The sequence below is a fragment of the Mustela lutreola genome, chromosome 7, assembly GCF_030435805.1.
Source record: "Mustela lutreola isolate mMusLut2 chromosome 7, mMusLut2.pri, whole genome shotgun sequence".
In the NCBI taxonomy this organism is placed as follows: Eukaryota; Metazoa; Chordata; class Mammalia; order Carnivora; family Mustelidae; genus Mustela; species Mustela lutreola.
The window spans coordinates 4,339,151-4,463,593 of NC_081296.1; the positions used below are offsets into that span (position 1 = coordinate 4,339,151).

The following is a 124,443-nucleotide window of genomic DNA, read 5'->3' on the forward strand; positions in this document are numbered from 1 at the left end:
ACAGACGGGTTTGGTCTTGAATGGTGCCTATTTACTCTCTCCAGGAGGGGTCTGACCAGCCCTGGGAAGGACAGTCCCTGTGGGGTCCCAGGGCCTCAAGACCACACAGCACATGGACGTCACAATGGGCACAAGAGACAAGCCCAGTCTCTACTTTGAATCAGTTTCCCAGAGGACTGGCCCTTCCGTTATGATCACACTCACAAGTGTGCATCGACACACGTGTGTGCACACACACCCCCCACCGACCATGGCGTAGTAGGATCAGAGAGAGCAGCGGCCCCGGCTGCTCGAAGCAGGGCTCGCCGCCTCTTTCCAGAAGCAGAGTGGACCCTTCTCGTTTGCTTCATGCCAGGATTGTCGGAGCAGGACCTGCCTCCCAGCAGGGCGCTTCCAGACTCCCAGAGGTCACCGGCTTCTATTTTAGAGAAGGACAGGGGCTCAGCCAGAGCCGGAGTGGTGGCGTGATCCCAGGCCCCAGGGAGGGTGGCTGGCGAGCCCCAGGCTCAGCGGGGCTCCCCGATGGCCGGAGCTGCCGGCGAGAACCCCGCTGCTTGCCTCCCAGGCGCGGGGCGCTGCTCGGGTTCCGGGCTGCCGAGCACAGAATCTTCCCGGCAAGTCTGAACAGAACGGGATTTCTGAAGGGTTAAAAAGATGGATCACGGACCCACTGCAGGGTCTGAAGAAACAGACACAGGAACGCGCCTCCAGGAAGGAGTTCCCAAACCACAACACAGGAGTGCGTGGCCACGGGTCTGCGTGGACGTGATCAAGCAGCCTCGGGGCAGGGAGCTCCACTCCCACCCCCCAAGAAGCCACCCCTGAAACCAGGGAGCCACCAACAGCCACCAGCTTACGCGGCCTCTGCCCCAATCCCCGCCATGTTCTGGACGTCACATGCAGTCTGTCTGGGCGGTAGAAAGTAACGCAACACCCGTGGCCTATGGACGTCTGCAAAACGCCATCTTTAGCCTTAGCCTCTCAGGAAGGGCGCGCGCGTTCATCAGGTGTCCACCATGCACGGCTTGGGGCCTTTTTCTGACAGGAGTCCCTAAAGGACCAGATGAATTTGCTTTTTTCTAAAAAACGTCAGTTGTTGGACAAAATTCTGTCCTTAAATTGCAGTGGCTGTGGCTTTACTCCCTGGGATGCGTCTGTCCAGATGCTCAAGGCGCATCTCTCCGAACATTTAATGTCACAGGTCTCGACCCCTTGTCGGCACACGCCCGTGGATTTTTAGAACACAGAACCAAGCATTTGCCCAAATTCCAAGTAGACATGGGGAGGCCACGGCCGCTCGCCGGGTTCCTGCTCCCGTTTCCCCTTTGCCAACAAGCCAATATGACCTGCGGGGCCACGTCAAGGTTCTCAGCAGCTGGTCTTGACTTTGCGCCTCCTTTGAGATGCACTGAAAGGCTCTTGGAACCTATAAGACACACAGAGGAGGAATACTCCGTCGTATCCTTGCGATTCACACGGAGATCCTCGTGTTCAAATCCTGAGTCTCTCGTGACGTATGTGTACGATTCAGGGCAAGTCATGAGAACCTCAAGATGGCCATTTTGTCAACTATAAAACAGGCCTGGTACCAAGCACTTCACAGGCCGTTGAGAAAGGCAGATGAGACCATGTGCACCGAGACACGGGGAGGACAGGACACTGGGCGAACTGGAGGGGTAGCGGCCGGAGCAACAAGCAGCCCACGGTTCATGAGCCAACGTTCATAATGGATCTGGGCCAGGTGGGGAACCGTGTTGAGAAGGGCTCTGAGTGCTGCTATGAGGTGGGTGGCTGGCCCTGGGGGGGGGGGGCGTCACAGACGTCACACACTTGACACTATCACTCGACGTGAGCCGGTGCAGTAACTGTCATCACAATAACAGAAGTCTCCCAGGGCAGGCTTGGGATGATGGGACTCCGCCATTAAGGAAGGAAGAGAAAATCCTTTGAAAGCCACCACGGCTTGAAGACAAGGGGGATTTATTTTCTTGAACTAGGAGTTGATTTCCCACATAGCAAACCCCAGGCAGGAACAGGGCTGACCACGACACTCCTTCTCTGTCTGCATGGTGAGCTCCTTTTCCCCACTCCTGTGTCAAGTCTGCAGGCCAGGCCCTCTTCCTCTGCTGGGACACAGACTCCCAGAGCCATCCTGTCCCTTGCCATGGCCGCAGACACCTCCATGGGAGGCTCTGGCCCCAGGCTCCCAGGCTCTCCCGCTGCTAATTCAACCACTATTGCACATTTATCCTTGGTCCCCTTGCAAGCCACAGAAAACACCTTTGGCAAATGTGAGCAGAAGACGATTTCATTTAAAAAGATATTAAGTAGGGGCGCCTGGGTGGCTCAGTGGGTTCAGCCTTTGCCTTCGGCTCAGGTCATGATCTCAGGGTCCTGGGATTGAGCCCCACGTTGGACTCTCCGCTCAGCAGGGAGCCTGCTTCCCTCCCTCTCTCCGCCTGCCTCTCTGCTACGTGTGATCTGTCAAATAAATAAATAAAAATCTTATTTAAAAAAAAGATATTAAGTAGCTCACAGAAGCTCTGAAAGGACAAGCAGACAACAGCAAAGAAGAGCATTAAGGATCATGCCACAGACTGCCAGCAGAGGACCCAGGCACAGTCGCGGACAGCGACTAGAGAGCGCACCTGGCAGCCTCCGACAATGGCCTCACGCACTGAGTGGGTCCACTTGGCTACAGGTCAGAGTCGTTCTCTTTCAAACCAAAGTGTGAGGAAGATATGTCTGGATGTCAGAGACTCGGTCGTGTGTCCGTGCTTTGGACTCGAGTCTGAGAAAGCAAGTCTGGACGGTGAGCTGTATGGTGGCAGGTGGGCCCTGCCTCGTCAAGTTTGGAAGAGGGCTCGGATGCTTGGCGGTACTCTGGGGTCATGGTTGTTAAGAAGCAGTTTCCCTCCTGGTCAGCCCAAGGCCCAGGAGATGGTGGAGCCCCAAGATGGGAGGACCCTGGGCCCCTAAACACTGTGTCGGCGTGCCGTCCTGCTGACGAGAAACACCTGTATTGGACCATCATGGGGACCAAAAAAATTTTTTTAATAAAAACTTATTGTGTGAGGGGCGGCTCAGTGGTTCAGTGGATTAAGCCACTGCCTTCAGCTCAGGTCATGATCTCAGGGTCCTGGGATGGAGCCCCACATCTGCCTCAGCATCCCTGCTGAGCGGGGGGCCTGTTTCCCCCTCTCTTCTCCGCCTGACTCTCTGCCTCCTTGTGATCTGTCAAATAAATACATAAAATCTTTAAAAAAAAAAACCAACTTATTGTGTGAGGCCACTGGCATTGTAGAACTTGTTTCTTAGAATGGCTAATATTATCCTAACTTTCACAGTTCACAGTCAAAGGAATCTAAAATTTCCACTTCGTTTCCTCAGCCTGTATCTCAAATTTGGCAGGTCATCCTCTTATCCCACACCTCCACACCTGCTCTCACTTTAATTATTCATCTCCCAGCTCTGAGTCAGAATTCTGGTCGTCACCTTGCATTCCTCCCTCTGCCTCAATCCTGACATTCCGCCAGAGGCCAACTCCTGCAGATTCTTTCCTGCCGATCTTCTACCCAGCTTTCCCACTTCTGCTGCTTTGGCTTATACACTGGTTCTCACCTCTTTCCTTCCCTGCCTCAGTCTCCTAATTGGAGATGGCCTTCACTATAACTCCAGCTCCAGTTCATCCATCCTTCCAACCATCCATTCATCCATCCATTGATCCATCCATTGAACCATCCATATATCCAACCATCCATCCGTCCAACGTCCATCCATCCAACTATCCATCTATCCATCCAACCATCCGTCCATCCATCCATCCAACCATCCATCCATCCATCCATCCATTGAACCATCCATCTATCCAACCATTGAACTATCCATCCATCCAACCATCCATCCGTCCATCCATCCATCCAACCATCCATCCATCCATCCATCCATTGAACCATCCATCTATCCAACCATTGAACTATCCATCCATCCAACCATCCATCCGTCCATCCATCCATCCGTCCATCCATCCATCCATCCATCCATCCATCCAACCATCCATCCATCCATTGAACCATCCATCTATCCAACCACTGAACCATCCATCTATCCAACCATCCATCCGTCCATCCATCCAACCATCCATCCGTCCATCCATCCAACCATCCATCCGTCCATCCATCCATCCATTGAACCATCCATCTATCCAACCATTGAACCATCCATCCATCCACCCATTCATCCCATTTGTATTTATTAAACGCATTACCATGCGCTACACAGCGTAAACACTGTAATAAATGATCTGGGACACTGTGACTGGGAGGACCAACATTAATGAAGTAGTCCACTAATAAACACATAATTACAGGTGCTCTGAAAGAAAATGACGGGTTTTGATAAGCGCATCATAATGGGGCCTTAAACTGGTCAAGGGGACAGGGAACCTTTCCTGAGGAGGGTTTAGAGCTAGGGTCTAAAGGATGGAGGTGGTAAACCAGTAAGGGGTTGGAGGGAGGGACTAGGGTCTTCCAGGCAGGGGGAGCAGTGGAGCCGGGAGGAGCAGGCCCCATTTGGGATCCTAGAAGTCCAGGGTCGCATGGGAACCTGTCTTCATCATCATTGCATTCCCGGAACCTGGCAGAGCATCTGGCCTCTAACAGGTGTTTCATGGTTTGTGCATGAGTCAAGGAATAAATGAGGAAGAGGAAAGCTGGGTGATGGGGCCAGATGGACATGAAGCTAGAATGCACGGCATAGTCTATGACCAAGATGCGGCTGTAGCCTCTGGGTTCGCCGCTCCACCGCGCCCCCGCTCCCCACCATGGCCACAGGGGCTTTCGCCCAGCCTGGCGCGCGGCGCACTGTGTGCAATCGGCTCGTTCTCGTCTTGCTCCTTGTGCCGTTTACCAGTGCAGCCCAGCACCCCGCCCACCGCCCGTACACGGAGCCCAGCATATAAACACTGAGTGGGTGGTAGGCACAGCAGGCAAACACCAAGCATGAGAGCCAGCGGGGCAGGAGAGGGTGGAGCTGGGGGGTGAGGAAAACATTGAGTCAGGGGCCGGCGTTGGCACGGAAGGGTGGAGACCCGGCCGGGCACATACATGCCCCTGGCATTTGAGTCATGTCGGAAGCCAGGCCAGAGCTGGTGGAGGTGAGCAAGGACACGGGCGCGGGGGCCTCAAGGAGGAGCCACAGGGCAGGCCCGGGGCACATGGACGACACCCTGGCTGTCAAAGCTCCGGGCTTACACCTGTCAGGTCACACCACAGCCTGACCCTTCACTGCCTCTTTCCTGCATCATGGCTCTGTGTGAGCGTGTGCATGCGTGTGTGTGCCCGTGTGCAGTGAGTTCCCCAGGGACACCAGCCCCCCTGGCGTGGGGAGCTCCCTTCTACTTCCCTCTGCGCCCTGCCGGGGCCCCACCAATGCCTGCGGGAGCCTGGGGCTCCCTGACTGGGGTGCACCCAGTGTGTGTGGGGGGGGTGTGTGAACGGCCAGCAAGTATACGAGCACAGGACCTGGCGGTCAGACCAGCTGGTGGGGAGGCCCCTCGGCAAACAGGACGTTACCTGGAAGCCCCATGGAAGCCGGCGAGCTGCCGCCTGAGTGCTTCCTGTTTGCTCGCCTGAAACCAGACTCTGTACCGGGTCTGTCCTCTTCTGGTTCTGACTCCGCATCCTCAGAATGATCAGCTTCTCCGTTGCCTTCTGCCCTCTGGCTCCTAGTTTCTGCAACGGGTACGCTGTGTATCTGGGCGGTGACCCCATAAACACTCATGGAGTGCCTGGTGGGGCTGGAGGCAGTCGCCGGACACCGGGTCCTGCAGGAGAATCTGGTGGCAGGACGTGCGTGACCCCGGAGAAGAGAGCAAAGCCCCCAGGGGACTCGGGATCAGATACCCAGAGCAGAATCCCAGATTACTCCAGCCCCCAGGGGACTCGCGATCAGACACCCAGAGTAGAATCCCAGATTACTCCAGCCTCCAGGGGACTCGGGATCAGACACCCAGAGCAGAATCCCAGATTACTCCAGCCCAGTGTTTTTCTGACTCCACTTCCTCATATGCAAGAGTGACTAACGAACCAGACTTGGAGGAATTTGGGTCAGAGATGCTGCTAATTACTACTTGTTTCCCGAACAGCCAGCTGTGTGATCCTTCGGAGCAGCTGGGAGCAAGGACAGAGCCCGCGGCATTCAGACTCCAGGGATCCGGCCTGGGGGCTTGGCCGTGGGACCAGCAGTGACTCACGGGGCACGTGGCCTCTCTCGATACCCGGCCACTTCTCACGCCCAGCTGCCCCAGGTCCTCAATCCTGGACCTCCTCACTCTTCCCAGAGTGGCCAATGGCTCCAGTGAGCCCAGAACCAGTTCTGCTGTGGGTAACCCGGGATGGCTGGTCAGTCACCTGCGGTGCGAGCCCTCTGCTGTACTGGCCAGGTCCACAGGCAATCGTGGACAGCAGCGGGGCTCGGTCGGGGCTGACCGAGGGAGAGGGGTTTACCGAGGCTCGGGAAGATCCTGGGGTCAGCACCTGCCTCTCTAGGATTGGCAGCCTGCCAGCCCCAGCTCCCTGCATCTAGGCCACCACACCTGCTCCCTGCCGACTCAGCCACCTCTGGCCTGCTGAGTCAGGCCTCACGGAGGCAGGAACTGCAGCCTGAGCTCCCGCCGGAGGTGGACCCCGCTGCTCCCGGGCGCCACCCCGCCCTGAGCAGCCAGTGCCAGGCTTCATGGGGAAGCAGAGCCAGGAGCAGGGAGCGAGTAGCCATCTGGTCTCCCCACTTGGTGGGATGTGGAGTGAGCCCCGACACAGGCCACACGCCTCCCTTCTCTAGTCTCGTCTGCTGTCATTTGGACACAGGACCCCCGGTCCTTCCCTGGGACCTGCTGGGCACTGGAACCCATGTGCCTGGAACCTAGCCCTCTCTGATCGTCCCACCCCATGGGGCTCTTCGAGCTGCCCAGGCCCCTCGGCCCGTATCTGACAGCAGCAGGCTGCCCTCACGCTGAGGGGACCTTGCCTTGTCCCTGCCAGATGCCCATGGTCTGGGACGGGCATCTACCTCCAGGCAGACATCCAGCGGCCTGCTGTCCGAAGTCGGGTGGCCGAGGACCCTGTTTCACCTGCGTCTTCTCTGGAACACCTGCATGCTGACTCTCCTGACCTCTGAGTAGCAGCTCCGGGGGGTGCTGTCACCATCTGCACCCAGCTGTCCCTCCAGGGTCACAAGCACCCAGAAAAGTGCCGATTCTCTCCCCTTCTCCTTCCCAATCAGCACGTGAGCCACCTGCGTGCCCCGTGCCCCGTCGCCCCGGCGAGGGCTATTTGCAGACTCCCAGCCTCAGAGCTGTAAGGAACCCTCTGGGTCACTGAGCCTGGCCTCCCACCCGGGCTGCACGCCTTCTGCATACACCTGGGCCGTTCGCCTTTGCTGAAATCGGCCCTGATGGGATGTTCACTCTCTTTCCAGGGTCTGGCTGGGTCAGGCCTGCCTACCTAGGACGTTTGCCCCCATGTTCATCTCCTAGAAGGAAGTGAACCCCTTGTCATGCCGCACTCCCATGTTGGATGCCTGGATGCCTGGATGCCGGTGAGCTTAGCTGGCCTCACTAGGGTTGGGGTGACAGTCACTCCCAACTATACCCAGCAGGGCCCTAACAGCGGGCTCGCTCAAACCAGGCTGACAGGAAGATGTGTTTAGGAAGGGACTGTTTGCCACGCTATGGGCGGGGCACAGGGGACCTCGGGGATGGTGCAGTGATCTGCCTTAAGGAGCAGGGGAGAGCTTGCAGGGCAGGGTGGGGAGCCCCGAAAGAGGTGTCAGGTAGAGGTGTGTCTATCAGGACTGCCTAGAAGACACGCTCCACACCCAGACTCCCAGTGCTGGGGTGGTACTCGGCGGCGGGGGCAGGATCCTGGAGGGAGCCCTGTGCTACAGGTGACCTGCCCCATGCACAGGGCACGGTTACCTGCCCCTGCACTGGAGTCCCCCTGCCGGGGCCCCGGGAAGGTTGGCTCCCATCAAAGTGGCTGTAAGCCGCCCACCCCACAGACCCAGCTGGAGTGGAACGCGGTGTCCCCTCCCCTTAACCTGGAGCATGACCGGAACATCTTCCTCTGGAGACTTAAATGACCATAGAGTTCCTGCCAACCAGAGCTTCGAGGGAGTGTGATGTGCCCAGTGCTTAGCTGTGAACCCTTCTGTGGCAGCCTTGGTGGTCCCCTAGGGTGGTCCCCCCACAGGGGCCTGCTGCCGCCTCCCCTTGCCTCCTGTGCCTGGCCTGTCCACTTCCATGCCATCAGGGAGGAGACAGCAGGCCAACGAGCCCGAGAAATAGTTACTTTCCCCGTGGACCAAGCTCATCTGCTTGGGTAGCCAACTGGAGGTGGTCCGCAGAGGTTCAGAAGCTGCTCCGTGCCGATGGACAGCTGTGGGAATGGCGGGAGAGGGCAGCCATGAGGGCGGCCCGGGGACCGGGGGGTGGGGGAGCACCCCTGCAGCCCAGCGGTGATGCACTCAGAGCAGCAGCTGCTGTCCGGCCTGCCCCTCAGCATAGCAAGGGCAACGTCCAGACCGGAGCATCCCACCCATCTGACCACCCCGACCTGAGGCGCGGCCAGGCTCCGCAGCCTGGACTTGGCTGTGTGCAGAGCCCTGGACGGGACGGGTCTCCAGCTGCAACCCCTCGCTCTCTAGCCACGCAGCCTCTTCTGCAAAGCTCTGGGTCTCCACCAGCGAAGGCTGTCCCCATGCCCTTGAGAAGGGTTGGCAGACTACAGCCCGCGGGCCAAGCCCAGCTCACCGCGTATTTCGTAACTAGTTTCTCTGGAATGCAGCCAGGCCCGTTCACGTACACAGTGGAGCTCAGTGGGGGCGGCGGTACATTCCCCTCCCTGAGGCCCTGGCACGGGCTGGGGTGTCACAACCAAGGGCTATTAGTGGCCTCTAGAAGGGGGAGGCCAGGGAGGCTGCTAAGCCTCCTACGGTGCCCAGGATGGTCCCCACAACCAAGAAGTATCCGGTAAAGTGTCCATAGTGCCCAGGGTGAGATGCCTTTACCAACTGTCTGTGGCTGCTTCTGAGCCACCGGGAGATGGACGGGGACATGTGACAGAGACTGTATGACCCACAGAGTCTAAAATGTTTTCTATCTGGGTTCTCCAGAGAAACAGAGCCAGTAAGGTGTGGGTGTGGGTGTGTGCAAGAGACAAAAGTACTTGTTGAAGGAATGGGCCTGTGTGATTATGGAGGCCAGTAAAGCTCAATGTGCAGAGCAGGCTGGCAAGCTGGGGATCGGGGAGAGCCGGTGTCGCAGGTCAGGTCCCAAGGCCCCTCTGCTGCAGAGCTCCTTCCTGCTTGTGGGGGCAGGGGGGATTGGTCTTTGCTCTATTCAGGCCTTCAACTGATTAGATGGGGCCCACCCACATTGCTGAGGGCAATTTACTTTACTCAAAGCATTTAAAGGTCTCAATCCAAATATTCAAAGCAATATAAATGCTACTCTCATGCAGAAACACCTCCGCAGAGTAATGTTTGACCAAGTATCTGAGCTCCACAGCCAGCCAACTGGACAGGTCATATCAACCATCCTGGGTTTTTCTAGAAAGTCTGTAGCACCCTGCACTAGAGCAGCCCATGGTCCCACGCTCTCCAGAGCAGGTGTGTGGGCTTGGCCCGTAAGTAATTTTGCAGAAGTCATCTCCATGCCTCTCTCAAGGTGGGCACTCATGGGGGGGCAAGGCAGAAAACAGAGAGCTACTGTGATGGGAAAGCTGGGGCATCCCTCCATGAGCCCCGCGGACCTTCGTGGGGGAGAGTCTGCCCTGACCATTCTGAGCCCTGCGCGGACACAGCCTCGGTGTAGAACATAATTCCACATATGCTGTTGTCCTTTGTCCCCAAAAATGACCTTTTCAGGCAGTGTCAGAGCAGGCACACTGGGGCCCAGACAGCTGAGCTGACTCACTGGCCCGCAAGTTGGAGGCAGGAGGTGGCGTCTTGCACTTCCCAGCTTGGTGTCCTTGGAGTCACAGCGCACTGTACAGTAACCAGCTGCCAGTCCTTCTGGGGCTGCAGGTTTCCCCGGGAGGCAGGACTTTAGGTGTCAAAGCCGGGGAAGTCCCTGGCCGACGGGGACAACAGGACAACTGTCCTCCTGCTTCATCACCTCAGGGAGTCGGACCTGGGTCACCCTAGCACCAAACAGAATAGGACAGCCGGCCCCTGAGGCCGCAGGGGGGCCTTCCCAAGGGGAGGGACCTGTGCTCTGTCCACGTGGCTCAGAGGAGGTGGGGAGGAGTCCTGGGTCCCAGCTGGGGTGGGGGCGGCTGGCCCCTGCTGGCGCTTCCTGAGTGCCAAATCCTTCCTGAGGCGAGAATCCTTGCAGGACTGCAAAAGGACCGACTTTGAGCACGGCACACCTCGCTGTGCTATGAAGAACACGGAGGGGCGTCCGAGTGGCTCAGTCCGATGGGCGTCGACTCTGGGTTTCAGCTCAGGTCATGATGTCTGGGTCACAGAATCGAGCCCGCGTCGGGCCCCACACTCAGCGGGGAATCAGCTTCCCTCCCTCAGCCCCCCCTCCCTTGCTCGCTGGAGCTGTCTCTCTCTTTAAAATAAATGAATACATCTTTAAAGAACTCTGAAATGATTATACTTTCTTCTAGCACCAGAATAACACTCATTCATAATGGTAAACATGGAAAATTCATTTTTTAAAAGATTTTATTTATTTATTTGAGAGAGAGAGCATGAAAGGGGAGGTCAGAGGGAGAAGCAGACTCCCCGTGGAGCTTGGAGCCCGATGCCAGACTCGATCCCAGGACTCCAGGATCATGACCTGAGCCGAAAGCAGTCGCCCACCAACTGACCCACCCAGGCGCCCCTAAACATGGAAAATTCAGAAGAGGAAGAAAAATATTTCACATCCAGGTTCCACGAAATTCCAGTTTTCCCCAGATTTTTTTTTTCGTGTATAAAGTTATCCCTCACTTTCACCAACCAGTGATCACACTACAGACTTTTATTAGGCTTTTCTTGGTTTGACGTTCTGTTTTTTTTTTTTTTTTTTAAAGATTTTATTTATTTATTTGACAGAGAGAGATCACAAACAGGCAGAGAGGTAGGCAGAGAGAGAGGAGGAAGCAGGCTCCCTGCTGAGCAGAGAGCCCGATGTGGGACTCGATCCCAGGACCCTGAGATCATGACCTGAGCCGAAGGCAGAGGCTTAACCCACTGAGCCACCCAGGCGCCCCTAACGTTCTGGTTTTTTAAAAAGTTCTTTTCAGATTTTAAAATATAAAGTCATTGCCTAAAATAGGAAAAATACATTAAAAAAAGGCACTAGTAATAATTATCCCTAATCCCTCAACTCAGAGACAAGTACTAAATATGTGGTCCACGACATTTCCATCGATTTTCCTAGGCATGTAGATACATATGTACTATGAACACACATAACTTATCTCTGTTTATATACAATTCAGTTTTTAATACAACATTAATAACTATTCATTAGGAAAAACTTGAACATTGCAAAGTAAGCTTTCTCATACCCCTCAGAGACGATAAACACTAGGTTATCGTTTGGTATCTATCTTTTCAGGCATTTATTATATGCAAACGGATATGTGTCTGTATTTTTAACACAGATGTGACATTAAGAGACTGCTGTTCTGAGACGCGCCTTTTTCATTGAATGTATTCCTGACACGTGTTCATAGTCCCAGAACTTTCTCTTCTGTCTTCTTCACGGAGCTTTGTAGGTGGGCTTGCAGACTCTGTAAACTGCCGTAACCTGGGGAGCGGCCCAGCTGTGGAAACTCAAACTGGCATTTCTTTGTTGTCATCGTTCCTGAACTTTTTGAAGAAGATTTATTTATTCAGGAGCGAGAGCACGAGCCAGCATGAGGACGGGCAGAGGGAGAGGAAGACACAGACAACCCCGTGTGCGGAGCTGGACGCGGGGCTGGATCTCAGGACCCTGAGTTATGACCTGAGCCGACACCAAGAGTCGGTGGCCCAACCGACTGAGCCACCCAGCCGCCCTGTCATTCCTGATTTTAATTTACCTTTCTATCTACGCAGGCAGTTAGGTGAGTACATTCACGCTGCAAAGTGCTGAAAATACAATGAAGAGAAAAGAGCACCGTCTCAGAATCGGCTTTCCCAGCTCCCCCAGCCGGCGGTGGCACCCCCGTCCCGCTCATCCCCACCCCCGACCTGCATGCACACATGGGTACCGAACTGCAGCCGCGCTGGGCCTCACCTCCCGCCACCTGCTTTCACCGCACACGCACATGTCAGCGGGGCCTCTGCCGGCCTGGCCAGTGCCTTTACCCTCCCACAGGTTTTTAGGAAGGCGCTCCCGCCTCAAATACGGTATTGGTGCTAGTGCGTTCTGCCCGGTTCCATCCACTCCGCCAGGGCGCATTCTGGTGCATGGAAGGAAGCAGCCACACTGTCCCCCCATACACCCCAAACTCCCCAGAGGCCTGGGGCTTGCCCCAGAGGGCCTGCTCCATCCCCAGAACGGCAGTTTGGTTTAGATTCACGGTTGGGCAGGAACTGGGGCAGTAGGTGAGCAAAAAGAGGAGGCTCCCAGGGTATACGTGAGCACAGCTTTAAGTACACACACACACACACACGTGTGTACCATGGAGTGTGTGCATGGCCGTGTGTGACAGCTCTTGTTCAGTGCATCTTCTGTAAAGACTTGGCTCACTTATTTGATAGAGGGCACTGGCAGGGGGAGCAGCAGAGGCAGAAAGAGAAGCAGATTCCCACTGAGCAGGGACCTGATGCAGGGCTCGATCCCAGGACTCTGAGATCATGACCCAAACCGAAGGGAGATGTTTAACCCGCTCACCCACCCACATGCCCCTCACTTTTTTTTTTTTTTTTAAGGATTTTCTTTTAGAAAGAGAGAGAGAACACCAGTGCAAGCAGGGAGAAGAGCAGAGGGAGAGGGACAAGACTCCATGCAGATCACAGAGCTTGGTGTGGGGCTCAATCTCATGACTTAATCAGAGATCATGACTTGAGCTGAAACCAAGACGCAGAGGCCCAGTCCACTGAGCCACCTGGGCGCCCGTGCCACTGCTCACTTAGGACAACCCACAAGCTCTCATTTCTCAGGCTGTGTCTAAGATGTCAATGAAGCACCTTTAGCTGTGGCTCCCTTGTGCAGTGCACAACCTGAACCCCAGTATGCCACAACCCTGGAGACGGACCTGATTGGACTCAGCAGCCATGTAGCAATCCACAGAATGGCTAGATCCTAATTTAGTTAGGTTTTTCCTATTGATGGCTATTTAGGTGGCTTTCTACCTATTTCTCTGTGTCTGTCTATCATCTGCCTAACCTGGTGGCTGCCCGTCTGTCATGATTACAAGCAACGGTCTCGGAAACTTCTTTAGTCAGACATTTTTCTGTATTTCTATGATCTCGACTACTAAATACAGTTACTGGGGCAGAAGTAGGTCCATTCTAAATCTGAAACTATTCCAGGGGCATGTGGATGCCTCCGCCGGGGTGAGCGTCCAACTTTTGGTTTCAGCTCAAGGCCTGATCTCAAGGTCACAGAATGGAGCCCCGTGTGGGGCTCAGCAGGGAGTCTGCTTAAGATTCTCTCTCCTTCAGAGCCTAGGGCTCTCTCTGAAATAAAATCTTACAAAACAAAAACAAAAAGCAACTGCGACCTGGTACTTTTGAGCCCCAAACTGAGTGACTGCGAGTCCCTGATTCACTGTGTCCTTTCCGGTATTGAGATAACTTAATCATGACTAAAGCAATTTTCTCATTTTGGAGGCAAGACATGGTGTCTCCTTATTGTTTTACTTAGGGTTCCTCGGGGCACTCGTAGGGCAGGACGTGTTCACTGCTCAGCTTGCCAAGTACGCCGAGCTGGCTCCTTCCTGGTTGGTCTGTTGCACAAGGCCATGGGATCTCAGCCACGGCCGGGTGAGACAGCACGCAGAACTACTGTTTACGGAGCGCTTATCTTTGTGCCACACACTGTGCTAAAGCACTCTGCTTAAATTGTTTTTCATGTAATCAACTTAATGAAGAAAATAGGATGATCTCCACTTTACTTGTTTTTTAAGATTTTACGTATCTATTTGCCAGACAGAGAGGAAGAGCACAGGCAGGGGGAGTAGCAGAGGGAGAGGGAGAAGCAAGCTCCCCACTGAGCAGGGAGCCTGATGAGGGACTCGATCCCAGGACCCTGAGATCATGATGCTTCACCGACAGAGCCCCCCGGCACCCCCGATCTCCACTTTCAAGAGAAGGAATGGAAGCTTGGACAACCTGCACAGCTCATCCCAGGTTGCGCGTCCGGTTAAGTCAAAGAGCCATCAGTCGAGCCCGGAGCGCCCACCTCCCTGTGTTCTAACCACGGGGCTGTTGGGTCCCATGTGCCAAGGGTCTCTGGTAACTGTGCCAGTCTGTGATTCACTGGCTGGTTCACTGATCTGACGAACACTTATCGAGGGCGAGCACGTATCCGTGCGGTACCCGGGGCCTGGGGGCTCGCCAGGTGTTCCTGATACGCCAACACCCGTGGTGCTAAGTGAGGGTTGTGCTTCAGGCTGATAAGAGCAAGAGGGGATGCTGTTTCCAGACCTGGGGCGAGGAGCTGAAAGCGAGAGGCCACAGTGACGGCGCCGGGCCTTTGACAGAAGAGATCGCTCCCCTCTGGGACCCAGAAGGACCCCTGCCCCGGGTTTCTTCTCCCTCGACCTCCTTCCCATTTCCCATGAACAACCACAACTGGAGGCCGAAGGACGAGGAGGCCCGCGGCAGCCGTCCGTGTGGGGCAGCCGCGCGGGGCGCAACGCTGGGAAAACAGGGCCCACCCAGCACCCACCTCCTGGCAATGGGTGGGCATCCAGCGTCCTGCTCACTAAGTGGCTGAGAGTGAGGTCTCTTGGCCCCGGGCCCAGCCAAAGCCTGTCCCTGCCGCACAGGAGCCCTTCGCAGACAGGTTCTGATGGGTGTCTCAGGGGCTAGGGAGGTTTGGTTTTTCAATAAAAATTTCATTTTAGATTTTTAGAGAAGGCACGAAGACAGTACGGAGAGGTCCTACATGCCACACACCCACTCCCCCACCCCAACCCCGGTGACATCTTACGGTCCACGTGTCCCAATCAGTGAACCAAACACAGACACACACGTTACCCCTATCTGTGGCTCGTGCCTGGTTCAGTCTTCCTCAGCTCATGCCCTCCATCTGTTCCCCAAGCCCATCCCAGGTACCACGTCGCATTTGGCTATCACGTGTCCTCTTTTGCACAGCTCCTCAGCCCGAGACGGGCTTAAAGTAAATTCTGAGGGGCGCCTGGGAGGCTCCGTCAGTGAAGCCTCTGCCTTCAGCTCAGGTGGGATCCCAGGGCCTGGGATCCCATCCTGTGTCGGGCTCCCCGTTCAGCAGGGAGCCTGCTTCTCCCTCTCCGCCTTGCTAGTGCTCTCTCTCTCTCTCACTCTCTCTTAGATAAATACATAAAACCTTAAAAAAAAAAAAAGTAGTAAAATTCTGAAAATACAAATGAAAGGAGCCTCGTGGAAGAGAGACAAAGCCAATATGGAAATCAGTGTGAGACCTGCACGGGAAAAGCTCGGTGGTGAGTTCACTGTCCTCAAAGCTTAAGTATCAGACAGATGACAAGAAGACAGATATCCACTGGATGGTTTCAGGAGAAGGGGAGAAATGTCCTCATGAGACTATTAGGAAAACATTAGTTAAGGAAAAGTATTTAAATCAATTGGAAGCTACAAAAAAAGAGTAGAAATGATAAATACAAGAACGTATGTTTTAAAAATGATAATAAAAACAGATGACCCTTTGAACTCGAGTTAGGAGCCTAGCCTAGCAATGACCAGTAGAATGAAGAAAAGCGATACACGGTTGGGTTTAGGAGAGTGCTAGGTGCCGAGAGTGGCCATCTTTGCCATCACGGGTGTTGTTAGGACCTCCTGCCTGGATGAGGCCAGTGGGGTGTCCCCCGAGGCTTCACGGGAGCAGCACTTCCCATCCTGAAGCAGTAACCACCTTGCAGCTCCAAAGGCTACCTTTGTCATCAGGTTCATTTCTCACAGGCAGACTCACATTAGCCAAGGAACCAAGACGGATGTATAAATCCAGGAACCAATTTATGAATTAAAACTGAGCACTATAACCGAGGCCGGGAAAACAGCCCAGTTGTATTAAGTCATGAACAAAGAAAGTCAGGTAAGTTGAGCGCTGAATAATCAGGATGGCCTCATAAAGAATCGTAGTAAAGTGGATAAACACTGCGTCCTCTGATAAGCAGGGCCTTGCCAGCCAGGGCAGCAGGGAGGACATGCAGCGGCTGGCCCTGGGCGGTGTGAGTGTGAGCACGGCCAGTGGTTCTGACTGGGACTCTTCCTTGTCTCTGCCCCCGTGGGGCCCAACCCTCCCCGACTTGAGAGTGATACATGCTTGTCTCAAGATGTCAGCGTGCTAGAGAAGGCTCTACACACTGATCACAGAAGGCCACTAGCCATCTGTGTCCTTCTGACTGTGGAGTTCCTGGACACACATCCGTGGGCCACAGACAGTGTGGAGAAGGTACGGGAATTTTCTCCCCTGGACCGAAAACCTGACACCTGACATACGGTCAGCGCAGTTTTCTGAGGAGAGAGTCTGCGGCCCCCATCAGGCCCACAAAGCAGCATCAGCGACCGCAGGCTGTCCACAGGCCCGCCAGGGCCCTCAGGACTGCGGTTTGTGATCTGAGTCTCGGCAGGCAATGTCGCGTCCTAGTGTGGGGAGGCAGTGGGACTTGAGGGGCAGGTGGACACCCACACGCTCGCAGATCCTGATGCAATAGACCATTTTCAATAAGCAAAACTTATTGAAAATCAATGAAACAGGGAGCAAAACACCTGAGCGGACCCATGAGTCATGCAGAGACTGAGAAAGCTACCAAGAATCCTGCTGGACAGCCCAGCTCCCACTGGGAAACGTGTGTTTAGGATTTAGGAGATCGTGAGCGTCATGGAGAGGACTGGCAGCCTCAAGCAGGCTGGCCTTCAGGACTGCCCAGGGGCGCAGCAGGTGGACCCTGGCCCCGGGGAGGAGAGGAGGGATGGCTGCATCTGTCCCCTACCCCCAGGCTGCTGCTGATGGAGGGTATCTGAACGGCATCCCTTCCTGTCTGCACAGGGGGAGAAGAGAGCACGGGTGGGGAAGGCTGGACCGCCGTGGATGCCGGGACGCCAACAGCCAGACGCCTGGCAGGTCCTCTGCTCATACGCTGCACGTTCTGCTTTTCCCCATTTCTCTCTCTAGGGTAAGTATCTCTCACTCTACGGTAAGTATCCTTTGGGGGGAGAAAGTCTCCCGGAGCTAGTGCAGAAGGGAGCATATAGGAGAAGAACATTTACCCTGGGTAGGACAGGAGTTCAGAACCATTGAATGGAAAACAAATTTGATACCATGGATGGATTGGGCTAAATCACCCAGATAAAGATGAAAATAGAAAGTGTAAGGAAAAAATCAGCTTAAGTATCAATCTGCTACTCTGTGACTACAGACCAAATACGAAAATGATCTGCGCAATGGTCTTCACAGATGGGGAAAATCCATACAGTTCAACAGCCATTTCTAAGACACAAAACTACTTCCTTAGCATCATTTTTTAAAAATGGTGTTTGTTCCAGGGCGCCTGGGTGGCTCAGTGTGTTAAGACGCTGGCTTCGGCTCAGGTCATGATCTCAGGGTCCTGGGATCGAGTCTAGCATCGGGCTCTCTGCTCATCAGGGAGCCTGCTTCCCTTCCTCTCTCTCTGCCCACTTGTGATCTCTGTCAAATAAATAAATAAAATCTTAAAAAAAAAAAAAAGGTGTTTGTTCCCCAAAAATCAGCATTTGTCGGAAATTAGTTCGTAGTATCATCTATTGTCAATATTAATTAGTTTGGTGTGGACAATTCTGGTTGCAAGCAGTAAGACATAAAACAAAAAGTACATAGATTTTTTTTTAAAGATTTTATTTATTTGACAGACAGAGATCACAAGTAGGCAGAGAGGCAGGCAGAGAGAGAGAGAGAGAGAGAGGAGGAAGCAGGCTCCCTGCTGAGCAGAGAGCCCAATGTGGGACTGGATCCCAGGACCCTGAGATCATGACCTGAGCCGAAGGCAGAGGCTTTAAACCCCTGAGCCACCCAGGCGCCCCAAAAAGTATATAGATTTTAAAGTAACAGGGAAAACACTATTTTGATAAAAACAAAGCAATCAACTGAAAAATACGGAAAGAGTTCTACAGCCCCAAATTAAAAAGACAAATAACCCAATTTAAAAATGAGCAGAGGCTCTCCACAGACATTTTTCTAAAGAAGATCCACAAAGGGCCAATAAGCACAAGAAAAGATGTGCTTCAGGGAAATGCAAATCCCAGCAGGAGCTTCCACTTCCTTCTTACCAGGGCGGCTCTCATCAGGAGGACCGCCCTTCACAGGGGTCGCCAGGGGCTGGAGGGACCCTCCCTCCCTCCCTCCCTGCCAGCGCACCCCTTTTGGGAGAACAGTCTAGCAGTTCCCAGGACAGCTAGAAGCCACACATGGCCCAGTGGCTCCACGCCTAGCACCCACCTAAGAGAACTGACATGTAGGCACCCACAAACTCTTGTGGACACAGCGGGCCTGCCTCCAGCCCCCGCCTAACGGATCTCAGGCTGGAAAGCTCTTGTCCCAGTTCCTCAGACTGACTAGACCCTCACCTCTCACAACTGTTCAGACCTTACCTTCCCGGCCACGCCGATACCGATCGCTGTGTTTAACAGGGCAACCTGACCCCGTCCTCGACCCGGCCTACGTTTTCTTGTCTACACCGCTCACCGTCTCCTAACCCACAACACAAACGCTTATTCCATGTTTTGCCCATTAGAATGAGACGTGGATGAGGGCAGGCCTCTTTGTTTTACTCACCGACGCTTCCTGCATGAATAGAAAACTGAGACCTTGGGAGAACATGGGTATGGCTCACTGCCCCCGAGCCAGAACCGCGTCTCAGTAGGGAGGCTAGCCGGGGCCCAAATCCTAAAATCCTTCCATACAGTTCTACTACCCAGTGAGAAGAGGGCAGTGCACAGTTGAGAGGACCTCAGGCTGCGAAATTATTCCTGGTACCAGCGGAGCCCACCGCGACCTTATAATCCACGGTTTCCTTCCCTCCTCAGTGGCTTCCCATTTCCCGCCAAGTACTCAATTTGGCTTTCAAGACTCGGAATACTTGGTCCTGAAACGTTCTCTAGTCTCCAGTATCACCTGGTCTCCACGATCAGAGATGAGACCCTTGGGCAACAAGCCCCTTCTCTTGGGTCAACCCACCACTGGCGGGTCTGTGTTTAAAATCAAATCTGAATGACTGTTAACGACACCCTTCCAGCACCTTTGCCTCCTTCAAGCTCCGCTTAGGACTGTCCCCGTCCTCCTGCCGAGGCCAGGCTCAGCTCCACACTGGACACGTGTCACCCCGCCACACATCGGACTTCTTCAAACCCCGGATCCCAGCTGCCTGCCTCTGCAGGACAGCGGGACACTGCTGCTCTCGGTTCCCGGCACGGCCAGGCCTTACGCTCTCTGCTGCCAAACCCCAAGGCCGCTCCTCCATGAAGACCCCCCCACCCCCGCGGCCGGTACGTTCGCCGCGGTTCGCCGCTTCTATCCCCGAGGGCGGTCTGCAGAGACCCGCTCTTCGCGCTGCCGGCCCCACCGAAATCGCTCCCCAAAGCAGGCCCGGCGCGGGGAGGGCGGGGAGATGCTCCCTCCAAGCACCGAAGGAAGGGCTCGACTCGGCAGCCGAGGTACGATGGTCCCGATTCGGTAGTTTCCCAACATCACGCTGAACGCAAACAATTCACCGCGAATGAAACGTCAGATCGAAATCGGGCCAGACCCGGCCGGCTCCTACCTGCCCGCCCGCCACCGCTCTGGGCGCGACCTCGGCCTCCCGCTGGGGCGCCGCCCGCACGGCTCGGCGGGCCCGGGTCTCCCGAGGGCGCGGGGCACCGTGCGTCCGGTGCGCGCGCGCTCCCCTCCGCACGCCGGGGCCCCGGACCGGGTGGCGCGGCGCCCCTGGAGCTCGGACCCTGCGCTCGCCGGCCGGGGACCGGGGTCGCACGTGCGGCCGGGCAGCTGCCTGGGGCCGGGCCGGCGGGCGGAACGCACGCTTTCCCGCGCGGCAGTCCGGGGCCGGAGCTCGCCGGGCCCCGCGAGGAAGCACAGGGACCCTCAACCGCGGCCACACAACGCGACGCCCTCAAGCGCCTCCGGCCCGCGCGCCTGTGCCCGGTCGACCCCGGCGGCGAGGGTTGGGAAGCGGCTCCCAGCGCTCCGCCCCTCCCCGCCCCCCGCACGGGGCGCCGGCCAGTCGCCGCGCGCCGCGGATCCAGGCCCCGCCCCCAGCCCGCGCACCGCCCTGCGACCCCGCCCCCAGCCCGCGCGCCGCCCCGCGGCCCCGCCCGGCCGGTAATAATTAGGCGGCGGGCGGGGCGCCGCGTCAGCGCCGGGCGCCGGCCAATCGCAGAGCTCGGCCCGCGGTCGCGTCACAGGCCGAACCACCAAACAGAAAAGTTTAATAAACAGCGGACGGAGGCCGGCGGCGGCGGCGGCGGCGGCGGCGGCGGGGCCGGAGCGAGCAGGGGTTCGGCGGCCTCACCTGTCCCCACTCTCCGGCGGCGACCGGCGGCGGCGGGCAGCGCGGCGGGCGGGGAGGGCCGCCGCCAGGTGAGCAGCGCGGCGGGGGCCGGGGGCCGGGGGCCGGGGGGCGCGGGGGCCGGAGCCGCTCCCTTCCCCCACCGGCTGAGGCGCGGCCGCGGCGCTCCCCCGCGGGCGGACGGAAGCCAGGGCGGCGGGCGGGGGGCAGGGCGGGCCGGGGGCTGCGCTCGCGGACCCCCGCCCCTGCTCCGAGCAGTTGACAGGCGGGGGGTGGGGTGGCGGGAGCCGGCCTCCACCTGCTGCGCCCGCGGCCCGGGAGGGGCGGTCCCTCCTGTCACGGCGCGTCCCGGCGGCGCGGGTGTGGGCGGACGGGGGTCCCGTAGGCCCCCAACCCCGCGGCAGCCGCCCCTCCCGGGGTGTGGGGGTCGGGGGTCCCCAGCGCCCCCACCCCCGTCCCCGACAGCCGCCCCTCCCGGGGTGTGGGCGGGCGGGGGTCCCCAGCGCCCCCACCCCCGTCCCCGACAGCCGCCCTTCCTGGGGTGTGGGCGGTTGGGGTGCCGGGCGGGGTCTCCCTGGGACCCGGTGCGCGCTGGAAGTTGGGGGCCGTGGGCGCCCGCCCTGCGTCCGGCGCTGGGGCCCGGAGCGAGGGTTCGGCGGGGTTCGCTTGCCCGACAGAGCTGCGGCGGCCTGCGAGGTTAGCCCGGGGTCCATTGCCTGCCTGCGACGCACGGGCCAGCGCTCCAGGGGAAAAACGCTCTTTTCCTGCAAAGGGTGCCCTTTGCGTTTCTGCAACAGGTCGCCTCTACACTCTGCTCGCTGCGCGTCTTCCAGTGCCCGCGGGCGGCGGCGGAGGGGGAGCCCGAGGGGCAGGGGGCGTCCCGGGGGGCGGGTCCTCTCCGAACGCGCAGGGGAGCTGACGCGCGTCGGAGACCGGGTGGCGAGAAGAGCCGCGACGGCGGCCCCCGCCGCGAGGACGGCACCAGCCCGCCGCCGGCATCCGCTCGCCGGGGCCTCCCCTTCTCCGTGCCCCGGCCTCCTCGCCCGGCACCTCGGTGTGTCCGGTGCCCCGTGTTTATCACGGCCTCGCGTGGGAGGGGAGACGCGGGTTCACCCGTACGTGCGCCCGGACTGCGGGCTAGGAGTGCTGTGCGCTCGGGCCGGGCCGGGGGCTTCGTTGCGGCCCGGCGCTCTGTTCCCCACCCCCCGCCCCCGTGACTAATGCTCTGGGCGCTCACAGCTCTCGGCGACCGGGCCCGGTGCGCGCTGCTGGGCTCCAGCCCCGGGCACAGGCCTGCTAGGGCTCCCGCCGGCGCGGAGCCGAGCACGCCAGGCCAGGTGTGGGGCGTCCAGGGGGTGCGGGCCACCGCGGCTGGTTCACAGTGTGCGAGCGCCGGCACCAACGCGGATTCCCGTAGCATGACTCTTTCCTTGGAGGTCACAGCGGGAGCAGTCGGGCGCTCCTTGCCCTCTACTTCAGTGCCAGCCTAAGTGTGAGTGCAGAAAGCACTGGGTTGTGTAGGCTAAGTCGTCGTCGTGCGCGGCCCCTCGGTCGTGTTGGCGGGTTCCCTCCAACTTCTCTTGTTCCTTAGCACGAGTCAGAGAACGCGCCCTCCGTCTGTCCTTACAGCTTTGCACACTTTGGTTAGGGGACGCCCCCATCGACCGGCAGAGCCTTCAGGGAAGAGCAATAGGACGGAGGTGCTCTTTGTGCAGTGACTTGGAGGGTGACCTGCACACTTCTGGAGGAGGACGTGTGGTGGGCTTTAGGATACGCTCTGCACGCTTCTGAGAGCTTTGTCGTTCCCCAGCCTAGACTTGGGAGTGCGACACCGGTGTGCTCCTAGAGCCGCGTTACTGACCGGGCCTGCAGCAGGCGCTGATCACGCTGGGGCAGCGTTAATTTCGGGAAGCGGTGCATAAGTCATGGGAGTTTATAGACGGCTTCAAACATCTTGTTTGGAAGGTGCAGGAGTACAGAAGCTTTGTTGCTGTAACTAGCATGGGTAGCTCGCACGCACATTTAGCAGGCTGCTTGGTTTTGGTCGGGCTGTTTTATTATCCTGCTTAGAAGCTTTAAAAAAAGCCTCAGTTTTGTTTTAAGGGCAATGTGTTTTTGGTGTGGCATCCCCCCCCCCCCCACTTTTACAAGGAATAGAAGGTTACAGAGAATAAATAACTGTTGTTAAAGTTTTGGCAGGTACACCCCGAGTCTTTCAGTTTGTGTACATTCTAAGAAATTGGGGGTGGGATTCTGAACGATTCTGGGTTGCCTCTGCCTTCAAAGCTTATCCGGAATATGATCTGTCTCAACACCTTGCTGTACCCTGGATGGTAAGAGCTGTCATCTAACCCGTCTCCCTGCCTCCCTGCCTCCCTGCCTCGGCTCCCTGCCTCCCTGCCTCGGCTGTCGTGCTGCAGTCTGCGCTGTTCCTGTGGGGGAGCAACTGTTCAGTGGGTGAATTCGAGGCTCAGTACCCAACGGTGACTTCACAACACATGAAATGAAATGAGAGCTTCTTACTCTGCCAGCTTTACCCTAGACCTGCAGTGGCCAGTGGAAATGTAATGGGAGCCACATAAGTAACAAGATCTTCTGATAGTCAGGGGCACCTGGGTGGCTCAGTCCGGCATCTCACTCTTGACTCTGGCTCAGGTCATGATGTCACAGTTGTCAGATTGAGCCCCGTGGAGCGCTGGACACTCAGCAGGAAGTCTGCTTGCGATTCTCTCTCCCCACCGCCTCCCCGCCAGCTCCCACGTACATAAATCTTTAAAACCTTCTTATAGCCACATTAAAAAGAAAAGAGAGAAACAGGGGATAATATTTTATCCTGATAATAAATAGCAATAAAAATTTTAAAAAATAATGTTTTATCCCAAGATATTATTATTTCAATAAGTAATTAGCATAGGAAATTATTAATGGGCTATTACACTTAACTTTTTTCAAACTGTCTTCAAAATCCAATATATATTGTCCACTGACAGTGCGCCGGGACTGGCCCTGTTTGAGGTGCCGAATAGGCAGCCACACAGGACTCGTGGCTGTCGGGTGCATGGAGCCGCTCTCACCTGTCCAGCCTTGCCGGCTTTCCCCTGACTCAGCACCTCCAGCTCTACTGGTCTTTTTGGAATTCTTGAGCATGCCACGCTTATTTCCTTAAAATTGTGCTTTTCTGCCTGTCACATTCAATTGTATGTCTGCTCAGATGTCACGGCTTCAGAGAGGCCTTGACCAAGTTCCCTGACCCTGGGACTCTGCTTCATTTCCTTATGGAACCTGTCATCCAAAGTGGTTTATTGGGTTATTATCTCTCACTTCAGGGCAGAAGTTACATGCACATACGTAGGATTCTGTAAGGATGCACAGCATTTTGCCTTCCTGTCATGTGTCACTTGTTGCTTCATCCTCCTGTCACTGTTCAAGTGTGGGGAAGAGCTAACTAAGTCTTTCTACGTATTTCTCATTTCTTTGGGATTCAGACTGTCTTACAGTAACTGAGTCAAAGCACATGAACATTTTTTTGTCTTTTTATAAATATTGTCAGATCTTTTTAAAAAAGTTTAACTAACATAAAGTTGACCAAATCTGTATGAAGTTTGACAAAAAATGTGAGGAGAGAATACACATTTCTCCCTATCTTTGCCAACACTTGAATACTGTCTTTCCTTTCAGAAGACTGATTATACATTTCTTAGCTTAATTATGATGATGAATGGGGAGATGGGTGTTGTATCTTCTAATTTGGCTTTTGTTCACTTGGGTCGGTGTTCTATATTTGCAGTACCCTTTTTATTCTTTTAAATATTTAGGATAGCAGCCCTTTGTCACATCCCGCAGATTTCTCCCTTGGCTCTTTGCCTTTTACGTGCTTAGGGTATTATTTATTTATTTTTTTTTTTTGACTTGAGTTTTTTACCTTTTAAGAAATTTAAGTTAATACCACCTTTCTATGCCCCCTCCTTTGCTTTCATATTTCATGGGTTCTCCTTGCCCAGATAACCGTTTTTTCTAGTTCTTTTATGCTTTCGTTTTTCACATCTATCTCTTTCTGTTCTTCTGGGACTTGTTTTGACATGATACATGAAGTGAAATAACTTCCTTTACTTTTCCTTAGTAATTAATCAGTTATTTTAGCCCCATTAACAAAAATCTTATTCTTGGTGCCTTGAAATAAAGCTACCTTTCTTATATACTAAAAACATATTTTTATACTTGATTCCTAGCTTTTATTCAGTCAGTATTCATGATTTGATACTAGTGCACATTGTTTTAGTAATTGGGAGTAATAATGTGTTTTCATTTTGTTACTCTATGTCTCCCTCCCTTTTCCTCCCCAAATTTTTGGCTGTTGCTTTGTTCTCAAGTTTTTTAGTTGATTCCTTAGGGTCCGGTGTTTTTGAATTTTTAAATTTAGAAACTTTTTTTTAAAGATTTTATTTATTTATTTGATAGAGAGAGAGGGAACACAAGCAGCGGGAGTGGGATAGGGAGAAGCAGGCTTCCCACTGAGCAGGGAGCCTGATGTGGGGCTCGATCCCGGGACCCTGAGATCATGACCTGAGCCCAAGGCAGATGCTTAATGACTGAGCCACCCAGGTGCCCCTAAAAAATTCTTATATCTACAGCTAATGTTTTATATATAATAAAAATATTTAGTGTCATTAAATTCTTTTTTTGCATGTAGTTTCAGCTATGTTCCTTAAATGTTGACATGTATAAATATCTGTATTTATTTACTTGTCCCTCATAGCTGCTGTTGCTCTTTGCTGCCTGGACTTTGTGCCCAGTGCTGAGGCCTCCTCGGTGAACACACAGGGCCTTTGCTTTCACTGAGTTCAGAGTCTCTGGGAAAGCTAACTGAAGAACAAAGGGTTTTCAAATGTTGACAAGTGCTAAAAAGGAAAGAAATATGATGTGCCAGTAGAGATTGGAACGTGCTAATTGGATGTTCTGAGAAGGTTTCTGTGAGGATGTAATATTTAAGCTTAATGGTGGAACCAAGTTTGTTTGGGGAATTTCTTTAAGCAAATCCTGGACCTGTCAGAACATTCAAAACAAACAAAACAATGGCACACTGAATTTCTTTTGCAAATTTTTTTTTTGTGAAAATTGCCTTGTAAACAGTTTCAAGCCTAAAGCTTCTCCTATGGAAAATTCGGCACTGTGATTTTGAGTTCTGAGATCAAGAAAGAGCCGGAGGAAGTTTTTCAAGCGAAGGGTACTGCTAGCACAAACGGGACAGAAGAGCTTGGCTTGATTTAGGATTTGCCAGCGGCGTAGAATGACCAGGGTTCATCCATTGAGTAGTGTGGGTCCAGCAAGATTCCTTGGGGGGACTTACATTATTTCCCTGAGAACCGGCTGCTTCGACTTCTCTGCCTTCCTACCCTATTTGGATTCTGTGACCCAAATCAGTCTCCTACAAATAATTTAAGATGATTTAACCCCTTAGTACTTCCCTTCATTATTTCTACTGTATTTTCCAGTTTTTCTCCACTCAAGACCTTTGCATATGCTGTGCCCTTTTGCTTAATTGTGATATCCTTGAAGAATCCTTACCTAATGCTGGCAAAAGAGGTTAAACCCTCTGTTGGCTATATTTACTCATTTTATATTGGACGATTCTTGTGTAAACACTTGTAATAACTGCAGTTCATTAAATGTAAGTGATTTGTTTCTGGGTTTCTTCCGCTAGAGCTGTTACTTCCAAGCTGGCAGATAGCCATTTGTCGCTATTTAAATCCATCAAAATTAAGTAATATAAAAAATTCGGTTCCTCAGTCATGCTCGTACATACCAGTTGCCCAGTAGCCACATATGGCTGGTGGTTGTTGTCCCGGACAGCGGAGATGTAAATTTAAGCAGCCACTGGCTGTTGAAATATCCCAAGTCTGAATGGTCCTGTAAGCATAATATGAATTGACTGGATTTCTACTACCAAAAACAGAGTAAAATCTCAATTTAAAAATGATTATGTATTGAAGTAATGCTATTTTATATGTTTTGTGTTAAGTAAAATATATTATGACAATTAATTTAACTAACGTTGTGATGTGGTCATGAGAACATGCAAATCACTCATGGTTCCCATGACATTGCTGTGGGACAACAGTGGTCTGACCCTAAGTCTCCACAGTGGGCAGGACAGTGCACCATGATGTCCACAGCAGGTAGCAGTACCAGCATCTGAACGTGCCATCTGAACGTTTGGTGGGTTCATAAACTCTTCTGTTAAGTTTGAACATTACTGTGTGGTCGTTAGAGGGTGTTACCTGTTCAGCTTGTTCTTTTCAAAATTGCTCATTTTCTGTGACTGATTTTTCATGACTGTTGAAAAAAGCAGCTTTTCTTTTGATAGGTATATAAAAATAAATTTTATTAAATAGAGTGGATCATTTATTTTTTCATCTTTTATTTCTTTCTAGCTTTGGCTGCTAAGAAAGAGGAGGGAACTTAGAGTCTGCCAGTCTGTTTTCTTCCATCACCTCTCTCTGTCTCGAAGTTGACTTAGATTGGCGGGGTATGTTACTTGCCACAGGAAAATTTATGGCTACTAAGTCTTAATAATTGAGTATTGGGAATGCTTTTTCCTTATACTTTGGTCTCGATATTTGTCTCTACATTTGTCTGTGACCTTGTTTATCCCTGTGGACTTAAAGCAATTGTCTTATAGAAAGGTACCTCCCCTTGGTTTATGCTTTATCTCTTTGTTTCCTTTGTGCTCAGAATTTTGCTGAATGGGCCCTTACCCTTTGCTCTTGCCCCCAGTGCTCCCCTACTCCCCTTGTGGTGTTCTCCCTTAATGGATTGGCAGGCACAGGGCAGGAGTTGCAAACTCAAATACATGCCTCACTTTTGTAAGCAATGTGTATTTGTCAGGGAAATATTTTTCTAAATTTTTTTTCTCCATTAGATAGTGGTTTGGGGACCATATCTTTAGTGACCTGGTCATGCTTTGTTGAATGTCAGGCTGGGCCTTTTATCAATTACTGCATAAACCCACCTGTTAGCACCCAGGGATGATGCCAAAGATTAATTTCTGTTGTGTGGAGAGTAATGTGAGCTGTTCTCAGTCCTTTACAGTTCTGAGGACGCCTTCACCCTGTTCTGTACCTACAAAAGTTAATCCTAATAGTCTAGGTACTTATTCCTTGTAGAGGGTCTTTTTAAAGTGAGATGAGACCTAGTTAGTTGCTCTGGCTTGTTATCTTCCTCATGGTTAGTTGATGGGTTTGGGAAGGCTTCCGAGCTCATCCCCCTCCAAGAATACACACTGCGGCCTTGGAACTTTTGCAGGCTTCCTGTTCCTATGAAGCAATATTGTGTTCAAATAATCTCGGTCGTGGCGTTGCTTTCATTTGTTGTTGCTGTTTTCTTCTGCTACTGATTTAGAAGTAGAATAAAATCCCCTTATTTTTATCCTGTGAGCCGCCTAAAATGATATTTATCACAGTGAAGTTCTTTCATACAGGTCCTAGAGATCTGTGAACAATCTGGTATAACCACATCTGTATTTGTTACAGATTGAGAGTGGGCCTGGTGTTATTTTCCTGTATGTAATGTGATCTGTTTTATACCAATAATTAACTCTGAAGTGAAACATTGATATCGGAGCAAAGGTTTTTTGGTTCCTGTAACTGTCTCGTAATCTTGTGTTTGCCAAAGTTTAATATATAAATGCTTGCCATCTGTTTTGCTGGGCCCTGTCAAATTTTGGCCATCTTAAACCCTTTCCCTCCGAGTTCTGTGCTGTAGCTCAAATTATGTGTTCTGTTATTTGCTCCGTCCCTCTTCGGCCTCCAGTGTTGTTTGGGGAGAGTGTCCTCACAGTGGGAAGAAAACCCGAACTTGACTCGTGGAGAGCCGCGAATCCTTGCAAAGCATCTTGGTTTGGGCAAAGCATCTTGGGGCCGGGCCTCAGTGAACTGGCCGTTTCCGTGTGTCCTCTGGAAGCGCCGAGCAGATGTGCGGCCACTTGGGTGTTCCCTTGGGTGTCCACTTGCAGTTACGTGCATTTCAGTCTCCTACAGACTTCGCTTTGTGTTCAAGGCAAGTTTGTTGGCTTTGTGTTGTTCTAATACACAGATTTTCTTTCCGGGAAAATGCTTGCAAGGTTTTGAACTTTGAAAACTATACATTCAATTTTAGAAATTTTTATGTAAACGTATTGAAAGTATTTTGAGAAGCACTGCGTTTTGGGTTTGTGTTCATAAGCCGGCTGAAATGTTGGTAGAGGCGACAGCTGGACTGTGCGGAGCGAGCTCCGCGCCAGGCCGGCTGGTGGTCAGCGTCGGAGGACTAGACGGCCGGCCGCGGGGGCACGAGCAGGGCTCGCGCGAGGAGCGCGGTGGACTGCAGCGCACCCGGCCGGCCTGCAGCCGGAGCGCCCGTGCGGCGGCCTCTCCGATCTCTGCGGGCGGCACCTCCTGTCGCCCAGTGTTGGCCGAGGGTCTCCCCGCCCGTGTGCGCGCGCCCCCTAAGTCCGCGGACGCCCGAGGAGGCTGCGAAGCCGTGCCTACCCTCAAGGAAGCGCCGCCGGAATTAAAGGAGAGAACGAACGAGCAGCGCCTCCGGAGCCTCACCGACGGCGCGCGGCCGGCCGGCGGCCTTTCCTCGGTGGCGGGCGGCCGGTCGGCGGTGGCTGTGCGCCCCCGGGGCGGACGCGTCAGACCGGGGCGTGGGTGCCCTCGGAGCGGGAGGGTCGGCGTCGGAGGACCGGGTGTTCGCCCCGCGGCGACGCTGGGGACGGAGCGGCCGCGGGGCCATGGCGCGAGCAGGGGCGAGCCGGGGCTGTTCGCCGTGGCGGAGGCGGCGCCGGTTTCCCGCGTCGGAGGAGGCCGCGCTTCCGTTCCGTCGGCGGGACTTCGGGGGCGCCCGCGGAGAGGCGCGGACTCTGCTGAAGCAGTGTGTCCTCCCCGACTCCCCGGTGCCCTCCCGGCTGGGCAGCGCCTGCAGGGCCCGCGGAGGAGCGCCGTGGGGGCCGGCGGGGCCGGCGGGCCGGGGGCCGGCGCCTCCCGTGCGCGCGCGCCCGCAGACAAAAGAGCGAGCCGGCGCGCCGCCCTGGGAAAGCGAAACCGCGCCGGCTGTCGCTTTAAGAGACCAGCTTCCCCGGCTCGCGGCCGCCGCCGCCTAACCTGCTAGCCAGGAAAAGTTCTTTAAAGTGACGGACGTCGGCCGCGTCCAACCGCAGCGGCCGGCCGCCGGCGCGGGGCGGGGCGTGTCCTCGGCGGCCAGTAGGCGCGCAGGGGGCGGGGCTGGCCGGCCAAGCTCGGTTGCCGCGGAGCACAGCTTCCAGTGAAGTTCATCTGAGGGGAAGCGAACAGAAAATTGTGGAGGTTTCGGTGGTAGGACTTTTGTTCCGATCTCCTAATTCTCCTTTTCCTTGCACGTCTGCTCCTCTGTGCTTCTGTGTCCCAGGTTCTGTCACCGTGCTCTTTCTGCGCAAGGCGCCACTAACGGCGAGCAGGGAGCAGAACAAAAGGGCTGTTTGGACAGGAAATAGGTGTCGGGAGCATCAACTTGACTTTGTGGCCCGGGTCTCCGGCGCGGCCCCGCTGAGCTCCTCCGGCCCGGCCTCCTCGCCGCCGGCCCTGGACGGGGCGTGCCCCTGAGCTCGGGTCACTGAGCCCACGCGAGGGCGGGCGGCCGGGGCGCGAGGGCGGTCAGGGCCGCCGGGCTCTCCCCGCGCCTCCGACGACCCCCCCCCCGCCGAGGACCCCGCCTCCCCACTGCTGTGCTGGGGACTCAGCCCGGTGTCCCCACTACAGTGTGCCCCGGGCTCACCCCAGCCCCTCCCATGACGGTGCGCCCGGGCTCCCCCAGCCGCTCCCCTGCGGTGCGCCCCGGGCTCCCCCTGCGCCCCTCACCCGCGGCGTGCTCGGGGCGGGCCAGCGGGGATCCCGGGGCCAGGGGCTCGCTGACTTCTTCCGAGCCGCACACGGGGACGCGCCGGCTGCTGCCTGCAGACCCGTCCGTTGCAGACGTGGGCTCGGGAGTCCGGGAGTCCGGGTGCGGGGCTGCGGGTGGGCCGGAAACTTCGCCAGGACCGGCTCTGAGTCCGCCGACTCTCCCGACGCGCCAGACCGTCGCGGCGGGTCCCGCGGCCCGCCCCGTCCCCGGAGACCGCTGTCCGCGCGCTGCTGCGCTTCCGTCCACAGAGGAAGGTGCTCGGAGCTCACGGGGTCGCCAGCCTCGAGCCCCCGAGCCGGCGCAGCCGTCGAGCCCGCAGCTGCGTGTGCTGGGCCTCGGCTGCCGGCTGCTGCGCGGGTTTCCGTGCGCGCTTCTCCGCTCCGGCTTAGACGCCGCCGCCGCGACAGCAGTGCTGTGGACTTAGGAAAAGTCGCCGCGCGCGCAGCTCTTGTGCTTTTCCCTCCTCTGACCTCGCCAGACTCTTGTACTTTTCCCGTAATTGTAAATAAGTGCGGTTTTATATTAGATTGTTCGTTCACTAAACTATGTCGTCTGTTAAAACTGGTTTCCTTGTGATTGTACAGTTCTCCCAAGTCAGCAGGACCTTAATCGGTCTAGTCTTCTGCCTGTATTACATTGACATTGTTCCTCTTTTTTCACTCTTGTAAATAGCATTGTGTGAAACAGACTTGTGTGTGTACTAAAAAAATATTTCCTCCTTTTTCCCAGATTTTTCTTCTTCTGGAAAAATTCTTGCAGTGGGCTGACCTAGATGAAAGGGTATGAACCCTTCAGTAGCCAGATTGCCTTTTAGGAAGGTTAGACCAGTTCATTTTGCCACCGACAGGATGTGCTTCAAGCTTTGTCCAAGGGGTAGCCCCTTCAGTGTGCTATTAAAGTGTGCCTCTGAAGCTCTCCGATTGGGTGATTCCTTTTTGCCTAAACTAATAACCTATTTTAAGTCCCATTTTCCAAGATGTAAATGAATATAAAGTCATTTTCTGGTCATTAAAACCAGCTGAAGGAAATTGGAAAAATTTTTACCTGCTTAAGTGAGGGATTATATCTTGGTTGGATATTTTATTTATTATTATGCTGTCAGTAAGGACGGGGCTTCCTGTTTCACATCCGCCTTGCTGTTTAGCCCAGGTTTTCTGCTATGCGCTGCTTCTAGTAAGCACGTATTGGGAGAAGTATTTTCTTACGGTTTCTATCAGAAACATTTTTAGAGAAGGGCTGCAGTAGGACCACTTAAGGTTACCTGCCTTTGAACAGGTGTGGACAGCCTTTGTCACTGTGCATCTCAGGGGCTTTTTATATGGTAGAGAAAGAGAATTAGTATTTGTAGACCTACATTTTAAAATGGTACATCAACACCTTTCCAGTATTTCATGGGTTTTCTGTGACCGAGCACTCACACAGCAGTGTAGACCGTGTTGTTCTTGTCTTTGAGAGTGCTCTGTTTGGCGGTGACAGCTGGTCATGTGCACTTGACAGCTAGTGTGTTCCGTGGGCTCCGCGGTACCTGCTCAGCTTATGAACTTGTTAACTGATGTTCCATAATAAACTTGAAAAGTTGCTTTAAAGCAAAATTCAAGACAAATGCTAGTTTAACTGGTGAAAGGGAGGCAGTGATAAATGGTGGGGAAGCTCTCACTGATGCAGAGGGGCTGAGCACAGCTGCAGTTCTGTTTATTTTCTGTGAAGTTTTTCTTCAATTACTGATAACATCGTGTCTCCAACTTGCAGAGCTAATGTTGTTGGTCATTGTGTTGTTTCAGGGGAATGCTGTTTTGTTTGCCAACAGGTGAACAGTTTGAGTTTTCTAAACCCTTGGGTTTTTCTTCATATTTGGAGTGGCAGAGAAGGGCTTGAAACTCATCTGTTGTAATTAGTGAAATAGTTACCTTGAAACACATTTTCCATGCATTTAAATTTTGTGGCTATATCAGAACTTACATGGGTAAATTCTTCATTCATGAGTAGAACAACTGTTTGGGTTTCACTTGAATATTTACAATTTATGTTGGTGCTTAAGTATTTATATCACAAATGTTTCCTTTGTTCTGAATTTGAGAAAATGTATTTAGGTTTTTTTCAATCTTAACAGATGGATCTTGTTGCTACAATAGAAAAGAAGATAATTGTAAATATAAAGATTGTAGCTAAAGTCTTCGCAGGTTTAGCTGTGGGTCACATTTGAAGGCCCCCTGTTCCCCTGGGGCTCTCAGGGAATTGCACATCTGCCCTGTGAAGGCTGGATGCTCTCTGATTGACAGTTAGGGAGTAGCAACATTTCAGTGTGTAGGTTTCATTCAGCGTAGAAGCCAGCTTTCTAGTGGGAGAAGAAAATGCTTTAAATGAGCTAATATGGAGGCCTAAGAATAGTGATAGCTCTATTTTATTCATTAAGGATTAGGGGAAAAGTGATCTAAGAGGGAATATTAAATGCATTCAGAGTGTCTGTTGTTAGTCTCCATTCAAGGGGAATACAGGGATCTTTTGGTCTAATAACATGAGGTAAAATTATAATGGGCGTTCAGTTGGTGAAGCTGGAGAGAACCTAGAACTAGCATCTTCATATTGACCAGGTCTCTCTGTTCTGTGCAGTAGAGGGGCTGTACGGCTTTGCGGTGTTCTTCGTGTGTGGCTTCTTTATAAAAAGGAGGTCAATGTTTTAGAAAGTATTTTTTATTGACAACTTCTAGGAATTGGCTCATTTACTAACTCCTGTCTGGGAACCTGTTTGACTTCGTGTTTGGATGTCATTAGAAAAAAATGAACTTGAAACTTTTTTTGCTTTTCTTCTTCTTGACAGAAAGATCTTTCTTTATACTTTTACATTTTCTCCCCAGAATAAGCACCGTGTTCCCCCACCAGCGGATTTTTGTTGTGTACTTGGTGTCTTAGTGAAATTTAGCACTGTTAACTACTTTTTTCTTCTTGAAGCTCTTCCCATGAGTTAGTGATACTGCTCTGGCTTCTTTTTGTGATGTCTGTCCTTTGAAAGTGTTTCCTCTTTATAACCATTAAGTATTGAAATTTCGTAGGCTTCTGACCTAACATTCTTCTCAGGCTGTCCTTGGGTGACCTCCAGCACCACACCTTCAGTTAACTGCCTGTGCATAGTAATGGTTCTAAGATCTGTATCTTAAATCCAGATTGCTTTGTAATCTTGAAACGCGTGTCCACCCAGCTCACAAAGGTCTCTCTTCCATACGTACGGGAAACTCAGCAAGGCTAAATTTTAGCCGCCGCTTTCACCCTCCCCGCAGCATCCTGCCCTCCTTTCTTCCCTCCTGGCCCAGAGAGGGGGAGGCACGCAGAAGCGGGGTCCGCCTCTGGTTCTAACTCCTTCTTCGTGCCCGGTGAGCCTCCACCTTCTAATGATTCTATTCAATTATTTTAAAAGATTTTACCTTTTAAAAAACATATTTATTTATTTATTGGAGAGAGAGACAGAGATAGTGAGAGAGGCAGGGGCAGGGAGGAGAGGGAGAAACGCAGGACCAGCTGAGCGGGGGCCCGACGTGGGACTCGGTCCTGGAAATCTGGGATCATGACCTGAGCTGAGGGCAGTTGCTTAACCAGCTAGGCCCCCCGGATGCCCAAGTTTTTACCTTTAAGTCCCTGCACCCAACGTGGGGCTCAGACTCAGAACCCTGAGATCAAGAGTTGCACACCCCACGGCCTGAGCCCGCCGTCTCTCCCTCCTGTCCGTTTTAAATCCATAGGCTCTAGAGTCCATGGCTTCTCATCTCGGCCACTAAAACAGCCTTGGCTCCTCTTCTCTTCCGGTTTCGGCTTTCTACAATCCACTCCTCACTGCGAGGTTGTGTCTGTTTTTCTCTGCTTACAGTTCTTCAGTGCCTTGTTGCCGCTTGAACTTTCTCAGTTTCCTAGGATGAGTAACACTACTGGCTAATTCTGTGCTAAGCGTTCTCTTACGGCCGGAGTAGGTAAGCACTGTTCCCTCCACTTCACAAGTGGGACACTTTGGAAAGGCTAACTAGTGTGATTTGTGCAGGGCCGACTTCGCCGGGTGAGCGGAGCGGCAGTGCACTTTGAACTCAGGTGCGCTGGGCCAAAGTCCTTCCAATCCTGACCGCCGAGCCGGGAGCCTTCCTGAGCCTGAGCCGGCCCTTGCTTCTCCGCCCTCTTCCCCCCACACCACTTCCTTTCATCCTCTCACCAGCCATGTGCGGTTCCTTCTTCCAGGGCGTGCTCAGAACTTGTTGCCCGAGTCTAAAACTGCTTTAAGGGTTCTCAAAAAACCATTTTTGACAGTTTTTTGGAACACTGCAAATGTGTGAGACACTTTAGCATGTCCAGAATAGAAGATCAGAGAATGAGACGTAGGAAAGGTAGAGGTAGTTTTCCATACATAGTTGGTTTTGAATTTCAAAGCTGTTGCATTCTTCACATTTAATAAAAGCTCAATACCTGCCTGTGTGAGAGGAAGATTAGACAAAGTGCAAACCCGCTTTATCAGAGCCTTTTGAAATCCTAATGGCCTTCACGTGGCTGTTCCTGGAGGCCCCTGTGTGCATTTTCTCAGCCGGGGTAGGAGGCTCGACCCTGTGAACACAGGGGACGTAAGCCGCGGAGGATGGGCTGTGTGTGTTCTCTTGCACCCGACGTTATAGTATCACAACAGGCTAAATACCGCAGCAGATTTTTTGTAGAAAGAATACTGAGGTAAATGGAGTCATAGTTGATTTGGAATCACTTTCATTTCAAATATGTCACTCCATTTCTCTTCGTCTCTCTCCATCACCCCTTCCAACATGTTTTAAGGCAAAATGACCTTTATTCAATTAAAAATAAAAAAGCCTTTCCTCCATAGTTTGGAAAGGATGTGGTATTAAAAGAAAAAGATCATATGGATAGAACTTTCAAAAATATAGGTAAATATTTGGTTTTGGAAATGGTTGAATCTATAACTGGACTTGGAAGCTAATGTAATTATACACTTTTAATTAAAATTCATAGTTTTCTGTTAAAAAAGCAGGAGTTTTTGTGGGTTGTTTTGTTTTGTGTTGTTTTTACCATTCATGTATTTTAGAGGTAGGACATTCCATTCTGCTCTCAAAAGTTTTAATTTGCCATATCATCCAAAATAATCTTTTGCTATTTTCTTAATAAAAATGCAAACTAATAGTTGATTTAATGAATTTTGTGTTATATATTACAGTAATCAAACAATGTATGATTTGAAAAGAATGTATAACTTAGTGTCGATGAATAGAATACATAATAATTTTCCTTAATTTTTTAGGTAATTGCTTAAAAGTATATAGTGTATCTCTTTTCAAATCCCAGTAGCTATAGAACTTTATAAAATAAAATCAGTTTTAGTGGGAAAAATTATTCTTGACAGATTATTTAAAATGAAAACCTACACTGAAAAGGTCTCATTAATTGCTTAAAATAATAGTTTCAATAAGCAAATTCTTCTTGGACTGACCCAGTCACCTAGTCAGGTGACTTTGCTAAAGTGCTGAAAGACCCATCCTTTTCAGTTCCTGTACTATTGGAAGAAATCGGGGGATATGAATATTCTGTGTCCTGTAGGTCGGTATTACGGATTCCTGAGTGCCAGACTGTGGTTTGTTTTAAATGATTGCGGTAGAAACTCAGCAGGGAGACCGGCCACTGTGAGCGAGGATAATCAGGAAACTCTAAGAAAGTAAAATCTGAAGCACGTCTTGAAAGTTAGATATGTTTGAGACTATAGCAGTGACAGCCTTCTTTTCTTGTTTCTTCTTCTATTTTTTCTTTTTCTTTTTTTTAAATTTCAGATAGCAAAACTTTTATTCTTTTCTCCTGGAAAGGGGTAACTCTGAAATGGTGAAGTAGAGAGTAATGAAAGCAGAGACTCTTAGCTGGCTTCTGCAGACGTTTTCCTGGTTTGGGGAGTGCCACATGATTTCCCACTTACCTAGTAAGTTCCGGCTTCCTGGGATTCGTGAGGTGCTAAAGAGGCACGGAGGGTGCTCTGGTTGTGGGAATGGTGTGACTCTGAGCTGTGTGAGGTGTCAGAGGCTTCTATGCAGAGGAACGGTGACAGCAGTATTAGGAGGACTAACGCAGTGATCACAACTCACATGGACACTGTATCAGACACGTTAACTTTTTAAAAAGGGTTTAATATTTTTGGAGGAGCTTTCAGTTCACAGCAACATTACTAGAAAGTTACAGAAATTTCCTGTGTACCCCCAGGGTCTTCATACATGCATATCCTCCCCCCTTACCAACATCCGCCACCAGAGTGGTACACTTGTTACAGCAATGAGCCTCCGTTGACGTGTCATAGTCACTCAGAGTCCACTGGCGTTCACTCTTAGTAGTGTAGATTCTGTAGGTTTGGGCCAACATGAGATGTATCATCATTATAGTATTGCACAGAGTATCCACTGCAGTGAAAATCCCCTGTAGTCCTTCTGTTCATCCATTCTCTCATCCTCAGCCCCTGACAACACTGATCTTTTTGTGGTCTCCATAGTTTCACCTTTTTTACGATGTCATACAGTTGGAGTCACACCGCATGTAGTGTTTTCCGATTGCCTTTTTTTCACTTAGTAATAATAAGCGTTTAAGTTTCCTCCGTGTCTTTTCATGGCTTGATAGCGCCTTTCTATTTAGGACGGACTAATATTCCATTGTGTGGATGGGTCATAGTTCATTGATCCATCCACCCTGAAAGACATCTTGGTTGCTTCAGAGTTATTATCAGTCGGAATAAAGCTGCTGCAAACCTCCAGGTTTACCTTTGCTTACGTACAAAGACTGTTAATGCTGGATTATAAAGTAGTTGGTACTGAAGAATCCACCATATAAGTCTTCTTCCAAAGTGGGTGTATCATTTTGCATTCCCATAAGTAAAGCTTGAGCATTCCTGTTGCTCCACATCTTTGCCAGCATTTCATGCCATCAGTGGTCCAGATTTCTGCCATTCTCATAGGTGTGTAGTGTTGTCTCTCTGTTTTCATTTGTATTTCCCTGATGTATGATGTGGAAGCTATCTCTGTATCTTTACTATGGTATCTGTAAGGCCTTTGGCCCAGTGTTTTAGAGTTCTTTGTATATTTTGGATCAGTCCTTTATCAGACGTGTCTTTTGTAAGTATTTTCTTACAGTCTATGGCTTGTCTACTCCTTCTCCTGAGATTGCCTCAAAAAGTAATTGCCATTTCCCAAGGTCAGTGAGATTATCTCCTTCGTTATCCTCTAGGAGGGCTGTAGTTTTGTGTTTTACATTTACGTCCATGATACATTTTGTGTTCATTTTTGTGAAGGGTGTAAGGTGTGTGTCTAGATTCATTTTTTTGACATATGGGTGTCTGATTGCTCCAGCACCATTTGTTGAAAAGACTGTCTTTGCTTTTGCTCAGTCATATGAGCAAATCATTTGGCTATGTTGGCTATATTTATATGGGTCTTTTGCTGGGTTCTCTTTTATTCTGATGATCTGTTTGTTTGTCTTTACCCAATACCATATGGCTTGACTATTGTAACTTCATACTAAATCGAAGTTGGGCAGTGTCAGCCCTCCAACTTTGTTCTCCTCCAAGCATTTATTGGCAATTCTGAATCTTTTGCCTCTCCATATAAACTTGAGAATCAGTTTGTTGATATCCACAATATAACTTGCTGGAATTTTGATTGGGATTTCATTGCATATGTAGATTAATTGTGGAAGAACTGACATCTGGACAATATTGAGTCTTCCTACCCATAAACATGGAATATCTCTCCATTTATTTAGTTCTTCTTTGATTTTGCTCATCAGAGTTTTGTAGTTTTCTTCATATGGGTTGTATGCGTGTTTTGTTAGATTTACACTGCCTGTGTATTTCATTTTTGGATCCTAATATAAATGGTATTGTGTTTTTAATTTTAAATTTACTGCTGATATATGAGATAGCAATTGACTTTTATATATTAGCCTTATATCCTGCAACTTTGCTATAACCACTTAGTTTCATGAGGGTTTTTTGTAGTTGATTCAAATTTTCCGCACAGGCGTGGCATCTGTGAACAAAGACCATTTAATTTCCGCCTGTGTAATCTGTATACTTTCTATTTCTTTTTCTTATCTTACTGCATTAGCTAGTACTTTCAGCACCATGTTGAAAAGAGGGTACGTATTTGCCTGTTCCTGATCTTTGTGGGGAAACTTCAAGTTTCTCACCATCAACTATGATGCCACCCATAGGAAGTTTGTAGATACTCTATCAACTTGAGGAAGTTTCCCTTTGTTCCCATACTAACTTTTCGAGTCCTCACAGCAGTTATTATGAGCCGGATGTTACTGTCTGTGTTTCACAGATAATGATACTGACGCATAGAGAGGCAACTTAAAAAGTCACACAGCTGGTGAGGTGACAGAGCCTCTGTTTAATTTCTCAAGTCTGACACCAGTGCGTGATCTTGCCGTTCAGATTTGCTTGGAGAAGAGAAGATATTCAAGGTGGGGAAACTGCCAGGATTGTTTGGGAAGCTCCGTGGTAAATCTGAGTTATTTTCCTGATCTTCCTGAACTTTAGGGTTGTGATCTCAAGGCCGCTTTCAGATAACTTCCTGGGAGAGGTAAGACGGAGTACTCCTTACCCCTGTGAGTTTCAGATGATGGAATTGGTGGAGTTCCAGTGCTCTAGGGTCCTTGTGAGGATGAGACCATGCCTTCTCCCCATCTTCCGCTGAGTTCATGTCCTCTGGTTCTTTGATTTCCTGTGAGCTCAAAATCAGAATTTTTTGGGGGGGGGGGTGTAGAGATTTATTAATCAGTTACTCTATCTTTACCTTTTTTAATTTTCTTATACAGAAATTTCTGATGTGGATATGGTACAGATAAAAATGGTGGTGTACCGAACACTGTGCTTTCTTTTTATGTTTGTTATTTTTAACCTTCTAGCCCTACGAGCGGTTGGTGGTGGTAGCCACACTGACAAATAGTCTACAGATTTCCTTAGCACCTGCAAGGTGCTATGGCAGTAATTTATGATACCCTGGGGAAACAGACTCAGGATTAAAATATTTAGTGATACAAGGGAAGAAGACATGAAGTTCTGACAGGTGCAGAGGATGAGAGAAGACCATAGAGGAAGAAGGACTTCCTTTTCTTCCTTTCCTTCTTTTCTGGCTCCCTTTGTTGTTTGCAGACTGTTACTCTTCCTGAGAAACCTGTGATCTTTCTGCCATAGTTCCTTTCCTTTTCGTCATCTTCTCCACATCATTCTCAGGTTTATTGAGGATCTGGCAGCGGACTTTCCACTTCTGTGAATGTGGGGATTTCGGTTTGTTTTATCTGTTCCTCAGAGCCTAGTACAGTGGCTGACTCACAGGAAGGGCTGAATTCTTACTGAAAAAGTACATTTTTAAAACTCCCTTGACTTATGTACCCGTAGAACTTGAGCAGCCCATTCCAAAGACCAAGCCTTCCACCTTACTGCTTGAGGCAGCTCCAACGCTGAAACTGTTTTTCAGCTGTGGACGTATAATACATGTTGATTATTAGAAATTTAGAAAATGGATAGACCAAAAAAAATTTTTTTTCACTCAGAATCTAGCTACCTGGAGGTGAAAGTGGGTCTTTTCCATTTATATCTTTCTCGGCTTTTTTTTCCTATGCACATGCAAATGTATTTTTAATTTTTGGAGGAATCACAGTTTCATTTTGTGAAATCTTTCCGTGCAATTATTTATTCACTTAAAATACGAATGCCTGCTGTGTGTGCGTTGGAAATGGGCCCTGCAGCCGGAGCGCTGCTTGAGAGAGGCTGGCGGGCGAGGGCGTCGGGGCTGATGGCCACGCGCTGCTGCCCCAGGAAGCTCCGGAGTCTGTACCACCAGCCCATGTTTTTACTTTGGAACTGATCTTTTTATTGTCAGAACAGTGTGCCGTGATGATGTTCTTAGGGTAGATTCAAAGAAGAGGAATTCTGGGTCGAAGACTATATTTTAGTCTTTTAAACTTGTTCTAGAGAACAGTTGAACCACTCTATATTCTCACCAGAAGGGTGAGCTAGTTTGTGTAAACACTAGTTTATCTGGATCCACACAAGAAAGTATGGTAGTTTTTTTTTTAATGATTCTAATTTATATACCATAAAATTCACCCATTGAGTAAGTGTTCAATTCAGTAATTTTAAATAAATTCACAAAGTTGTGTAATTACTACCAGACTCCACTTAGAACATTTCCTTTAGCCCGGAAAGATCCCTCAAGTCTCTTTGTAAACATATCCCATTCCCGGTGCCAGTCCTCAGCAACCAGTAGACCTGTTCTTTCTCCACATGTGAATGGAATCACGGATTCTGATGTGGTCTTTCCAGTTTGCCTACTGTCACCAGCATCCCTGTTGCAACATCTGTCATTAGCTTGGTCCATTTTTCTTTTTTTCTTTTATCTCTTATTTATTTTTTATTGTGGTAAAATACACATAAAAATATACCATTTACGGACGCCTGGGTGGCTCATTTGGTCAAGCCGCTGCCTTCGGCTCCGGTCATGATTCCAGGGTCCTGGGATCGAGTCCCACGGCAGGCTCTCTGCTTGGTGGGGAATCTGCGTCTCCTACCTGCCACGCCCCCTGCTTGTGCTTACCCTCTTTCTCTCTGATGAATGAATAGATAAATAAAATCTTTAAAATGTGTGTGTGTGTGTGTGTGTGTGTCATACACATATGTGTGTGTGTATATATATATATATGCCATTAAAATTATTTTCAAGTGTAGAGTTGGTTGGTATTAAATGCATGTACACTGATTGGCAGCCATCACTGCTGTCCATCTCTAGAACTTTTCTCATCATCTTGAAGCTCTGTGCCCGTTAAACCATAACTCCCCACCCCTGCTGCTCAGGAATTACTATTCTGCTTTGTGTCTGTGTGAATTTCACTATTTGAAGTTCTCTCTTTTTGGTGGTTCTTTTTTTAAAATAAGCTTTTTAAAATAAGCAGAAAGCCCAATTCGGGGTTCGATCCCAGGACCCTGAGATCATGACCTGAGCCAAAGGCAGAGGCTTAACCCACTGAGCCACCCAGGCGCCCCTCCTTTGTCTTTTTGAAGATAGCTGTCCGGATGGTGTGGAGTGGTATCTCACTGCGGTTGTGATTTATATTTTCTAATGATTAGTGATGTGGAGTATCTTTTTGTGTATTTATTGGTTGTGCACTGGTATGTCTTCACTGGGGATACGTCTGTGCAAGTTCTTTGCCGGTTACTGGGCTGGATTTTTTGTTGTTGCGTTGTAGGAGTGCTTTATGTTTTCTGCATATTAATTCCTTACCCAGTAGTAGCACTTGCACATAGTTTTTCGTCCCTCTCTGTGGGCTGGCATTCTACTCTGTTGATTGTGTCCTTTGATGGATAAATTTTTTTATTTTGATAATACCCAAATTATCTATTGTTACGTGTGTTTTTGGTGTCATATCTAAGAAATCATTGCCAAATCCAGTGTCCGATCTTTAGCCCTATGTTTTCTTATAGGAGTTTTTTACTTTATATGCTTAGGTCTTTGATCCATCTTAAGTTAATGTCTGTACGTGGTATAAAGTAAGGGTGGAACTTCATTCCCTGGCATGTGGAGATCCAGTTTTCCTACCACTGGGGCTTGAAAAGACTGCCCCGCCCCCCATTAAATGGTCTTGACTTGTCCCTTTTTGTTGCCAGTCTGCGTTCATTGTGTACATGTATATACTGCAGTTACTGCTCCACCTGCCGGGGGCGCGCACGGTGGGTTGTTTGCAGCTTTAGGCTTGTCCTTGTGCTGCTGTGAACATGTATGTGTGAGCTTTTGGGTGGCGTCCGTTTTTGTTTCTCTTGCGTAGACCCCCAGAAGTGGAATTACTCGATCATTGGTAACTGGGAATGCAACTCTGTAGGAGACGGCAGAGTGTTTTCCTAAGCTCCCACAATCATTCTGTCCCCAGCAGCAGTGCACAGGACATCCTTTTCTCTTTAGTCTCACCAGCACTTGGTGCGGTCAGTGCCTGTAAGATACGGAGTGGTAGCTCCCTATGGGGGACTCCTACTTCTCAGAGGACGGCAGACCCCTCCCCCGCAACACATGGGATGCGAGTGTCGGTCTTCTGGCTGGAGCCTCCTGTCCCTTCCGGCTCTCCTTTTTTCCCACCACTCAGTCCGAAGCTTTATAAGCCCCCCCCCCCCCCCCCCCCGTCTCTTGTTTCTTCCTTCCTTCCGGCTGCGGGTCCATCTTCAGCCACTTTCTTACGTTGCTAATCTTGGACGGGGGCAGCCGTGTGTACCCACTGCTTGTGAACCTGAGCAGTTGCTCCCACCAGAGCAGGTCACATACAGTTATGGTTTGATACTGCTGTGAGTTTTTCTGTAACTTTTTGTTTTGATTGAATTTCAAATTTAGCATAGAAGTTGCATGAATCGTACAAGGAGCTCCTGTTTCTTTTTCCCAGATTCTCAGTCTTTATGCTTTGTCCTATTTGTTTATCATAGTCCTTTCTCGGTCTCTTTTTCTTTCTGTCTGCATTTGTGTATGTATAAATATACGCACACTCTTTCCTGACTCACTGGTGTAAGCTGCAAACTTTCTCAGGTTGCAAAGCTAATAAGGGGTCAAGCAGGGATTTGAATCCAGATACTTGTGTGTGTGTGTGTGTGTGTGTGTGTGTGTGTGTGTGAGAGAGAGAGAGAGAGAGAGAGAATATGTGTGTGTGTGCGCGCACACACGCACACGCAGTGTCTGGCCCGTACTTCCGGTGTCAGGAGATGCCTTTTGAATGGACCAGAGAGCACAGTTCCCCTGGCAGAGGCTGCGTCCCTTCTCTTCTTGGGGTTTTGGCATGTGCAGGTGCTTGGGATTTGGAGCCCGGCTCCCTGGGTTGGGGTCCTTGCTTTCCTGCCTGCTGGCGGTTTGTCCCCAGCCGCTTCCCTGATCTCCCTCAGGCTCTGTTTCCTCATCTCTGCAATGGTGGAGTGAGAGCTCCTGCCTGGGAGGGATCTTGTGAGGGTTAGAGGGGACAGTACAGGGAAGCCACTTATCACGGACCCTCTCACTTCTGTTTGTGACCTGTCCTGGTCTTCTGACATGGCTCCCCGCTTCTCTTCGTCCACCCTGCCCCATGGGTGCCCCGTGATGGTTTTCCTGGCAAAGCTGATAAGACGTCCGGCGTTTGGTTAGCGAACAGAGAGCTCTGGAGAAGGGTCTGGGCCAGAGTCCTCTTTAGACTTGCTCCGAGCTCCTAGTTAGAGCTGTGAGACCGAAGCCTTGCACGAAGAGGCAGGTGACAGGTGCGGGATTTGGCAATCCAGTTCGCGGAGCCATGGCACTGTTCAAGCACATGAAACTGGCATCCCAGTTTGTGAAGATTTTTGATTGCCCTTCTAAGTCTCCGGAATATTTCAGAAACAGCAGCTCTTTAAGGCCCCACAGAATCCAGGGTCACGCATGTGGAAGCAGCACAGAAATTTGAGGTAGCCTGACATGTCTGCCCCTGTCCTGCACGCCTCTCAGAGGTACATGTTTTCCAGCAAAGTCTTGTGTCTTGTTGGATCACACAATCTAGGTTTTTCTTCAGAGGAGAAGTCTCTGCAACAGGCGTGACCCCGTTTGGCAAGTAGAAGGAACAGAAAGTCATCAAAGCAAATAATTCCAAAGTAAGATTTCGCTGGTCTTGTCTTTTTAGTCAGTAGACTGTGTAGAGTAAACCTGTGGGGGGCGATTGGGGGTTTTTAACAGTGACGTAAGGGGGTGCATGGGAAACTAGAGGCTGCGTGGAAGGTAGGGGGAGCGGCACCGGCATCTCTGAGGAATCTGCCCGTCATTTGCTGGTCTGTGTGTGCTTGAACCCTAAGCCATCCTCACTCTTCTGTAACTTACTTTTCTCGGAATAATTAAATACCTCTTTGAAGGAGATGGTTATGAGCACCTCTTGTCTGATTGTTTTCACCCCATGAGTTTCATTTAGGTAAAATTTTTAATGTTAATGTTTTGTAATGCTGTCTTAATTTCTTAAGAGAATTAAGAGTGAAATATTTTAGAGAAAAATAGCACCGAGGGCTGCTGATTGGTCATCAGTACCCTTGATCTGTTTGTCAGCGTCTGCTGAGAAACGGGTCCCAGCTTTCCGTGTGGTATTCTCTGATGCTGTCATCCGTGTATTTGAGAAGCACGGATGGAAAGGTTTTATAGGGAAATCGTATTTGGAGATCAGTTCAGGAGAACTCTTCAAACCTGCTTTTCTCTTGAAATTGTGAATCCTACTCTCCTTGGGTCTTTGCTTTGGGCTGACTTAAAGCCAGGTCCTGGAGACTCTAACTTCCTCGCGGTGTATTGAGGCCTGCGCTGAAGTCAGTTGGACTTTTTAAGATTGAAGACCAAGGAGCTGTTACAGGACCCATCGTTGACAAAGTATAAACAGTTCTTGGCTGAATGCTCGATGGCTTCAGATTTTGGTGGCGAGCAGTTTATTTTGTGTTTTATAACTACACCAGAAACCGGAAAGTCTGGCCTTGGGATGATGGATTCAGGCCTGCCTAACATTTCCAAGTCGGTATTACGAACATAGGAGCTTCAGTTATCAAGACGATCTCTGCGTGATGCGGAGATCCCAGTCGACGCGTGTTCTGGGGTCGATCACTCCTAAGTAGCTCTAAAGCTAATACGCTCTGCTTTTGTTCTACTTTTGTTCCTAGTTGAGGAAGATCTGAAAGTCAGTCAAGTCACCGGTACTTCCTTTGGCAGCCGAGGTGGTGCGGGTATACGTGCGGGTATTTTAGTGATGTGGGGTAGAGACTGGTCCGCGGACCGTGCTTGTGTACAGTGAGCCCTGGGCGCCGTCCGTGTCCTAAAGAGAAGGGAGAGAAGGGAGGAAGCCTTACCCACAGACTCCTCATCTGATGGGCTCTTGTAGGTTGCTGTGGATTAATCTGCTGACTGTTTAATGGCCTCGAAGGAAAAAAAGTTGCTAATTCAGATCGGTTTAGTGTGTTCTACACTGTTCAGTCGTTCTCTGATTGATCCCGAGCATTAAGATGAAAAAGACTGGTAATTTGGTTTTTACCTGGAGATTGAGTTTCCTCTGATGGGTCTGTAAGAGGCTCGGGGTTGGTTCTTGTGTGGGTAAGTGCAAGTCATACGTTGATGCATTATGTGAACATTTGAGGGCCTGGAATACCTGTTTAATGCAGCTGTGTCAGGTGTTAGAAATAAAGTGGAAAGACAGATGGCTTCTAACATTTAGTGTTATCAAATTGTTATGGGCCAAATTAATAACTGGGTTTAACTTTGAGAGGAAAGGTGACTTATGTATTAACATGTGCTGTGTTTCTTAGCAGTGCTGTTTTGGTATTTACTTTTCTCCATATAGTTTATCCCACTTGCAAGAGATAGTATTTATATGCAAGATAATTGTTAACTGGGATTAATGAAAGGCTTTGTAGAAAAAAAGATTTCATGATTGCTGGAAATTAAAATTCCATCCTGTATTCTCTGTGAACAATATAATAAACTAAAAATAGTATTTAAAACATCAGTCATTCAGGGGCACCTGGGTGGCTCAGTCAGTTGAGCGTCTGCCTTTGGCCCAGGTCATGATCCCGGGGTCCTGGGATTAAGCCCCCGAGGGAGGGCCCCCCCCCCTCCTTGCTCAGCGGGGAGCCTGCTCCTCCCCCCCACTGCTGCTCTCCCTGCTTGTGCTCGCTCACTCTCTCTGTCAAAGAAATAAATACAGACTTTAAAAATAAATAAAATAAAACATCAGTTATTCAGTAGTAACATTTTTTATTAGATGGGTAGTAACAATTTATTCAGACTTGTTAAGTGGTGAGAATTAGGGGAGAAAGCAGCCCACCTAACTCACTCAGGCTGGGTTTGTGTCTTCCATGGTCTCATCCCCACAGCTCTGCAGAGCAGCGGGCGGATGAATGGGTTCACGAAAGGTGTGTGCCTGGGAGTGCTGTATCTTGGTAATGTTGGTCTGACCATTACACTAAGAGAATGGAGAAAAATTGTTTAAGTGGAAAGGCTACTCAAAAATAGCTATTATTTTGGGCATTTGAACTTCGTGGTAAACAAGTTAAAATGTTTGAAATGAATTACAGTTTTTTTTTTTTTAAAGATTTTATTTATTTATTTGACAGAGAGATCACAAGTAGGCAGAGAGGTAGGCAGAGAGAGAGAGAGAGAGAGAGGAGGAAGCAGGCTCCCTGCCTAGCAGAGAGCCCGATGCGGGACTCGATTCCAGGACCCTGAGATCATGACCTGAGCCGAAGGCAGTGGCTTAACCCACTGAGCCACCCAGGCGCCCCAAATTACAGTTTTTCTTAAAAATACTTTTAAATTCCTTTTAAGTTCCTGAAGAAGTCTCTTGGCTCAAATTACCTAGTTTATTATAAATTTATTTTTAGGTTTTATATTTGAATACTGGTCATTGATCTTTTTCAAGAGAAAAATCTTTTTTTTTTTTTTTTAATGGAAGCTTTGATTTGAGAAAACTCTTTAGGGACATGAATTATTTTGTAACATAACTGTAATGACTGAGCAAGGCAGTGTGAGCAAACTGCTTTCCCTATAGTTTCTGAAGAATCAGTAGACATTCTGAAGCAATTCCTGATGAAAGGAAGGAGCTGTATTGCCTTTATTTGGGAGGCAGCTTTTGTTGAAATGCAGTAAATTCATGTCAGTTGTACTTGAAAATCTAGGACCAGGAAATGTTTAGTAGAATTTGTTAGAATTGTAAGCTCCCTCCCCCAACTTTGAAAATTGATGGTGAATTGGGTTCAAGCTCCTATTCATGCCTTATGCTTGTTGTAAAATAATAACACGTGTTATTTATAAAGCAATCCTAAGGGTACCTGGCCGGCTCCGTCAATGGAGCATGTGACTCTCGATCTCAGGGTGGTGAGTTCATGCTTGTTGGGCATAGAGCTTACTTTATTTTTCTATTTTTATTTTTATTTTTTAAAGTAGGCTCCATGCCCAGCGTAGAGCCCAACACAGGGCATGAACTCATGTCCTGAGCTGAGATCAAGAATCAGATGCTCAACCAACTGAGCCGGCCAGGCACCCTGTGCAGAGCTTACTTTAAAATAAAAATAAAAAATAAATGAAAAGCAGCCCAGGTTGATCTTATTCAAGATACCAAATCGTTTTCAAGGCAGTGATAAGATAAAAGAAGTGGATAGAGAAGGTAAGAAAGGAAAGTTTGTTTCTCTGTCACATCTAAATGAGGATGATTAGTTAGAAAGTTCTTTTCAAGATATTAAAAAATAAAATAATGACTTAATAGTACACAGATACTTTCAGGACCTTGAACTCATCAGTTATGTGGCACCTCTTCATGTAACTTCAACTTGTAATATTTATCTTGTACCCCACATAGCTATAACTCACTCACATCTTAAATCCGAATGGCTGTTTCTTTTGTCCTGTTTCATGAAATCAGCTCTACTGATGTATGTTTGCATGCAGTGCCATTTACTAATTTTTAGCATGCAGCTTTAGTTATGACAGATGAATGTATTTATGCCACCGCTATAGCGGTCATGTTGTGGGGCATTTGTTACCCAGAGCATGTCCTCATGTCCCTTTGGAGCTAACCTCCTCTCCCACCCCTGGCCCCTGGGCCTCCATTTTATCTGGCGGCTATTTCTAGCATTTCCTCTGATGTGGATCACACGCCAGGTGATCACACACCATCGTGCCCTGGAGACGTAGCCGCGTGGCCCCCTCGTCGGGGCTTCACTTCTTTCCTTGCTCAGTAGCGCTCCGTGGTGCGCACGTGTCACAGTTTGTCTGCTCACCAGTGGACGCCGTCCGGATCGTGCCACCGCCTACTGGCATAAATAAGGCCGTCGTGAATGTTTGAATGCAAGCCTGTGTGTGCACATGCGTGCAGAAACCTAGTGGTTGGGGCTTCGCTCAGATGTCAGTCTCCGTCTCATAGTTTTGGGAGGGAAGACAGAAAAACCTTATACAGACCAAAAGATAAAATTTGTCCTGGAGAAAAAGCTGAATTGTCAGCTGTTATTCTCTTATTCTTTATACCTTTGTTATAGTCCTTGTCTTTTCCCTTTCCCGGAGAAAAGCTACTACCTTTGATCTCTATAAAACCTCTTCTTAAAATGGTATTCCTTATTTAAAACTCTTGGAAGAATAAGCTGAATTTTAGATGGGCTTGTTGAACTGTGGCTATTTTACAGTACTTCTGTCCCCTACCCCTTTGTATCTCTACCTCATACTAAGTTTTATTTTTTGGAGCCTTTTTTATTTCTTTCTACAGCACCTCCTCTCTGAGAGTTGGGAGTTACATAGTGTGGTCTGAGAAGGGTCTACATAAGAAGCTATAGGTAAAGGCTTATGACATTTTATGTATATATGCATATATATATATATGATAGGAGTTTGCTGGAAATTCAGCTGCAGGCTCTGTTGGTCTGACTTAATGACTAATGAAGCGTAATATTTACTAACAAATGTATGCTATAATCTCCTTGGCGCTGTGGCTCAGAGTCAGTTCAGAATCAAGGGATGCCTGAAAACTCGCTTCATGCCCTCCCAGATGTGTATGTATATATACAAATGTCCACAGACACATTCTATGCTACCTTTTTTTTTCTTTAAAGATTTATTTATTTGGGAGTGGGCAGAGAAGGAGAATCTCAAGCAGACTTTACACTGAGCACTCATGACCCCAACATCATGACCCAGGCCAAAACCAGGAGTCAGATGCTCAATGGACTGAGCCACCCACCTTCCCCTCACATCCCGTATTTCTTAAATTGGGGGTTTGGGCTTCAAAATTGATTTAAATTTTAGATTTGAGTTATCATCTTTCACAAGGTGGATTATTCTGATTCTTTTATTAAAAGGGCATCAACCTGCAGCATTCAGAGGCTAGAGTTTGAATTGAGATCAGAGGAAGGTTTAGAAAGCTATGCATACATCGGTGGACAGAGGATTTCCAAACGTGCTGCGTGAGAAAATGGTGTCAAACACAGGGAAGACGTTGGCATAAAGTACCTTTGCCTGTTTTGACATTAGGCATCTGTAAGGGCCTGTTAAGTGCCTTCTTTAAACAAGGTGGTGTTTGCTGTTAGGTTACAGGGATTAATCTGATAGGGAGCCTGCCCCAGAGGAGGCCACGCTCTGTAACAGAGCTGATCTGGAATTAGCTAAAGAACAGTAAATACTGTGCACGGGGCGCTTCGGCCTGATGGGAAGTATACTGACTGTGAGAGACTAAAATTCATCCCTTCTTCCCTGGTCATCTTTGCTCCGCCTTGACTTTCTAAATTTGCTGGTTTCTACCCCTCCACTTCCTGCCTTCTCTGTTAGACTGTGAGCTAGTGGTGCTGCTATCATTCCACTCCTTTCCCAAGCCAACTATTGTACGACCTCTCCCAACAGAGAGACTGCTCTTCTGTGCCTCTTGACAAAGCAGGGGGAAGGGAGTATGGGTACAAGATGCGGATTGTCCTGCTGTAGTCATCCGTGCCCACAGCTGTGAGTCTCACGAAGACCCTGCAGTAGGCGAGCTAGAGGACGGAGGAGGCCTAAACCAAAGGGGAACGTGGAGGGAGAAATAGGCCAGACACCCGGGAGGAAGGCGAGCGGGGTGTTAGCAGTGGGCGCGCGTGGGGCCGTTCTCACTTTTCATGTTCCCTCTCGCTGTTTTCTTTACTCCTTCCTCTTTATTTTATGGCTTCACGCCACTACAGTGTGTGCGTATTACCCATTTGGGGGCTGGCTAGCTTCTCTGTGATTGACGTCTGTTAGCTTGTCTTTCCAGGTGCTCTGTAGTGAATGTGTGCTTTGTCAGCGTTTTATTGGCATTATCGAGTTTTATTTGTTTGGGGAGGGACATTTATTCTACTGTTTTCTTGCATGTTGTTGGTCGCTCATCTCCTCCATTGGTTCTGCTTTGTAAGCAGAAGTTAACTGATTGTGGAGTTTTCAGCGAGGGGGCATCCCCTCTGCTGTGTTCCCCGTTGAAGAGCAGTCGCTCGGTGGGAGAGGTCTGTTTCCCTCACCGTGCTGTGGTCTGGGGAAGGCTGTGGCAGGCTGATATGGTCGGGGGGAGGCGGACATGCACAGGGCTTAGATCCATGGAGTCAAACCTGTCATCAGTGTGGATGGCACGTGTCACGCAGCACCCAGCATTGGATGTCATAAACCCGAGCACTATGACAAGTCACTACCTAGGTGGTCAGATGACTTTGGATTGCTGTCGGATTGGACTTCGAGTACGTAGAGATCAGATTGGGACAATGACCCACTTGATAGGTATTCAGAATCTTTAGAACATCAGCTTCAAATATTTATTTTTCTTACGTTTTACTTTCACATTTATAGAAAGTTACATTGATAATACAGATAATTCCCATATACTCCTTGGCAAGATTTGACCACTGCTAACCCTTTGCCACATTCACTCTTACGCTTTATCATAATATTTTTTTCCGAACTGTGGGACCATAGGTAGTGTGCATCCTGTCCCTTTACCACATCATATTTACATATTCTGACAAGGCCAGTCTTGGATTTTCAGCGGTAGTTCAGTTACCAAGTAAAGGAAATTTAATACTGATCCAATAGAATTCTCTACTCCAGTCCACTTTTGGATTTCTCCCTTTCTCCCGACATGTCCTTCCTTCATTGATTTTTCTCCAGTCCAGCATCCAGCCCAGAATCCCTTACTGCGTTTACTTATCACGCTTCTCTGTTCTCCCTGAGTCAGGAGTGTTTCTTTCCCCTTTCCTTGTCTCTTAGGATGTTGGCATTGTGTGAAGAGTGACCATTTACTGACAGAGTCCCCTCAAGCTGGGCATGTCCGGCGTATCCTTGTGACTCAGTTTAGGGGCTGTGGCGTTGGCAGGGTTGTGTCACTGGCGATGTGTGCTCCTCCGTGCGTCGTGTCAGCAGCAGCATGTCCACCTGTCCCGTTAGCGGTGATGCTCACTTTTGATCTTTCGGTTGAGGTGGTATCTGCCAGGTTCTTCCACTTAAAGCATTATTATTTTTCCTTTCACAATAAGCAGTGTGTGGGGAAGTAACTTCGAGACTCGGCGCACACGATTCCCTGTGAGACCTGCACCCACAGTGAGTTTGACCTTGCCACGGTCATTGTGTTTGACCTGGTCACTGCGGCGGCGGTTGAGGTTCAAGTACGGAACGGCGCAGACTCCGTGGTCTGGAGGGCGTCTGCTCCAGCCGTTGGGTTCCTTCGCTTCCGAGAGGGTCTCATGTTGAGCTGGAACCCATCTTCCAAGACTTGCACGTGCGGCTGCAGATTCTGTGCTTTGTACCATGTGAGATAAGCCCGCTCTGTTTCCCTCTTGAACCGTCCTTCAGAACGCGTTCCTTTGTGACTTTTCTCTAGGTTTCTCACAGTCACGTCTTGTGACAAAAGATCTTCCTGAACTTGTAGCCATCCCGTTGGTTGCACGGTGGCATTCATTCATTAGCACCACCCTTCCCGCGGGGAGCCACGTCCGGGTTCCCGTTCTCGGTGTGGCTCATCAGGACACGGGACTGCTGTTGCTGTGATCTTAGCTGATTCCTGAAGCCCCAGGCTTTGGAGGCCAGTACGTCTGGATGCAAGGCCTGTCTCTGCCTCTTAGCTCTGTGATCTTCAGCAAGTTCCTAGCGTCTCGAGACTGTTCATGTTGCATAATCTATGCCGAGTTGGTCATCACCGCGCCCACCTCGTAGGGCGGGATGAGGAGTAAGCGGGCGCGTAAACCCGCCAGGACGGGCCGCCTGCACCGGGCTCAGCCAGAAAGCAGACTCCGGTGGTGCAGCCCGAGATTTGTTCCGTCCTCGTTAGCGGCTGTGTTTGATGGTAGACTCCCTCAGGAAGCTTAAGTTCTGCTGCAGCAGGGGGACACTCTGGAACACATGGTTCAGCTCGTGTGAAAGGTACTCTGTAAAGTTACAGCTTTCATGAGGCTTGAATTACTTCCTAAGTCATTTCTTTGCACAGTATAAGGAGAGTATAAGCATGCCTCTTTTACAGCAAAACACATGTATAGTACCTTATTTCAGTGTTAATACTTTAAACGTTAGTGAGATTTAAGAATTGGGATGTACTTCTCATGATATTTCTAAATCATGTGGCTATTATAAATAGTAAGTTTACTCTGTGACGTGCTAAAGCATTTCCTAAAACTTTTTGTAGAAATTTGATGCCCATGTGACACATGTAGGGGAAGTAGTTATGTGTGTATCCCAGGACATTTTGATCGGATGCAGTTCTGTTTTCCAGACAAGCCTTCTGACACTTGATCAATCTGTATCAGTAATGGTACTAGAGCAATGTGAATCTGTGGGTAAATGTGCTGTAAACGTTCATAGTAAATGTCGGAAAACCTGGCTCTTACTTCGGTCGGAACAGGACCAAGGATCTCATTCTCCCTACCCAAGAGGGTCCCAGGGGATGTTGTTGGGGCCATTGGAGTCATTCCCATTGACTGTCTGGTTGTAACGGTCGTTCTTTAGTTCTGGCTGTTCATGCTAAATGAATTAAACTTTAGAGAAGTGGAAAAAGACCTAGTTTTGCTTATTTGGGGTATGGATGGCTATATAAAAAATAATTCTTGCTCACCTCGCCTGGGGCCAGGTGAAGAAGAATCTCTGGTAAAGTTACATATTGCTGTATTTTATGTTGGTGTCAAATAGCAAGTGAAATGTTTTATTTCTTAATTTTATCTCAATAGCCCTCTTTATGTAGCTATAATAGTGAAAGCACTCCTTAAAATTTTAGACAATTAAAATGTACACAGTCAATTTTAACTGTCTCAACTCTGTTTCATGTTAAATGTGTTACAGGAATGAATCTGAAGTCTGCTGCGGTAAAACACTGAAGGCTTTACAATGTTTTCTTGCATAAAACTCAGACTTTAAGTAGCTGCTTATGAGGCTAGGGAAGGCAGGAGGCTAATGTGTGTCTCGAGATACAGGACAGCTGTTTGCCCATCAACCTCAACTGTGTGAGTAGACTTAATGCATAGACCTAGGTCGCTGGGGGTAGTTAAATCTAAGTGAAGAAACACTTAAGTCAGCATGATGACACATTTCATAGGGTGTTTTTTTCTGGTGGGTAGGAAACGGAGGGTGGAGTGGGTGGTAGATTTTTATAAAATATTTTTGAGAAAAACCGTAGCTAAGTATCATTAGTGACCATGCATCTTTTTTTTTTTTCCAGAATTATTTTAAGCATTGGAATTTGCATTACTAATCTTACAGTGAAGCAAAAGGTTATAATTCTTAAGATTGCAGTTTGTTTTGTAGTTGGTTTCAGACATTTTATATTACTATATTTACCAGATAACCATAAAAATGTATTTTGGGAATATGATGTTACATATTAATGTAGGAAATTGCTCTTGGGAATAATTTCATAATTTAAATTACAGTTAAATTTCATAATTTTTAAATAGTTCTTTTGAACCAGAGAGAGCATATACTTCCAAATAAATAAACTCCTGTTCCCTAGATGCAGTTTGGAAGTCTTTTAAACTTGCCAGCTTTTTATGTTTTAAAAGTGCTTTGGTAATCTTAAGTACCTGTTGAAGAAAAAAATTCTTCTCCTTTTCTTTTAGTAAAAGTTACTGCCTTAGTAATCAACTTGAGGCCAGCAAGGGTGGGAGCTGATTTTCCCCCCTCATCTCCCCTGGTTGTGTTTTTATTTTTGTTTTGTTTATTTTTTTGTTTGTTTTTGTTTTGTATTGGGGTGTTTTTTTCCTACATGGATTTAGGAATAAGACTTTTGAATGGCTTCTCCCCTTAGAATAACACATGGTACGTATAGATGAGGTGATTAAAATACAAGACATTGATGTGAGCAAAGTGATGGGCATATAGATGAAACTTGACAAAATCTTACTAATTGTTCAGGGACACATGGAATGGAACGAATGGTATTTTCATGAAGATGAATTTACTTTCTCTTTCACATCGCAAATGTCTTAGTGGAAGGAAAGTCGGGGTTGACAGTCTTTAGGATCGGCGAATGAGAAGGCATTCAGGAAGCCTGTGAGGACTGCACCCCGAGCGTGGCTGTTCTCGTGAAAGTGATCAGGGGGCACAGGGCCGAGATAAAGGGTATGTGGCCGCCTCTCAGAGCAGTGGAAAAGTCAAGGTTCCAGTGTGCGACTATCCAGGGGTTGTCTCGTTCCTGGTCCTTCAGCAGCTCTAAAGAAAAACTCTTAGAATCTACTCCTGTCGTGGTGTCCAAGGCCTGCAGTGTGAGCGTGAACTCTGCAGTTGGAGCCACGTGGCACCTCACGGGCAGAACCGGGTGCTGCTGCTCTGTTCATGGCACCCCCGGCACGCTTCCCTCCCCTCTCTCCAGATAGTGCCAAAAGTGAAACTCGAGGTGCAGGGAGCCTGCAGAACCTATTGACGAAGCGTTGATTTTGAAGATGAGATCGGGCAGAAAGGACACACAGCCGGGAAGAGAAGCTTCTGCGGCCGTGGAGGGTTGAGAAGGGAAGTTGTGCGGTGGTCGATTGGTCCCGGGCTCTGGTGCTCCTTGCACGTCTCTGAGCCCCCCTTTCCGCGTTCTGTGTTCGTCTGGTGCCGCGCAGGTAGAGGATGGTGCTAAGAAATGAGTGAACCGTGCTGGTCAGGAAGTGCCTGCTGGTGGCACATGCACGCGGCCCTGTAGAGCCTCGCCTCTGTCCTGTTCACCCTGCCCCCGCGCTGTCACCCTGTCACTGATCTGCTTGCACATCTGTGACTGAGTGTCGCCCAGGTCACTGTATCCTGACTTGTGCTGCTGTCCTTTGCAGTGCGCCTTAAACTTGAGCTGCTGGGCTGTGGAAGGCCATGTGACGTGGCGAGGACTGAGGCCTTGCGGGGTCGGGTCCCAACTCTTTCCCTTGTCATGGCGTGTTTTTTTTTGAGCAAGTGATTTAAAACTTTTCTGTGCCTTAGTGCCTGTAATCTGGAAGGCAGACATTATCATTTGGTGTGGGATCTTGAGTGAGCGAGTCATTAATACCAGGAAAATATTGTTACTACTGAACTTCTGTTTCTTCTTCAAGAAGAGGAACACTGAGTAGTATATTCATCCTCAGAGGAGTACATTTTAAAGGCTTCAGGACTAAGTTTGGAGACCATGAAGTAAGGTATCTTTGGGCTGGTCTGGCAGGAGCCATTGCCCTGGTGGCAGAAAATCCTCAGCTGGCCTGTGTGCCGCTCCTGCTGGCTGTGCGCACCCGCCCCGCTTCCGAGTCTCGGCGGCCGCAGGTGCCGCTGGATTTTCTAGGGCTTTGCATTGAAGGTATGTAGTGAAGCTACATTAAATATGACATTTCTCGGTGACACAACACTCTTGCTTGTCTGGAGCACAAAAATGGGCTCTTGCATCAGACTTAAGTCCACGAAGGAAGAGGAAAGGAGGCGAAAATGTTTTTTGAAAAATCTTGGTGAAGGGTAGGTATATTTCCTCCGGTGTTAGGTGAAGTGATTTTTAGGCAATTTATAAAAGTCCTTACAACATTTTTACAAACACAGAGGAGCAGTGAGTGGGCCAAGCAGTGTTCCGAGTGTTGAGTTCTGTTCATAGTGACCGCTGCGTGGTGAAGTGGGCCATCTCTGATGTTCAGGGGCCGTGGAGCGCTTTGCGATCTCGGGGCACCCTGAAGGGCGGTGGCGTGGTGGTACGTGAGTCTCAAGTGTCTCAGGAAGGACTGGCTGGCAGTTTTGTTGGGGATGTTTCTCTCTGTGGGACGATCCTCCTGACGGCTCAGAGTGGTCTGGATTTCAGCCTGATGCTCCCTCTTTATGTTTAGAAATAGTGCAGGAGCTCGGGGGTGTACCAGGAAGTAGAAACACGGTTCTGGGTGGTAGAGGAACACACTGTTCACTAGCTTCTCTTCAAGGAGCAGAACGCAGTTGGACAGATACCTGTTCTAACTAAAGACAGTCTAAAAGAATGAAAAAACCGTATGGAATTGCAAGAAGTTTATGGCCTTGGTGTCTTTTTTATGCTGCAGTGTTCTGCCTCTTCCCCATCCCCACAGCTGACGTAGGGTTGGTTCATGGAGTCGGGATCAGCCAGGTCTAGTTGGCTCGTCCGGAGGTGTTCCCGTCGCACAAGCAGGACAGGAGCTCGGAGCTGTGGGCAGTGCAGAGTGTATGAAAGGGGGGCGTCCACAGGGAGGCAGTGACTGGCCTATCTAACTTCAGTTTCCTTAACTGATTGAAAAGCAGAGCTTGGGGGTGTGATCCTGTAACCTCCCTCGTATGGATACAGCGGGAACTGAAGGAGATACCTCCTGTGAGGCCATAGCACAGGGCCTCGTGTGTGGCGACAAGAGCTGGCATCTTCAGTGAGGGCTTACGCGTACACATCTGAAGTGAGTAGCCTTCTGATCTGGTTTTTTAATTTAGGGAACAACTTTGGAGAATTTAAGACGGAATGGCCACATCTGGAAACCTAGGCCACATATCTTAAGCCAGAGGGGGAGTGGCCTCCGAGCTGGGCTGGTGGTCTGGTGGCCTGGTCACCTCTAGAGTGTGGGTGACGGCCTCTCAACCCCGCGCCCCACTGGCTCGCCGTCTGGCATCGCGCGCTCGACCCGGGGACTTGGAGCGGATCACCCGGATTTGTTCCTTTCAGGTATCTTACCTGTTTGCAGGCCACTGCCTTCTCTGTACTAGCTGCTCGGCAGAGGAGTCCGGCGGACGGCTTCTCATTGACATGTGTGCCTTGACGGGCACGGGTTTTGCTTCTTGATAGCATACCTGACCGCTCCTTGTTTCTCCTGCCATTTTTCCCTGAAACGGACCATTTTGCTTCCCATGTCATACAGCACGAACGTTTAAAGTTGCCCGAAATCCTTTTCAGAGCAACGGGAGGTCCACAAGCAATGGTGGTGACGTTCGTGACCTGCTGGCGGTGCCCTCCCTCCCATCCCAGGCTTCGGGATTCCCTGTGGTCTGCAAGTCCGCACGCAGAGCCGCTCTCACCTCCAGAGCTCTGTCCTGGGCCCGGGGGAGTCGCCACCCCGGTGAGACACGGCCTGCCGTTACCCTTCCCGCACACTCGGGACACTAAGGATGAGCCCTCGGTGACTTCTTCGCTGGCAGTTGTCCGGAATAGCGTGTGTCCTTTCAGGAGCCTCTGAGAAGAGTCTCAGAAACTGCGCGCTCTCCCTTGTGGTCCGGAAGTCGGGCGGCCCCCGGGCTCAGCGGGCGGCGGCGAGGGGTGTTCGGGGCTCTGCTGGCAGGTGGTCACGGTGTGTGGGGAGGGTGCCCCTTGTGTGCCAGCCTGCCGCTATCTGCGGCCAGTGTGGGGTCTCAGCGCGATGACGGCCACTGCCCCCAGCACATGTCACACTTCACGGGGCACAAAGGGTTCTGCAGTCATGGTCTCTCGTGCTGTCCCCGAGTCCTGCAAGTTAAAAACGACGGGTCATCACTAAACGTTAACACGAGGAACCGGAGCCCTGATCTGACCTGAAGGCGGCAGGGTCAGAGCCAGCTCCGAGATTGACCGTTCCGTCGCTTCCACTGTGCCGCGGTCCAGGGCAGGCCGCCCTGCGCGGGTGCCGCTGTCTGGCGATGACTCATTGTTCGGCCTGTCTCCCCGTGTATTTGTTAACACCACTCCACCTCCCACTCCCCTGTGTAGTGCATTCTAGCATAAGACGGAGAATCTGCGTCGGGAGTTGCTGGTAGTCATTGGAGCATCTGTGTCTTGTTTAAAGCCCCGTGAAGGAGAGCACCAAATGTGGTTTTGGTCTGCTGCTTAGCGCTGAGTTTTTGCGGCTGATGGGGCTCATCGTCACTGTCGTTTGGTATGTCGTTGTGACATCTGTGCAGGTACCACACAGGAGGATTCCTGTCCTTACGCATCTGTTGATCACTGAGAGCAGAGCTGGCTCCTAACTTCTGGCTGACCAGGTCCTGACGGATCAGGAGGCACCACAATAACCGTATCAAGCAGGACAGCCTTGTCCAAAGAGCTGTGGCAAAAGGAAGTAAAAAGGACTCAGTGTTGGATAATTTTGCTCTCTTTCCTGATAATGTTCTAAAGCATTTTGGAAATCATTCACTTGTTCCCCGTGTGCCTGGCGCTTGATCTAGAACTGGGCCTGGCACACTGTGGCCCGCAATCCAGACACACCCTATTGGCAACCTCTTTTTGAAAACAAAAGTTCTGTTAAAACACAGCTAGGCCCATCCGTTTTTATAACGTCGGCAGCTGCTTTCTCACTACAAATGTGGAACTGAGTGGTCGTGACAGACTGTCGTAGGGTACAGCCCAAGTCATTGTCTTTAGAAAGAATGTGTAGCAACCCCTTATCGGCACTGCTGGGGATACAACCCTGAACACGCTAAGTAATTGGCATGTGTATTTAATATATTTTTTCTTTTCTACGTCACGCTCAGTCCTTACCGACCACGTTATGCACTCATTGTTGGTATTTCAGTTCATATTAAAGAATGGCGTTGATTCCTGTACGACACTGTCCGCTCTTTTCCTGGAGTCGGTGTGGATGTGTTTCCTTACAAGGCTTTGCCCTGAGATGAGACCCGGAGTGCTGGGCTGTGTGCCGACTGGGACGTTGGCGTGTGGCAGGGAAACGGGCATGTGGAAGACCTTGCTCTGCGGTGCGGAGTGTCAGCGACATAGAACACGAGGAAGTGTCACCGGTAGTAAGACTGAATAACGTCCATAGTTTTATGGCCTCATCCAGAAGACTCGTAAGTGAACATGGCGTTTTCTTATTGTGAGACTCTGCAGATGAAGACCGTGGCGGTGAGCAGGACACGGGGACGTGTGCTGTCATACGGAGGCTCCGGCTGTGTGGCCCCCGCTGCTCTTGCATGGCTTGTCGGCATCGTAGCACAAACAAATAGCAAGTCCATGTCTGACCTCCGCCACAGGACCTCCAGGGTCCCCCACGGGTCTGAAGAGAACCCCTGGGAACCTCTGACAGAGAGCACGGGCTCCAGCCCGACAGCCCGGGGCGGCTCAGCTCCGTCCCTTAACCCACTATGTGGCCTGCAGCTGTGGGCCCGACCTCTCCAGGCCTCGCTTCTCCCATCTGCGGAAGGAGGATGGCGACAGCCCCCACTTCACAGAGTAGTTCTGAGGACTCAGAGAGTGGATATGTGTGAAATTCTGCAGTGTTTGGTACAGAAAGTAGTGTACGAGTCATGTTCATAAAAGGAAATAGTAAAGCCAGTTACATAAAAGGTTGTAGAGCTTCAGTGGTAACAGGGGAGGTTGAAATGTCGAGGTTGGCCTTATCATCAGAAGAAATCTGGGGGAGAGATTCATTTACAGATACTGGAAGCCGAGTGGGAGATTTGCATTAGGAGAGGAGCGTCCTGAGAAGGCTTTGGGGCAGAGCAAGAGGCGCAGTCTGCTGACCGAGTTACAAGCGTCAAGGCCAAAGAGGAGAGAATTTTGAAAAGTGGTTTTGCATGTGGCTCTTGCATATACAAAGAGCGTATTTTGTATTAGTTTTTGTGAGAAGAAAAACTAATGAAAGCCCATGAATGTGGAGCCCAGTGGGAAACTAGGAGTGGGTCCCCTCCCTGCCTTTTGCAAAGAAAGGGATTGGGTTTTGTGCAGATAATACCTGTGTCTTGATTGTTTAAGGTATGCGGTGTGGAACCTAAGTCAGTTTGAGAACATAGAATTGAGGGCAGCATAAGTTTCGTTACAGAATTACAACATTTTGTATACAGATCGCTAAGCGAAGCCCTCTCTGAGCCGACTAAATTGGAGAAGACGTCCACAGGCGTGGCGCTCGATGCTGGTAATGGTGGTTCGGTACACACACGGAGCACGCGTATGTTGTGTCCCCCGCTGGCAGACTTAGATCTCTTCCCGGACAGCAAATTCAGTTTTTTTTCAGACAGGATTTATTTTTGTTTCTTGCCTTGGGGTAAATATTTGAGCCCTCTGGGTTTTGTGCTAGCACGGCGGCAGGCCGCTTCGCCCGTGTGTGCGTTGCACAGACATGGCCTGCCCACCGCGTGCCAAACGTGACTCAAGCAGCAGTGAGCAAAGTGGACAAAATCCCTGTCATTACTGAGATTTTCATCTTAGTAGGGAGAAGTAAGTGTAATTTAATAGTAAGCTAAGACTGAAATTGAGGGCGTTGAAGAAAAGTAAAACCGCAGGGCTAATGAAAGACACTGGGGTGATTTTAAATAGAGTAATGGGAAGTAATAGGTAACGGGAAGTCCTCCCGGAAAGGGTGGCATTTGAACAAAGACCCGAGGGAGGTGAAGGAGCCCGCTTGGAAGAATGTCTGGGGGGTGGACGTCAGAAGCGCGAAGTCCTCGAGACGGGAGCAGCCCCGGTACCACCGGCAGTGTGTGAGGTCAGCCGTGGGGGAGCCGGCGATGGCGAGAGTTTGGCGTCTGCTCTGGGTCGTTGGAAAGCAGCTGGCAGATTTTGAGCCGGCCGGCAGCGTGATGGGCTCCAGATCCCGAAGGGAACACAGGCTGCCGTGTTGGAAATAGGCTGCAGAGGACAAGAACAGAAGCGGGGGGACGATGTTCAAGTCACGCTGTTAGTTGCCACGGAACAAAGTGCCTCAAAACTTTAACGATGTAACAACCAGCAGATGATCTCACACAGTTTGTCGGGAATAATGGGGAGGTGGAGCTGTGTCATTCAGGCACTGGGTCCCCCGTGAGGTTGCAGTCCTCTGGCGATGCGGTGGGGCTGGAGGACCGGCTCCCGCGTCCGCTCACACAGCTCCTGGCCAGAGGCCTCGGTGACTCGGCTGGGCCTCTCCTTGTGCATGGGGGATCGGAGCACAAGAGAGCCAGGCGCAGCCTTACCCAGTCACCGAGCGCAGGGGACAGCTTCTCAGGACTGTTAACAGTCCACAGGAGGCGCTTCCGCGGGATGACGGACCCCCCACTCGCCAGTACGCGGGGCAGACGTGCTCGGTGGCCTTCGCCTTCCTGATGGTGGGAAGCACGAGACGGCTGCGGCATCGCATGGCCGAGAGGGCACCCCAAGTGGAAGGACACGTGCTGGTTCTCAGGTCTGCCAAGACAAGCTACCTCAGACAGGAGGCTTAGCAGCCGCGCGTGTTCAGTCTCTCACAGCTTTGGAGGTGCAGAGTCCAAGCCTGGGTGTTGGCAGTGCCACGCCCCCGGAGAGGCCGTCCCCGTCTCTACATCCTGCCGGCTGCAGCCTTCCCTGGCTCGTGGCCTCCCCCCTCCAGCTCTGCGCTCCCCTCTCCAGGCGTCTGTCGCAGAACTCCTTCCGCCTCTTGCAGTTGAGGCCACCAAGGAAATCCAGGGGAAGCACCCCCTCTTAGAAGGTCGTGTTCCCAGGTTCCGGGGTGAGGACGCAGATGTGTCTGGGGACATCGTTCAGCCCAGCACAGCAGACTGTGCCCCGTTCTGGTGAGGTGTGGAGTAGCTGGACTGCGTCTCCATTGTCAGCAGCCTGTGGACGGGTGTGACCACTTGGGAAACCGGTGCAGTGCCGGCCAAGGGCGAACACATGCGGGCTCCCCACCGTCCACACGCAGAGCGAGCCTGCGAAACCTTCTGGAAGCCAAATGGGCTGCTCTAAAGACGCTGTTTCCATGAATTCATGTGGAGGATTCTTGGGGCGTTTCTAGACCCAGAAAATCATCTCACAGGCTTTTCTGGTACGGCAGGACACACTGCTGATGCATGCGCGCCATAAACCAACACGAAGTACGGGTGCTCACAGACGCGGTTCCAGGCCGTGGCGGCTGGATGCTGAGGTGCTGCGTGCGGTGGTGCGGGAAGGGGCTCAGGGGACCCCTCCCGCGAGAGGGGTGCACACTACCCCTGAGACGGCTTGCTGCACAGTAAACTCTGAGTGCTGTTTCCACTTTGTGCCTTTTCTCAGAAAAGCAAAAGTCATCTTCAAATTTTTCAACGAAAACAGGTGCTGATATAGGTCTTCCGAGAAGTTGGAATGACAGGACACAAACCTTCAAAAACCGGGGATATGTGTGTGCCCTGCGACCCGACACTCCTGGTGTGTGTGTGTATAGAGTCAGCAGGAATGCATATGTATGTCAGTCAAAAGATGCGCAGTCGTGTTCACCAGTATTTGTCGTGCTCGTGAACCGGAAAGCCCCTGATCCCTCGGCGTTAGAGCGGAGAGCAGTTCGTGCGCACAAGTGCTCTAGCGAGCAGGAAGAACGAAGGGACTGCGGTTAGACACGGTCGCCCGGCGGGAGCTCAGAAATGATGTGTATACACTGTGCAGTTCCCTTTATAAAAGTTGGGGAGCGGGAAGAGGGGTTTCAGAGCCGGCACAGCGACTTGGGAGAAAGGGGGGTACCTGGGACAGGGTGTGAGGACGCATTTGGAGAGTCTTGGTGGTGATCTGGTTCTTAGGTGGGTGCCAGTTGCAGTGTTCAGTTTGTGAAAGTTTAAGCTTTACATCCAGGACTCATATAGGGTTTGTTTTTTAATTCAATTAACTAACATACGGTGTATTGTCAGTTTCAGAGGCAGAGGTCAGTGATGCATCAGTCGTGTATAAGGCCCAGTGCTCATTACTTCAAGGGCCTTCCTTAGTGTATCATTCCTCACTTGTCCCTTCCGCCCCTAGCCCCCCGCCCCCACTTACATGTTTTTCTCTGTGAAAAGAATGATAAGTACTGGGAACTCTTGGGTTTGTTTTTTTCCCTGTCGAGGACATCTCACTTGGACTAATGCAGTATCTTCATTTTGATATGCACTGATTCTGATATTCCCTGAAGTTGGAGGGGTTTTAAAGGGTTACCAGATTCTAACGTTCCTAAGGACTTTGAATTGCAAGTGACAGCAGCCCAGATGGAACTAAAGCAAGAGCAGGATTTGTCTTACGAAACCGGAAGTGTCACCGGAAGTCTCAAGAGGCGGAGCTGCCCTCAGCAAGGTGGATGCCAGAGTTCAGTCCCCGTTTGATCTGGGCTCCTCCCTCCCTTCCCATTTTGACGTTGCTTACCCTATTTTAATTGTGTGGGGACTCTCCCTTGTGACGAGCATAGCCCCAACCCCTGAAGTAGACGTTGTCGGCCTCTTTCCCAGCAGCGCCAGTTAAGTCCAGAGAGGACCGACTGGCCCTGGAGAGGGGCGGCTAGGCGTGCCCCACACAGACGGCATGTTCTTGCCCCACAGGGGAGGTTCTGTTACCTGAAGGGAGGGAAGAACGTGCTAGGCAGACCACAACTACCCGCTTCAAGAGTACGGGTGTCTTCCCGGGGCAACTGCTGGGTGGCGTCACGGTTCAGGCAGCGCGGTGAGTGGCAGACTGCGTGCTGGGCGGAGGCAGGTTCGTGCCAGGAGCGGTTCTGCTGCTGTCCACATCATCGCTGCGTCTCTCTGTGTAAACCCCGCGCGAGGTGCCGGTGTGGACGAGACACGCCTTTCCCAGTCCTTTCCCTTTCTGGCGGGTAAACACATGCTTAGTGAAGAGATGAAACTTTCCTAAGAGCAAATAATACTTAATGTTTACATTCAGTTTGGATGAGAGAACCGCACGGTGGAGTGCCTCTGCCGGAATCCTGTGTCGGCCTGGCCCCCCTGCCTCGCCCGTGGTGATGCCCTGAAGTCACCTGCTCATTTAATGGACAAGTGGACTTTGGGCTTGTCACCTAGTTTCTTTGTCAGCCCAAGAGCTAAGAATAGTTTTCATATTTCTAAGTGGTTGGGGGAAAAATCAGAAGAGTAACATTTTATGATGTGAAAATTCTAAGAAATGCAAATTTTTGTGGCCATAACCATAGATAGTGTTTTTGAAATTCAGCCCTGCTCATTGGTGTAAGTGCTGCTTGGCGGCTTTTGCGGGACAGCAGAGCTGAATGGATTTAACAGTGACCGTATGGCCTCTAGCCCAAAACATTTACTATCTGGTCATTCACAGGTAAATTTGACAACCCTTGATTTAAACATTCTTGGACAGAAAGCAACCGATGAGAGCCAGGCAACCTCATCTATTAGAAATGAGGAGTTACTTATTGGCTTGGAAAGAATGAATATATAGTTCCCCCCACGACACAACCCTCACGTGAGCTAGATGGCACCGGCCCAAGCCACAGCAGGGAAGACAAGCTGACCTAGGGCATATCAGGCATAAAGGAGGTTGGGGGGCACCTGAGTGACTCAGTCGGTTGAGCATCTGCCTTCAGCTTGGGTCATGATCTTAGGGTTCTGGGATCAAGCCCTGCGTCGGACTCCCTGCTCAGCAGGGAGTCTCCTTCTGCCTCTGCCTCTCACCCTGCTCATGCTCTGTCTCTCAAATAAGTAAAATCTTGTAACAGGGAAAGGGATTGAAAAAGAAACTTAGGGTTCAGGGGGAAAGGAAGCGTCTGCTAGAGAGCACTTGAGTGATGTCCTGCTGAAGTGCCCCAGAAGGACCCGTGCTGCTTTAGGGAGAGAGCGGAGGGGGATCGAGGCAGGCAGAAGCAGACCCAGAAGAAGTAGGCCTGAGGTCAAGATGGTTGTAGGTGTTGCAGAAGCAGAGGGCCTTCACCAAGAAAGGAGCAGTGTGGTGGGGCTGGAGCCGGCTTCCAGCCGACGGGGGCGGAGGGCACCGTGCCTTCAGGAGCGGCAGAGGAAGAGAGCTGCTGAGCTCTGCCGTGTGCCAGGCTCTGTGCTTCCTGACTTCCTGGAGACGCTGTCTGACGTCATCTGGTTACACGGGCTCCGCGCACCCTCCTGGGGAGTGGAGACTTGGACAAGTTTAGGAGCGTGTCCAGGCGGTGACAGGTGAGAAACACGGCAGAGCTGGGGGTCAGACGGATGCCAGCCTGACCCCACGCAGCTCGCTTTCTAGGGAAATTGCGTTGCTTGCGGTAGATTATATCCAAGACACACCGGCTAGGTCTAGCGCTCCTTTCTGGAGCAATTCTAGAGTAACGAAAACAGAAGTAGTATGAGAACGGGGCACTTAGGAGAATGTAAGGAAATGTGTTGGGGGGAGAGGCAGCAGAACAGAAAGAAAAAACTGGTAACATGGCTGTGGAGTGTCGAGTGTCAGAACTCGGAATGGAGGAGAGAGTATGGGGCGTTTCAAAGTGAAATGCTGAGAACCCGGCGACTCGAACTCTGGGGCACCAAACAGAGGAAAGGAAGTTTAACTGGGGCATATTTGCAGTTAATAATGGAGTCTGTGTTATATCCACTCACTGCTGTTCCTTTGTCAGAATTTTAATAATTGGTCATGAACTTTCTTTGCAGTCTTAAAATATTTGATCTTGAGTTTCTTATGCCAGTGAGAATGTCTTAGGTAAAAAGACTTGAAAAACAAATTTTCTCAAGAGCTTGGTTAAGCTAATTAAAGCTGCATAATATCTTGAGGTCGAATAAATGAGTGAAAATTTAAATTATCTTTAAATGAAAAGAATAAGAATTCATGAATGCTCACAGTGCTATAGCTTCAATAGGGACAGGATGGACTCTGAAAGTCATTCTCTTTGTGTTGTAGGAGATAAAAGAAAAGACACCCAGCTGCTTCTCAGATAAGTGACCTTGGGCAAGTTATTAAATCTCGTTGAATATCAGTTCCTCATTTTTGAAACAGGGACACCAGTAGCCCCAAGACCAACAGCACAGGTCTCCAGAGAGAAATAAACCAGGAGAAATGGTTCTTGGCCCACAGTCAGCTCTGAGTAACTGCTCAGTACCATCTTAGGGCAGAGAACATAATTGCTTCTTGTCCTGATTACAAATAGAGTGAAACCACATTTTCTGAATTTTCTGCAATTCATAGACATTTGTTTTTAAATTACACCATGCTAGTGAGCTTTTCTGTTTATGTCTGATAATCTCATTCTTTACTGCCTTGACTTTGCAGCTTTATAATGCCACAGTATGGCAGTGAAGGAGTTGTTCTGCCTGCTCATTCCCTTCCCTCCTGAGGGCCACACCGATGGCCCGCAGAGTCCTTCCCTGCCATGAAGGCGCAGCCGTGGGCAGGCAGGACTTGGTTTTCCCACAGCTCCTCCATCTTTGCCACCACAGATTGGGATAAACTAAGGTACCCGTTTATGATGGTGGTTCTTTTTTGTGTCTTCATGAGAAGGTACATTTTATGGCCTAAAGATGAATAAATAAGGTTGTCTTTTTTTCTTCTTTTTAAATAGCCTATGAAATTCTTTGTGCTTTTTACCTGCTAAGATAATGGTTGGTTGTTTTTTTATAAGAAAGCTCAGCGTATGACAATCATTGTTAATTTGCTGCTGTGTGGCTTGGGGAAATTGCTAGTGCTGTATGTTTTTTAATTTTATTGCTCAGAAGCAGGTATTGTGGATAAAAGCTTGGTGGTCGTATTCTAATCTGTGATTATTTTTTTAAAGAACTAGAATATTTCCCTTTTCTGGGTGCTTGTGATTGCCAGCCAGATGCTGAAAGGTTTACCTGTGCCACTGAAGAAGGTCCCTTCAAGTCCTACCTCAGTATCGCTGTTGCGTCTGTAACAGGCAGCATAGGGTAATGGTGGTTTACAACAAGTCTTTCTTAATCTCTTTCTTTTTTTAATTTCTTCTCTGACAAAAGCCTTTTTAAAATAGTTTTTTCCTAATTGGCCTCCACCTCCATGAAATTTTAATTCCACAGAATACAGTATTTCTATTTATGTATTTAGTATATCTGTGTTTCTACATGAAGAGCGAGGTATTTTATGTGCCTCCTTCCCCCAAAGAATGGGTATTTGTCCCCTTGAAGTGATACCATCTACACTGGGAATGTATGATTTACAGCAGTGGATTTTCAAAATTTTTGGACTTTCATATTCTCTGAAATTATTGGGGATCCTGAAGAACTTTCATTTGTGTGTTATATCTAGCAATATTTATCCCATTACAAATTAAAGCTAGGAAAAATTGCAAAATATTAATTTTTAAAAATATTTTATTAAAAATAACCATCCCTTCCCTCACCCCTGCCATTACCATCGAAAAGGTTTAGTGAGAAAAGTGGCATCGTTAGACATTTTGCAAACAGCGAGATTCTCGTAGTTGGCTCTGCATTTAACCTGTTACGGAAGAAAAGCTGGCGTCATGCAGATGGGTCAGCAGAAAAAGAGGGAATGTTGTAACAACTTTTTCAGATAATAGAGATATTATACTAAAACTTGGCAGTTTATAGCTTCTTAAAGGGTTAGTTGCAGTCTAGAATCTCAAACTGTATATAAAACTTTTGTCCCATTACTTTAAAATTCACTGGTCTTTCTCTTTGAATGGATCCTTTGTTGATGAATCGTTTTGTGCCGTCATACACTGGTCACTGGCAAATACTTTTATTCTAACAGTACCAGCCACTCACATGTCATTAATATCATTACTGATCTTACTAGAAACTCTAAAAATGGGAGATACTTGTCTAGCTTAATTTATGTATTTATTTTGCTTGAATGTGGTCCTTGGCAATAAATAGTGTTATTTTTCTTAAAGTGACAGGCTCACTTTGTTCGTTTTTGAGAAAATGTCTGCTCTGTATAGAAGTCTAAATAACCAGACTTCGCCAGTTCCTTGGAATAAAAAACCTCTGCCATGAAAAAAGTGACTGGGGCAGCCTGCAGCTTGAGCAGCTGGGCAAGTGTGTCTGCTCCCCCTGCAGCTTGAGCAGCTGGGCAAGTGTGTCTGCTCCTGCTGTCTTCACACTTGTGTATGTAGCAGGAGCTCTCTGCAGAGTCACCTAAAATACTACCAAGATGTGTGTTCAGGCTCCAGATTTAATAAAGCTGGTTGTGTTGCGGTGAGAATGTCGCGTGGGGGGAGACAGCTAGTACTGGGGCTGTTCTCCTGATCAGATGCCTTGATAGGGCTCCTAACACGTGACCACTGCAGCACATGGCAGCACGGTGAGAAGGAGCCAGTCGCTATTAGCGTTAGTGTGGAAACCGTTATGACCTCCCTGGGGGTCCATGGAAGCACACTTTGGGAAACCCTGATTCAGAACAGGAGCTTAGAGCCAGACTGGCTGATTGAGTCGAGCTCCATCACTTACCGGCTACACGCATGACCCAGAGCGCTTACCCTGACAGCCAGGGCCAAACACACTGTCCCCTGGGAGCAGAGGCCACAGATCCCCACGGGATGTTTCCCATTAGTTTTCTATCCCATCTTTGTTACTTTGTTTCATTTGGCATGTACATTTATAGAACTAGGGAGGCAGCCGGTGCAGAGAGCAGAGCAGCGAAGATTGGGTTCCGGAGCGATTCACCAGCACGGAGTAAGAAAGAGGTCTGTCCGAATCCCAGATTGTATTCCCAGGCTAAAGGTTTAAATATTCCCCATAGTTTTAGGACAGTTCTTTTTAAAGGCAAATGCAAAATCTGCTGCCTTGTTTTGTAATCCTGTCAAATGCATTTTGTTCTTGGTTCAGGAATTTGGGTTAAGTACACTGCCAACACCCTCCACCCCAACAGTCAGTTTAGGTGAAGACAAACTGTCCGATAACCTCGAGCGCTTTCCCTCGTTGTTGATTGACTCAGGGCAAAACCTTGTCCTCCTCTGGTGGTTCTTATCCCTTATGGTCTTTGCATGGACTCGTCTTTAAATATGCATACACCCATTTTGGAGTAACCTTCATTTCATCTGGGAGGGTAGGGTTTTTTTTTATAATAGTCTGGTGTTACCTTCTGTCGTGTTGCGCCAAAGGATGCCTCACTCGGTGGGAGAAACGGCACACGGGGCCCTTCCGTCTGCTGGGATTGAGGCCTGCCATGTGCGGTTTTCCGACAGCCGCTCTGTGTCACGGCTGCTCTTTCATCTTAAATATTTCGTTCCCAATTAAGCAAGTTGTACCTTCATGTAAGAGGATTTTTTTTTTTTTTTAAGATTTTATTTATTTATCAGAGAGAGTGGGAGAGAGCGAGCACAGGCAGACAGAATGGCAGGCAGAGGCAGAGGGAGAAGCAGGCTCCCTGCGGGGCAAGGAGCCTGATGTGAGACTCGATCCCAGGACGCTGGGATCATGACCTGAGCCGAAGGCGTCCCATGTAAGAGGATTTTTAAAAAGTTAGAAAAATGTACAAGTCAGAAAGTACCATTAGCTTTGCCATCCTTGGATACATTCTTTCCTGTCCTTCTTGAGGGTTGTAGATTCTCATTTTGTCCCAATTGACAGCATATCATACCTTCAGTTCATGTTGTGTCTTTTCATTTGTTGCCAGCATTCTCCTCTGCCTAAAGGTCTACTAAAATGAAAAAATGCACTCTCCTGATGTTGAGCAAGTATTGGAAATGTACTGACATTATCAATAGTGCTGTGACGCACGTCCCTTGTGTGTGGATCTTTTTTCTGCTTCTACCCTGGCTGTTCTGTTGAAAACCTGATGGGGAGTGACTGGTGCTGAAGGCAGTTCTATAAGGCTCTTACAGTGAATTGCTGAATTGTTTGCCAGAAAGTTTAGGCCAGTTCCTCATTTCCCCCACATTCTGCCCGTTTCTTCCTGTCTTCACCAGCATTGGTGTTCTGTAAAATGCCTTTTCAACAATAAATTATACAAGTATGCTCAGTGAACTTGGAGCAAAAGTGTTAATGCCTAGTAATTAATAGTAAAACACATAGCAAAACATATAATGTATTTCTTATTATTAGAGTCCAAACTGAGCTAGCCTTAAAGGGTCTTCCTTAACATTCTGGTGGGGTGGAGTCTTCTGAACAGACCTATCCCTAGAGTCTTTTACATTGTCTAAGCCAGTACACACCTTCTTGTGTTTATCTTCTGGTCATTATTTTTTCTCTCTACTTTAGCTCTAGGTCTTGAGACAGGTGTATAGAATGATTTAGGGCAGGAGTATATGTAGGTTTTCTTTTTAATCATATAAAGCAAATGTGGATAATGTGTGGTTGCAGTGTGTCTGAGTTGTTTACTAATTCTGTGTAAATTTCAGGTGTGCAACAGAGGAACATGGCTCAAGAAACTAATCACAGCCAAGTGCCTATGCTTTGTTCCACTGGCTGCGGATTTTATGGAAACCCTCGTACAAATGGCATGTGTTCAGTGTGCTATAAAGAACATCTTCAAAGACAGAATAGTAGTAATGGTAGAATAAGCCCACCTGGTAAGTAATTCTGTCAAAACCCAGCAGTATTCATCACTGACCTAGACTGGGGTGGCGCGATGCACCGGAAACTTTTCTACTCTCACATTGTGGTTCTCTCACCACATTCGTGTCCGCAAACTCCCTCCTTACGTGTCTTCACTATCAGTGGTATCCTTGCCCATTGGAAATAACCAGAACAAATCCATTCCACAGCCTTACTTGCTGTCGAAAGAACTCTGTTCTCTTAGGAAAACACAGGCCTGCTCCGAGTGTATGTAGGGATCCGGTGAGTCAGGTGTAAGGGAAGGAGGGTTCTCGAGGACCTTGGTTATTTTATCTTGGGTGACTTTTGAAGCCAAGATAGTTGTAGAAGGAAAGCGTGGGTTACAGGTGGCCACAGCGGACTTGAGAGAGGACCGTACACTGGGAGGAAGGAGCAGTGCCGCGGTGCGACTGAGAGTAAGCGGTGTTCAGCACCGGCTCGCTTGAGTTCTGGGTGCGCTCTGTGTGTCCGTGGATTCTTCGGGGGTTGTGGAAGTGGGTTTTTGTGTGTGTGGTTGTACTGGAAGGATCGGGAGGTTTCTGAGTGTGTGCTTCAGAGAGGTGTAGCAGTGAAGGCCGTTGCTTAGTCGCTGTAAAATCCCGCCCGCGGTCCTTCACCTTGTCGCTTCGCGTTCAAGCCGAAAGCTAGAACCGTTTAATCACAATTTTTCCAAATTTTCTCAAGGCCAAAATCAAATGAATATAAATTGTTTTTTAATTAAATCACCATCTACATTCTGCCTTATTTAGAATAGGGAAAAGAATAACTTAATGTACTGAGCACAGATTTCAGTTCTGAACTTGGGTTGGCCTTACCTGCTCCGGATTTTGTCTTAAATATTCTGTGCACGAGTGTGCACAGATGCCTGCGACTTCCGGGGCGTGGGCGGCCCGTCGTCCTGGGAAGCACGAGCTTACTTTGTTAGTACCTACAGTATGTATGTGCTTGCTTTCTTGGTTTCAAGTACGTTTTCTTCCACTGGAAAATTACTGAGAATTTGTAAATAAAAGTAGGGAAGCAGCATACCACAGGTATTGTAAACAAGATTCGTCTGCTCTGTCTCGCGTTTAGGTATTCTCTGTTTTAGACAGGGCGTGGGAAAGCCGGGAGCACGGAGTTCCTAACCCGCGGTGTGGTTCTGTTGCAGCAGCCTCCGTCAGTAGCCTCTCGGAGTCTCTCCCCGTCCAGTGCGTGGACGGCGGTGGCCCCGACGTTCAGTGCCCGCTGGACTCTGCATGTGCGTCCGCGCAGCCAAGGTAAGGTGCGGGCTTCGAGCGGCGGGCGGGAGGCAGGTGGCAGAGGCGGCTCGTGCTCCGTCTCGCGGGTGCCGTGGAGGAGGGGCTCAAGTCTCCTGAGGGTCAGCCGGCCGAGCTCTGCGTCTGTCTCACCACCGACGAGTCCAGAGAGGCTTCCTGTGTTCACTTTGGGAAGGAGCCGGGAAGGTGTCTTTTAAGTTCCCCTTCCTTTTGAGACAGCCTTTCCTTCTCCTCGTGACCCGTCCCACCCCGAAGTCCAGACTTCAGTCGGGGGCTCTGTCTGGGGCCGGTGTCCCCAGGGGCCGTGCCGTGGCGCAGACCCATCCTGGCTCTGTGCTCCCCCGCGAGGGCTGCACCCCCGCATTCCACTCTGACTGTGAGGTCCTGCCGTGTAGAAGCCTGAAAACATAGAAATACCTGCCTCACTACATCCTCTGCTGTTGGGAAACAAGGATGACGTTTCTGCTCCAGCCCTTCCCCCAGTCGGTGACGGGAGACGCCCAGGCCCGGCCCCCTGCGCCAGTGCGTCCCTTCCAGCGTCCTGGCCGGGCTGGGAAGCCAGGCGAGGCCACGCTGATGTTCCTGGGGTGAAGCCGCGCACAGAGACCACTCTCTGTCGCTCCTCTTGCTAATGCCGGGGACTTCGGTGCACACTGGTCTCTGGTTTCCTGGCACTCTGGTTAATGTGGAAGTCGCCAGCGGCTCCGTGCTCAGGCGTGTAACAGTGTGCTTACACATGCTGACCCTGTGCTTGTTCCGGCCCTCTAGTTACTGTTCCCGCATGATCACTTTGTAAATCTACGTGTTTTTGCTTTTCTAGCCCTGTATCAAATCAGTCACTTTTATCAGAATCTGTAGCATCTTCCCAAGTGGACAGTACATCTGTGGACAAAGCAGTACCTGACACAGAAGACCTGCAAGGTTTGCATACGAGCTAACTCACTTCCGTCATTCACGTGACAGTCGAGGATTCCAGGCCAGGCGCTATCCTTGGAGCATAGATTCTTTTAAGTTGCCTGCCTCAAAAATATTTTTAGATTTATTTTCTCTATGAGCAGAACATTTCATATCTTCAAGTATTTAATGGATGGAAATGTTGGGAGCCACTTCCTGCTGATATGTAATTGTGTCATCAAAGTAAATGTAGCGCATTGTAAATGTGTTTAGGTGGAGAACTGAGTGAGTGAGTAGTGGTATTACACTGTTCTCTTCTACTGTTACTTTTACCAGTTGAACCTAAATCTTACTTCTGTGCGAGCAGCTGCGGCTGCAGCTTCGGGGGCATCTCTTGTCTTTGGACTCAGGTGGTCAGAGACGGACCTGGCTGGCCGGCGTCCCTCTTCCCCCAGGTGGGCTGCGAGGGCAGCCATCAGGTTCAGTTTCTCGTCCTCACAGCATGGGACCTCTTATTATGGCCCCTGCTCTGCGTCCCCATCTTGTGGGTCAGAACGATCTAGGAGGGCTTTCTTGCGGGCAGAGGCAGTGGACAGATTGAGGAGGCGAGTGGATAACCAATGCTTGTGTGGAGGCGGTGGCTTACCCAGGCTAGGGAGAGCTTCCCTCGAACATAGCGTTCACATGGTAGTGACAGATGTATCTGGTAATCTTAGCTAAGGTTGCTGAAGTTGGATTGTGACTGAGCTGGCTAGTTCCCCGCGCTCGGGTGTTCACGCCCAAGAGATGATTAGCATAATTTGCCTGTTTGTAGATTTTGCTATAGCAAGAAATACACTGTCTGGCCAACATCAGTATTCCCTTCCATACAGCATATTATTGTAAATTAATAAATATTATAAGTGAGAATTTTTTATTTTTTCATTAAACAAAAATTTTAGGAAGGGAAGAAATGGAAAACTCCCTAAGATTTAGTTCTCCCTGGGGTGTGGGAAGTAGGAGAGGGGCAAGCTTTCGGTTCTGTGATGGCCCTTGATTTCGTTGAGAAATGAGGTGCTCAAGTGAGGAGGGGCAGGGTGCAGGACGAGTCAACCAAGGAGGACGGCTTCTGGGCCCTGGATAATTTCAGCCCACGCGTGCCCATGTCGGAGAGTTTCTAGATGCAAGAGTTGCTTAGCAGTTTGGGAAGAGAGCTCAGTAAGGAAAACAGGCTGCTAATCATGAAGGCGTGTCCCACAGTAGAACAAAGCTTTGAATGTTGGTCGTAAACAAAATGTGTGCCGCTTAAGTGTACGGTAGCAGTTACTACACACATCTGACAGATGAAGAGAGGTTGCTCACCCATGACTGTGAAGTGCTTTTACACCATTTGTGGTGTATGGGGAGCAGGGTAGTGTTCTGCGCCCAGCCCTGAGGACAGGAGTGCAGAAGGTGGGCTTGAAGGTGTATTATGAGAAATTGTTAAGGGGTTTTCAAAGTTACAGACTCCTTTTTTCACGTATGATTTCAATGACTTTTTTTTTTTTTTATGATTTTATTTGTTTATTTGACAGAGATCACAAGTAGACAGAGAGGCAGGCAGAGAGAAAGGGAGAAGCAGGTTCCCCACTGAGCAGAGAGCCCGATGCGGGACTCGATCCCAGGACCCTGAGATCATGACCTGAGCCGAAGGCAGCGGCTCAACCCACTGAGCCACCCAGGCGCCCTCAATGACTTTAAAAAAAAAAAAAAAAAAGATTTATTTGACAGAGATCACAAGTGGGGGGTGGGGAGGAGAAGCAGGCTCCCTGCTGAGCAGAGAGCCTAATTAATGCAGGGCTCAATCCCAGGACCCTGAGATCAAGACCTGAGCGGAAGTCAGAGGCTCTCACCCACTGAGCCACCCAGGCGCCCTGATTTCAATGACTTTTAAAGTTAAACCGGTATTAGCTTACAGGTACCTCTTAAAAACTAAAAACCCTCTTAAAAACTTAGCATTCATTATTTTAGCATTGCAGAATCTTTAAAAAAATCCAGTAGAAGTTTCATCTGAGATTGAGAGGATTCATTTTCAGTGCATAAAATGTCTTAATAGCCTTGTTTTTAAAAAGGCCTTGCTTATGCTGTTGAATTAAGAATGTTTTCTTTTATTATAAACATACACACAAATACAGGTTTCCCTTCTATCCAAAAGTAGAGCATTTTGGTGAAACGTTTTGTAAACTAAAATGGTGTAACGAAGCAATTAAAAAAGCGAGAATTCTCTTTGATAATCTTTCTGTTAGCAAAAACAGGTACTAATGTAGGTTTTTCATAAACGTGAAGGGACATAAAGCCAGTTCTCAGTAGCTGGGAGGTGGGGGGAGTGAGTGTGTGTGTGTGTGTGTATGTGTGTGTACACTCATAATATAAATGTACTTGTGATTTCCCTATTGGGTAGAAACGAATGCAGAGGGTATTTTTTCCATCTATTTATGAATGGACAGACACCGACAGAAGCAGTCTTGGACTCCAGTGCTGTGGTCCTTTGCATTGGAATTGGAACCCAGGCACCTGACTGTGGGCCAGTCTTTCCCCAGACAGTCGTGCTCGCTAGACTGGGACGTGCAATCCCGCTGTTGCCAGGGTAGGGCCGTCTGTTTGGTGACCGGCCAGGTACCTACTTTCTTCTGTGTTACTCCATTCATGTCCCTCAGGGAAATTGATTTAGATGGGAAGATCATCCCAATGGAGAGGGCTCGTGAGGAGCAGACATGCGTCTCCGCCAGCATTTCCCAACAGTCTTTCTTGGAGCTTGCAGATGAGTGTCCTTGAAATAGCTTCTCTCTGTCGGTGTCTGCTTCTGAGTAACCTGTTGCCACCAGGAGGCTGGTGCTGCTTCCATTTGTCCTCAAGACTCTGAAGAATTTTTCTCCTCTTTAAATGAGACTGTAGCATATTACAGCGTGTTTCTCTTGTAGTTATTCTTTTTAATTTAACCAGTAGCTTGTAGTTATTCTTTTTAATTTAACAAGTAGCAACACCTCACATAGTCTCACTTAGGAATATCAGATTTTCAGTTCACAAAAGCTAGTTTTAAAAACATTTTTTAGGGGCGCCTGGATGGCTCAGTGGTTTAAAGCTTCTGCCTTCGGCTCAGGTCATGTTCCCAGGGTCCTGGGATTGAGCCCCGCATCAGGTTTTCTGCTTAGCAGGGAGCCTGCTTCCTACCCCCCCCCCCCCTCTGCCTGCCTCTCTGCCTCTTGTGATCTCTGTCTGTCAAATAAATAAATAAAATCTTAAAAAAAAAACAACATTTTTTAAAGTGCTCGGTGCACTTCACACCATCATACTTGACTGCCTTACTGTACCTTGTACTTCGCTTTGGTTAACCTCTCAGTGCCTGAGATCCTGAACCTTAGTAAAAAGAAGTGGAGTTTAGATCAGAGGTTTTATTTTCTTTCTTCCTCTTTCCCTTCCTCCCTCCCTCTCGCTTTCTTTCTTTTGTTTTTTTAAAGATTTTATTTATTTATTTGAGGGAGAGCGATGGCGTGTGCGAGGAGCAGAGGGAGAAGCAGCCCCCCGCTGAGCAGGGAGCCCGACACAGGACTCGGTCCCAGGACCCTGGGATTATGACCTGAGTGGAAGGCAGGCGCTTCACTGACCGAGCCACCCAGGCGCCCCAGAGGTTCTGTTTTCATATGTTGACACCTCTACTTCTCTGAGCCGTATTTTTATCAATTTAAAGGAGCAGTAACAGCCACATCCAGCTGGAAGGTGGATGCTGGAAGGTGGTGCTGGAAGTCAGTGAAGTGATGGAGGTGAAGTGAGTTTTAGGCACACAAAGGATACTGCTAGTCCGTACAGTGCCACAGGGATGTGGCGGTTACAGGAGGCTTCGGGGAACTGGGGCTTTGCAGCATCCAGCAGTAGGGTGGGGTGAGACGCCGATCCCGTGGTCCGTGCGCCCACCCGAGAGCGCTGAGCTCCAGTCGGAGCGGTGGGCAGGGCTTACCGTTCCTCGCTCCAGCTCTCAGGGATGCTGACTTCACGCAGAGCTGAGCGGGCAGCTTGATGGCTCAGAACAGTCCAAGAGAAACAGTCCTCTTAGACTAGTTTGAGAAAGCTGTCTGGATTAAAACTTGAAGATTTCTTCTGGTTCTAAAGGCTGGGTGAGAAGAACCAAACAGTCCTGGGAAAAGCAGACCAGAGCCACAGGAAGACTAACAGCTCCTAGCTGCAGAGCTGCCCACAGGCTCCAATACCTGAGACTGCAGGTGTGGGCCTGAGGACACGCCTGCCGACTGGGGGGCAGCCCCGGCGTCCAGAAATAACCAGCAACGGGGGCAGTTGGTTTTCAGCACATGCACGGACAGCCTCCGGTAGGGGAGGAGCAGGTTCCAGCAGATAATGCTAGGGAGTGAAGAGTAACACTGGACCTCTGCCTCACCTTACACAGAAGTTTGCCCCAGAATACTAGACTACAGGAGCCCAAACTGTAAAACATTTACATGAAACAGGCGTAAGTCTTCATGACCTTAGGTGCGGCACCTAGAGCACGAGCAAGCAGAGGGAAACAAACATGGTGAAACCTGTTCGCTTCAAGGGACACCATCAAGACCATGAAATGGTCCACAGAATGAGAAAAAATATTTGCGGATCATATATCTGATAGGAATATATAATGAATGTTATAATCCAATAAGAGGCCAGTTTTTTAAAGGGCAGTGGATTTGAATAGATGCAGTTATGCCATGGTCAAGTGTGAAGGGTATGGAGAAATGAGAACCCTAACACATGGGTGTTGGGGACGTGCAGTGGTACGGCCACTTTGGTAAATAGGGTGATAGTTACACGTGGAATTTAGAAAGTCCAAGAGGTACCCTTATGACCCAGAAGTTCCATTCCTAATTCCTGCGGGATTGAAAACATGTCCACGCAGAAACGTGTGTAGGAGTGTTCACAGCAGCATTGTTCAGTTAGCAAGGCATGGAAACGACCCGGCCGGCCACCGGCAGGTGCCTGGATAGATGTGGGCTGTCCGTACCCTGAAGCACTCCTCTGTCAGAGAGGAGTCGAAGCTCTGATACCCGCCACGGCAGGGCTGAACTTGGAAAACACGCAGAGGACAAGAAGCCGGGCACAGAGGCCACAGGAGGTGGGCAGGCAGGCGCAGTGAAGAGGACCGTGTGCGGGCACTCAGCGGCACACGGGGGCCTCGGGGGCAGCGGCAGCCGCACTTGCTGGAGGGGCCGGTTCAGCAAGGCTGTGTTGGAGCAGAAGCCGAGAAGGTTGTTTTAAGGAAGTCATGGAAGATTCCTGAGGTACTGGGTTCTAATCTACAGGGGAAATAGCCTTGTGAAGGCTGGCTGCTTTTGTTCTGTTTTTAAGATAACACAGAGTTGCGTTTTAAGAAGTTTAATGTGACACTTCTTTGCCCCAGGTGGCTGCTGATAGACCGTGGTCTTTTGCACAGAGCTGCTTTGTCCAGAAAGGTGGCCGCTGGTCTTGGGTAGCCTCGAGCACTTCACATGTGGCTGGGCTGGAATTAGTGCAGTGCGTGTCTGTTCGCTAGTCGTGCAACGTATACGTAGATTTCCAAGAGTGTCAAAAATATCTCATTAATGCTTTAAATACTGATTGCATTTTAAATGGTAATATATGTTAACTTTACCCTTTTGTACTTTTTAACACAGTGGCTGGAAAATATAACATTAAATCTATGGCTCAGTCTATGTTTTTAGACCCTGCTGTACTATAAGCCTTACTTTCCCTTAAAGATTTAAAGTGTTCTCATTTGGTAAAGAATTTTTGAGCAAGGAGTAACTTAACAATCCTTGGGTTCAACCCCTCATGTTGCATAAAATGGCTTGCAGAGAAGGAGGATGAGTGTCCTCCCGGTGTGTCGTCGGTGTGTCATCGGTGTCCTTGGAAGAGGGCGTGTCCCTCCAGTCTGCTGGAGGGCTGGGCGGCGTCCGCGGTGGGTCTAAGTGGTGAGCAGAAGCCCGGAGCACTGAGCTTCGTCTGACCCCCGAGGGGCTTGTGGGGGGACTGGTCCTGCTGTGTGAGAAAGACATGCGCCCGACGTTACATGGGGGCTGTGTCTGCTGCCGATGACTCCTGGGTTGCCTGTTGATTGTGTGTATTAATATGCTTCCAAACAGCTAATGCTAAGTATGTGCTTCCTGTTATATTTGTGTATTTTTTAGCAGGCCCTAGAGCAGAGGGTTTGTGAAGTATCTTAAAATGACAGGCCAGTAGACTTTGTCTAGTTGGGATTCCCATGAAAAATCAAGTTTACTTCCCAGCCTTCGTGCCTAGGCCTCCCAAACAAACAGACCTTGAAGAACAGCAGATAGAAAGTAGGCTGCTGCCTGTTCTCTGTCATTAACAAGCCCCTGACCTTGTGTCCAGTTCTCCTGTCACACTGTGAGAAACTGCCTAGTTCTGAGGACACTTCTTATGCTTCAAGTTCAGTATGTTTATGGCTCCTTTAAAAGATGGAATTGTTTCCTTTTGCATAATTAAGAGTTGGGAAGGCATGCTTTGGTCTTAAATCTCATATATAAGGAAATGGGTAATTTCTGGGAATCCTAGGCCTTGACACAATTCTGTATCATCTTGCCCATGAACTGATTTGGTGAATGTTTAAATTCAGGCCGGCAAGTCAGTAGTGTGAGGCAAGCGAAGGTCACCTTAGTCTCATGGGAGCGTTAGAGGATGGTGGTCAGCCTCAGACGCTAGCCCTCGCCCATGGCCCTCGCTCGCAAGCTCTCGGGCTGCCTGTGGGTCCTTAACTTCACAGCTGCGCGTCTGCTGTGGATGGACCATTAGGGCTGAGACTTGTGTACACGGGAGTGTGCGTGCATGCGTGTGTGTGTGTGCGGCAGGGAAACTTATTTTCACTCTCGTCCCTTTCCGGATTCCAAAGTTTGTGCCTCAGTAATTCACCCAGTTTTGTTAAGACAAAGTTTTCTTGGAGTAGTGCTGTTGTTGCTGTTTAAATATTGTTCGTATAAGCTTATATGAATATCACAGTTTCTTGGGAGAACAGTTTATTTTACGGCTTACAGATTTTGAAGACAATTAAGAGATTCTTTTCTGATGGCAAGTTACACTATGTTTGAGCCCCTTACACATAGCAGAATGTTATTTGACACTGTTCACTGTTCTAGGGGCTGCGGATAACCCAAGTAAGCTAGACATTCAGCCCCTACCATCATGTAGTTAACATTCTGATATGTATTTATTAATAATAAAAGGTTTTATGTGTCCATAATCTGTTTAAAGTGAGCCCATCTGGTTTCAGAATTTCTAGGTGCAGGGGCGCCTGGGTGGCTCAGTGGTTTTAAAGCCTCTGCCTTCGGCTCAGGACATGATCCCGGGGTCCTGGGATCGAGCCCCACATCGGGCTCTCTGCTCAGCAGAGAGCCTGCTTCCTCCTCTCTCTCTCTCTGCCTGCCTCTCTGCCTATTTGTGATCTCTGTCTGTCAAATAAATAAATAAAATCTTTTAAAAAAGAACTTGGCAGAATTTCTAGGTGGAGTGATGAGTCATACAGAGTTGTTCATTCGTGCATATTTACTTGGTAGTTTGTGGTGTTTTCTCTGTCATGTTCTGCTTTGATGGGAGGTAATATAGTTAACAGAAGCAGGTTGGAATCCATTCCACCAAACGCTTGAGCATGTGCAATGTATAGTTCACGGTGGTGGGTGCTGGAGATTCGCATGGGATGTCAAATCCCACCCAGCTTCCACGGGGCCCGTGACCACACCCAGCCACAGTGGGTGAGCGCTGAAGGAGGGCAGCTGAGCGGGCGCTGTGGTCAGGTGTGCTGGGACAGGCGCCGGAGCAGGAGTGGAGGACACAGCCTGCCCTGGAAGAGCTCACTGCTCAGCCGGGTGAAGACCAGGAGGCTGTTACCGTCGTGAGGGCACTACTAGTGGGGCGCATGGCAAGGTTCCTGTTCTGAGTTGGTGGGTGGAGGTTGGAGTAAGAGTGGATGCTATGAGCTTGAACAGGAAAGACCAGTGCGAGTAAGCCAGGGACAGAGTGGGACAGGAGGGGCGTGGGAGAGCATTCCGCAGAGAAAGGCTGCTCGGCGAGGAGAGCTTCGGATGTGTGCTTCCGAAGCCTCGGTGTGCTTCGGATGGGCTGTAGAGGCCGGCTCTGCAGTGGTTGAGCAAGAGTCCTCCAGGACCAGACACTGAGAAACCCCGAGAAGGGGACAGCTTGGCTGTGGTAGTCGCTGCTTCAGAGGGAGGTGTCGTGTGTGTGTGTGTGTGTGTGTGTGTGTGTGCTGGGTCATGTGACAGACTCTGACTCCGGGGACAGTGTTCAGGGACAGGAGGGTTCATGTTGGTTCGGAGGCAAGCATGGCAATTTGACTGAATCTCGGTGCAGTTGGCCTTGACTTTGCTACTAACCTGCGTCGATTTATTATCCTAATTAAAACATTGTAATAAAATTATCTTCTAACATATTAAAGGGTTTATGTGAAACATTCTGAGAATTTTAAACATAGTATTCCACCTAATCTTGGTTTCAGCTCTTTTTGTCCTTGTTCTCTGAGAAATCGACATAGTTCTGACCCCAGCAATATTTCAAAGTTGACGTGTGGCCATTTTCTTACGCAGTCCCTTAGAATACCCAGCTAGTATTTGCGTGGGGGTCAGATACATGTTTACTAGAAAAAAGAGGGCATATAGCGCTAGATCTCTAGAGACACTGTTAACATGCCAGTATGTATTCTAGATTTCCTGTGTGTGTGTGTGCGCGCGCGCGCACGTGTACATGCCTAGATACCTAACGTAGGTACATACATTGAATGAAAAGAGTGTAGTATTGTGTATTCTACCTTGTAACTGTGTAAGCATCTTTCCCCGCTAACAGATTCCTCAGCTGTCCTCACAGTAACAGACCACTGAGGGTGGGGGGGGGGGCAGCCACCACCCATATTAAAATCTTCCTGAATAATTAAATTTTACCACTTTCCTGTTTTTGTCAGCTTCAGTATCAGATACGGCACAGCAGCCGTCTGAAGAGCAAAGCAAGTCTCTTGAAAAACCAAAACAAAAAAAGAATCGCTGTTTCATGTGCAGGAAGAAGGTGGGACTTACTGGTAAGGGCCTAAATCCATTGGTTTAAACTTAAGATTGTATTTTAGAGTAACCCATGGCTTACTGTTCCTGGCTTCAGTGGAGATCAGTTTTGTTCCATGAGAGTTAATACTGGATACACTTCAGCTTCTGAATTTTCTTAAATAATGTAGCTTTTAGTTATATACCTGAAAGTAAAATGAATAGATTTTCTTTTAAAAACTCATAGCCCCGGATTTGCGAGCCTTAGGGCGGGTCACGGTGCCGGGCGCTGAAATGCACGGCTCCTGCGTGGCAGAGCCGGAGTTGGGGAGCGAGGGCAGTGACGGGGGGGCTTTCTCGGTGCACAGCAGCTTGAGGTGGCGCTGGTGGCGCTCGTGAGGGCCCCGCGCGTCCTCCCTTGTGAGGCGTCAGCCCCACACCGTGGTGCAGCTGCAACATAGCCGTGAGACGGTATCGCCACGGGGAGAGGAAGAAAACATATTTGAAGTGTTATTTGGGTCTTTGGCAGCCAAAGCAGGTTGAGTGCAGTTGGTGGATCACTTCGGCAGTTTAGGGACAGCTATCCTGAGTCACATGGCGGAAGGGGAGGAGCGGCCCGTCACGGAGAGGGGCGTGGAGGCAGCGTGGTTCTGCCGGGTCTCGAGAGATGAGCAGGACTTCAGCAGACGGAAGCAGGGCCACTCGAGGCAGAAAAACTAGCCTGAACCAAGGGCTGGAGAAAGGAAGGGATGGGGCACGTTGAGGGGCCCGAGCCGGGGAAGGCGGCTGTGGCACACAGCCTGGGAAGAGGGAAGGCTGCTGCCGTGGGCTGTGCCCCACGGCGGGGAGTGATGCAGCTGGAGAGGGTTCCCGTTTATTACTTGCTGCGTGCCCGGCGTCGTGCTGAGTGCTCCCCAAGAACTGGACTTTGGAGCTGAGAAGAGTAGACGAGATTTTCAGGATCTCAGGAAGGTCCTCAGGCCAAGGAACAGGTTGTAGAGAGGGCGGAAAGCAGAGGGCGGTCTGGTGTCCAAGGCGTTGAAGACTGGCCCATGCTTTAGCAGATGGGTGTATTTAAAGAATACACGCGGGAAGGAGTCAGGTGTCGTAGAATACCCATATTTAGTATTCAGTGTAGTCTGAGGACATCTCGGGAACTCTGACTTCCTGACGGGAGGCTGAGACTCAGTAAGTCCCATCTCGTCCGGCCTGTCCACCTGCTGTCGCGGTCAGCTTCATTTTCCACTCCTTAGCGTGAAGTAACAGCAGATGTCCCTGAAGCAAGAATGGTAGAGACGCCCCCATCAGATGGCAGCATGCAACATGCTGATTCCTCCACTGCGTTTCCAACGGTTCTGTCCTGTCCTACAGTTCTGGGAAGCAGGACTGGTTTGATAGGACTATCTACTCTCTCTCTCTCCTCCCCCATCCCCTTAACACATCTGTCATTTAATCCGTATAGTAAAGTATTATTCCAGAACTATAGCTGCAGAAACTGAGACTCAGAGAAGCTAAGCAACTCGCCTGCGTTAGGAGGCGGCTTTGCACGGAGGCGCCAGACTCCAGAGCCTGCCCTTACCCAGCCCACAGCAGCCCGGTGGCCTCTGCGCTGGAGTCTGCCGGGGAAGCCGGGGTCGATGCTGTGCTCTCCCTTAACAGTTCTGCCAGAAGTCTCGTTACACCTTTCTTAAGGTTGCCTTCTGACAGTGTGCTTATTTTCACATTTAGAATGTGATTTGAGAAAGATCTTCTGTCCCACGTAGCAGTCCTGATTCTGGCGGGAAGTGTAACTGGCCACAGCGCAGTCAGGAGGCCGAGCTTAGAGAAGCGGCGAGGCTCCGCTGTGGGACAGACTCTGTAGATAAGGAGTAAGAAAGGAAGCTCTCAGCTAGTGAGTCCTGAAACTGTCTGGAGTGGTTCTTTAGATGGCTGCCCTAAATACATGATAGGTTTTATCCATTAATATGCTAAGGAGCTTACCACTTAGACCTTTCATGCAACTCACGTGTGTGTACTGATCCATTTTCAGGGTTTGAATGCCGGTGTGGAAATGTTTACTGTGGTGTACACCGTTACTCCGATGTACACAATTGCTCTTACAATTACAAAGCTGATGCTGCTGAGAAAATCAGAAAAGAAAATCCAGTAGTTGTTGGTGAAAAGATCCAGAAGATTTGAACTCCTGCTGGAATACAAAATCCTTTGACCATCTGCAAACTAAAAATTGACTTGAGGTTTTTTTTCCTAGTCCTTGGGAATGTAGAGCAACGTACTTGCATAGACCTTTTAATCATGCATGTCGCCAGAAGAATAGATTTTTGTTTTTGTTTTGAAAATGACTCTGAACATTTATTTCCATTGCAGTTTCTGTGGCTGAAAAGACTTAAGTAAACTTTACAAGTATTATCCTTTTAAGATCATTTTTAATTTTAGTTGAGTGCAGAGGGCTTTTATAACAAACGTGGAGAAATTTTGGAGGGCCATGATTTTTCCAGTATTAAACACGCATGCGTTGATCTTGCAGTTTATTTTCCATTGTGTGTGTCCATAGCTTTTCTCTGCAGCACGATCCCTGCCGACGGCGCCCCTCGGGGCCCGACTAGTTACCAGTCACGGAATGTATCCTCATGCTTACGGCTGCTGCTGGGTGTTCATTAACAGAAGTTCTACATAAGTTAGCGTATAGTTTCTTTGCATCCACTATTTATGTCTGAATCATTTGTCACAAGAGAGTGTGTGCTGATGAGATTCTAAGTTTGTGTGTTTTTAATTTTTTTTGAGCGAGGGAAGGAAAAGCTGTGTGCATTTCATTGCCAACTGCGGGTTTCTTTCGGATTACGCTCACCGGTCTGTGTGTACACGGTGTGAAGAATGATTTGAAGTAATTGTGCTGTATTTATGTTTACCCACCAGTCTTTGATTAAATAAAATGGAAAACTGTAACGTTCCCTTGTGTTACTTTTTCTCTGTTCTTTCCGGTAGTTCATTTTGACTTTTGGTCCTTTTGTTTTCTACTTTATTAATTTGTGCAGGTCCTGCTGCTGTTCCCATATCCATCTGTGACTTGTCTTCCGGTAGTGAATTGTATGCTCAGATCCCATCGAGTTGAAGGTGTCAGCATTTAACACCAAGAACTGCTTTTTGTCACACAGATACCGAATCCTCTCGCTCTGTTCTACACCCTGTCACGCTGAGTTAGTATCTGCCTAGGAGCTCCTTTTTCTGGTAGAATTCGAGAAACTGAAAGGGCACAATTCAAACATGGCAGCTGGAGGATTGCGGATGAGAAAGGCCGTTTGTCCTGTGGTTTTCAGACTTACCGGGCAGCCAGTCTTTTTCTTTTCTTTCTTTTTTTTTTTAGCATGAAACATAAAACAAGTGAAAAGCAGTATTCTATAATACAAATTTCTACACCATGACTTTACTTTTAAGTTTTATCTTAGTATGCAGTGATGGCTTAGCATGATAATCTACAAATGTCATCTATTTAAATGTAATCTGTTAATTTATTACATGAACAGATTAAATAGAGAAGACTGTTTGCACTAGCCCAACATCTCCAGGTTAAGTATTTAATAGAATTTAACACCGATTCATGATGAGAACTCAGAGGAATGAGAACTACAGAGGAATTTCTGGAAGCTGATAGCTTCTATGCAAAACCAAACAAACAAATGTAAACCAAGCATCTTCCAAAAAGAGGAAATTCATTCCATTTTAAAGTCAGAAAAAATGCTGCCTGCTGTCCGCTGCTTGCATTCAAAATTGAGTTGGAGATCCTATGTTCAATAGAGTAAGTCAAAACAGAAAGTCCAAAGAGGAGAAAGGAAGAAACACTCAATATTTGCATGTTAGATGTTGGTTCTTAGAGAAAGTCCAAACAAATCTAGATAGAGTACTAAAAATAATGGGTGTGGTCAAGCAACTAGATACGCCATTAACTCGGAGAAACCAGGTGCATTCCTTACAGTGGTAATAACTAGAAAACCAAAAGGGACCTTTCACGGTGCTACTGACCCCAGGCACCTTCAATACATGTTGAAGGGCTCTTTAAGAAAAAATTCTAGAGTGTTATCAAGAGACAATAACTAAAACCTCAGTAAATGGGGAGAGAGACATGTTAATAGCTGGGAAGACAATAGAAAGATGTCATCTGTGCCCAGATAGACCTACAGATGAAAAGCATTCCAGTCAAAATCCCACCAGGTTTTCTCCTGGAACTCGTTTAAGCAACTATAAAGTATAAGGTAAAAGGTAGCAAAGGCTTAGTGTGTCTTGGAAACGAAAGGGCAGGGAGTTGGGCACTTGTCCTGGCAGATGCTGGGACTCGATCACATGAAGCCATGTTAATTAAAAGAGCTTGGTAGTAGCTAAGGGGTGTTCACATTTCCCAGTGGGGTAGAGCAGATGGCCCGGAAAAGGCTCACATGGACTGGATTTCAGTGTGAGAGGCGGCTTGTCACATTGGGGAAAGTTAATTTGATAATTAGAGCTGGAACAATTGGTTATCTGTGTGGGAAAGGGTGAAAATTAACTCTCTTCTCACGCCAGAGGAAGTTAGTGGCTTAAATGGAACACAAAATTTTCAAGCTCCGAGGGGGAAAGGTAAAGATCTACTTTGACCTTGAGATAGGGTCCTACTTAAGACACAAAGCATTAACTGGAAGTGTTACTGATAAATTAGGTATTAAAATGAAGTATTTTATACCTAGGAAAATATTAAACCAAGCAGGTGAAAGCCCTGTACTCAGAAGACATTGGTGGAAGAAATGGAAGGTGATGCAAATGAGTGGAAAGATACTCCAAGCTCATGGACTTGAAGAAAGAATATTGCTAAAATGTCCATCCTATCCAAAGCAATCTGCAGATTTAATGCAATCTCTGTTGATATGTCAATAGCATTTTTTACAGAATCAGAGTAAGTGATCCTAAACTCTGGAATCCCAAAAGAGCCCCAAAATATCTTTTTTTTTTTTTTTTTTTTTTTGACAGAGAGAAATCACAAGTAGATGGAGAGGCAGGCAGAGAGAGAGAGAAAAGCAGGCTCCCTGCCGAGCAGAGAGCCCAATGCGGGGCTCGATCCCAGGACACTGAGATCATGACCTGAGCCGAAGGCAGAGGCTTAACCCACTGAGCCACCCAGGCGCCCAAGCCCCAAAATATCTTAAACTATACTCTGACAAAGCAAGGGCAAGAAAAACACAAACAATTGGTACTTCATCAAAGTAAAAAGCTTTCACACAGTGAGGGAAACAAAATGAAAAGGTAATGTTCTTAGTGGGAATTCAACACCAGAAAAAATTTGATTTAAAAAGTGGGCAGAAGACCCGAGTAGACGCTTTTCTGAAGAAGACCTACAGATGTTCCCAGACACACAAAAATATGCTACACATCACTCATCAGAGAAATGCCCGTCAAAACCACGAGATACCACCTCACACCTGCCAGAATGGCTGAAATAAACACAAGAAATCACAGGTGTTGGCAAGGATGTGGTCCCCTCATGCCCAGCTGGTGGGAACACAGACCCGTGCAGCCACTGTGGGAAACAGTATGGAGGGTCCTCAGTTAAAAATGAGAATACCATATGGTTCAACAGTTACGCTTCGGAGTATTCACTTAAGGAAAATGAAAGCTAATTCAGAAAGAGAAAAGCAGCATCATTGTTTATTGTAGCATTACCTACAGTGTAACAGTGCAACACGGAAGCAACCTCAGTGGCCATCGGTCGATGAACGGATGAAGATGTGGTGTGTATGTGCACACAGTGAGATAGTAGTCATAAGAAAAAAGGAAATCCTGCCATTTGCAACAACACGGGTGGACCTGGAGGTTATTTTGCTCAGTGGAATAAGTGAAAGATAAATACCATATGATTTTACTCATTGGAGCAAAAAAAACCAAACAAACCCAGAAACAGACATTAACTACAGACAGCAAGCTGGTGGCTTCCAGAGGGGAGATGGGTGAAGCCGGTGATCGGGACAAGGAGGTACAAGCTTCCACTTACAAGTAAGTACAATGAAAAGTAGAGCACAGGAAACACAGTAATGCTGTGATCGCTCTGACGGCAGATGGCCACTGCACTTCGTCGTGGTGGGGAGCATTCTGAATGCGTGGAAGTGTCCGGTCACCATGGTGCACGCCTGGAACTAACACAGCATCGTGCGTCAGCTATTTCAATTTTTAAAAGAAAGGAAAAAGGTATTTTATGCACTAATATATTATTTAAAGCATCTTCAGAGAAAAAAGGTGTGTTACAAATTGGGAGAAATTACAATGCCAATCAATACCACAATGAAATACCATTTTATACCCACTCAACTGACAAAATTTAAAAATCTGGCAGTGTGCCGCAGAACTTCTGACAGGCTGCTGGTATTAATCAAAGGGGATTTACTTCTTTAGAAGATTTGGTGTTACCTTTTTTTTTTTTTTTTTGACGTTTTTGTTAAGTAATCTCTGTGCCCAAGAGTCACTTGCCCTTCTCACTGAACCAACCAGGTGCCCCTGATAGTCCTTTAAAGTTGGACTTTCACACGTCCTGTAATCTAGAAATCCCAGTCCTGAATGTAACCCCAGAAAAACTTGCACAAAGATAACAAGGAGACACGAACAAGAATTTTCTGGCACTGTTCACAGAACGCAAAATCTCAGAACCACCCAAGTCCCACTGAGGGATGGATAAATAAAATACAATATATTCTTACAGTAGAATATCATACAGTAATCAGAGCTTGGGATCCTGAGCGACACAACAAAACAGAAGGCACGGTGTAGTGAGCAAAAAAGTCAAAACCTGCAACATGCTCACCTGTACAAATTCTAGTAAGACAGACTGACTTGCAAGTCCTATACCTGTGGTTTAGATGAAGTGATGAAAATTAAGGATGGCACACTTACAAGGGCGGAGGCGGGGGGTGTGCCGTGTGGCCAAGCCCCCCAACTCTTGAAAGTACGTCAGTCCCCTTTTCTTTGTTTTAAGTAGGCTCTGAGCCCAGTGTGGAGCCCAGTGTGGGGCTTGAACTCATGACCCTGAGATCAAGACCTGAGACAAAATCAAGAGTCGGACGCTTAGCCCATAGAGCCTTCCAGGCGCGCCCTGAGAGTAAGTCTGCTCGGGAAACTTCCGCGGGACACCACTGAAGGCAGACCGCGTGTGAACCGGTGCAGAGTGTGATGAACCCAGACCGCGTGTGAACCAGTGCAGAGTGTGATGAACCAAACATCACGACTAGTCCCATTTTCTGTACCCAGGCTCCAAAGTATTCGTTTGCATTTTGACATTGAGGGTTGTGCATGAAATGGACCGTTGAATCAGCGTTCAATTTGTATTCTTTTTTTTTTTTTTTTTTTTTTTTTTTACAAAATTTTCACAAAAAATCCATCCACCCTGGGTATTCCAGCTTCAGTGCACACCCAAATAGTAAAGCCATAAATCACGGATTGTCTTGTAGTTCGGTCTTCATGTCTAATTTGTTCGGACCTTGCATAGTGTCCTTCCCCCTAGTTTTCCAGGAGTGCTGACTTCCGTGCTGTGCAGTGCGATCTTGACATTAGTCCTCTGCTTTATGCTCAAGTCTCAGGAGACCTGGCTTTCCTGCTGTGAAGATGGCTTAAACTGAAGCCATCCCAGAAGGCTCCCAGAAGGCCACAGATGTCTGTAGCATCAAGCAGTGGCTCTTGGAGAAAAAGGAAGCCACTCCTTATCCCATGGGTACTGGAAGAGTAACGGAATATTTTGAACTCCCTTTCCTCACAAATATGGTAACTTAGATGAAATGGACCAATTCCCTGAAAGACACAGTCTACCAAAATGCTCACAAGGAGAAGATAATCTAACGTGCCTGAATCAAAAGAAACGTAATCCACAATGACTTCACAGAAAGGAAAGCTCCAGGCCCAGACTGGTCAGTTCTACCAAACACTTAAGGAACGAATTATTATCAATTCTCTGCGATCTCCTCCAGGAAATGAAAAGAAGGAATGTTGCCTAACTCTATGAGGCCAGCATTCCCCTAATGACCAAAACCACACAAAGACATTACAAGAAAACCATAGACTAACATCTCCTGTGAACACATTTGCAAAAATCCACAAAATATTGGCAAATTGAATCCAACAATGTATAAAAAGAATGCTGCCCCACCACCAAGTGAGATTTATTTCACGTGAGGGGCCGACGACATCTGAACATCAACAAATGTGATCACATCCACAGACTAATGAGATGAGGCTCACTTCGGTAGCTGCAGGAGAAACATTAGCCACATTCAGCACCCACTCATGATTAGAAAAGCAAACCCCTCAGGAAACTAGGAATTTGGAGAAACCTTTTCAACTACATGAGGAACATCTATGAAAAACCTAGTTAACAACATATTTAGTGCTTAGAAATAAGAGATTTTCCCCCAAGAAAAGGATGTCCTGTGTTACTACCACTCCTTTCCCACATTGTGCTGGAATTCCTGGCTAAGGTAGTAAATCCAAAAAGAGAGAGAGAAAGGAAGAAAGAAAGAAAAGGTATTGTACAGATTGGGAAGGAAAAAATAAAACCACCTTTGTTCACAGATGACATGGCTGTCGACTGAGGAGAATTCCAGAGGACCAACATAAAAACCCCTGGAACGAATAAGCAATTAGAGCAAGATTGTAGGGCACAAAGTTAATACACAAAATCAGCTGACTTGATAAAGACCAGCAACAAAAAAATTGAATTTGAAATGGACACACCATTTTACATTAGCACTGGCAAAAACACAAAATGCTTAGGTAAAAATTTAATAAGATTAATGAAATCAAGATCTATATCAATGGAGAGCTATCCCATGTTCATTGAAGGATGACTCCGTTTCCTAGGTTCTGCCCAACCTGGTCTATAAATTCAGCACAATCCCGATCACAATCTTAGCACGTTGTTTTGTGGATACTGATAAAAGTGGTTCAGAAGTTCATACGGAAAGGCGATTCAGTGAAATGAGGGCTTGGATTCCTCAGTCCCTGATCACCCTTCAGATGCTCTCGTGTGATCCGACAGAGATCACGCAGATCTGGAACACCATCTTTGCAGGACATTCTGCCAGAGAGATGGTCTAGCCCCGTGATGGCGTCCAGGGCGCCTGCCCTGGTTTCTGCGGACACACAGTGGGAGCCCCAGGAACGGATGCAGGAGAGCATGGAAGCTGGCCGTGCCCCTCAAAAAGGACCCTAGACATAGTAGGAAATTTCAGGAATCCCGTGGACTGTCCAGCACAAAGGGATGTGTGGGGTTGAGGGGCTTGGGATTAGAGGCAGAGGAGGCAGATGGCTGACTGGGAGCAGAGCTTTTGGTCTAGAAACCTTAGGTGAGAGAGGAACAGGCCTCCCCTTGATGCTTCTTCATTCCTGGGGAATCTTAGAAGGAGCAGAGGTGTTGACGGGCCATGTGTTCCGGTGAGCACTTCTTGTCACCCAAGGAAAACCACATTTGGGGAGCAAGGCACCAGGCATTCTTTTTTTTTTTTTTTTTTTTTTTTTTTTAAGATTTTATTTATTTATTTGACAGATCACAAGTAGGCAGAGAGACAGGCAGGCAGAGAGAGAGGAGGAAGCAGGCTCCCTGCTGAGCAGAGAGCCCGATGCGGGGCTCGATCCCAGGACCCTGAGATTATGACCTGAGCCGAAGACAGCGGCTTAACCCACTGAACCACCCAGGCGCCCCGGCACCAGGCATTCTCTGCTCCGCACCAAGCGGGTTGCTACGGAGTGCCCGGTAGGTGTCGAAATCCCTCTGCGTTCTGGGCATGGACGGGGACCTGCAGCTGTCACCGCAGCAGAAAAAACTCACAGAGGGGAAAGAGACGTCTGGAAGGGGAAAGCTCCTCTTCACTATGCGAACGTTCATGCGAGAGAGCGAAACAAAGCGGTGCGGAGGACCTTGCTGAAGTCACAGAGGGCAATTCCACTTCCTTGTGGCGACGGTGAGAGGAGAGGCAGATTCCGGGCCCGACCCACGGTCTCCTCACCAGGCTGCTTGCCAGCCATGGGCCCTCCGAGCACGGCGCCGCGGGTCGCTTGCGGCCCTTCCAGATCCAGCTGTGGCGCCGACATGGCTGTCGGGTGGCGTTCCATCAACACAGGGACACGCTGGTGCATGGGACAGAGCGGCCTGAAGACGGACTGACGGTCAGGAGGGTGAAGCTCTGCAGCTCACCCGCCAGTGCAGGGAGGGCGGGTGACTGGGCTCCGCGCCGGTGGTCAGGAAGAGCCGGGCTGCAAAAGGGCCCCGCGCGGGCAGAGCGCACGCCTTCTGTCCTTCCTGCTGGGGCAGAGAGCTGCTTGCCCGCATCTTAGAGTGGACATCTTGTGTTTGCCGTGGAGGTCCTGCACTTCGTTGTCAGACGGGTATATGTCCTAGGCAGACCCGAAGGACGTTATGTTCTCCCAGAGGAGGTAGGGGACCTCAGGCCCTGGACTCTAGTATCTCAGGTGTAAGTGACAGCAAAGACGCCACGGGGCCCATCACTGCCACCTGCTGCTCCTCCAGGGGCCTCTCCCAAAAGCCCCTTCCCACTTCACCAGCAAAGGAGGGAGCGGCACACCTGTGTGCAGAGCCCCCCAGCCCGCTTCCGGGCCTGGGAGCGTCCACCGCGTCCTCCCCGGGACTCCCCCTGCAACAGCCGTGTTGGGAAACACCGTGTGCGCCGGATCGTCACCGCTCCATTGCCAAGCCGGTCCCAGACATGCACCTTCCTCAGCCGGTGAAACCGGTAATAGCAAAATGGATTTGGCCACATGGAAGAACGTTCGGGAGAAACATAGGGAAAGGCTGAGAAATCGCTTCTATTTAGAGTTCACGAAGACAGATCACTACTTGCCGTTGGGAGGAGTGAGGAGAGTGGGTGAGGACCGTAGCACGGCGGGGTTGCAGGCTCTCGTTTTCCCTGAAAATTCCTTTTGTAATTGTCGTGTAGGTGCTCAGCACATCCCCCTCCCCAAAAGGGAGAAAGAGAAGAAATATATATGTTTGCAAAGTGACTTCGCATGTTTTTTTCCAAATAGGGAATAGCTTTGGCGTTTTCAGGCCCCATCCATAATTAGTGGGTTGGCGAGTCTATTTTAAAGCTCTGAAATCTTCCTCCCACTTCAGCTCTCTCCCGCCCACGCCCCCGCCCACACACATCTGCCCCACACCCTTCCCCCAAAAAGGTTTTTGGTTTTCTCTATCCTCCAGGCCTTCCTTAGCGCACGCGCGCGCTGGCCGCACCTTGCCCACCACCGGCCGGCAGCGCCCCCTTCCCCCGCCGGCACCGTGTGGCTGGGGTCCTGGATTCACGGCCTTTTGTTGTCCCTTTCATAATTCGTGCTTTCTTGGACACTCACAGAGCTCCCCTTCTGGGCCGGGTGTCCGTCTGGATGTTGGCCACACCGCCGCGCACAGATCGAGAAAGACCGTTCCTGCCCGTATGCGGAGGGCCAGCGCCAGCACAGAGCATGCAAACGGCCCCCGGTCCCGCAGCCCCAGCGTACCTGGAGTCAGGCAGACACCAAGTGCTGCCCGGCGCGGGGGGCAGGGAAGGGGACACCTTCGGTCAGGCCTCCAAGCCCAGCTGGAGCGCTCTTCTTTTCCCCCTTCTGGAATCTCCCGGAGCAAGTCAGACCCCCTCCTCTGTCAGATCTGCCCTTTATCCCTCCCCAGGGCAGACTCGACCAAAATGGAGACCGGACGCTGGTCCGGGGTGAGGGCTGGGAGGGACCAGCGGGAGCCCCTGATGGAGTGATGGCTGGTCAGCTCTGGTCACACCAGGGCCTTCTGGCTTCGGGCCCTTCTCTTGGGGGAATCCTGCCAGCTTCCAGCCTCTCCTCCCCCAGGCCCAGGCGGGGCAGCCTCCCTTGCTCTGTGCTGTTCCCCTGGGAGCCCCGAGGACCAGTCCCTGGGGTCACTTCTCACTGCGCTAGGATGTGATGGGACGTCATCCTGTCAGGAGCCCCTGTGGCACTCATGACCTCCTCCCGTATGTGTCCCTTGAGTGATTCCAGATGGCACCTTGACTCTGCCCTGACACACTTCCTCTCTTCCTCCCTCCTCCCCCTTCCATTACCTCTGACGCCTCCCCCTGTCCTTCACTTACATCAGTCACTGGGGGTTTTACCCTCTTCTAACCGGTTACACGGCTGACCTTGCTGAAAAGGCAGAATTGCCGCAGAGATGCTGAAAGAGCCAGGCAGCCGCGGGGGGAGGCATGAGGCAGGCCTGGCTGTGGGCAGGGAAGATCACCGACACAGATCCCGGGACGGCGACAGGGTCGAGAGGACTTCTTTATGGGCAAACTCCTTTCCTTGTAGGTCTTTCTACCTGATTGTCATTATTACTCATCAAAAATGCTTTTGAAGGAAAAGGGCTAATTGCTTGCACGCCTCGGGATGCTCCTACAACCTTTAAATGTTCTTCAAAAACGATTTCTTGGATTTGGGCTTGAATTTGTTTTCAAATTTATTTTCAGGCAGCTTTGCCTAGGTAGCGCTTAATTCACACACATCTCCCCCCAACGCCCCTGAGATACAATTGACATGTGACACTGTGTCACTCAAAGGGCTAGGAAGTGCTGGCTGATACACTTATAAATTGTGAAATGATTCCCAGCACGGTGTTCGCTGCCATCTCCACCCCAGCACATAACTGCGGGTCCTTGTTAGGGTGAGAACATTTAAGTTCTACTCTCTTGGCAACATTCAGGCATGCGATACAGTGTTATTAACTGTAACCACCAGACCTTCGAAGGACACATTTTTAATTACAGTGTAGTTGACATACAATGTTATATTAGTTGCAGGTGTGAAACTTGGTGATTACGCAGCTATACACCATATATATGATCTCCTAGATATATTGTACTGTAATACATACTACTATATGTATATTCATATATGTTATGCTCTATATAATTCTCACGTGCTCACCGAGGTAAGTGGGGTCGCCACCGGCCACCCCGGTGACTGCAGTATTAGTGACCACATCCCCTGTGCTTCGCTTTTCGTCCCTGCGACTTTTTCCCTTTATAACTGGAAGCCTGTACCCTTCGTCTCCTTCACCTATGTCCTCCGCCTCCCTGCCCCCACCCGCCTCTGACCACCACCTGTTTGTTCTCTGTGTTCCTGAGTCTGCTCTCATTTTGTTTTCTTAGATTCCATAGGCGTGAAATCATATGGTATCTGTCTCTGTCTGACTGACTTCACTTAGCAGAACGCCCTCGAGGTCCATCCGCGTACTCGTAAATGGCAGTCTCCTTCTTTTTTACTTTTTTATGACTGAGTCATATTCCCGTGTGTGTGTGTGTGTGTGTGTGTGCAGCATATCTTTATCCATTCACGTGTGGATGGGCGCTTGCCTTGGTTGCCTGTCGGCCAGTGTAAACAATGCTGCTGTGAATGCAGGGGTGTGTGACTCTTTTTCTATTAATTCATTAGCTTTTGACTAATGTAAAAATTCCAAGGCAAATCAACCCAAAGCCAGTGTTTTAAATACCACTTTGTGCACTGATAAGTATTGTGCAACCGATATTTCTCTTTTAACAAATTTTAACTCTTTTAAAAATAATTTTATTATTTCTTCTATTATCTTCTAAGAAATTTGCATTTATATTATGTGTTTTCAGTCAGTGATGCTTTTATAGTAGTGTTCTCTCCTCTTCGGCTGGTCTTCTTCATAATGAAAAGCAAAACTGGGGAACAAAGGAGTGGCTAACAATCTGGTTGGACGTCCCTGGAGGGCAAAATTCTTGACTGGGGATGAACTCGGGCCAGCCTAACTGCACCATCCTCCGGGCCCCAGAGTGGGCACGATTCTCGCCCTCTGTTGTGCAGAAGAGCAAACTGATGAGGACAGAGTTGAGCTTGCTCAGGCCTAAGCACCGCGTTTCCATCGGAGGCCCGCCTGCCATCCGCATCCGCTGGGCTGTGACGGCCGGCCCTGGACAGAGGGTGGGGATGTGACTCCGCTGTCGTCTGTGTCTCTCTCTCCCGTCCTTTCTGCAACACAAGCACCTGTGTCCTGTGTGCCGAGCGCCACTTCTCAGATCCGCTGGAAGGAGCAGGAGCCATGGACATCCACACTGTCCTGCGGAGGACAAAGCCCGCGTGGCAGAAGGCGCTTAAGTGGCTTGTCCGAGGTCAGCTTGTCGGCGTCATTTTGACGTCAGAACGTGAAATAGCAGGTGAGTTACACTTGAGCCTTAACTCGCACTAGGTTCAGCCTTCCAGAGGCACGCCGGTCCCTGCGGCCCCGAGCGGGAGTGTCGCAGCTGCCGGGTCCGCGGGACGCCGGCTGGACTGTCCCAGCCCGGGGCGGGGCGTTCACCGAGTCCGGGCCGCCCACGGGACTTCGCGGAGCCCAGGCGGAGGGGGGGTGGGGTGTGTGTCGGGCTGGGGTCACCCGAGGCGGAGCCGCCAGTGCCAGGTTGGGGGATGCTGTCGTGGGGCCTAGGGCCCGCAGCTGGACGCGTGTCCCCGGGGGGCCGGGGCTCTGCGGGGAAGACTGTGCGGGGCGGCGAGGACCCGGGAGCTTTCCGCAGAGGGGAGCTGCGGTGCCCCCGGGCTCGGGGCGGAAGCGGGACCTGGGCGGGTGGCGGGGGCTCGGGAGGAGCGACGGGGCGGAGCGTCGGGGGCGGGAGGTGGAGCCGCGGGGACGGGGCGGGGGTCGGGGTCGGGGGCGGAGCGTGGAGCTGCGGGGGGCGGGGTGGGGCCAGGGGTGGAGGCACGGGGCGGGGCCGGGGGTGGAGTCGTGAAGCCTAGGGAGGAGAGCCAGGGGTGGAGCCTTGGTGCCACGAGGGCGGGATGGGGGTGGAGCCATGGGGTCGAGGGGGCGGGGCCGCAGTGGACCTGAGGGGGCGCGGGGGCGGAGCCATGGGGGGAGGAGCCTCGGGGGCGGGGCCTGGGGTCGAGAGCAGAAGCCCCGGGGCGCGATCCCGCCTGACCCAGCTGAGTGCAGCCGGAGACCCTGCTCACTACTGACCAGCATGTCCTTCGTCGCGGTGGCCGAGGATTCGGACTTCCCCATCCACAACCTGCCTTACGGCGTCTTTTCCACCCCAGGCAACGTGAGCTGCCGCACTCGGCCTCCGGGCGGGGACGGGAGGGTGCCGCCTCCGCTGGGACCCTCGCCCCGGTCCGGGAAACCTGTGGCCAGTGCCCAGCAGGCAGGACGCGGGTCTCTGGTTTCTCTGCTGGACGCGCCCCGCGGAGGGCCCCGAAGTCACGGGGTGGGGAAGGGCCGTGGTTCCCCTGATGGACGCGCCCCGCGGAGGCAGCCCCTTGCCCGAGGTCACTGAGGGCAGGAGGGAGTGAGAGGGGGCGGGTGGAGGCTTTGGGGCGGTCTCTGGAGGAGCCTCTGGCGCCCAGCGTATGTGCGTCCGTATGTGGGTCCTGGTAACTTTCTGGATGGGCACATCATAGAGCCTCTGGGCCTCAGTTTGTGCGGGCGTGTGCGGGGATTAAATGCGGAATGAACCTGCCGCTGGCTCTCCCAGGCTAGCAGAGCAAGTGCAGTTGTTGTTTTGTAGGGTTGTTTTAAGATTTTAATTTTTTTGAGAGAGGGAGAGAGAGAGCAGCGAGCTGCGGGGGTGGGGGGGTGGGGGGGGCGTTGAGGGGGGAGCAGGGGGAGAGGGAGAAGCAGAGACCCGGCTGATCAGGGAGCCTGCTGTGGGGCTCAATGAGCTGAAGGCAGATGCTTAACCGACTGGGCCTTACAGGTGCCCCAATGCCCGATTAGTGCTGCTGAGCAGTCGAAGCCCCAGGTCTTACTGCTTCCTCCAGAGTCATGTCGGTTTGTTAACTGTCCCCTGAGACACTGTGTTATGGCCACTGTTCATCTCGCAGGTTAGACCCTTAAACTAGGATTGGGAAAATGTTGAGGTCCTCAGCATTTTTAGTAGCTTAGACTGATGAGTCCTTTGCTGGCCTTGAGCTAGAAGATGTCAAGTTAATCTCCCTCCAGCTAGAATTCTTTGAGCTCGAGGGTGGACTCCTGGGCATTCCCTTGCTGATCAAAAGGAGCCTTATGGACAGAAGAAGGAGCTTTCACTTAGTAAGTGTGGTCGGATTGGTACAAAGAAATCTTTGAAAACTAGGGGTTTATCAGCAAATCTGCAAGAAGGTCCCTATGGAGGGACAGCAGGTTCCCTTGAATTTATTCACGGTATGTTTTGCTCTGTAAACCACAGAAGCCCAGAATCTGCCCGCTCCCAGCAGTGTTCAGGAAATATTTGCTAAGTGAAGCTGCTGGCAGTCTGCCCCTTCCCCTAGTGCAGACCTTTGACCCCAAGTGACGGGCCTTCTGTGGGCCTGTGTGCAGCAAATGCATGGCCTACAAGAGGCCATGTGTGGTTTCACAATGGCCAGGCCTGAGCAAACATTGCAAGGCCCAGAAAGTTAACTCTTGGTCCCCTGGAGGGACAGGAATACAATGAGGCAGGTTAACCCTTGACCCATGTTAGCCAACCACACTCGTTCCAAGCTCTAGGGCAGATGACTCCGAAGGACTCCGGGATGGGATGACCGGGATGAACGCCCCTTGGAGGGTGGCTGGTGGCCTTTGAATCTGAGCCCCTGCTGTTGGCCAGTTAGAATGTGCAAGGACAGCCACTGAAGAGGCTGGAGACAGAGTCCCTTCCCATGGCCTCTGAAAAGCACGCTGCCCCTTGGGCATTCTGGAAGGCTCAGGGCATCCTCCTGGGGCAGACCGCCTGAAGCTGTCCTGCCCTTGGTGGGCTTGGCAGGGTCGCGGCTGCCTCTCCAGACTGGTCTGCTCGTCAAGGCTCCTGTCATTCCTGCATTCATTCTCTCATTCAGGGAACACCTGAGAACCCCAACTCTGGGCCAGACTCTGGGAGGGGGTCGGGGATCACAGACACAAGACACCCTCCCGCCATCTCAGGGTGCTTGGGTTTTGGTAGAACGCAGGAGGCTTTGTCTGTGAAGGTGGGAATGATGGCCTTGGCTATGGGGACGCCGCCCCTGGTGGTCTGCAGCCCATGGCCGAGTGGTTAGACTCCCTGTAGTCTGGCCCTGCCTCTGCCTGCTGGCCCTCTGCTGGCCCCAGGCACACTGGCTGCCATTCAGTTCCTGGAACATTCTAAGAGCATCTTGCTGCCTCGGGACCTTAGCAGGGATTGTCCCTTCTGTCTGGAATACTTTTCCTTCTACCCTGTGTGGGTCTAATTCCCTCCCCCTCTTCAGGACTCAGCCTCAGTGTCACCTCTCTGATCCGGCTCCCTGCTGCACCCCCAGCCAAACCTATAGCCCACGCCTTTGCTTCTGGACAGTTGGCACCCATCCTACCCCTGTCCTCGGTGCTTGAGTGACCTTTGTGTCCTCCTGGTGTGGAGGTGAAGCTTCCTAACTGTTTTTATCTGAATGGATGTCGGCCCTGTGGCCTCGAGATAAGAGATTTACAGACATGAATTGAACTCCCACAGCAAACCTGCCATTCCGTTACTGTCCACATTTCATGGAGGGGGGCACTGAGGCTCTGAACGGGAAAGAGCCCTGCTGCAGGTCTCACAGCCAGTAAGAAGCAGAACTGGGGCTGGACCCCACGTGGGAGAGTTTCCCAACCCCGTGCTTTTCTGTCTTCATCAGCCTGGGCATGGGGTAAAGCTTTCCTCTGAACGTGGTCTGTGGGAGAGAATCTGGAGGCAATGCATGTGCTTTCTCTCGCAGTCAGACCTGTGGGCTCTCTCTTCCCAATCTGTCTCCCTCACATGAGGCAGGGGACCCTGGGCCCTGAGAGGACTAGGGACTCGTCCCAAAGGACAGTATGGTGAGTGACAGAGCGGTGGGGACTCGGGTCCTGGATCCTGGCCAGGAGCCACTTCCCATCCAGCACTAAAGAGTTCAACTCTCTGCATTGTTTTGTTTTCAGTTTTTATTTTTTAAGATTTCCTTTTTAAGCAATCTCCACACCCAACGTGGGTATCGAACTCACAACCCCGAGATCAAGAGTCATAAGCTCTACCGACGAAGCTAGCCAGGTGCCCCTTTCCCTGGCATTTAAAGTAGACTGACCCCTGTCCTCAGGTCAGGGGCACACAAGGGCGCTCTGGGCTCGGCTTACAGCCGGGGAAGCTGGCCCCGCGCTTGTCACCCGGTGTCGGAGGTTGCTCTCGCGTTGGCTCCTTCCTACCTTCAATGGGCCTGGGGCCAAGGTCAGAACATGGCTCCAGGGTCTGCTGTGCACACCCCACAGAGGGTGGCCACTGGGGTCCAGGAGCTCATCCATCATGTGCGTTGCCATCTGCCGAAGGGGGAGGCTGGGGCCCGAGGAGTCAGAAGTGCCGCCTGGAAGGAGTAGCCAGGCCCCCAGGCAGGGCTGGGTCATTGTGTGGCTGTTGTCTGCCCCAGTCCCAGGGCCCAACGGGTACCAGGAGATGGCCACCTCCTCGAATCCTGCTGAAATGAGCGGCCAGTGAGGAGAAGGCCAGCCTGTCATCCCACCTCTAGGCTCTCTGGAGCTGAAATGGCAGAACTGGCCACCCGGGAGAGCTGGGAGCTCAGCGGTGCTTGGGTCTCTGGTTCCTTGTTGATCAGCAAAGCTCAGGAGCAAGGGCCAGGAGTCAGAGATGCAGCTGGATTTTATGTCGGGGCCCACATGTTCTCAGCAGCTTGGCTTTGTGGCCCCTCATGATCTGACTCCGTCCCATTTGAGCCAGAGCAGGCCTCTTTTATCCAAGCTCCTGGCCCTCAGCCCTGTGCCTGGGACACTCTGCTCTGCTGTGCAAAGAAATTCCCCTGAGGGAGGGCCTCAGTTAATCCCGGGAAATAATCCTGCTGCTCAGTGAGGTGGTGAGCTCCTCATCACCAGAGGCATTCAAGCAGTACCCGAGGAACTTCCCTGGGGACTTGCCTCTGTAAGGGGCTTGGACTAGGCCTCTTGCACCTAACCCCTCTCCAAGGGATGTTGGATTTATTTCCCATTCAGTGAACATAGATTCTTTCCTTGTCCTGGAAGCAGAGAGGGTCACCGGTTCTGCCCAAGCAGAGATCCCTGGGGCAGTTCAGTCCACTGGGAGACAAAGGGAGTTGGGACCCAGGCGCTAAGGACCCAGTTCCTCAGTCCCTCTCCTTAGAGGGCCATCTAGAGGGGGGCCCCATGGGCTCCTGACTAGCCAGATTTTTCGGGTAAAGAATCATGCCTGCCAAGGCCTTCCCCAGCGCTGACCAAACGTCTCCCTTCCAGCCAAGGCCAAGGATCGGTGTGGCCATTGGCGACCAGATCCTGGACCTCAGTGTCATTAAGCACCTCTTCACGGGGCCTGTCCTCTCCAGACACCAGGATGTCTTCGATCAGGTAGGACACTGATGCGGTGCGTCGGCTGCGTTTGTGACAGACGGCACCAGCCGGGAGGCAGTCTCAAGTCCACGGCCCTGTGGGGTGGACATGACTTTACGGCCGTGGGAATGGCCAGGTGCTGTGCCGTCCGTCCGTCCCACGGGTCAGGAAGGAGGACAGAGTTTACCGAGCACGTCCCATGTGCGGAAAGCTCCACACGTCTCCCGTCCCTCTGGCGCAGGACCGGATCCTCGGTACCTGGTGGGGCTTTCATCGAAAATAAGCCACGATTCTCCCATGTCACGTGGCTACTAGGATCGGAGCCCCGAGACCATGGTGCCGCTGCTCTCACGGCGCCAGGGCTGAGAACTGCCCCGCGTAGGGGGTGGGGTGCGTGGGGACTGAGCCCCCGCAGATGGAGGGTATGCTTCTGGGACAGGAACACAGCCGCCTTCGGTGGTCCCTGGCAGCACCCAGCACTGTGGCTCCAAGGCTTTGCCAATCGTGTGCAAACCAGGGGCCAGAGAGAAAGTCCTGGCTGTGTGAGGGCCCCGAAGGTGGCCAGCCCCTCTCCCAGCCTCCCCCATGGGCCGTCCCCCCTCTCTGTCCCTGTGCAGCCCACCCTCAACAGCTTCATGGGCCTGGGTCAGGCTGCCTGGAAGGAGGCGAGAGCGTTCTTGCAGAACCTGCTGTCCGCCAGCCACGCCAGGCTCCGGGACGACACGGAGCTTCGGAGACGGTGAGGGGCACGCGGATGTGACGGGGGCAGGTGGGGAGGAGGGGACAGTGCGGTCACGGCCATCGTGAGCCACCGCTGCAGGCTGGCGGTGGGGCTCTGGGCCCACTGGGAGGCTCCACGTGGCTGGACTGGAGGGTCCCGGCTGGGTCTGGCCCACTCCTGCGTCAGCACCTTCCGCGTCCATGCGTGGCTCTCAGAGAAGGAGTAATTTGGCTCGTTTTCTAGAGAGGAGGCATCGTGGCTCTTACGGGCCCAGGCCCTCCCCAGGAGGCCTGCTGCAGCCTGCTTGGACCCTGGCCAGCCTGGGGTGCTCGCCAGAGACCAAGAGCAGGATTCCCGGGCTGGTTCGGTCCGAGCCTGCGGTGGACGGCCAGAGCAGGGACCCCCCTTCTCCTTTTGCGCTTGACCTTGAAGGCCCTGATTCTCGCACTTGACCTTGAAGGCCCCGATTCTGTGTTACAGGGCGTTCACTGCCCAGGCTTCAGCTGTGATGCACCTGCCGGCCGCCATAGGTACGTAGGGTCCCTGCACGGGAGCCGCTCAGGGGACCAGGATGGCTGGAGGGCTGCCTGGCGGGAGTGGGAATGGGGCGGGGTCCAGGGCTCTACCCCTTGCCCTTCACGGACCCAGGCTAGTCTGAAAGCCAGAGCCCTCGTGGGGGGTTGCCGGCTGCCGGAATTTGCAGTTAGCACTGGCTCCCTTGACAGCAAATCGCTCTGTCCTCGAAGCCACAGGACATGCTCCCAGCTCATCTGTGAGTCTGAGTCGGGGGTTTGAGGAAAGAGGGTCCTGGAGAACCCCCGGCGGAGCCCCCGGCAGGGGGTCTTGTGGAGGTTTCAGTCGGCCAGTTGCCCTTGTGCAGACTCCCTTAGCTGAAGCAGAGAGAGGCCCTGCATCCTCTGGGTGCTGGTGCCCCTGTTCGGGCTTCGGGAACCCAGGACTGCGGGGCTGCGGCAGGCCTTGTGCTGTGCCTGCCCCGTTTGTCTCTGCAGCCTGCGTCCTCGCACAGCGTCCGGCGGGCCTTCCTGGTGGGGAATGTCCTTCGAAGGACGGGTCCGTGCGTCAGGCCCTACCCCATCCTAGGGTGTGCGGGTTAAAGCAGCTGAAGGGGCAGAGCACAGTGCACGGGTCAAGCCGCCCTCCTCGCCTGGCTCCGCAGCCGCTGCTACCTTCCAAGGGCTCTCCTCCTCCTGCCGCCTGTGTTGCTCCTTTGGGCAGCTCCTGTGGGGGCAAGTCCCCGCCCCCTGTGAGGACGGGGCCTGCGGGACGGCTGCAGCCCGGCCCCCGCCCGCTCCTGAGACACCAGCCCCTCGGCCCTGCGCCCAAGCCAGGCGCCCGCCGTCTCTCTAGTGCCACCTCTCCTAGAGGCTTCACGGGGACGGCCTCACGCTGCACATGAGCCTTCCTGTCCATCCCAGCATCACCTGAACTCCTTCCCTGTGTCTCCTGGAGCCTTTACTTTTTGTTAAGGAGAAACGAGCTTTTCGTTAAGGCGGTCTTACAGAAATGGGTTTGAATTGGGGTAAAATACATGTAACACACAAGTTACCAACTGGGTGACGTTGGAGTGAACCGTTCAGCGGCATCGTGCACATGACTCTGGCGGGGCCTCTGGAATCGCGTGCCTGTCCCGGGAGGGTGGGGCGTCTTCCTGTCCGCCACCTTTGCCAGCCCCCCGCCCGCAATCAGGATGTGGACGTACACCAGCTACTGAAGACAGGCAGGCAGTGGGAGCTCTGTGAGGACCTGCTTGGGACCACTGTGTGCTGGGCTCCTGCCAGGGCCCTGGGTGGGGTCTTACGGCGGAGTACGCAGCCCTGAGTTCCTCCCGAGTGGGCGCAGGGACATGCGGCCATCCCTTGTCATGGCTCAGAAGACGCCGTCTCACAGCGTTTTGAAGGATTACTGTTGGAATGTCTGCCGAGGGCCACGGTGACCCCCGCGGGGGCAAAGGGAGCACGTCCCTTTAGGGCTGGGATCGGGATCGGGATAAGCACTTATCTATGTATTTATTTACCAAAGATTCTATTTTTAAGTAATCTCTACCCCCCAACGTGGGGCTTGAACTCACAGCCCTGAGATCAAGAGTCATACGCGTACCCTCCCCGAGCCAGCCGGACGCCCACCATGATAGTGCACTTTATTTGGTCATTTCGTGCCCTGTAGGGTGGGGCCTGGGTGTGACCTTTCTTGGTTTTGGTTACGGATTTCTTCTTCCCAAGAATCCCTCGGCTGTTACCTCTGGGGTCGGACTGTGAAGGCAGTGCGCCCCCTTCTCCGCCTCGGGGCCATAGAACCTGTGTCCTCCCCCTCCCCCTCTTCCTCCGTTCCTTGCCCCCCCCCTCCTCCCTCCCCTCCGCCACCTGTCCCTCCTCCCCCGCCTCCTCCTCTCCCTCCTGGATCAGTCCGGCCAGAAGGAGTGAGGGAAAGGTCCTCACAGTGTTGCTAGGCTTTGGGCCCAGACAAACAGGGAGCAGGTGCAGCTCAAGCAGAGGCGTGGGGAGCAGAGCCCTGGGCCGGGAGCGGTGAGGCGGGAAGCCCCGGGAGGGGGAGGGTGTCCGTGGTCTCTTTCAGTCTTGGCTCCTTGTTCCTCGTGGTTCAGAACAAACCGTGAGTGAGGCCCATTTGTGCGGCATCTGGAGCGGGGCTTTGGACTGCGCGGCTGGGGTATGCTCCCGGGACCCGGCGTGGCCCAGACGCCTGGTGGTCCCGTCTCTGAGCCCGACCCTCCCTGTGCCGGGCAGCCGGCCACCCTGGGGACCTCTCGTGTCTCCCCTGCAGGTGACTACACGGACTTCTACTCGTCCCGGCAGCACGCCACCAACGTGGGGATCATGTTCCGCGGCAAGGAGAACGCGCTGATGCCTAACTGGTGTGTCGGGGCCCGGGGCGCACCCAGCGCACAGCCGGCCTTTCCCCTTCCAGCAGCCCGTTTCCCAGGGTCAAGAAACCAGGGTGGGGTGAGGGACCCACCACGTCCCACCTCAGAGGGACCGCCCCTCTGTCCTCCAGGCCCCTTCCTCCAGAGAACAGGGGCCGGAGGTCCGTCCCCGAGCATGTGTGGCCCTTCTAGGCTCCTTCCTCCGTAAGCCGTGGATCACGGCTCTGTGGGCACGCCTCGCACCCTAGCTTTCTCTGTGCCTCAGGCGCACCCGTGCTCTTTGCCAAAGTGTGGTCAGCCCACAGCGTGAGCCGAGTTCATTTCTGGGATCCGCACGGGGGCTGCTGGGGTCTCCGAGGCTGGGACCACTGTTAGCCCCGTTTCGTGGGGCAAAAGCAGGCTGAGGAGGGTGCGCTTGCCCGAGGACAGACGGGGCCAGGGGCGGCTCCTGACTCCCAGGTCAAGGCCACACCCCACTGGGAACAGGGAGCCAGATGCTGTGTTGTCCCCTGGGGTGGCGGGGGACGTCCCTCGGAATCGAGATGAGGGAGGCCGAGGGACTGAGACAGCAGGTTAATGACCCAGAGATGTGCAGCGGCGAGGCCAAGGCCGCAGAGCAGGGCGGGCGAGTCCGGGGCAGACCAGGCTCTGGGGTACAGGCTCCGGGCCGAGTGGGGCAGCCGGGCCGTGTCCACCCACAGGTGGGAGCGAACGGGCCTCTCTCCGGTGTCGGAGGTGAGGCGGCCCACGGCTATGCCCTTCTCACTCTCTGCACGTGTCCTTTACCACGCGGGGTGTGGGTGCGCCCACCCTCTGACTCCCTTCCCCCAGGGGCCAAACTCTTGCCGGTTTTCCATACTCTCCCACACGTCTGGCCTTCTCCCTGCCCGCCTCTCGGTGCAGTCCCTGCTCTCTCATTAGTCTGGAGGAACGTTCTGCAGGTCATAGACACGGACCCTTCGCTGTGGAGCAGAGTAAATCCTTCCTCCCGGCGTGGCGTCCTCTTACTTGGCTGTCTTTCCCCACACAGAAGCTTTACACTCTCGTAAACTTGAACATGTCCGTCATCTTTTTAAATGACATTCACTTTCCTGCCGTCCTGAGGCTTTATCCAGCCCAAGGACTTGGGAGATAGTCTGCTTTGCTCTGTGCACCTCCTGGAGCCTTATATGGCACAGGTTTAGACGTGCAGCCCACCTGGAATGTCCCTGTCCGCGCGGTTCTGTCCTGTAGTCCTGGTTCTGCTTCCTGGACAGCCGCACGACTGCGCTAAACCGGTGGCTTCTGACAACAGACATGGAGCCCTCGGGGCTCTGGGGGCCGGCCTGGGGCTGAGGTTCTGGCCAGGCTGTGCTCCCTTCAGAGCCCTCGGGGGACAGTCTGTGCCCTTGCTTCTCCAGCTCTGGGAGGCTGCAGCTGACCTCCAGAACTTTCTCATCTGGGACAGCTGAGTCCCCGTGAAGCACTAGCTCGCCGGCCCCTCCCCGGCACTGGGTGCACCGCTGTCCACGATGGCTCTGAAGCAGACTCGTGCCAGCCTTTCCGAGCCGGCAGCACGGTGTCGCCGCGGCTCCCCTGAGTCAGGGCGGGGGCCAGCCCCTCCTCCAGCGTTTGTGCTCACGGTGGTCCCTGTGCACGGCGTGTGTAGACCACACTGTGCTTACCCCTTGGCCCGTGGATGGATGCTTGGGGCGGCCTTTGGGCTTTGGAACCACGTGTATGTGTGTGCACTCCTTTTTGTTTCTGATTCTGGAAACTGTCGAAATCTCTTCTGTGGCGTGTAATGGTCGGCCTCCCCCCCCCCCCCCGTCAGGCTGCACATTCCCGTGGGCTACCACGGCCGCGCCTCCTCCGTTGTGGTGTCCGGCACCCCGATCCGCAGGCCCATGGGCCAGATGAGACCCGACGACTGTAAGTGGCCCCAGCGCCCGGGCCTCACTGGTGTCCGCTCCGTGTGCCCACGTGGCCGGTTCCATGGGCCCGGCCCCCACCACAGCCTCTCTCTCCTGCCGCCCTTCCAGCTAAGCCGCCCGTCTACGGCGCCTGCAGGCTCTTGGACTTGGAGCTGGAGATGGTAAGCCGGGCCTCGGTCTCCGTGTGGGTGTCCCACCGCAGCCGCGCTCCCCGGGAGGGCCGCCCGGGCTCCTTCCCCTGCCTTCGTGTTCGTGAACTTGCGAAGGGGTGACCGGCCACGTCCCCCGCAGTCCCCACAGAGTCGCAGGGCTCTCGGGCGGATACGCCCCGAGTGAGGGAATCAGAGCGCTGGGCGGTGCTCCGGCGTTCTGTTCCTGAGTCACCAGCGGACGATGGACAAGGTGCCCTTTGACAGAGACACGCGGGAAGCAGGGTTAGGGAGTGATTGGCCGAGGCAGGCCCTGTATTTCCGCAGGAGCCAGGCGTCTGCACCTGCTCATCCCAACTGTGTGTGTTCTGTATGGACGGACTCTGTGCGACGGGGTTGCCCCACCCTGCTCCCCCCGGCCCCACCCACCGGGCAGTGGAGCTCGGGCCCATGTAATGTCAGGACCGTGGCTGTTTCAGACCTGCAGGTTCTAAATTAAGCTTTTTGTTTGAGACACTTGTAGAATGACACTCAGTTGTAAGAAATAACACGGAGAGCCTCCGAGCACCCTCCACACGCTCTCCCCAGGGGTCACGTCCCGCAGGGCGGCACCTACCGTCGTCTCCGCCCCCGGACGCTGGCATGCATCCCCGAGCACCCCCCACACTGCAGGGCTGGGCACTCTACCAGGGGTGCTGAACTCTGGGAAGTCCCCACGGCGGGGGGACGAAGACAGTGACAGGGGAGGAGCTGGACCAGGCGGGAAGACTCTGGCGCAGCTCTGTGGGCAGCGAGAGGGCAGGAGCGGAGCCCCGTGGGGGCACGCGCAGGCAGGTGGGCGGCAGGGAATTCCCACCTTCCCACCGTCAGCACCTGTGGTTTCAGGTGGCGTCCTGGGGACCTGTGAGTGTCCGAGACAGCAGGTGGAGGAGGAGGGGTTGTGGGGCCACTGGGTGGGGCTGTGGGAAGCCAGGGCTGGCTGGAGGCAAGCTGGATCCCTGTCCCTCCGGTCCTGCCCTGTGATTCTCCATGGGTTCCACCCAGAGGCAGGAATGCGTGGGCACTTCCCTACAGCAAGGCCTTCCCAGCCAGCCCCCTGCTTCCTGCGGCAAGGGTGCCCTGCGGACCCCGAGAGGAGTGGGCCAGCCTGGTGGCGCCAGAGAGGCAGGGGGGAACAGGGTGGGTCTGAGGGGGCCTGCAGGCTGCCGCCCCGCCTGTGTTGGTCCTGTTGGCGGTGGACACCAGGCCGAGCGATGTGCGGAGACGGTGCAGGGTGGGGAGCACGAACAACCCACTCTCAGTGGTGCTAAGATTCTGCAGAAATCGGTGCCCCTGGTTTTTTAAATTTTTGAATCTCGATTGAAAGATTTGCTGTGTTGAAACACTATCACAGAACAAATCAAACTGACAGGTCTTGCCAATGTCACAGCCGGTTCTGTGTGTGTCTGCCCTCTGTTTTCCCCGTTTCTCCCTGTGATGGTGTCTCCGGCTTCTGCTGGTTTCCCAACACCGTGTTGGGGACGCCTCTGCAGAGGGGGAGGGTGGCGGGGTGGGGGCCGTGGGGGATGCCCTCTCTGGCCCTCCTGGCTGCGTTATGGAGGCCGGCTTCTGATATTTTTTTGATACGATTATACACCCCGGGATTTCTGTCCCCCATAAGCCCGGCGTAGCTGTGATGCAGAAATGCATGTCGGTTCACGTCATAGCTGAACGGCAGCGTGGGGGGTGGGTGCAGACGTGCAAGAGAAGGGGCACAGCGGCCGGGGGCTTGCTGGGGGTGGGGGAGCAGGGCAGTCACAGGGTCCAGAGTGGTCAGGAGGCCGTGGGTGGTCCCCACTCTCCCAGGGTGACCCGTTGTCCGCTCAGGCACATTCATGACTTAGAAATGCAACGGATTCATAGCCTACCTGGGTCCCCGGGGGCAGTCCTGGTCCCTGGCCCGGCTTGGAGATGCCTGACTCCGCCCTCCAGGCCAGTGCCCCCACTGATCAACTTCTCCCCCGCGTCAGGCTTTCTTTGTAGGCCCTGGGAACAACTTTGGAGAGCCGATCCCCATTTCCAGGGCCCATGAGCACATTTTTGGAATGGTCCTTATGAACGACTGGAGTGGTAATTACTGGGGAGGGCGCGTCCTGAGGCCAGGCTCCCTGTGCGTGCCCTGCTCTGGCTGAAGTCTGGGTGCTGGCCGTGTCTCAGCAGCCGTGGATGGTTTCGGGGTCTGGTGCTGGCCAGAGGTTGGGAGCGTGGCTCAGGGGTCACGCAGACATCTCTGCTCTGAGTCCCGGGCCAGTTACCGCCCTGCTCTGATCTCTGGTGTTCCTGGAAGCTACCTGGAGACAAAACTGACATTTTCGAGCACCTCTGTGCCCACCCCCCACTGGGTGCTGCAGCCCTGTGTGCCCCCGTTCACAGGGATCGTTGGGGCTCAGACTAACTATAGTTAGTCGCTGGGCAGAGATTTCAGACTAAAGCAGCTCACCGTCGCAGCGGCTCCTGACCCCTGTGCCGAGTGTCTGAGTCCGCGCCTCCCTCCCACCCCCTCACCCCCGGGGAAGGATGAGCTTCCAGCCCCTTCCTGGGGGGATGCCTGCCTGCTCCTTCTCTTTGTTGTAATCCGGCGCAGTGACCTCAAAGGACCTCTGTCCTTGGCCCTGAACGCTGTTGCCCGTGGTCCCCATGGTCCTGGGCAGCCTGGCTGGGGTCGGGCTCTGTCCGGTGCTCCTCGGTGGAGGGAGGACAGAGCCTTGGGGCCCTGCTCGGCCCTTCTTCTGCAGCTCGGGACATTCAGAAGTGGGAGTATGTCCCTCTTGGGCCATTCCTCGGGAAGAGTTTTGGAACCACCATCTCCCCGTGGGTGGTGCCCATGGAGGCCCTCATGCCGTTCGTCGTGCCCAACCCGGAGCAGGTAGGTGTGGGCTCTGCGGGAAGCTGCCCCGCGGGGCCTCTGCCTCGCCGGCTGCTTGCCCACCAGCCGTCCACACTGTGGGCATCTGCAGCCAAGCTCGGTGCCCCCCGTGGGCCCACGTGCTGGGGGACCCCTTGCTGTGACCCCAGGCAGGCCTGGCACCAAGCATCCTGCCTGGGCTTTCCCCGCTCCCCGCACAGCTCTTGGGGGAAAACACAGAATTCGGCACCCTTCGGAGTCCTCGGAGGCCAGCGGGCAGGGAGAGAAGGGGTCCTGCCCACGCCGCCACCTTGCAGGACTTCGCCAAATTCCTCTCTGTGCGGTGGCGCCCCCTGGAGCCCAACTTGTAGAGTGCAGCCTGGAGCCAGCCTGGGTCCTGGTCTCAGCCCCACTTTCCAGGCCTCCCGCCTTGTGACCTCTCCCTCCTGGACACTTGGCAGCCCCCCGCCCCTCCCCGCGCTCTGTCCCCTGCCTCCCATATCTCCCCGAGGCCCGGATGCTCTCAGCCCTCTGCTGCCCCCGCAACTTCCTCCTGGGGCGCCGGCACCCGCACTGCCCTCCCACACTGACATCTGTTGTGCTCAGAGCTTGGAGGCCCCCTGCGAGCTGATTCCTCCTGAAGCAGCCCCCCCGCGGCCCCCGCTGCATCCCTCCTGCCCCTCTCCTGTCCACCTTCCTGGGAGCCGGCCCTGCCCAACACGGTCTCCACGGGGCCTGTTATTTATTCGAAGTTTTCTTTTAAAGCAGGTCCCGTTTTCAAACTCAAGTAATGTATTTAGAAAAGGAAGGGTTTTTTGTTTGTTTTTGCTTTATATCCCTGCCTGTGTCACTAGCCAGCCAGTTAATCATAAAAAGAAACCCGTAACTGTTACAGTCACCCCAGATTACTCGTGCGTTGCGAGTCCGGGGACACTGCGGTGTGTGGGCGGCCGTCTGGACTCCGTCGCCTGGCTGTGGGGCTGCCTCCACAGGGCCTGCTCCCTGGCTTTCTGGGGACAGTTCTGGTCTGACCCCTGTGCCCTTGAGCTGTGGGTGGTCCTCCCCAGGCTTCTTTCCTGAGCCTGGACTGTGAGACCACCCTGGTCTCTGCTGTGTGGGGGTCTCCTACCTGGGGGACTGGGGGGGCCCCGTGCTGGGGGAGCAGGTGCTGGTACACTGTGGGGGCCCCCCAGGCCGGCACCATCTGTCAGCAGCCCCTGTACTGTGCTCGGCCCTCATAGGACCCCAAGCCCCTCCCGTATCTGCGCCACGACCGGCCCTACACGTTCGACATCAGCCTCTCCGTCGCCCTGAAAGGTACTGCCATGGAGTCGGGTGGTGTGTCCAAGGCCGTGGTGGGCTCAGGTGGCCGTGTGCTATTGCCCAATCGCTCCTGAGCCCCTGGGGGGCGGGGACGGGGCAGGGAGAGGGCAGCACCTGCTGCGGGGGGGTCCTGCAAAGGGAGGAGAGCGGTGGGGCACCCCGTCCTCAGAGGACACCACAGGGACCCACAGGGCATCAGCGGCCTGTTGCTGCCAGACGGCACGGAGTCCAGGTCCTCCCGCCTCTGCCTGAGTCCCCTCGCCGCCCGCCAGACAGGACCCGCCCAGCCTCTGCGCACGCCCCACGCTCCATCCCGGGCCTGTTGGAAAGCCCGGCCCTGCTCTCTGGGGCCCCACAGCGGTCCCCCACCCCCCACCCTGGGTCCGCTCCCAAAGCCTCGCAGGTGGGGCCTGCGTGCCCTGGAGGCTCTTCGTAGAACATTAGTGGCAGGTGTGGGGCTCTGCAGGCCGTGGCTCAGGCCCGCCCCGCCCCGCCCCTGCTCCGCTCTGGGGCTCTGCCTCTGCTCCGCTCTGGGGCTCTGCCTCTGCGGGTCATGGCTGAGTCTGTCCGCCCCAGGGTGCCGTCTGTCCTTTCATGTTACACTGTGGGAAGATGAGGCTCAGAGAGGACAAGGGATTCACTCCAAGTCACTTCGGGGGCTACTGGCCAGGCTGAGAGGAAAACCTGGTGTCCTTGGATCTAGGCTGGTCTCTTCCGACCCACCGACTCTCTCTGGGGCCCATTTCTGTCTTGGGCTCATCTGTCTGCCTAGAAACATCCAGGGGAATGCCCAGTGGGGGTCGGGATGATTATCAAGGAGGCGTGGTGTCCAGAGACAGAGAAAGATCTAGAGGGGGAGAACTGAGCTCAGGGATGGCTTCCAAGACGCTGTCCCTGCCGCAATCCTGAATGTGGTGTTCTCACGGCCCCAGCTGGGATCTGGGTGACAGGTTTGGCCCAGGGTAGGCATGGGGACCCTGACCTGACCTCGGCCAAAGAGCACACCTGTTCTGTGCAGTCTCAAGGGGAAGCCAGGGCCAAGGTTTCTGAGGAAGTAAAGGGTTTTCTAGGTGTGAGCACGGCTAATGGCCTGGGGTCCCGGCCTGGTTCATAAATCCTGCTGACGTACATCGTGAGCCTGGCGCTGCCCGTCTTGGGGAGAGGCAGACAGGCTCCGACCTGCACACGGTGTCCCGGCGCTCGCTTCCGGGCAGGTCCCCGCTCCGATGTGCTGTGAGCTGCCTGTTTCACGGGCCACAGAACCGCTTACCTTACAAGTGGTCCCCCTCCCTGATCCAAGGAGTCACGTCCCCTTGTTGACACTGCTTGTGTTTCCAACAGGAGAAGGAATGAGCCGGGCAGCCACGGTGTGCAAGTCCAATTTTAAGGTGAGCTTTGAAGCCGGGCTGACCGCTTCTTGGAAGGGTGGGAGGTGGGGTCGTCCTTCCGGGAAGGAACTGGAGGCTTGCTTCCATGCTGGGATATGGTGATGGCTCAGTGCATGGGGCTGGAGCTTCTGTGGCCCTATTCCTTTCCAAATAGACCACGAGGCCACGGAGACCCCTCCAGATGTAGGCCATGTGGACATGACTGGTGATTTCCTTGGGGGAGTGATCGATGTTCATGTAGGGTCCATGGGCTTCTTCTGTCCTGGTGGGGAATGGATTGATCCGAGCGACTTCCATCTGCTTTAACCGAGCTTCTCATCGAAGCGGAACACACACGCAGGAAAACCTACAAATTCAGAGTCAACCTCCCTGCATGGCCAGCAGCCGGGCTGGGGAACGGGAGATTTGCAGGCCCTCCACGCCCCCCCCCACCTCCAGTCATGTCATCTCACCCCCTCCCCCTGCAAGGGGACCGTGAACTCAGTCTGCTGTTCAGTTTTATGGAATCGGAGGGTACGGCGTGCGCTCTCTTCCCTCTGGCTTCCCTTGCTCCCGAGTTGTGGCCGTGCGGTTGGGCCGGGCGGCTGGTCCTCGTGGCGCTGCCGTCTGCTGTGGTCCGTTATTGTAGGTCCACCGGACTTTCTGTCTCCGGAGACAGCCCAGCACCGGTTCTCCGCTCCATGCTTGGTGGACGCACGCGTTGTTTTCCTCTGGGGCGAGGACAGACTCCCTGGGAACAATCCAGTACAGAAATGGGTGCGCGGGCACTTTCCGGTGGGGTGTGTCCAGGAGCGCCGCCGCTGGCTCGCACAGCCCATAGGTGTCTACACTCAGACGCAGTCCCCAGGAGCTCGAGGCAGCCCGCACACCCCCGTAGCCCGTCCCCTCCTGGCGGCCATTCGCTGCTCGTCCAGCCCGGTGGGGCTGCCCTGCACCTTGGCCCTCGAGCTGCTCCAAGCCCTGAGCGAGGCATTTGCGTCTCGCTAGGGAGTCACACAGCTGGGCACCTTTTCATGTGTTTTCCGAACACGTGAGCATTCTCCGAGCAACAGAGTCCTGCCTCCTGTAGTCTCCCTTCTAACGGGGCCTTGTTCTGGGCTCCTTAGGCAGCTCAGACATCAGGGGGCAAGAGCCCATTCCAAGTTCTCCTGCATCTGGACATGTGGTTCCAGGAGCGGCAGATCTCAGCGGCTGTGGGCACGGAGAGGCGTGGGCGGGCACTGCCTCTGAGCGTCTGGATGGCCCCGTGGTCCTCGGCCCCCTTCCCCAGGCGGAGCCCCCTTCTTGTTCCTTCGTTCCCAGGCCCGCCTGACATCCTGCTGGCTCTGGTCTTCAGAGCCAGGGAGACAGGGTAGACACGGAGTATGGGGGCGGGGGTAGGCAGAGAAGCCTCTGCTTGTTGAGGTTCGAAAGCACGCCAGCTCGGGACCCCAGGGTATTCACAGGGCAGCAGGCAGATGGGCAGGTTGTAGACTGAACATCTGAGCAGGGAGAAGGTCGGCCTTCTTGGAGAAGACCGGCTGGGGATGCCTGAGGGAGCAGGGGAGCTGAGGCCAGAGCACAGCCTGGATCGAGGGGAGGGGGGATCCCGGGAGGACAGCTCGTGGTTGTTGTGAATGACCGGGGTGAGCTGGTTGGGGCACCGGGAGAGAGCCCAGGGGAGGCCGTCTGTCATGGGTGACTGTGCAACTGCCAACCAGGAGACTGGGGTGAGCCACCTCCCTGTCCCTGTGTCCCTGCCCACAGCACATGTATTGGACAATGCTCCAGCAGCTGACCCACCACACCGTCAACGGCTGCAACCTGCGCCCTGGGGACCTGCTGGCTTCTGGAACCATCAGCGGGCCGGTGAGTCTCTGAGCCTTGGGCGCTGCTCGCGTAGACAGCCTACTCTGCACACAGACCTGAGGCCCTGAGCACGTCCTGCAGAAGGAGCTTCCCCCCAACCCCTGGGCCACATCTTACAACTCCTCCTTCTACAGCTTCATCTGGGGTGCGGTGCATGAGGGGTTTCCTTGCCAGGTGCAGACCTAGAGACATTGTCTCCTCTGCTTGGGGGACAGAGTGACACATGGGGGAGTCAGGGAGTGGCCGTGGCGTCTGGCCATCACTGGCTCATATGCACCCTCCCAGGATGAGATGGCCCCTCTGTGATTGCCCTGGGCCCCCCGTGCCACCATGAGCCCATGGAAGAGTCATAGAACCTTAGGGGATGGTGCCTGTGCCTGTCGCTTCCTGCCGGGTCCTGACCGCAGCCTGCGGGTCAATGGGAAATCTCTTCCCAGTGGGAGGGCGTCGGGTTCACTCACTGCAGCCCCCGGGGTGGGCAGAGGCCTGGGCACCCTGTTCCAGTGCTGCCGGAGTTCCGAACAATGCCAGCAGGGCACGGGCAGAGGTCCCACCGAGGCAGGGTCTTTGAGGGGCACAGCACCCTGTCCCTGCCCAGGGCTCCTCGGCTTTGCCAGGCGTCCGCTCTGCCCCCGACACGCTCACCGAGATGTAAGTACATGTGAGGCTTCCCTCCCCTTGCTGCGACGAAGGAGCCGGAGAGCTTCGGGTCCCTGCTGGAGCTGTCGTGGAGGGGAACAAAGGCCATTGACCTGGGGGACGGACACACCAGGAAGTTTCTACTGGACGGCGACGAAGTCATCATAACTGGTGAGGACGGCCCCTCCGTCAGATCTCATCCCCTCTCTGGCTTTCCCAGGCCACGTCTGCTTCTCGTGACCTTCCCCCCAGCCCCGGGGCACTGGGGACTTTAACCCTCAGATCCCGGGACCGGAAAGACCCTGGGAGTCCCACACTGCCTCCCTTCCTCCGGAGCAGAACTGGGGAGCAGTGGCAGGCCCCCGCGGGGTTCTGGGCTTTGCCATGCCAGGACCCCGTGTCCTGTGACCGGGCTGAGCTAGGCCGCTCTGCCTGCCAGATGTTATCACTCGAGGGGAAGGCCCCGCGATGACCCGCAGCGCCCTCTGTCCCGAGTGCACCCCAGGTCCCACTGGCGGTGTGACCCTCACCAGGTCCTTGACCCTCCTGGAGTCTGCTGCCTCGTCTTTATTTATGGACATTTTATAAGATTTCATGTGTCTGTTGGAGACAGAGATCATGAGAGGGAGGAGGGTCAGAGGGGGAAGCAGGCTCCCCACTGAGCAGAGAGCCCCGTGCGGGACTGGATCCCAGGACCCGGAGATCATGACCTGGGCCGCAGGCAGATGTTGAATGACGGAGCCCCCAGGCACCCCTGTTCCTTCGTTCTCGCACACCTGCTGTGAGGCCCCTTCTGGGGTCCAGTCATGAGTAAGGCAGATGCAGGGTCTGGTCTTCGGGAGCCCCTGGCAGGGTTCAATCGCGTGCCGGGGGCCTCGCTGCCAGTAGGTGCTGGGACGGAGGTCCCCTCGCGGCAGTGCTCGTCGGGACCCTGACGCACTCCGAAGCCCTTGCTTCCCTTCTCAGCATCGCGCGTCTCTCCAGACCCGTGTTTGAGAACGCTTGCGTGCGGGTCCGTGGGCACGCCCAGTGCCCGTGCTCGCACGCCAAGTGCCACATTGTCGCCCTACTTCCTTGGCCCCGTCCTCGGGCCGCTGTCTCTTCTGTGGGCCGCCTCTTGACCCCCTTCTGTGGGTACAGGGTGCTGAGCGGCCCCCAGAAGGGGCCTCACAGCAGGTGTGCGAGAACGAAGGAACAGGGGTGCCTGGGGGCTCCGTCATTCAACATCTGCCTGCGGCCCAGGTCATGATCTCCGGGTCCTGGGATCCAGTCCCGCACGGGGCTCTCTGCTCAGTGGGGAGCCTGCTTCCCCCTCTGACCCTCCTCCCTCTCATGATCTCTGTCTCCAACAGACACATGAAATCTTATAAAATGTCCATAAATAAAGACGAGGCAGCAGACTCCAGGAGGGTCAAGGACCTGGTGAGGGTCACACCTCTGTGCAGCTGCCCGCCCCAAGCCACCCCTCCGTGCCGGGACTGCCGGCGTGTGTCCTGCCGCTGGACACCGGCCTCAGGTCTGCGCTCCCGTCCCCCGTCTGCTCCGGGCCGCCTCCTGGCTCCCTGGGGCCTCTTGCTTCCGGTGTGCACCTGCCGCCCCTCTGATGCTGCCCTGCCGTTGGGGGAGCCCCATCGGACACCTGCGTGCCCATGGGCTCCCATCTCACTCAGCCCGGGTTGTACCCTTAGGACACCGGATTCCGGTTAATTGTGTGCGTGTGTGTCCCGGCTGGACTAGCCGCTTGGACTCCTTCCTGCTGTCACAGATGGCCACACACCCGCTGGCTTAAAACACCAGAAATTCACTCTCTCCCAGTTCCGGGGGGCAGAAGTCTGAAACCCAAGTTTAGGCAGGGCACCCTCCTTCTAGTGGCTCTCGGGGAGGACCCGCTCCGGCCTCAGCCGCCTGCTGGTGGCTCCCGGTGCCCCCTGCGGCCACATCCCTCCACTCTCTCCATCCATCCTCACCCGGATTCTTCCGCGGCTCCCGTCTCGGTGACGCGCTCGTGATGGCCTTTAGGGCCCGCCAGGGTCATCCCCACATCCAGGACCCTAACTTACTCACGCCTGCAGAAAGTGCGGTGTGAGGGGCGGTCCGGGCTCCAGAGCCGAGCGCCCGAGTTCTTCGGGGTCATCGGTCAGCCGATTGCACGATGCTGCCAGGGCCGGCGGCGGCCCCGCGGGTCTCTGCAGGCTGACTGTGTGTGGACGCACAGCGGGAGTTGTGCGCTGTCGCTTGAGTAAGCGATGCGGAGCTGGTAGAGAAGGTGCAGGCAGAGCTCGGGCCTCACCGTCCCCACGGCCCCGTCACGGCCGGACTCCAGCTCCGCGGAGGTTTGCTGAGAACCTGCCGGGGCCAACCCTGTCGTAGCGTGCACGCCGCCCGGACTCCGTCTTACACTCACGGGAGCCCCCGGCCCAGGACTGCTTGCCCCGGGTTATAGAGCAATGAGCTCAGGTGGACAGCCGGCGGGTTGCTTGCTGGCGGGAAGCTGGGGTGCAGCACCGGTCCTCTCCGTGGCTGTGGACCTCTCTGTGGCCACGGTCCTGTCTGCGGCCAGTCTTATCTCCAGGGTTTCTTTGATGCTTCTGGACCCATTGCAGGCCCTCGGTCCTCCTTTAGGGGCTAGAGCACCAAGCCCGAAGCGTTTTCTGGAGTTCTGGGTGGGGAGGGAGTTGGAATGGGAGAGGAGGGGATGGCAGCTTCAGCTCCCTGTCCCTGCCCCGGGGCCCCCACCAGCCATCAGGCAGCGGCACCAGCCAGGGGCCCATGTGGCTGTGGGAGGGTCTCAGCCCCCATCGGTGCAGCCACACCACTCCCTTGCAGCCCCGCAGCTCAGGCTGTGCGTCTGTTTGCTCTCCACTCTTGCTCCGTGCTCCCCCAACCCCCGTGAGCCCCGCAGACGGTGTCCATCCTCGTGCTCCCTCCGTGGCCCACTTTTGGGCGAGGAGGCCTCCCCCGTCCATGGACCGTGCCCCACTATTCTTCCCCCCATGTCTCCTGGCCCCCATAGCCCCATCCCCTGCAGGATCTCCTTTCTTCCGGTGTTGATACAGACTCTTCCCTGGTATCTATTACTTTGGACCGTTTCCCCAGGAACATAGAGAAGGAGAACGTGACGTGTAGAATCAGCCCCATCCTGAGCCCATCGCTCTTGGGGGTAATCTTGACGTCAGACGCAGAGCTGCACGAGGAACACAGCAGCGCGGTGGTTTACGGGGCGCGGGCCGCGGGCCAGGAGCCGCGTGTTCCCCACACGCATCGCCACCGGGGCTCCCGCGGTGCCGTTATTCTGGTTTACAGAGAAGCCCTTGGAGGTCCCGGGCGGTCAAGGACTTGGACCAGAGCCACACGGTGTGCAGGTGGCCGTCCCAGAATGCAGCCAATGGCCTTGGGACACAAAGCCCACCACTGTCGCCCTCCGCAAAGGTCGCGACCCTCCCCCATCTGCTTTCCGAGGTCGTTTCCTCTGGTTTGGTTCTCTGCCGTGATGCGGTTGGGCCCTCCTGATGCTCCAGTGGCAGAGAAACCCCTGGTTTCAGGCCCGGCGCTGCTCCCTGAGGCTGGTCCCATGCCCCCTGGGCTCTGCTGTCAGGGACAGTGTGTACCTGGAGGTGCCTTCTGGGAAGCTGGGGGACTGGGCTGCACCATGGATTTGCACCCCCGTTGGTGGGATGGAGCGGGGAGTGGGCCACAGCTCAGTGTCCAGGGAGGGCTGGGGAGGTCCAGCCCTTCCAGAGAAGGGGGGGGGGGGGTAATGCTTTCACCTTCGCTCTCAGAGTTGGTGGTGGCAGGGGAGAGGCAGGGGAGCTGGCTCTGACCTCTCAGGTCCCTCTACCCCTGCATGGACACACCTGTCCCAGCTTCTCCTCTCTAGACCCGGGAGCAGCATCCTGGGGGCTTGTGGATGCTCTGGGGTCCCTCCCAGGCTAGGTGTGGCTCCTTTTGTCCTCTGGCCCCGTGGGCTCAGCCAGGACAGCTCTGCCCTCGGGACATCCCGCAGGTCCGCAGATAACCTTGGTTGTCATGAGCAGGAGTCTGAGATGCCGCTGAGCGTCCCGCCATGCACAGCCAGCCTCGCTAGTGGGGACACCCGGCCCACACCGTCAGCAGCACTGTTGGGGGGAACCCATCTCGGCCACCCGCTGTGCAGTGTGCGGTGGGAGGGTGTGGCCGGCCTTGCCCACGGGGACGGCCGGTGGGGAAGGGAGACGATGGAGTCATGGTCTGTGTCCAGGAGGTGGGTGGTGCCCTCGTGGGACCAGGGCAGGGGCCGCGTGACGGACCGCGCCAGTGGTGCCCTCGTGGGACCAGGGCAGGGGCCGCGTGACGGACCGCGCCAGTGGTGCCCTCGTGGGACCAGGGCAGGGGCCGCGTGACGGACCGCGCCAGTGGTGCCCTCGTGGGACCAGGGCAGGGGCCGCGACCAGGGCAGGCGCCGCGTGACGGACCGCGTCAGTGGTGCCCTCGTGGGACCAGGGCAGGGGCCGTGTGACGGACCGCGCCAGGGAGGCGGACGGGCGTCAGTTCCTGCGGCTCGCCGGGAGGAAGGCCCTCGGGAGAGGCTGCCGTTCTGACTTGGTCGCTTTGATGTTTATGTTTTCTCACGGGTGCTGGACCTTGTCCCCTCGTATCCCAGCCAGGCGCCAGAAGGCCCAGCCCCAGACGCGGAGCCTCTCTCCAGCAGGTGGGGGTGTCTGGCGGTGGGTTGGTGTGACTCAAGGTCATGGCCAGCCCCTGCGGGAGCCCCTGGCGCCACCCCCTCACCTGCTCTGGTCTCCAGGAGGCCCAGGGCCTGGGGGGAGGCGATGCAGGCTGAGTGGCCTGGGCCGAGGCCTGACCGTCCTAAGTCTGGGCGTTTCCATCCGCCTTCTCTCTGGGGCTGCCCCCGGGGTCCCTTTAAAACACAGCTGTACTGTCATGTCTTGCTGGAAACTCCTCCCTGAGCTGCAGTGGCCTCAGAATCAGGCTCAGAGTCCTTAACACGGCTCGTCAGGGCTCCCTGTAGGCAGCCTCTCTGGGGCTCACGCGGCAGCACACGCGCCCTCGGCCTGGGGCTCCGTGCCGCGCAGCACTGTCCCCGCGGTGGTGAGCTCTTACCGGCCCTTCAAATCCCAGCTCAGATGCTCCCGGCTCCTCCACACTGGCCTCTCGGAACCGCGCACACCGCGCCCTCTAACTCCCATCTAGCCAGGCCTCCCTGCTCTCCAGATGCCCCCTCCTACAGCCTTTCCCTCCTCCTGTAGAAGTGGGATCGGAGGCTGAAGCCCACGTCGGTTGAACCTCAGGCGTCTGTGGGACTCAGGCAGTGTGGCCTCTGGTGCATTCGCAGACCGGGGCTTTGAACCCAAGCCCCCTTGGGGGAGGGGTGGCCCCCATCAGGAAAGCCGCGAAACCCGTGCTTCTGAGGGCCCCTGATGGCAGGCCGTGCCTGGAGTGCCTCTCCGTTCCCCCGTGGCTCTGCTCGGCTTCTGGGGACGGTGGTTCTTCCGTTGAAAATATGTGTTTGTCGTTCCTGCGTTGGGCCCAGCGGACTGGGCTCGGGCTGTGCTCCCGCCGAGCCCGGCAGCCTCGTGGCTAACCCTGTCCTTCTCCGTCCCAGGACACTGCCAGGGGAACGGGTACCGCATCGGCTTTGGCCAGTGTGCCGGGAAAGTGCTGCCCGCCCTCTCGCCCGCGTGACCGTCTCTGCGTTGCTGGACGTGAGGAGCTCCCCACCCTGTCTGGGCGTCAGCGGCTGTCCGTGGGGCTGTGGGCCTGGTGCTTCATGCAGGGGTGAATAAAGTCCGTGTGCTCGGCCTTCCCACTCTGTGCCTGTGCCGTCGTGGTGTGTGAGCGTCACTCGTGCCCCTGATCTGCTCCAGGGGACTCCTGAGAGACACTGTTCTGTTTCCTCATTCTTGAGTGATGCGCATCCGCGTCCTTCCCATCACACGACCCCTGGGGCGTGGAAGAGAGTGGCGCCTGCACTAGTTAGGGTCCTCGGAGAAACAAACGGGAAGATACCTAGGTGTACAGAGATGTGGCTCGTGTGATTGTGGAGGCTGACAAATCCACAATTTGCAGGGTGGGCCAGGAGGCTGGAGACCTAGTGAAGACTTTGAAGGTGGTGTGGAGCAGAATTCCCTGCTGCTCTGGGGAGATCGGGCCTTTTTCTCACAAGGCCTTCAACTGATTAGATGAGGCCCATCCACATTATGGAGAGTTTTACTCAAAAGTCCACTCACTCAAATGCTAATCTCACCTGAAAAACGCCTCCGTAGCAACATCTAGACCAATGTTGGACCAAACATGGCCCAGCCAGGTCGACACCTAAAGTCGTCACAGCACCCCATGAACCCAGTATTCCTTGGGGGCTCACTCATGAGGGTACGTGAGGTAAGGACTTGGTCCACGGGCTCTGTGGCTGTCTCAGCACATTATAAGCCTTGGGCAGAGCCCCCAGGTTGTGGACACACACGCCCAAACTCAGACCAGAAAAGGGGCTGGTGGCTCTCTTTGCTTCCCTTGTAAGCCCACGAGAATCGGGAGAGTGAGCCCTACCCATGGAAGAAAGGCTGCCCCAGACCAAGCTGGGTTCCTGGTCCACGATGACTTCTCTTGAGATGACGGACCTCACGGCAGAGCAGGGAGCGGGGCTGAGCGTTCAGAGGCTGTCCGTCAGATCATGCCATCCGTTCGTTCCTGAAATCTTTGTCGGGAGCCCCCTCTGTGTCGAGCACTGTTCTTGGCACAAGAGATGCAGCAGAGCACAGAACCACCCACCCTCAGCCTTGTAGGGGGCCTTTCCAGTAGGAGAGACAGACCATAAGCAGAGGGACAAGGAAGACAGACCACGTGTGAGGTAGCAGTGAGTCTCTGGGACACTGGGGGGTATGGGTGTTGTCATAAGCAGGTGGTCAAGAGAGGCTTAAGTCTCAGGTTCTCAGTGCTTTCCTGCCAGGCAGCCAGAGGGAGGGAGGGAGCCAGCTGGATGGCTATCTGCAGAGAGAATGCTCCAGGCCGAGGAGCTAGTCAAGCAAAGTCCGGAGGATGGAGTGTGTGTGTCGCTTCTAGGAACATCAAAGGGCTGGTGTTTTTCCCTTGAAAGCATTCAGGGCCGGGAAGTCTGGATTTTATGGCAACACAGTGTCCTGGAGAGCCCACAATGCCTGTCCTCAGCATGTGATTTTCATCCTCAAGGCTGCCTCGTGGTACCAGAGGCTGCTGGAGCTCCACCCACTGTGCCCACATTCCAGGCTGGCAGAGGAAGGAAATCAAGAGGCGGAGGGTGGGGGTGGGGGGCGGATAGAACATCCCCTTCTGGCTGAGTTATGTCAGTTTAAGCAGCCTCCCTCTCTCTGCGATGAGTTCCACACCACACTTCTCATCCTATTTCTTGGGCAAGAACTTAGTCACGAGACCACACCTCATTGCAAGGAAGTCTGGGGAAGCAATCTTTGAGCTGAATGCATTGTTTCTTCAGTTAAAACTAAGCTCCGTGGCTAAAGGAGAGAAGAATGGATACTGGGGGGGGGGGCACTGGCGTCTCTCGAGCCCGCAGGCTTGGACCTGCTCGCGCAGCTGACTCTGACAGAGCCGAGCCCTGGGCCAGAGTCTCCAGGCTTGGCTGATTTCAGTGGCAATCCTGTACCGCTCAGATGGCCAAATATTCTTTCTTTAACAAAGGTCTGGCATGAACTAAAGGCTTTTTGAGCCTGTGGATGGGGTTGGCAGATCTAGGGGCTGGTCCAAGGATGACGCTAGCCTCGGGCCAAGACCGAATTTTGGGGGACAAGGGAGCTTCAGGATTTCAGGTACCTTATTGATTTTATCTCAAAGATCCTGGACACAAAATGGATCTCAAAAGTGGTTATGTTTTTTTCTTTAGTTTGGAAGCATGTATTTTTAACACCGTTGGGAAAAATTACCGAGACACGGTTGCCTTCCAAAGCACGACTCTATCTCCTGTATCTGCCTTTTCCTGTCCCCTCGGCAGGACCCCCAGGCCTGGGGAGAGGCAGGAAGGGCTCAGAGGGGCCGCTGACCTGAGGGAGGTGGCAGCAGGCAGGGCTTCCTGGCAGAGTCTGCTGTTCCGTTTGTTGGGTTTGGTTTCTCGTGCTCTCAGAGACCAAGACTGGGGCCAGGATTATTCCGAGACTGAGCCAGCAGCTGGAGCAGAGGGTCCGTCCCTGCAGCAGGATCGGGATGGAGCATCTCGTGTCGCTGACTGGTGTAGTCTGATCATTCGAGCCATGCCTGCCTTCTGCAGAGGCTGAGCTCCTAAGGGCAGTGAGCTGCCACTCGGCAAAGCTTCCCCACGAGCTCCCACAGGGCCTGCCCAGCTCAGCATCTGTCTGCTTAATGAACGGATGAGCCTCTGGGAGATCACAGGGGCGGGCTACGTCTGATTCCCACATCTGCCCCAACCCAGAGACACCCGGAGACCCACTTCTGCCTCCGTATTTAAGAGGTGTGAAATAGAAGTCCTCCTGTGCTCCTGCCTCGACGTGGCGTGTTTTCATAATGACACAGAAGTAGTTGCAAAACTGTCTGTGGTGTTTGTGGGATTGAAAACCGGTGTGACATCAACCACAGCAGTTTGCTTGGTTTTCTTTGTGTAACTGAAGGTTACACACAGGGTTCACTCATGAACACACAGGGTTCTGTCAGTTTCGGGTATAGAGCATAGAGACCCAGCGCTGGCCCACCTCCCCTGTGCCCGTCACGACGGGGGTCCTCTTGATCCCCGCCTCTGGGCCACCCCGACCCCCCCTTGCGGCCCTCGGACCATCCGGCCGGCCTCCTGGCAGCGGAGCAGTCCTGTCACTGTGCGTGAGCAGAGCTGGGGGACAGTTTGGACAGAGCATGAGAGACCTACAAGTTCGTGAGTTCTAAAAATAGTTTTGAATAAAATTTTAAAATTTAAAACGTATCGTTCTTGCCTTAATTTCATTAGAACAGCTAGTTATTTTGTCATAACCAAGCTTTTGACATAACTCGGGTTTTACTGAGAGATGACATGACGAGGAAGTAAAGTGAATTAAACTCAAAATGTGCAAAATGTGAGCCGTCTCACGAAACTAGTGTTCAAAGTTGCAAAATTAAATTTATTTTATATGCACTTTTCAGTCATTTTTCTTTGATAAGATTCAAAATCTCCCTTAGAGTTAAAGGCAAGGTACAAATTATAATTGAAGAACATTAACATCGCATATCAAAGTTATCTAAATCAAGCTGAAATGTTTAAATTTATTTTTTAAAAACTTCATTAAATGTTTTACATACTTTCCATAAAAATAACACGATTTGCTAGCCTAGCATTCGGTGTTTGTCTAGTGGCCACAGGGAATACTTAGTAACACTCTTCCTGTGCCGAGACGAGGCTCGACGTATACAAATGAGTCCGAACCCGTTAGTGTTGCAAAATGTGTCCTGATCGCCCCTGCTGTTGTCCTGACTACAAGGCTACTCTGTGTCTTGGAAGCACGAGTTGGACAGAGACCAGGAAACGATGGTGGGCGCATCTGGGAAGGGCCCTGGTGTGGGCCTGACGCGGCGGTGTTCGTGCTGGGA

General features: G+C 52.2%; 2 protein-coding genes and 1 long non-coding RNA gene across 14 annotated transcripts; 2 read left to right on the plus strand and 1 right to left on the minus strand.

Moving 5' to 3' along the window:
- Positions 1 to 11,134: 11,134 nt before the first annotated feature.
- Positions 11,135 to 20,325, minus strand: LOC131835500 (uncharacterized). Its single transcript, XR_009355201.1, has 3 exons — positions 19,941 to 20,325; positions 12,078 to 12,126; positions 11,135 to 11,865 (listed from the first exon to the last, which is right to left on the minus strand). It is a non-coding gene; the product is annotated as an uncharacterized LOC131835500 (long non-coding RNA).
- Positions 20,326 to 20,619: 294 nt separating this feature from the next.
- On the plus strand, positions 20,620 to 84,768 carry ZFAND6 (zinc finger AN1-type containing 6). Of its 12 annotated transcripts, XM_059179814.1 has the most exons (7): positions 20,626 to 20,755; positions 53,408 to 53,568; positions 70,438 to 70,608; positions 71,781 to 71,889; positions 72,710 to 72,810; positions 81,749 to 81,862; positions 83,851 to 84,768. In XM_059179814.1, exons 3-7 carry the CDS (start codon positions 70,455 to 70,457, stop codon positions 83,997 to 83,999), a joined length of 627 nt encoding a protein of 208 aa, XP_059035797.1. In that variant the 5' UTR covers positions 20,626 to 20,755; positions 53,408 to 53,568; positions 70,438 to 70,454; the 3' UTR covers positions 84,000 to 84,768. The 12 variants fall into 12 exon arrangements, 6 of the variants coding, with proteins under 6 accessions (XP_059035796.1, XP_059035797.1, XP_059035795.1 ...); XM_059179813.1 differs by lacking the exon at positions 53,408 to 53,568 and having other exon boundaries at positions 20,620 to 20,755; XM_059179812.1 differs by lacking the exons at positions 20,626 to 20,755; positions 53,408 to 53,568 and adding an exon at positions 29,919 to 30,034.
- An 11,954-nt stretch (positions 84,769 to 96,722) lies between these two features.
- Positions 96,723 to 120,697, plus strand: FAH (fumarylacetoacetate hydrolase). The gene is made up of 14 exons (XM_059179818.1): positions 96,723 to 96,895; positions 101,032 to 101,142; positions 101,742 to 101,863; positions 102,326 to 102,375; positions 104,645 to 104,735; positions 106,558 to 106,655; positions 106,766 to 106,818; positions 108,816 to 108,915; positions 109,581 to 109,711; positions 110,932 to 111,007; positions 112,355 to 112,401; positions 114,148 to 114,249; positions 114,942 to 115,059; positions 120,491 to 120,697. Exons 1-14 carry the CDS (start codon positions 96,815 to 96,817, stop codon positions 120,568 to 120,570), a joined length of 1,260 nt encoding a protein of 419 aa, XP_059035801.1. The 5' UTR covers positions 96,723 to 96,814; the 3' UTR covers positions 120,571 to 120,697.
- The last annotated feature ends 3,746 nt before the right edge of the window (positions 120,698 to 124,443 follow it).

Coding starts and splice junctions, on each gene's coding strand:
- ZFAND6 (XM_059179813.1), top strand. CDS start 70,455: ATGGCTCAAGAAACTAATCACAGCCAAGTGCCTATGCTTTGTTCCACT. Junction 72,811..81,748: donor TGACACAGAAGACCTGCAAG/GTTTGCATACGA, acceptor TGTTTTTGTCAG/CTTCAGTATCAGATACGGCA. Junction 81,863..83,850: donor GAAGAAGGTGGGACTTACTG/GTAAGGGCCTAA, acceptor ATCCATTTTCAG/GGTTTGAATGCCGGTGTGGA.
- FAH (XM_059179818.1), top strand. CDS start 96,815: ATGTCCTTCGTCGCGGTGGCCGAGGATTCGGACTTCCCCATCCACAAC. Junction 101,864..102,325: donor GACACGGAGCTTCGGAGACG/GTGAGGGGCACG, acceptor TCTGTGTTACAG/GGCGTTCACTGCCCAGGCTT. Junction 102,376..104,644: donor GCACCTGCCGGCCGCCATAG/GTACGTAGGGTC, acceptor TCTCCCCTGCAG/GTGACTACACGGACTTCTAC.